The 121,721-nt window shown below is 38.9% G+C and overlaps 8 protein-coding genes across 8 annotated transcripts; 1 reads left to right on the forward strand and 7 right to left on the reverse strand.

The window, feature by feature from the left end:
• Positions 1–65,188: 65,188 nt before the first annotated feature.
• Positions 65,189–66,418, reverse strand: LOC139284847 (protein FAM181B). Its single transcript, XM_070905188.1, is given in 3 exon segments — positions 65,189–66,315; positions 66,318–66,385; positions 66,387–66,418. Coding segments are annotated over 3 exon segments (1,227 nt in total).
• A 3,316-nt stretch (positions 66,419–69,734) lies between these two features.
• Positions 69,735–81,322, reverse strand: prcp (prolylcarboxypeptidase (angiotensinase C)). The gene is made up of 9 exons (XM_070906268.1): positions 81,143–81,322; positions 77,237–77,374; positions 77,052–77,153; positions 76,617–76,798; positions 75,929–76,086; positions 73,990–74,162; positions 71,963–72,130; positions 71,657–71,844; positions 69,735–70,864 (listed from the first exon to the last, which is right to left on the reverse strand). Exons 1-9 carry the CDS (start codon positions 81,320–81,322, stop codon positions 70,642–70,644), a joined length of 1,512 nt encoding a protein of 503 aa, XP_070762369.1. The 3' UTR covers positions 69,735–70,641.
• A 3,068-nt stretch (positions 81,323–84,390) lies between these two features.
• Positions 84,391–87,028, reverse strand: rab30 (RAB30, member RAS oncogene family). The gene is made up of 5 exons (XM_070906588.1): positions 86,996–87,028; positions 85,595–85,693; positions 85,422–85,505; positions 85,112–85,295; positions 84,391–84,641 (listed from the first exon to the last, which is right to left on the reverse strand). Exons 2-5 carry the CDS (start codon positions 85,685–85,687, stop codon positions 84,391–84,393), a joined length of 612 nt encoding a protein of 203 aa, XP_070762689.1. The 5' UTR covers positions 85,688–85,693; positions 86,996–87,028.
• A 980-nt stretch (positions 87,029–88,008) lies between these two features.
• Positions 88,009–89,652, forward strand: ndufc2 (NADH:ubiquinone oxidoreductase subunit C2). The gene is made up of 3 exons (XM_070906137.1): positions 88,009–88,242; positions 88,960–89,103; positions 89,464–89,652. Exons 1-3 carry the CDS (start codon positions 88,104–88,106, stop codon positions 89,511–89,513), a joined length of 333 nt encoding a protein of 110 aa, XP_070762238.1. The 5' UTR covers positions 88,009–88,103; the 3' UTR covers positions 89,514–89,652.
• A 352-nt stretch (positions 89,653–90,004) lies between these two features.
• Positions 90,005–90,424, reverse strand: thrsp (thyroid hormone responsive). The gene has a single exon (XM_070906549.1). The coding sequence runs from the start codon at positions 90,422–90,424 to the stop codon at positions 90,005–90,007; it is 420 nt and encodes a 139-aa protein (XP_070762650.1).
• Positions 90,425–92,655: 2,231 nt separating this feature from the next.
• On the reverse strand, positions 92,656–94,589 carry guca1c (guanylate cyclase activator 1C). Its single transcript, XM_070906152.1, has 4 exons — positions 94,373–94,589; positions 93,661–93,810; positions 93,043–93,130; positions 92,656–92,792 (listed from the first exon to the last, which is right to left on the reverse strand). The coding sequence occupies exons 1-4, from the start codon at positions 94,565–94,567 to the stop codon at positions 92,656–92,658; spliced, it is 570 nt and encodes a 189-aa protein (XP_070762253.1). The 5' UTR covers positions 94,568–94,589.
• A 2,094-nt stretch (positions 94,590–96,683) lies between these two features.
• On the reverse strand, positions 96,684–100,988 carry LOC139285607 (TPA-induced transmembrane protein homolog). The gene is made up of 7 exons (XM_070906199.1): positions 100,772–100,988; positions 100,145–100,225; positions 99,813–99,899; positions 99,394–99,526; positions 98,984–99,144; positions 98,107–98,177; positions 96,684–97,988 (listed from the first exon to the last, which is right to left on the reverse strand). Exons 1-7 carry the CDS (start codon positions 100,838–100,840, stop codon positions 97,793–97,795), a joined length of 798 nt encoding a protein of 265 aa, XP_070762300.1. The 5' UTR covers positions 100,841–100,988; the 3' UTR covers positions 96,684–97,792.
• A 1,683-nt stretch (positions 100,989–102,671) lies between these two features.
• LOC139285739 (capZ-interacting protein) lies at positions 102,672–106,493 on the reverse strand. The gene is made up of 5 exons (XM_070906380.1): positions 106,412–106,493; positions 106,221–106,292; positions 105,661–105,729; positions 104,381–104,584; positions 102,672–103,705 (listed from the first exon to the last, which is right to left on the reverse strand). Exons 1-5 carry the CDS (start codon positions 106,430–106,432, stop codon positions 103,262–103,264), a joined length of 810 nt encoding a protein of 269 aa, XP_070762481.1. The 5' UTR covers positions 106,433–106,493; the 3' UTR covers positions 102,672–103,261.
• Between the last annotated feature and the right edge of the window lie 15,228 nt (positions 106,494–121,721).

The raw sequence follows: 121,721 nt of genomic DNA on the forward strand, positions 1-121,721 counted from the left end.
TGAAGGCACTGAGTGAAATATAGTGTTATAATATTGTAAAAAGCTGCAGTTAGTTACGTTGATTTCTTGTAACTTGTCTAAGACTTATATGTGGTTGGGGTGGGACAAAGGTAAATAAGCAAACAGAACACATGTACAGAAAATAATAAGGATGGACAGTTTCTATGTGCATGAACATTCTTACATTCATTACTTCATGTGCCAAAACCGGTGGTCAGAGTAAACAGTCCATAACAGAAATTGTGAAGGAGGGAGTTTGAGGCAAAAAGAGCCGTGGGTGATGATAGATGGGGGTGTATGAATCTGGCCAGGATCACAGGCATCCATCCCCACCTGTCAGAGAGTGACTAATTTCCAAGTGGGAGCTGGGCACTGGCAAGCCGAGTGCCTCAGGTCAAAAGAGCCGCTTGGGTTACAGCGAGGTCCTCTGTACTGGCTGGGAGATAATGGCTGGGAGCTTACATGACACACCATGCGCACCACCTTGTTACACATTCTGTCCCAGCAATGGAACTACACATTTGATCAATCACACCAGGAGTCGTCACTGCTGGTGATATAGCACGGGCATTGTATGTGGAGTGTGTGGTGCAGTATCCATCTGTGAGGGAGAACATAGTATTGCGATTGATGTTCCTGACAGAAACCTCTTAATGTGATGTGAAGATGGCATGTGAGGAATGTTTTGTTCATATACAGTCTTTCAGGGAGATTATACCAATGTCCCTCAGTCACTGATAACAGTAACAATGTTGTTGTACCCAATGAATGCCAAGTCATGCTGAAAATGATCAAAGGCAGATTTTGCTGTGAGCAACTGTGTTTCTCTCTGACTATTTTCTCTTCCTGTACATTTTCTATTTGCATACGCCAACAGGATTTATAATATATCACTACTATATTACTGCCATTACTATCACTACTAGTGCTACTACTAATGCTAATGTTAATATTATTAGCTTCTTAGATAATAATTAACAACTACATCCACTGCTGTTACTACTACTGTACTTGTTACTATGACTGTTAATACTACTGAAAGTGCAGTTACAGCTACAGCTGTGACCAGTTACTACAGTTTTACTGCACATCTACTGCTATTACTACCAGTGCAACATATGCTACTCATACTAATACCATAGCCACTATTGCTACCACTTCTACATAAAATCATTCCAAAGTTATAAAGAATAAACTACTCTACAGATACAAATATGGCTATATTAATTTGCCAAGTGAGATCTCTTCCAGCAGGCCGCCCCAAAGCCACAGGGACTGCATGGAAAAAGACTTGATTACATAACACATAATAGGATAATGTAGTGCCTCCCAATACTTCTATTATCTTTAGTGACTCAGGTCTCTATAATGAAACAAAAATAATTAATGCAGGGTAATGATCCTATAGTGTATGGTCGTGTGACCACCATAGTAATAAACTTGAGCACTGGATCATAGGTTAGGTTGCTCTCTGAACTGTGCCGAAATTACATCATCCTCTCCACCTCTTCAATACTTTCCTCTTTTCCTTGCTATAATAAAAATGAAATGTCTCTGACCTCTGCTCTCTTTTTGACGGTTTGAGAGTAATGATGGTAATCTATGAACTGAAATTTGGATTTCTGTATAAACTAAACACTCAAAATATAAATGTGATATAATAAATACTCCAATCTGCAGGGTAGCTTACATCTACTGATTTTGAAACATGTTAATTACTGTGGGTGACTCTCAACTTTCTAATAGAGAGGGTTTATGTTATATTTCTTAGTTCATGCAATGCTCATATCAATGATGCCTGAATTGATCTTACAGCTCCAGATGAGGCTGCCTATAGTGAAAAGGCTGCTATAAGTCTAATAGAGAAAGGTGAATGACAAGGGTCATGCTGTATAGTCAGCAAAGCGATTTGCTAAAGGCGTCAGCAGCCACTGTGACATGATTGTTAAAGGGGAGCTATGATACTCATTTCCAGCTCTATATTTTTATTCTGGGACACCACTAGAGTAGTTTTGCATGATTCACAGTTCAATTAAGTCCTTATTAATTTCATTCTGGCCCTTCATGCAGCCCCTCAGTTCACCCTCTGTCTGACACAAGACGTTTGAGCTCCTGTCTCTTCAAGGCCCGCCTCCCTAAAAGCCCACTTTCTTCTGATTGGCCAGCTGCCTGCAGCCCACGAGGGGCAGGGAGACGCCTCTGAGCTCAGCGCACCGCTTCATACTGAGCCGCTGTGCTCGACTGCACGACAGCAACAGTAACTTAGCTTGGAAAATAGAGAGATGGGGGACTGAATTTGATGAACTTACTGTTAATCAGACCACAAATGAGACAAGAAGTAGGTTGGAAAAACGATAGATTCTGCTGAAGAGTGTTTCTGGGGACTGGGCCTCACTGATTACTGTATTCACTGATTTTGGTGAAACTCGACCATTTAATGGAGAAAATGTTTTCTGGTTTTCCCTCTGATGTCCTCCGGCTGCTCTGCCTCAACTCTCGGTGATTTACAGAGTTTCCTAATGGACATAAAGCTTTATAAAGTAACTGCTAACTGCTGCTAACTGTAGCTGCCGTTAGCTCAGTTAGCTCTGAGCACCAGGGATGTGTTGGTGTTTACACCGCCAGCACAGGAGCTTTGGACCGCCAGGCGGAGGAGGATTTCAGTCCCGGGCTCCGAGAGTCAGATGGTTAGTCAGCTAACTAGGAGAATAGATATAGATATATCTATCTATGGCTAAGAGGACTGCTAAATGCACAGCTAACTAGCGAACTGCAGCTACAGTTGGCAGTAGTTAACGACTACTTTAGCAACAAGTAAAGCCATCTGTCCATCAAGAAACTACCTAGTTCACAACAGAAAAAGCACTTTCTGTGAGACATACTGAACAACCTGGGTAGTAGTAAAGAGCAGTCCAGAGCAGAGCAGCCGTATGACTCAGACAGACTGAGCAGGTGGACGAGCGCGTCCCTCAACTTCGTGGGCGTGTTTTTTTTTTCTTTTTTCTTCTTCTTCGTGGGCGTGCTGTCACTGCTGTGCCCTGAGCAGATGACGATCTGAGGAAATCCGGGTCCTGTCTGACGTCAGACGGATACAGAAGTAGTAACGGAGACGGAAACAGAGCATTCAGAGCAGTCTGAAGCCTAAGCTTTTGGCTCACTTATGTTCACCTCATTATTTGGCATTTAATATGAATATCTAACATTGTAACACATGTATATGACAGAAAATAAGGAAAAGCATAAGAGGTCCTCTTTAACCCATAAGAACCCATGGTGACACCAGTGTAACACACACTTCAAAGGCCCCAGAATCGTCCTTATACAGCTTTGTGCTTGATCTCAACTCATTAAGTCCCTAAGCGACATATACGTAACATCCTGGTGTGGTGCTCATGTCACAGTCATGTGACTGTGACAGGTCGGGACCTTTTCAACATGGTGGTGTGACATGTAAACACAAGTGAAGGAAGCAACTCATTTCAAAAAGCCTGTATTTTGATACTAAAGGTAAGTTAAAACCCATTTAACGATTCTAATACTTTAATAGTGTGTCCAGTATACAGTCAACCTGTTTTGACCATATTTCTTGAACAAATTAATACAAAACAATAAAACAAGTAAATTTACCATAAACGCCCAATGTAACGTATATGTACCATCGCAGATCTTTGACATTAAGGTGCAGTATAAAAAAAACCCCATCAGAAATGTCTTCAATGTGGTCCACTTGGTCTGTGGTGTATTCCCCATAATTTTCCTTTAAGGGGAAATGGGTCTGGGCTATTATGGGTTAATATTCAGAGTTAGTTAAGTACATGTGATTGTATGCATGTGTAAGGGAGACACTGTTCCATTATTTGACGGCAGAAAATCTCGATTTCAAAGGCTCAACTCGTCTACTGTACTTTTCAAGTCATTAACATCCCCACCTAATGCCCACATCATATCCAGCTTTATAAATCTGCCTCAGTATGGAAGAAGAGAAGCGTATTTTGACTTCAGATTGGTCACATTTACATTATAAGCTACCTTGTTACAGATAGCAACTGAAACTAAAGGTATGCATTCACTGGGTTGTAGGAGGTTGTTTCTGATCCATCAACAGGCTTGTCTTTTGTTTCATTTCTTAAATTTCCATGCCAGTAAACGTGGGAACATACACTGTCTAAACACATAAAAATCTTTTACTTTGACATCCAACTTTGAGTCCTTTATCACACGTCTTGCTTGGCATTAAAAGTGGCAACTCCTGCTGTGTGAGCATACTCATTCATCTTTCATTTACTGAACAAGTCAAATTTCAGCTCCCCTGAATAGCTTTCTTAAATATTAACATAATGCATGCCTTGTATCATAAATGTCTTCTGTGTATCATTTCAGTAACACAGAAAGTTTGCCAGAGGAAGCTTTTTCTGAAGTATTTTCGCAGTCATGTATGAACAGAGGGAAAGTGAGCTGTTGAACTTTGACTTGCAGTTGACAGGGGAATAATGTATGTTGCTAACAAATACAAATTTAGACTAATTTTGTATTTTTGCAGGATAATGACTGAACAAGTGTGGAAGCCAGTAGATCGGTATGCCTGTGAAACTAAAACTGCATATTGTTGTCGGATGAGAACCATTACCTCTGAACTTTCAGCTCCACGGGGGGTTTTCTTTAGCTTGATGATCATGCTTTTTGGAGTTTCTCAGTGCTTGGAAATACTTTACAAAGCTGAGCACTATTCAAGGTTCAGAGTTAATTTATTGTCATTTTACAAAACAGGGCTGCACAATGAAATGTAAGTTGTAGCCACTTCCTGCTACACAGACATGGAACATATATACAAATATTTAAATTTGAATAGAATGAAATAAAATAAAATGTACAGTTCCATGTCATTTATTCATGGTGGAGTGTGGAGTATGAGTAAGGGAGTCTCACAGCCTGAGGAAAGAAGCCGCCCTGTAGTCTGGTGGTACGGCAGCGGATATTTCTGTATCGCTTGCCAGACGGCAGCAGGGTGAACAGGCTGTGGCTGGGGTGGGTATTGTATTCTTTGGGCTCTGCGCAGGCACCTTTATCACTGATGCTCGGTAGATGGGTACCAGTGTTGTGGGCGGTTTTAATCACCTGCTGCAGAGCCCTCTGGTCCTGGGCCGTGCACATCCCATGCCAGTATGTAATGTTTCCAGTCAGGATGTTTTCTAGTGCTCCTCTGTAAAAGTTTACAAGAACTTGGCACAGGAATTTTGCTTTCTGAAGTTTACAGTCGTTTCTGAGCTTTCTTTACCAAGGTGGAGATTTGTGATGTCCATGACAGGTTCTCTGTGATGCCGATTCCTAAGAACCTAAAACTGTTCACCTGCTCCACCTCAACTCCACTGATGTAGACAGGAGTGTGTGTCTTTGCCTCTCTTTTCCTGAAATCAACGATCAGCTCCTTGGTTTTGCTGATGTTGAACAGTAGGTTATTCGCTGAGCACCGCTCTGCAAGATTCTTGATTTCCTCCTGATATGAATTCTCATCATTGTTTGTAATCCGGCTGATGATGGTAGTGTCATCCACAAACTTCACAACAGAGTTTTCGCAGTCGTGGGTGTACAGCGTGAACAGGAGGGGGGTGAGAAGACAGCCCTGGGGGGCTCTGGTGTTGAGCACTAGAGTGAAAGAGGTGTGACCGCCAATCCGAACTGTTTGGGTTCGGTTTTTGAGGAGCATCCAACATCCAGTTACAGAGTGTAGTACTCAAGCCCAGAGTGCTAAGTTTGCCAATCAGTTTCATGGGGGCGATTGTGTTGAATGCTGAGCTAAAATCAACAAACAGCATTCTGATGTAGGTGTTGCTATTTTCAAGGTGTGTGAAGACTGAGTGGAGGGCAGTGGGGATGGCATCCTCTGTGGATCTGTCAGTTCTGGATACAAACTGGTGAGGGTCCAGGCTAGCTGGGATGTTTTTTGTTTTTTTTTGGATTATAGATTTGTTTTCACTGATGCAGGAGCATGTAGACCCTCAATGAAGTTAAAACACTGATATCACCAAAACACACGTTTGGATGTCAAAACTGTGCACCTATAATGTCTGCCTATGCTGATATTGTGAATATGTTTCATGGCAAGTTATTAAAAAACATAAATTGTGTGCATAAATACTATATTTTATGTTTAATACTATCACTCATGTGTGAATGTGTTAAACACTACTACAATCCTTCTCCTCTGACAACAGCCTACAAGGTTTTGGATGGTCATGTGAAACAGAGTCTATCCCCGTGTAGTGGAGTGATTACAGCCATTCCCAAGGTGTCTTTTTGTCAACAGCGATTATTGGTCTCCAGACAATTGTTTTCGAGCCTTTTCTGTCTGTTGCTGCACACATAAATGCTTTGTGATACTGATGAAAGCATTACAGCATCATTTGGAAAGAGGGTCACGTATTTCTTTAAGGTGTAAATTACTTCCCCATAAAATGAGTTGCAAATATTACTTTCAAAAATGTGTGCAAGCTTTAACCAATTAAAGTGTTCAAATAGTCTTGATATGATAAGAGCCTGTGCCCATTTTAAAAGCTGATAAGTTGAGTGAAGAATTGTGACTGCCACTGAATGACTATAAAACTAAAGATGAAAACAGGAATATTACCAGACATGGAGGATATTTTCTTTCACAATATATTTTCCATTGAAGAGCTAATAAAAGTGTAATTCTGGCACTAGGACAATAAGAACACACGGGGCACCACTACTGATAACAGAGTATTGCCATACATTTAATGTACAGTTCAAAGAATATGGAGGAACCACAAACAGAGGGAAACCAAATCCCATAGTGCTGCAAATACATTCCTCCCTCAAAAAGAAGAACGGGAAAAAAAGGCATGGTAAGGTCAAACTCTCATGAGGAGGGTGGCTCTGCCCAACAAACTGTCAGTCGTGAGGTTACCAAACTCATAAGGAGAGTGCAGGACTACTTTAGCCTCAGACAGAAAATACAACATCCTTTAAACCAGTTTAATAAGCCTCCTGAATCCAAGTGGTTCCCGCGGGTGGAAGCCGGGGACTCGTCCTGAAAGAGGGGGTAGGGTTCTGCTTCTTGTCCACTGCCTGGGGAGGAGTGTGTAATGCAGAGAGAGCAGCTGAGAAAACATTTCAGTGGAGACAGACAGTCCGAACCTGCCCTTTCCCAACAGCTGGAATAATAAATGCTCTGATTTAAGATGGTTTAAATCTACCTCTGAGGAACACAAATAATATTAAAGTATAAGGAAAACATCAGTGGAGTAAAGCCTGAGTTATGTATAAGCTTTTTAAATCATTAAACATTTAGAGGCAGTTTTATGTAAGATATTGAAACAGAGAAAAACACGTTATAACCTAGTGGAAATATATAAAAAGCTGCTTTTGTAATTTGACAACATCTTTGGTGAAAACGTATCACTGCTGTTGACATCTGGTCTTTCAGAAATTTTAGCTTTCGTGGGTGGCGCCACTTCTGTTTTCTTTTCAGCCGTTTGCTATAACATCTCAAGCTTACTACCTTTTCTTTATTCGTCCTTGTATCTATTTCGAGTCATCTTTTTGCAAGTAAAAATGTCATAAACTGTATCAAAGTATGTGCATGCTCTTCACTTCACTGCTTTACTGAAACTACATTGATTAGGTGGTATTTTAATCATTTTAAGGTGCTCAACTATTATTAATATTGTGACTGGCTGCCTATCATCAATATATGTCCAAGTTCAAATTCACCACCTCATCAGATCAGCAGCCAAAATGCTACCAAGCATTAGAGCAATTAAAACAGTGAGATGTCAAATTGTTGAAGTTTAATTAAGAGTAAACATCAGAAAATTTTATCAGACAAAATATAAGTGATGGTTAAATTAGTAGCCACTGAGAGCAGCATGATGCTTTTAAGCATTATTCATGACAAGATCTAAAATGTCCATATTTGCAGACTATGCATAGAGGGTTTGTCACCAAATAATACTCTGGTGTTAGTAATTGGCCTATTAACCTACTTTGCTCCTGGTGTAGCTTCATGCAAAAGTGCCTTTTTGCCTTTTTCTATCATCCACTAGTTATATTCCTTTAAATACAGCAAGCTCTTTAATCTGATCAGTTGTCAGTCAACTATTTCTGCATCCACAAATTGAAAGACTATTTTAGCCAGCTGGAAAATGGACACGGAAAGCAGACTGATGGGCCAGAGGCAAAATGAATGGAAAACTGTCACTGGGTCCCTTGATACAGAAAATTACTCGCACATCGAGTTCATCCTCATCAAGATGTTCATAGTAAGTGCTGGAAACCTTTTAACTCTCCTCTGATCAACAGAGATGACAAAATACTACAGTATGCACTTGTCTATGAAAAATCATGGAATTAAGTGCTCTTTTTTGGTAAGTGCATTACAGAACTCTTCAGAGAGTTAAAAGGCAAATTAAATGTGAAAAAAGAGAGCACTACTTTTTAATTATTTTTTATGCAAAATAGATAATTGGGAATATATTCAGTGCTTCGTGTTCTTGTAGGTCAGGGAGAGTCCATGGTTTATTAAACTGACCAAACAGACATGCACAGAGCAAAGAAGGAGAAATAAATATATGAGAGCAGGGGCAAAATGTAATTAAGGGACAGAAAATGGATTTTTCAACCTTTGTCTTGATGATCTACTGTTTGCTCATATTTAAGGATTTCTATTTATACAGCATGTTAAAGGGCCAGGAGCAAAAAGGACATCCATGAAAAGACGTGACTGAATGTCAAATTAGGATCATTTTGTCAAATGTGGTTGTAAGACAGAAGTTTCTTGAAATGCTGGTTTGTGAAGGTAGGGTTTAGACGAATGAGGATGTTGGCACAAAATTGGTTGTTACAGGTTCAGATGTGTCAAATCTATACTTTTACTTGAGTAAAACTATTTACTGTGGTGTGTGCCCTCTGTCCCCTCCCTGCATTATGCCCCATCCTCTCTTCCTGCACATTCTGCTGTGTCTTCATTTCAACAGCACAACAGAGGGCATTTGCATAATATTATTATGTGCTTATAATTGTGTGCGTCTGAGGGTCATTTTGCTGTGGTGTTCACTACTGGCTACTGAGTAGGATTTTCTTAGGACCCATCTAATCTTATGTGAAACAAAAATCCCTCTGAACATTTTCCGTTTCCAGTGGTTTAAGATAATCACCGTATTTGGTTGGTTGTAGACATGTCAGTGATTTCCAAAGCACTAATACAAGGAAGGAAAGGGGGGGGGGGGGGGGGGGGGGGTTGTGGAGGTATTGACAGTTAGAGGCTTAGAAATGGATGGTGGGTAAAACCTTCCAGCCTTCAGGAAAACAGGAGAGGTATCTTCAATTGGATGGTGAAATTGCTTGAGTAAAGGTAGAGACAGGCCTTGCTCACAATTGATGTCCCTCACTTCTGAAACTTCATTCAACTGTGATGGAGTTGCTGTCATTGTGTGAGACTCAAAGGCCAGTGGAAAACCTCAATATTATACATATCAGAAATACCTTATACTTTGGATACGTTTAAAATTCTGTGGACACCAATGTAAATTGACATTACTGTTGGTTTCCAGCGGCAGTCAAGTCCCTGTCACTTGAATTGAGATGTGTGTGTGCTCTATGCCTTAATTTTTTCAGACAGTTTTTCATGTAACTACATGAATTTAAAGTGCTCTGTATGGTGAGATTTATCAGATCATTTCCAGTGGTTGTGCTAATACTGAGCTCAAAACCACTAGATAAACAAATCAATCAAATGAATGGCATATATGCTCAATTATAATGTAGTCGAGGCTGTCCTACTTCTTAATTCAGACAGCGTTGCCTTGAGCATATCTTGTTTTGCATGAATAGCCAGAGTTATTTAGTGTCTGTGCATGTGGCATATTTCAAGTCCACAGGCAGGTGATCTTGCGTTGTGTTGAAACTACATTCACTGAGAAAATCAACAGAGTTCATATTACATTTGCAGTCTTTGCTGCCACTCTCATGAGATTAATCTGCAAGTAATTGCGTAGTTTAAATGTATGCACACATTACCGTATGTTCGGCCAGGCTGGCTGTCTGTCACATGAAAAGTGTTCTTCCTCCTGCCACAGAAGGTTAAAACCTGTCAAGATTTGGGCCAGGCCAACTGTCCCCCATTCTGTACACTGATCTGGCAAATGAGCTGTCCTTGTTATGTTTGTTCTGTTAACATTACTGCAACTTTCAGGAGAGTAAAATCCTTCCTGAAAAACTATGCAACACATCTATATATTAGGAAAATGGAAAACACTGTTGGTCTACCTCTGACTCCATAATGCAATGATCTGGATAATTCTGTTTACAAACTATCTTGAAATACATTTGACTTGGCCTTTTTTTATTGGTTTCAAACAACTGGCTAAACTTACTGGCTTACAACTACTAAACAAAGTAATCAAATACATATAAATAATAAAAATATTTTTTTATTCAGGCCAAAAAAAACATTTTAGTAATTAAATGTGACATTCATCTTGTATGAATTTTTCTTGGAAACATAAAAAACGTTACTCATTGTTAGTGGATGCTGCTGCACAAATGTAATGTCATGGTTACTCTGTTGACAGTCTCAGCCTCACACTGTGCAGTCACTGCAATGAAGTGGTGCACGGCTGCCGTGAGTGTGAAAGACAGATCAGTGTAGCCGTATTAATGGGAGTTCCTCTGCCAGCTGACCTTGGTCTTATCTCTGCGACCTCATGCATGATTGATAAATAAAAATGAAACTCAAGATGCCTTCCAAAGCCGAGGAATCTAATCTCATTATGAGCTGGTTCTTTTGGCGAGTGAGAATAGACATGGTTGCTCTTGGCTGGCGAGACATTTAATTTTGCGGCACTTCTACTGTTTATGCACTGTCAGACAGGGACTGGAGATACAAAACAATATCTCTGCGACTTCTCTACACCTCAAAGACAATTGAATTCACTGATGGGTCAATAAATATTCCATCTCCCTAGTAATAAAACACTTGTATTAGCTAGCAGTTCTCTCTGTCCTCCATGTACAATGCAAAGTAAATAAAAAAGACTTCATGTGGGAATTTAAACATGCATCACCACTTTGCTTTGAGCAATTTGTTTACAGTTTGCCTCATGTCTTATTAAAATAGAAAATATTGTGTTTACACTTGATATCACAAGGCCCTCTGAAGCTACAACACTAAATTTGATGTTGTCAACATAAGTGTCATAGATGTGTCACCATAGAAATGTGTTTTTCAGCTGAATGTGCTCCAGTATTTGGATGCCGCTTATCCAGTGCTACAGAATAGAAACACGTGAGGAGTTTATTATCGCTGACTGGTTACTTTTTTTAAAAGCTTGAAAAACAGCCATTGCTGCAAATTCTGTCTCAGTCATTATATGTAGCCACAACATGTGAGATTATAATTGCTGTGTAACAATGTTCTTTCTTTCCTAACAGGGAATATTGTTTTGAACTGTTAATCAATAATTCTCCCAGCCAATGAGACCGTCTGAAAATGTTTATTCATAGACTCTCATATTCCTTTCAAAGCTAACTCAGATCGCTGATAACTTCAACATGAATTACTCTGCTACAGTGTATATAGCTATTATTAGTAGTCCATTCAGATGACCTACCAGAGTCCTTTACCGGGCAGAGTGTAACATAAAACCAGAGGAATTGTTTTCATGTCTCTGCCTATGGTCAGCCTGTGAGTGATGATTTCCCATGTAATTACTTCCATGAACATATCCACTAACAGAAAACCATGTGCAGTATATTATTTCACAATAGTACACTGAGGCAAACATTTTTGGTATGACTAGGGCAAGTCTGTTCAAAATCATTTTCACTGTTATTGTGTTACTGGCACCTTCAAATGCAGATGTAATTCAACATTAGATGAACCAGACTGTCTAATGTTCAGCTTCAAACTAAACACAAAAGGTTCGTTTTCTCTCTCTCGTGTGTTCACACCAGTTTATTAAACCTCTACATCATTTGCTTTGGTTTGAGAATGTATGAAATGGCATTTGAACTTTGGTTGCACTAAATAATCACACCTAGACACACACGAGTCCTCCAAGTAAACTGGTTTGTCAGGAATAAGACCATAATCTGACCTCACTAAAAGGAAAACACAGTTTTCATGCCAATTTAGGAAGAGATGTTCTTCATTTTACAAACATTTACAACTGGTGTTTAAAGTATGCAAGGCACAGAACAGTAAAGAGTGCAGACAAATCCATCATGCTTGGCTAAAGTTACAGGAATTGGAATCTGGCACAAGCAAAGTATCTCATTTCACAGGTCTACAGGTTGGCAAAACTTCTATGTGATCATAGCCAATAATACACAATAGGATCAAATATCACAGCAGAGGTTTGGTGTATTTTGTTATCCAAACACAAATCCAGATGAAAAAGAAGAATAAATTTGATCTGCATCTGAGCTTTACTGTGCCTGGCTAAGTAAACTGGATGCTGCTTTCCCCACCGGAGGACCAAAGGGAAATATAACATTTATTTGGGTGTGTCCTGTCTTGCCCACTATATTAATAAGCACACACACACATAATTTAATTTCCTCCGTTAGGGATATGCTTATTTTTGGGTTGCTTTTATGATTTTGTATTCTGTTCTGTGATAACGATTCTGTCCAATACATACTGCAACAAGTTTTTTTTTTTGTTTGTCTGCTTTCTCTTTCTGAGCCTCTTATCTCACTTGCACAAATTAGCTATTAGCTGTATGCCTTCCTCCTGTGATCTTTTAACATTCTACTTATTATTCTCTTAATGTTACTGCTGTATAAATACACTAATAAATCTATTATAAAACTTCTAGTACACTAGGGAGATGATGAGCAACCAAGAACTTGTTGCTTTGGAACCCGTGTTGCTGATATGCTGACACTTTTTGCTACTTCTTCTTAATGATATATAACACTGTCTATAACACTGCCACTGATCAATTCAGCCTAACATTAACTATTATACTTTTCAACTAACAAATACTGTTGCATTCTCTTGGCTGGAAACCTGCAGTAATTATAAGTGTGAGAACCAGCCTCTCTACCGATGACGATTGCAATACTTTTATCTGAATTAGTCAAACGCAATTATTGAACTTAGGTAAATATTATCATAGAGTTTAATGCACAATCATTTCATTTATCTTTGCAGTATTAAGTCAAATGAATTGAAACAGGTCTGTGGTGAAGCAGAAGTGGGCACATACACCTGGGCATGAGAAAACAAAAGTGATACTGTAAATACAAATGTAGGTATTTAAGGAAGACCAGAGCAAGATCTTCATGTATTTTTCTCTTCTCCCTGTGTCTCCTTCTAACAGCTGTTAGGAGTGAGTGTGACAGCATGGCGGGAAACAGTTCAGCAGCACTGGTGTGTATATATGATGGATGAAGAGAAAGTTCCCCTTTATACATGTGGCTATGACCTTGTTGGTGCTAATGTTACATGTAGGCTTATCCTGACCTGTTACAGATAAAGAGGCCGAACTCATCAACGTATCCCCCCATCAGTCAGCCTTTTCCACCAGAACATCAGCTGCAAAGGATCCAGCAAGTTGAAGGACATTCAAGGCTCCAACAATACAAAAGGATATGTGTCCAAAAATATATTATCCCTGGGGTGCCAACATGAACAGAGCCTGGATTTAGAATATTCACAAGCACAATATTCTACATATGGAGGGATAGGTGTGCATTGAGAACACTATTTTGAGATAACAGATTTAGTCATGTTTTCAAGACTTAACAATTGGACCATCGGGTCTGGACCCAGGCGCCGTCCTATCCAGACCCGGACCTGTGACCAATAAATGATTGAGAATTAATTAAAAGCAATTTGAGGGAATGTTTCTATTTTAACCCGCACAGCTTTTCTAGACAGTACTGATTTAGTGGCCCAGGAAACTCACAGACCGATTGCATGCGTTGTAAATCATCTCACGTGATGCCACCCAGCCAATCAAAGCAGTGCATTCCGATAAGCATTGGGACTCGAGTCAGTGAGTGAGATACACACACACACACACACACACACACAAGGGGCGAGACGTGAGACAACAATGGCAGAAATAAGTCAGTTAGAGAAAAGTCATTTCACATAGATGACTGAGATTGTTTATTATAAAACTGGTTGAGACTGTTAAGATGTGACTCAAGCTAAACTTTTTATAAAAAATTTCTAATATTAAGCATTTTATTTTAAGATGCACATTTTTCAAAAGCTCTCTGTTATGTATATTATTTTCAAATGCAGCCCGTATTTTACTTGAAATGAGAAAATAACATTTATTCATTGTTAGAGTTCTTATTTATAAGTTCAGTTCAATGTGAAAACTGACAATAAATATTGTTGAAATATTATTGAATTGTACTTTATTTGTTTGATTTGACAGTCAGTTGTTGACTACATACAGATGTTGATACAACGTTAAACATTATGATGTTCTGGGCCTCTTTGAATTGAAGACCCTGATCTAGTTCATCAATGGATACATTAACTTCATAATCCCCCAAAAAATCCAAAACTGTTAAATTGCAGGTGCCAGGGGAGCGCAGCCATTTGACCCTAACATCATTTTTTGATATCCTGTAATGTCATAACTCCAATTATGTGCACCATGATGGTGACTGTCATAGACTTTAAAGTGTTACTAAAAGTCATCATAGAAAAAAAGATAAAAAGATGTACAACTTTTAATCTGCTGGATCCAGGCAAGGTAGCATCAAGAATGAAACACTAATTAATACATATTTTATAGTTGAAATACTAACTTATCATATCATTAATCTTTTTGCAGATCTAATATAGTGGACCCCCTGCATATGTTGCATTCATAGTGTGCAGGCAGTACAAAGTTCCTTTGAATAACTAATAAATTATGTTAGTGCTGCACAGAATGTTATAAAGTAGCCAAAACTTTCAAAAGAGTTTACATCAACGCAAGTTTGGTACTTTCACATAGACTTTTATACAGCATTCTGTAAATAAGTATTAACAGTAGTAGTAGTAGTAACAGGTTTGCCACATGACAATGGTAGAATTAAACTGAGTGAATCAAACTAACAAAACTATGGTGTCAGGTCATATTCAGACTGAAGTTTTAATGAAAACAGTTAATATCCAAGAATGTGTCTCACAGTACAGTTCTGCCTTTAACTAAATACATCCATGGTACAAGGACTGCAAGCGGCACGGAAGTGTCAAATGCAAGATATATGCTACGGATGTACATTCAAATCATTCTACAATTATACATTCAACATTCAATCACCAAGTGCATTCAGGCAGCATGACATACACCATAATTGCAGCTGTAGACGAGATGTAGTGACTGTCCAGAGGTGCACTATATCAGTGTATCATGAGGTAGTTATACTGAATAGAAACTGACACATGAAATGAATTATTAGCATTGTAGAGCACGGACATAATTCTTGGGGCTGAAAAGTGGCATTGTGTGGGAGGGCTGAAGTCCCACAGGGTTGCAGATGATGTGAATAGTGACAGATTGTGCGCATGATGCTTTGTTAATAATACCCAAGTGGCTATTGAAGTCTGAGAAAGAAAGGACGCTAACCACCTCACATTTGATCCAATACAACAAATGGCAGAATATTGTTTTGCATTCATATCATATATCATTCACATATCAACCTGGTTTAAAAAAGAGACAAGATTGAATGAATGATTGTTTTTCAAAACCAAGGGAATTATTACTGGACTTTGCACTGAAAGGTAAAGCCATTTTAACTTTTAGGGTAGACACATTTTGTCAGAGGACAGCTTGAATTACCCAACCCTAATCCAAGACAAATTGTCTTTTTCACAATACAACAACTGCCAACAAAAATTCAAAACATTTCTAATGATAATCAGGATGTCCCAAACAAGGTCAGGAGCTCAGAACAGCAGTTAAATAGGGGCGCACCAACCCTCTTACTGTAGGGAGCAATGAGGCTCCATAATGAGACTGCCAATGTGCCAATCCTGAAAACTCACCAAATTGGCTGCCCCATCATCAAGTAAGTGTTTGGCCTCACAGTTTTGTGGGTTGTCCATTTGTCAGTCCAAACTGATTACTTTTAATTAGCCCAGTTTTTTTTGTCTTTTATTGTCAGCTCTACAGACTCAGCTTCTGTATGTCAAACAGCAAAATATTCTTAAAACTCTAAACCACGTGTATGTTCGATATTGTGACCTGCAGTTCACATCAACTGAACACAACTGAAGGTCTTTTTTCAGACCTATTCTTTTACCAACACATACCGTACATGATCCTGTAGTTTTTCACTGTTTTAAAACTATTCAAATGTTTCTATACTCATACATACTTTCAATAAAAATGATAGAATTTGATTTTGCTGGAATGTTTATATTTAAATCTATTGCATTTTAATAATTAACATTTTTACTAAAAAAAAAAAAGGAATGGAGTGAATGGATAGCTGATGTGGCAGTCTTATTTTTCTTTTCATTAGTGCAGCCACTTTCACTTGAGGTTATTTTGTTAACATTTGTACAGGTGAATGATGCGTCATGGTCTCTTCAGCTCCATCAAAGCTCTGAATTAGGTACAGCGGGGTAAATAAAACGTGCTGATAAGTGTCAATTGAGTTCTACCTTTTTCAGAAAAGGTCAATTTGTGTTCAAACTCTAATTTGCTACCATGGTATCAACATGTTAATGTCAATTATCTGGCCACCGTGGGAGGAAATCACCTCACTGTCAAGCCCAATTTAAGATTTACTTGTTGGAAAGTTTGTGATCTCACCAGTATTTGAACCGGTCTACAAAAAATGTATGTTTATGTTTTTGGCTCAATAAACTCTCTAGCTCAGTGAAGATCATGAATGTATTTGGAATTCTACTTTTGGAAAAGAGTAGTAACAAGCAATGTTGCATTGTTAAGTATTTCTGTTGGTACTAGCACAGCCAAAACTATGACCAATCACACTGTTGGTCATCATGATGAAGGGTTTCATAATTGAAAGTACGTTTTTTAACACTGAGGGTCATCATACTGTGTCTTCAATTGCATTCTTCTTGTAGGGGGGAAATAATGTGGGACCACATAGAATTTAAGCCATAGTATCAGTGTCAGCCCTCATGCCAAAGTGTAACTAAGTGGGTGCTTATTGCAGGACGCACTTTACATTAACACCTAATTTGCCATTTAATGCAAGATTGTATTCCAAAATGTATGCATAATAACAGAGGGAGGGGGGATCTTGGAATCAAATGTTATTGACCTACTGTTACAATAATAATTCATTTGCATGACTACTTTAACAGCAGCAACACAACAAATAGTAGAGGGAAATACTGGTGTTTTTGACATGGTGGGGCAATAATTGCTAAAAATAAGTTCAAACATTAATAATGCAAATCAACGTTACAAATATTCTCTCTCCCAAATTAATGTGGCATATTTAAAACTTTAAAAAGGTGACATAAATATAGATTGCTACTTGGACATTCAGAATGGCTACTAACAGTTTTAAAAGGCAATTTTGAATGTACATGTCTTAAAGTTGAAGAATACAATTTGCATGTGGATTTGTAATAAAGGGGCAATTTGCCTGTTCAGTCTGCAACTTGACTCATATGAATTCCTTCTTTATTAGGATGAAAATCTGTACTTAAGCAAGAGAAATTGAAAGAAAATAAAAATGATAGCCCTTTCAAGGTTTTAGGCCAAGACAAGTTGGCCACAGCTGAACATTTTTCTGTCAAGAAGCAATTTAGGTTTCAGCAGTTCATTGTTTCCCTAAAGTTATGATTTTCTTCAAGAAAGATAGTATTCATAGGCAAGTGCAAAATGAAGGACAAGTTGATCCCATTCAAAGATCCAAAGTTCTCTTATTTGATTTGAAAGATCATTGTTGTAATGCAGAGTTATTTTAAATTCAAAATATTAAGTTCAATATTTTAGTGAATTGGTTGTGATAGAGTAGTGTAATGGCTTTAGAAAACCGACACAATCAGTGAATTTTTTAAAAAAGAAAGCAGAAAGCAACACAGAATATACACAACACAACTGAAACATTTCAAATTCTGCACTTATTTTTACCCAGTGACTGTGTGACAGTCAGGCTATGACACAATTTAGCTGTTTTTGTATGATTTAAAGTAACAACTTTCATTCTCGCGCGACTGTTTGGTAAGTGCAACCAGGGTTAAATTACATCAGGGTCAACTGAAAATTCTACAAATGTTGACAGAGTGGTAAAGTACATGCACTGTATGAATACTGACTGAATTTATTGATAAGCAATACAGCAAATGAGGTAGGAATTTGAACTTTGAAATTACTTTTTGGCACAAATTTTTTTTGGTAAATCATCGTTGTTACAGACAAGTTGCTTTATTCTAATGTAACCTACAAATAACACAGGCGGTCTCCAATTAATGCAGACTGTTGGTGACCAAACCTTTTATTCAAAAGGTTCTGCTTTGTCTGCAGGAAACCACCTTTGTGAATGTGGGTGGACATAATTGATCCTGGTATCAGCAAATTATTATTATTATCAGGGTCTCTTCTCTTCCTCCTATGAATATTTAATATATAATATAAATATGTTACAATTTACTGTTGGTTACTTTCCCTTGTGATGCTCATCCTTGTTTAGTGCTTTGAGATCTATGTATCTAATTAGACTGGACAAAAACGATACAATACATTGTTCCATTATTAAAAGAAACCTTTTGGGAAATGTATTTGTCTGACATCTTACATAGGTCCAGGGTGTGTTTGGCCTATCTTAGCACAAAGTCTGGACGAAAGTGAAACAGCTTAGATTATATAAACCATTTCCTCATGCTTCCAGTCCTTAGCTAAGCTAGGCTATACCAAAAGCATTTCCCAAGTGTTTGACAGTGTTTAACAATGTTTGATCTCTAATGGTGTAAACTATGATGGTACAGACCTGTGTCATAGGGTTTAGTGGAACATCTATGACTAACTTATGTGTCATTTTTGGAAGAGCAATCAAGATCAGAAGACAGCTGTGTGGCTGTGGCAGAAGCAAACCAGTGAGGCAGGTCGGAACCATATGGGTAAATGAGGAGACTGCATTTAAAATCAAATGGACCATCTTGTTTGAAAGGCTGACTGCGATTGGTGTTTGTTTTGATTTGCTGATAGTCAGGTGGCATGGCACACATGATTTCCGTGTGTGACTTGAACTGATGTGATGTTTTGTTTGTCGAAGTGGTGCTGATGTTGCAAAATACAAAATGGCAGGAATTTGACCCTGCGTCTGCTATGATCCCAGCAGTGAGGATCAGTAACGTGTTGTTGGTTAGTCATCTCTAGCGTAGTACAGTACTAAATGGCACAGTTTTGTCCTCTCAGTGTTCATCTACAGAGCACAGATGACTGCTTATACAGAGTGATCTATTATAACATCCTCCATTCAAGGTCTTTTTCAGATATCCATCTGCATGGCCTATAATGGATGCCATTTGATGTTTTGTATTGCATTATCCTCATCTAGTCTCATCCTAAGGCCATAGCTTCCAAGGTTCTCCTCTGACAACTGCTGATTTCCATTTGTTGTTGGAGCCCAAGCAGTTAAGGGAGATTTGTAACCTCTTGAGCTGTCACTCTAACGAGTGTTGCTAATTAAGTTACGAATATCTACCAGCGCTGTTTCTTTCTGAAGAACATTAGGCTCTTTTACCTTGAAATGAATATGTGACTTAACAAGTAAAATGGAAACAAATTAGCTATTTATGTCGCCACAGAGTAAAAAATAAAAGCTTGTTTTAACCATTTGAATAACCTACATTTTTTTTTAAAGCTGTAGCCTGTTAAGTGTTGACTTGACAAGCATATAACTAACATCTGCATGGCTATACTTCACATCTGCAGGACAGTTGACGTGCAAAATGCTTTTGACCTCTCTTGGCATGAGTTAGAATATTGATCTTTTCTTCTTGATAACAACCAGGAGTCAGCTGTAACTGATCCAAATCAATTAGAGCAGCAAGTTTCCTGATAGCCATCAGGAAACTTCACAGTGTGAAAGCCAATAGTATCTGCGAATGCACTCGTTTACTTGTGTGCACACAGAGACTACTCTTAGACGATGCCAAAGCACTTGAATTGATAAATTATCTATAGGGAGGGCTCAGGTCTAAGCACACAGGATGAAATGATTGTTGCACATTACTTGATGCACCAAAGTTGATGCAGGAGATCAGAGATTACAGCAGCACCTGCACATGTGTTTCACCATCAGGATGAGTGAGATAATTGTATCATATTTGTATTCATTTTAAAGTTAATGCTTCATGAACACAAACTTGTCTGACAATATGAGAGGAGAAACAAAAGGAGGGACCTAAGGGACAAACATAATTGAACATTGCCTGCTGTAAAGTTGCCCTCTATAAAGATCAATACACAAAACACTATTTGACATATGATCCGACCGACTGTACTTAACATGAATGACTCCTCCATCTCCTGAATTGAAAATCAGTTTTTCAGCTGATGCTAAAAAAAAATGAACCAACCACACTGACCTTTCCAGTATTCTGACTAAGAATATCATATTCAACGATAGATTATTTCAATAAATTACATCTAGCTTTGTGTCTTTCCTTTACAGATAAAATTCTTTTGGGGATATAGAGTGTTTGATTCCCTGTACAATTCCACTGAAATATCCCATGATCGAATTAGGCCACCATTATTTGATATCAAATCATCCTTTTTAATTAGAATCTAATTGAATTCATTGAAGAAGGCCTTTTTAGATGATTAGATCTGCAGTAATGCACTCTGTAGGCTACAACATTATGAGAAAAACACCATTTTCTGATTTCTAAAAGCCCAAAAACAAAACCTAGTGATTCACTGCCAGAACAAACATACTCTGCTTATCATTGCCAAAGACATAAACTGTTTTTGGTACCCTGATTCATCCTTCCCATATGTTAATAAGATCTGCTGAACATTGTCACACTTACTAATATTATTACTCTTAGTGCTCATTTTACTGTGAGTTCACAAAGGATTCCCTGCATTTCAGACATAGGATTGGCTACAATTTCCCACAATGAAACATTTAAAAAATATCACCCATTCTAGAAGGATCAGTTGAAAACAAGCAACTATGTGCCACAAACGCACGGATCATTCCCATGCAGCAGAAGCATCGGAGACAGACCACTACAGAGATTATCATTGTTTTTGGCTGGTTTCACACATCTTCAGCCACAAAATATGTTTACAGGGTCAATCACCTGCCACCTACTCAGTCTGAGTAATTGGAAATGACAACTGTTACATATTGCATTTCCAGCAGAGAGCAAATTTCGTTAGTGTTCTGTGCTTCAGTAAATACTTATTGCATCAGCAGGGTCCTTTGCGCTTTACATAAGCAGCTGCTCAAACGACCTCAAGATCTGTTGCAATGAATTTACATTGCATACTGCGTCTGATGGTAGCCAATGAAAAAGGAGGAAATCTTGCCTACATGACATGTGGCAAGCAGTGGCTAACAGGATGCTTTCTTTCAAAAATACAAACCAAACAGATAGTTTCTGAAAAATGCAGACACTGTGAAGTTGAATTTTACTGTTTTTGACATTCCATGTCCAAGTATGCTAAGCTAGCTCCAGCTCACTAATGAAATTTAAAAATAAAAGTGACCAAACAAATGAAACAGAGATATGGTCTTTCATTACATTAAAAGTCCTGATTGCTTAAATAAATAGATATGTAAAGAAGAGCAGTCATTAAAATGTACTGTTGCTGTCATTGTGATGAACTTGCTGGAGTCAGAGTGTTTCATAAATAAAGAATGAATAATTGACGAAATGCAAAATTACAGAATCATTTGCCTAACATTAAAAAAATTACTTTGAGTGAGTGGTTCAACACAGCATTTGCGTAAGGTTTGGTACACGCTAGTTCAGCTTTTAGAATAATGAAAGCTAATCACAAAGATTGTATGTGTCCTTCATTCTGCTCCCCTCAAATAACATTAACAGCCCTGCCCAAAGGGAACAGTACTTGTTTCAATTAGTGCTAAAATGCCATTAACGAAAGTAATGAGAAGCACTCTCCTTAATTTTGGTCCATATGTATGGTAGGGTAAGAATGAAAACATGACTTTATAAATTACATAATGAAATTGAAGTTATTCGCAGTTATCTCAGTGTGAATTTATACATAAACAAAAAGCACAGAGACTAACAAGATGTTCACTCTGATTGTTTACAGAAATGATGTCCAGAACTATTTTGATTACATATGCATTTTCAATTCTCGTGTAAGAGCTTTGCTAAGAAGCTCCTGCCAGCAGAAGTGGGCGTGTTTGAGATGGTTAAGCATGCATGGATTAAACCATGTCAATCATTTGATGCACTTTAAGTAAACAAGCTGTTACACTATAATAGCATCAGTCATGTATAAGGCTATCTTTATGCTGCAGGTTATTTTATATAATAGAACTGAAAATTAAGAAAATTGAGTGTAAAGTGACTGGTGTTCCATTAATATAGTTAACAGACATGATTGAATGTGGGAGCAAACAAGGGATTCAGCATTACAGAACTTAATGTATCATAAGATGTCACAAGCTATTTTTACACTAGCTTCTCTCCACTGGACTGCAGTATGTGCCAGTAATCTGTCAGTGTTGTGAAGTAGAGGACATCATTTCACTGCTCCCTAGCAAACTCCTGTCACATAATATAATTTGGTGCTAAAAGAAAAAAAAAAAAACAGGGACATCCTGGTGGCCTGGCTGTCTAAGGCACATGTCATGTAACTGCCTCACCATGTCTTGGCATGTCTTGCATGTGAATTAAGCCAGAGACCTATTGCATTGCATGTAATCTTCTTCTTTCTCTACACTTGTTCATTGTCATCTATCCAATTCAACAAAACATATCTTCACAATATCACCAACATTTCTAAAGACAAGACGAGCCATAACAGAAAGACAACATGATGGTGATAGGTCACTAAACTTCACTAAACTTGCCTGCAGTTTAGAGGAATGAGGCCTGAATACTACTTATTTTTAGGTAGGGCGTTTAAATTAATAAATTAAACTTCAAATCTTGAAGTCAATTTGTCAGAGGGAGCATTTTTCACACTGCAATGATGAAAAATGCAAGATCAAATGAGGACTTTCTGTAGTGGAAGAATGATCATCAGTGCCTGTGGTAAGCAGAAATGAACATAAAGTATATACTGGTATATTCCTCTATTAAAAGTGTATGATTTCTGCATTTAGTAATTCCACAAAAGTGTGACAGTGCTGCCTGTTTCACTGTCCCTTCACTTATGCCTGATGAAAATGAAAATGAACTTCATGACAACAAAAGGACCTTCAGGGGATAAAAAAAATGGACCACTCAGGATATTACAATGATCAAAAGAACAAGAGTTAGACAACTCTGTTTCATTTCAGTTTTATATATGAAGACAGGGTTAAGGATGGTAGGTATTCAAGTATGATTTGTAAGCAATATCAGATGATCCCTGAGATATTGTCAAAAAATGAATTTGTAAAGCATCAAAAGAGTTTTTCAAAAGAGTCAAAAAGAAGCACAGCTACTGGAAAATCTACCACTCATAAGAGTGTATGCTATAATGCAGCTATTAGATTGGAATCAGGCTGTTAAATATAACATATCGTTATTAGATAATTAATATCTTATCTAACCCTAATATTAGCACAAGATTAATATTAACATCAGTACAATAGGATGAACCAGATCTGAGAGTGGACAAGGTCACAGCAACCTTTCAGCTGAATCGATGTATATCGAGTTTTTACATCCAGGGGTGCAGGGCTGAGTCAAAGACTGGTGTGAAATTTTAACCAGCTGTGTCAAGAGCCAAGCTCCCCTCATGGAATTCACTGTTTTGTACTAACAGGAAATGATACAAGGCGTGTGCCATCAACACGGCTGCTGATTTCAAATTTAAAAATATAAATAGTATACAAAACAGTTTTTACAAGGATATATTACTTACTATGTTTTTTTTTCCAAACTGTTGCACAACTCATCATCCACTATTTTGCCACTACTCTTGTACTCAGAGTAGCTCATTCATTTCTGTTGTGCACCCAGTTGTGGAACAGCAGTGTCCATCAACACCAAACCCACACTCTAAATGTATGCAGGTGGGGCAGAGCTTTTCTTTATGGTTGATTTACTGAGATTAAGACAGTTTTCTGCTTTCAGTTTCATTGACTTGCCTGTCTGCTTTACATAACTGTTAGCAAGATTGCAATAGACAATGGAAGCTATTTTATAATTTTCAAATACTGACAATGACACGTCACCGCCACCCCACACATCAATACACAAATGCACACGCATACTCACTTACATACTTACCTTTAATGTACCTATATATTATGCCTTGCCCTTTTGTTCGACTTTTCAGGCTTTATACCTAAGTTTGTACCTACCGTTAGCCTAGAGCACATTATGCTATGCATTCTAAAATGCAAATGCAAATGTTTTCGGCTAGGCTTTTGCATTCCAGCAGGCACTGCTGGTCAAACATAAATAAAAAGAAAACAACTAATTTATGCAAATTTTTACGTTGTTAGCAGTCTAATGAATTTTAATGCAGGTTATCAATTCTAGAGCAAGCAATTCACAAGAAAATAAGAGGCTTTGCCTTTCTAAGCTGCTGTCTGCTGTGCAAGTTATCAGTCAAAGAGGATATTAACAGAGCATGGGGAACCTCTTTAATCAAATTTTGTCCAAAGAAAGACTACTAAGACCATCTTCTGTCTTTATTTCAAACTTTCATGCTATCCTTGAACAAGTTCATGATTTTTTGTATTATGCATGGGAATTTGACAACTGCATATATAAAACAATTAATGAAAGGTGAATATTTTTGTCAACCACACAAGATCATATTGCCACAATAGATTTAATGGACAAAACAAGGGGAAAAAAACAAGTACTAAATACAAGAGCTTATTCCCTCTCCTTGTATTTTAGCTCCGATGTCTCTGTAGATATAGAACTCTATCCTTTTGAAGAAAGGAGTCCCTGAAGCGTGTAAACAAGCAAACATAAGTCATTTTCCAAACAGAAAGTACTGATTACTTACTTTAATTAACTTCATTTTTTCATCTGCTTGTAAAGGCCACAAGGGAAGTCAAAGTCTTTCTTGTTTACCCAGTAAAGACCAAAAGCATGTAAAGACGGAAAATGTTTGTTATGGAGGTTATGGTGCAGTGGTCCAGAATATTTAATGTAAATAAAGCTGCCAACCACTTAATCCCAAAGGAAAATGAGAAGTGACTTAACTGCAGTGGGGGAGGGAAAATGGGCCCTAAAGTTGTGACTATGCATGTTTATCAAGTGGGGATGAGGAAATGTATTATTGGCCTGGGGATAGGCTCTATTATTTATGTGGATTAATTATCAGGTTTGTTATGGAAAGGATCACTTAATGTTATTGTAATAAATAGGAAAATCACTTATTTAAATATTCGGCTCAGGAATCTAAATACTAACTTATCAGGGTGCGAGGATACACTTTATGAACGTACCGATTCTTAAAGCTGAGGCTTTGTAGACAAAATAAACTCAGGATAACTTCCTCACACCATTGCTGTTGAGAAAACAGGTAGCGTTTACATAAGGGTATAGCACAAACACAAATACATTTTATAGCTCAAAATCTTATTAAAATGTCATTTGAGGTAAAGGAATTTGGTCCATTTGCTATTAGTCTCCTACTCTGGGTGACCTCTAGCCTTTAATCTGACCACTCTTCCAAATAAAAGACTAAAGGGATATGATGGCTAAGGACAACAGGCTTAAAAAATTGGGAGGCATTAAAGCATCAAGACAGAAAGAATCCTCATTTAGTGAAAAAGTGTCTTCAACTTTACTTTACAGTAGCTTTTCTCTATGATCTTACAAGCTCAGCGGGTAAATTACATTTATTTGACTATATGTTAATTGTTTCATATCGTTCACTCTGAAATTATTTCCATGAAGCACAGTCATTTTTTCAGACAGTGACAGAGTGTCAAATGCTATTCTTCTGACACAGTATTCACTGTGACTATCTAGTCTCTCCTCTTTTCATCATTTCACTTTTATGTTTCCTGAATTGAGCAGTGACATGGGGGCAACATCTTTGTTTTGCACTCTAACTAATGAGGCCAGGACAGCTGAGTGTGCTGATGTAATTCAAAAAACATAACACTACTCTTCACTCGATTAATACTATGCATTCCCCATCTCGACAACTTAGGGTCGACAAAGATTTCTTCCTATATTTGTTAGGTGTGACTATGCAAATAATTGTATTTGTCCTTTTTTGAAAGTGCAGTTTTGCCTAGTGCTGTCCTATCCTTTCTCAGAAGAGATGACCTTTTGGTGTATGTAAAGCCATTCATCTGTAGCGCACTGCTCTGACACGAGAGCCGAATGATAATGCATTGATGCTGTCAAGCAGAACCTTTTCTAATAAAGTTAACCCGCAGTGCAGTGATGATTCAAGGGTCCAAGTTATTTTAAGTTACGTTCAACGTGTATGCAACTATGATACTGCTTATTACACTGTTCCTAAATATGTCAGCAGCAAGTGGCAACCACCACAGTCTCGGGCTGAAGCCATACGGTGTAATGTCACTGGCGGCCGCTAGACACTGGATCCAAAAAATCCCTAGTTCCAATTGACTCCCATTCAAAAATCAACTTCTCTCTAGAAATACTAACTGTAATATTTCTTTTTAATTACATAGATTAACATATATACATACCATAATAATAGAGCTTTTCAGAACTTCTTTCATAATACATGTAAACTGTTGTACAGTCTCTGGCAGTAGAACTAGTTTTAAATGGATTCATCACTACAGAGAGAGCTGATGCAAACTGAGGAAAAAATAGTGGCTTCTAAGAGACACTTAACTGCACTTTTGGAAATTATAGTGTAGATATTGCACTTATAGTGTATACTTGTTAACACATTATCAGCTATCCATATCGAGAGAAACTACTTGGTTATAGATCCTGGACTACATTTTTAAATTAGGAGTGCACGTGGAATTTCAATTACTTAATTAAGCATGAAAGTAAATCATATAACATTTTAGAATATAAAAAGCTATTAAAAACATTTTTCATTTTGTTCACCAAGATAAATTTGCAATCGCTACCACCCAGCTGAACCAGTGGATGCTGATGGATGCTCTTTCTTTGAGATTGGTCCACATGGTCTCTGCAGTGGCCCAAATCTGGATGTAGCAGTATCCTACACCACAGACCTGTGGATGCAAAGTACATTGTTTCATTGATGTGTCCAGAGGTTAATGAAAATGACAAAATAAAACCTGATAACATTATTACATTGACAACACTGTTCATCACAAATCATTCAGACTGCTGTAGTTTAATATCACCCTTGATAATCAGGTTATAAGATACAGTATAGTATCTATATCGGCTGGGCTTATATAATGGTCCCTTAGAAAAATGTTTTTCTAAAGGAGATCTTTTTACTCCCATACAAAGTTTTCACTCCTTACTCATGTTATTCATAGTCTGTAACCAGGATTGGTACTGACCACTGTAGAACTGGGCAGCAGGTGCTTTCAAGGCCAAGACTACAGTGAAGAGACATGTAATAAAATAGAAAATCATTATATTAAGCAATATTAAGTCTGACTGAAACTGACAGAGTTAGTCACAATAAATGTACTCACTTTAAGTATTTTGTCAAGTACAGACAGTAATGCAAAAGATAATTATCAGATAATTAACTTTAGTGTGTCGGCTAAAGGCTAAAAGTTCCCACTTCCGCCACTGCAGTCTGAAAATGAATTATTAACATTACCTGCAGTCTGTGGTGTGATGTTATGAAGAGAAGTAATTAGCTGTAGTTGCGGAGCTAGCAGGTAGGCAGTTGACTGGTGTTTTCAGTAAGCTAGGCTCTGCATTAGACTGAGGTAGCGAGGCGCGTGTATTAAGAGCATGAAAGGAAACACTGCACGCTGCTTATTTGGTAGGTCCTGGCTCCACATGGAAGAGATGGTATGGCTACAAACCAGCTCCAGTGCAAACCAATTGGTGACATCACAACTTGCTACATCCATCTTTATATACAGTCTATGGTCAGCAGTAGCCACAGATCAAAATAAAAAAAACAATTTTAGATTGTCCTTTATTTGACATTGACTTTACAGACACACATGGATGATGCCAAGCAGCACAGACCCTTTTGATGCACTATTGTTCACACAAAGTCAAGTCCTCTGTGTCTTATGAAAACTGTTCTTAATAAGGACACAGAAGGTGCCATTATTGCTCAATCTGATGGATGAGCTGTTGGCTGGAATGTGAAACTGCCCTGGCCTCCACTTTGGTTCAAGAAAGTGCTATTCCTCGAGGGGAGACATGCTGTGATTGAAGTATTTACGACAAGACAGAAATGTGATGGCACAGAGAATGTGGGTGACAGTGACACATGACTGAACAGATTACTGTGTACAGACCGTAGAGCGGCCCTTTGAATTGTGATGCCTCACTTTATTGTGCTGAGGTTAAAAGGCTCACCTATCAGGGAGCTGCATTACTCTACCCCCTGCTCTTCTTGATATAGCGGTCCACAGAACAAAGACCATGTCAGCAAAGCCCAACGATTCCCAACAGACAGTTTGGTAAAACTAAAAATGGACTGTGACAGGACACTGACCAAGACTGATAGAACTGATAGTTTCTCTAACATCTAGATGCCTTCTAGTACATGATAAAACATGCCTGCCTCAAAACACTCATTATTTTGCACAACCACCAAAAGTCTGTTCATTTAATATTGCCAGTGGAGAGAAGTGCTCTCCCCTGTACGATAACCTGTTTTAAAAGCAGGAGATACTGCTTAATGAAATAAGCTTTTGGCAAATGCAGAGGACTACTTGAATAAGAGCAGTTTCTCCATCTCTATGGTTAATATTAATCATGACGAGTAGCTTCACTGCTCTTGGTAAAAGCAAACAGAAAAAACAAATGGAAAATCTCACTGCCTTAGTTTGTCCAACTCAAAATTCTGCGTATTCCCCTTGTGCTTCTTAGAATGATTTAATAAAGAATAATTTTTCACTCGACTTAAATAACCTAATACATTAGCATTAACCAAGTGAAGGAGCTGATAGAGAGACACTTACATATCTTACATATATTTGTTGACATGACTGAAGCGATACGTGACCCGTATGTGCACTTCTGCTCTAAAATACCCTGTCAAGACTACCAAGACATGTACACTATTGTGAACTTTATTGTGTATACCTTGCTATAATTGCCAAGGAGAAAACAACTGATAATCCTTATCTTTGTCAGCTGTATTGTGTTGCAAGTTTCTTGGTGCTAATCAGTTTTATTTTCTTTTTTGGAAAATTAAGACCATATTTCCCATAAACCCTGTTGCTTCGTGTTGTGTCATTTTCGCTGAATCTTTGGTTGTTGGCTCTACATAGAGTCCAATGCAGTTTTTGCCTTAGGTTTTCAAAAAATAAAGTAAATAAGCTATATAGTAAACAAAGACTTGTGTATTTGGTACATCTTCCTAATTCAGAATAGCTTTTTCTGCTTTTCCTCTGCACTTAACTAATGAGTAATTAGCTATGTTAAGAGGAAAAGGCACAAAAGGCTCCCAGTCTCACTGCAACATCTGACGCTATATATCAAGACAACTTGTCGCGCCTCCTTGCTTTGAGTTCCCTCGATTGCTAAACATTAACAAGTGTAATTCCACCCAGCAGATTTTCTGTGAAATCTGATCTGGTGGCACACAATGTAAAAATCGCAAGGAGAGGAAGCTGATCCTCTCAATGTTGGTCTGTTTTAATTGTTTTCTGTAGTTTGAGATTTTTCACTGGTGCTAAATTACATGTGACAACTTCAATGAGCATGAAACAATTACTTATATTATTGCATACAGACAGTGACACAGTCAAGACAGACAGGTATCTACGTTAAACACAGCGGGCCAGGTGTTTTCTAACATTTTACCTGATGAGATTTATACACAGCCCATTCTCATTAACAGTAACAATACAAGACAAGAGACTAAATACTTTGTGACGTTACATTAGTTTCATCATTACATTGACACTATTATTTAGACAAGGGAGAGGGTCATTACTAACTGATTGGCTGCCAGTTCCATTAGTGGCAAGACAAATGGACCCAGCATTTTCATTTCTACATCTTAACGTCTCATCTGTCCCTGAGACCCCGATCTTTTTGCTTCATCTCATGTGTCATGAAGATGTGAACCATAAAATATACTGCCTTTGAAAAAGAGTACCATCTTCTCTTCAAGAATACAAGTGCACCTCTTGTGGATTTTCAACAGCTGCAGACACATATCCGTCTGTTCCATTTCAAGGGAGGCTGATACAGAATGATGTACATATCAGTGTCAGGATATAAATCCTGCTGTCAGTCTCAGCTGTCGCTATCAGTTTATGTCCTGTGAAAATGAAATGGTTACCTGAGCAGATCATCACTCCTTACACTGATTGTACACACTGTTACGCAGCTGTGAAGTCATCTCTTCCCCTTACTGCAAGGCATATTTTAAATACACTGACAGTAATAAAAGGGGGCCTGCAGGAGTAGCAAGCATTTTTGGTATTCACCAAGGCCACACAGACTCTTGACTTTATAGCTTTTACTTGCTGTACAGCATAACCCTGTTACTGACATTGCTTTTTGGTTTCGATAGCTGTGGCTGCTATAATGACATGTTTTTCAGATATTTAAGTTAATTTTATAAAATAGAACTAAATAGATAATAGACTCCATAGCAACTAATTTATCAAATGGACAACTATGTCTTGCTGACCTATTTTTCTTTGCAATCGCCGTGTAAAACATATTCCATGTTCAGATAGTCTTACACAGTTATATATCTGTGATGATCATTTCAGGAGTTGTTTTGTGATGAGCTCTTGTAATTTATTTTTTTTCTTGGTATACCCACATTTCCTCAACCTGCTGCATCTACTTCAGTTTGTGGTATTGTACATTTTCCAGACTATTGACGACCTCCTGTGAACTTGTTGCTTTCAGCTGTGGGTGTTAGCCTATGTGTAGGTGGGGAGAGTGATAGCGATAGCGACAGTGATAGTGAGAGCAAGAGATCAAATTTTTCTATTGGAGCAAAAGTAATCTCATATCCCTTACTCAAACTGTATGACGACTTGTGTCTGTATTGCATTATGGTCTATTGAAGCTACTGTCATCTGAAAAATGGTGTCTCTGTCCCTTCTGATGAGTAGAAGGCAACATGCACACCACTTGCTTTGTCTCTTTTGTGGTGCAGAGAATCAAATCCCCCAAAGATCCAATTCCATGATTTCCTTCCTGAATGATAGCTGAACATCAGTGCTAAATAGTGAAACTAGAGAGAAGCCGTTGCGATTTGATTCAATCTAACATTTATTATTGGTGCTTTTAATAATTCTATAAATGTTCTGCTTACAAGCTGTATTGTAACTTGGAAATTCTATTTCACATTGTTTGTTTTGATCAGTTATCCGTGGTGTCAAGTGTTTCCTAGCCTCTAACCTTTAAAGCAGCTTTAATCAATATTTTTATATTAGCAATGGATCACAAGACCACTCGTATGTCAAAGGAGTAGCTCACAGTGAGCTGTACAGTGCGTTTTAGCTTCTTTCAGCTCATTTTGGTTTTCTGGCCCGCAAGTTTATTCGCTATACTGTTGGTTTATTGTCACTGCTCTCATAGAGTTGCAAAAGGCAGCTGTTTTCAGCCAATAAGCCCTCAAAACTCTGTCTTCTAACTATCACCTGATGAATATAGTGGAACATTTGGCAGCTAAGGATATTCCTCTCAGGAGTTAGTCAAGACAAAAACTAAAAGCTAAAAGAAGTGTTAATATTTGACTTACATTCGCCAGATGGGCAGAAATATTCCAAATCAATACTAGTGTTGCTCTGTATTTGCTGGGTGTATAAATAAGCAACTGTATGCAAACAGGTTCAACGGATCAACTTAAAAGGGGATTATATGTCAGTGTGTTTACAACTTGTTTCCGCTGCCCCCAAGTGGCCAAAACAAATCTGTGAATGCAGGTTTAACCATAGAAATGTGAATTACTGTAATTACCATTATGTGGTGGGATGAACCATGATAATGTGGTGTAGAGAGAGTGAAGTACCTTTGTTCAATTTCACCGTGTTTCCAAGCATCCACCCTGCTTTAGTTCTCTTGAACAAGAAGCTGCGTCCCATCTAACTGATGGTTACTTTCCAGGGAAGTGACTGTCCTGAAGGGAAGTAACAAACATTTAATGATCAACAGGTTCTCACAGAAGTCTTAAGTGATGTTATAGAGGAGCGCCCTATATACTGTGTGGGTCCTACTGCCGGTTATATCAGATCTGGCGAGGAAACTAAAGGATAACACAATCTGTCATGTTGCCTTGCGATTTGTCACCATTCTCTTTTTTTTCTCCGTTTCTCACATTGTGACAAGCTGACAATGATATTTTTGGCCCCGAGACACATCTCCAGGTAATTGGTTCCTCACCTCTCACCTAATAGGAGGTGTGAGCTGTTCTGATACCACATGCTCACAGGTTTTGAGGTGAGTTGATGTGGGTCAGGAGTACCTAATGTTCTCAGATTGAAAACAGGGCTGCTCATTATCTGTTAACAAGACAACAATGTGTGTGGCAGCCAGTGATGGGATTTGAATGTATTTTGATATACAATGAAAATTCCTATGATCTTGTGCTGTGTGTGTGTTTCTTTCACTTTTACCCTTACCAACAATAACGTTGATACTGATACAAATATTAAGACCCCTGGAAAATAGAACCAAAATCTGTCATTAGTCTCACCTGAAATTATCTACATAAGAGCAGTTTGTCATCATTTCAGCGCTCAATAATTTGAACAATCACCAAGTCAATAACATGCTGCATATAAAGAAGGATTCCCATGCTTATTCGGGTGATAATCTGAAAACTTTACCTACGTTGATAGGTAATTGATAGTGTGTAACAGGAAATACACGCTGTTCTGCAGTTTATATTTTACATATGTTCAAACTGCAGTTTTAATTCAATAAATTCAGTCTTATCTGTAGCAATAGCTGGGATTGGTTTTGACCAAGAGGCAGCTGAAATTCAACATGTTTTCTCCTTTCCCATTTCATTAGATTGCTTTCTTGCAAGAGCAGAGACAGACAGCGAGACAGGGGAAATGCATTACAACTGCAAGATGAGCCTTTAAAACATATCCAGTGAGTGTGTCCTGGAGTGATACCTGCATTTTTAATATGTCCCTTTTTATACATAAGGTGGTGCAGATTTGGATTGTCCATCTTTGGTTTTTTTTTCTTAAAATTTTGAGTTTAATTACCAATTTAGTTTCCATTTTAGTATGTTTAGTAGAAGTAATATTATTAAAAGGTATTTTGCAAATGTTTGCTACAGGTATTGTTAGACAATTACAACAAACCAAGACCCTTAAATAAGATTTAATCTATTGTACATTAGACTTTTTAATCCTAAGAATGCAGACAACTGTTATACTGTATATTTATTTATCTATCTATTATTTATGTATAATTTTCTGAATGTTTTTTACAACATATTTCTTAAAGTCTAGTTTTTACCTTCATTTAAAGTTTGTGTTTATGAATGAATTTAACATTAATAAAGATAAAATGAACAGAGGAATGTAGTGAAGTGGCCAACAGTAAATTAATTATCTCCCAAGTTTGTTTTGAAGCACTGCAGAAACAACAGCAATCTGCATCTCAACCCTTTACAACTGTTGTCTTGTAAAGACATCCACTGACCCACTCAGGTCTGCTCTCCTTTCCACAGACAATTTACCATGCCAGCTATTTGGCATTTTGCTGGTTAACACTAGATTATTTAGACCTCTTATGTATTATTTGAGTTGAAGTCATGATAAAGTTTTAGTCATGGTTTCACTGAGTTTAACATCTTTAACCCTGATTTTCACCTTAAAATTTCCTGAAAGTCTCCACAATCCACTCTTTCTACATATATATTCTCTATCTGCTAATTGCAAAACACATTTTGAAACTGCTGTAGCTGCCAACTGAATTAAATATTCAAACCCAAGGTGCCATGTTTTATTTATGATTGCTTCATTACATACCCTAAAACATTACACAACAATAAAATAAATGTAGGTTTGTAAAGGCGAACCCACCAGTGGATCCTGTAGAATACATTTTTTTTCCAATCCACATTTTCTAAACACATCATACAAATAATTGACAATGACTGTAGACTGAATATACAATAATAACACAGTAGATAAATATTTGCTAGAGGTGTGCTTGACACAGAAACGGTTGCCAGCAAAACAATTATACTATCAGTAAATTCAGGAATTTTAACTAACTGTCGTCCAGCTGTGATAACAGATAGAAAAAAAAACTCTGGCTGAAGGCATTTTGTCTTCCCTAGCATCCTGCCAGTTTTGTTCCACTGCCCATTTGTCAACAGTGATGTCCAATCGCTCAGTGCCAGGCGGGCAAATCAGCACCTTGTCACTTTCGAAATGACAATTTGAGTCTCAGTCAAGTCTGCAACCAGTTTGTGCCTTACAGCCGCTCACTACCTCAAAACAAGTACTAAAAATAAAGCCAGCCAAACTAAAAGCACAGGCTTGCATGCAATCTACAAAACTGACCATATTACAGCTCGGAGGTGACTTTGAGATTGAGGACATTTCTTTTCATTTATCAGAAGCAGTAATGCAAAGTTGAATCGGAAGACTGAAAACCTCTGTGGAAGCTTATTGGACTGCATGACAAAATGTCAGTTTCATCTCGTAGCAAAATAATCTGAAAGATAAAGGATCTGTCATGGTCAATCAGCCATGTAATATAAGCAATCTAAGATGAATATGAAGCCCAAGTGTTAATGCACAAATTACATACAGTACTTTACATCATGCAAACCCACAAAGCAGATCTCATTGTGGCAATGAAGCCATCCTATGATTACCATATCAGTCACCCCAGAAAGTCATTTTGTCGCCTTTAGTTTTCCATGCCCTGTGATTGTTATCATAACTTGTAAATATTCCACACCCTGATGTAAGCATGTTCAGTGAAGTCAGAATTAATAGACAGTTTTACAGAGAGGAGGATAGATTCAAGCATAGATGCTAAAGTCTGCTATCTTGAAGACAGCAAATGTGCAATTGCCTGGTGGCACAGTTTTTGATCATCTGACAGCTAACTCATTAAAAAGTCTGTGGATGTACTGTATGTTGCAAAGAAGCACTTCAACACTTCTTTTGTATCAAATAGGTGTTAATAATGAGCTGCTGTTTCAACAATAGCTAGAATCCTATACAACCATTTGTAATGAAATTGCTGAGCTCACTGTCTTTTATTTTCCATCAGTTGTGTATAAACAAAACGAGGATCTATCTGATTGCTTTTCTGTAGTCTATCTCTGATTGCCTCAGTCTGAATTGCAGATCTATAGCTTTACTCCTGCCCCCCACCTACTTGTACTTTGCTTAATATTTCTGAAGCAGCTGGTGTCCGTATTGCACACAGTCATGCAGTGAAAATACAGTGGGTGTCATTTTTACCACCTACTACAGCCCTGCGCTTGCTTTCATGAGTGGTCTCATTTTTGTTAACAGAACACACTTTATCTCCCACTCCACATCAGGTCTGACTCTCTCTTGACCGCTTTCTATTGTTTTACATTTTCTCCTCTTAACTGGAAGTTAGAAATATGTTACTCACAGCTAAAAGCTGTCTATAAATCACTGCTAAAGTCTACCAATATCAGTGTCATAAGTTTAACTGTAGCAAACCACAACAGCTTCATTTGGTACGATAATTTAGTGTCAATCAAACCCGCACCTGCCGAGTTATGCAGTTATTTAAAGAAACAAACGTTCCTTATTCATTTTATACATATGTAGACAGATGGCAGCCATTTTTTCAAACCAAAGCGATTCTAAGCTCAAAATAATATAACCTTAATTTAATCAAAACTCACCCAAACCTTAACTAAAATGATTTCACCAAACCTAGTCATCAAAAACAACATATGTATCACAGTAATCTTGTAGCCAGTTGACAAATATACATAATCACTGCACTGTTGACATTCAAATTAGCACTTGTCTTAGGAAATTATGCAAACCCCTGTGAGTATGATGAGAAATGTGTCTCAGATTTTGCCATTATAGTTTTTAACAATCCTTGGTAAGATAAGAAATGAACATTACAATCGTAAATATGTATGTGAGTCGTCAAATAAAGCTTGTCCTTTTAGTAAACCCCTTTTAGTCAGTGGAGGTGGTTGTTCCAGTCACAACAAGGTGAGTTTTGAATATTTCACCTTAAATTTGATTTATCTGAATTCAAAATGGGTGCCAAACACTCTGCCAGGCTGTTTATTCATCAAGTGAATTAGCTGAAAATGAATGATGACGTGCTCTGGCAGTCAACATGGACCCTCAAAGAGATCAGATGATTGATATGCTCAATCCTACTTTATTTGATTAACCTCTGTCCCCAGTTTAAAAGCTAGACATTTGAGATCTCCCCAAATGTACGAAAAGGAAAAGAAGACATTTGATTAATTCTGTGATGTATTGAAATGACCACTGACATGTTGTAAAGTTATATAATCCATTGTTTGACATTTATGCGATAGGTAAGACCTTTCCAGAGCATCCAAATTAGAGCAGCAGAAGTGTCAAGATGTATCCATTTCATCAGCCTGTCAAGCTTGCTAGATTTTGAAAGGATTTAGAAATAAAAGTCGCTTTTTTTCTGCGTTTTCAATTATGTGGATCTACAGTACAGTAAGGACGTAAGAATTTCATAAAAACTGTTAAAAAAGATATTGGAAACAGCTGACAATGACTGGCTTTTTGTGGCAGCTTCACTGAGATCAGTTATATCACAAGATACTCTTTGAATTAATTAATTAATATGTGAGTGTGATCTCTAACTGCTCCCTGAAATATACTATAGTATATTTAAAAAGGAAGCAAATTACTTTTGGGGAGAAGATTGACAGGTGTGAACAAGCTCTAATAAAAAGATTAAGCTGTATGATTAAGAGGATGAACATAACTGAGAAACGTCTATTCTAAAACTGACATTGTATTTTAATTAAATTCCATCTGAGACAATTACAGACAAATAAAACAACTTTTTATACAATTTAACAAGAAACCAGACATTGATTATTCTTTTGCACACAGCTACACTGTCCAACTCATTCACAGTTATGTAACATCATGTCGAAAGTAAGAGATAAGCATAAGATGTCTGGGAAAGGAATCTGATTATACAGGCCATGTAGAGTATTGGATATGTATTTGCCTGCCAGAAACTCACCCAAGAGAACATGATATTATTCACCAAACTTAAAGTCTCACATCCTCTGGCAACTTGACCTGGTGTCCAAAGCCTGAAGTCAGCCCTGACCTACATACAGTAAAGGAACAAAAAACACACACATTAGGCATCAGGCCAATGGCTTAGTTAGTAAGGCAGTATGTAAACTAAAATGTATATTATTTTTCCTCATCATCATTTCTTTAGCTGAAAGAAAAACTTAAAACATTAAAGCAACAGTTGAAAATGTTGACATACATGATGACATTTAATTTTCAAATATGACCACGGACACAGTGAAACCATCTTATCTGTTGTCTCAGGATGTTAACAAACATAAAACACCTAAGTTAGCATTGAAGTTCAATGAGTTTGTGTCTCACATGTATTATCAGCGAGTTGCAGACAGCTAGCTAAGTTAATTAACGTTATGGTTAACATTAACTCTGTACTGTTTTCCTCAAAGATAAATCCACAACGATCTTTCAAAAACACCCAGGACGTTGTTTAACAACACTTACTGCGATTTTGAAGGTATTTCCAGAATCCTAAAAGACTCTTCCAGGCATCTGGATCAAAAAATATTCAGTCTGACCCAAAAGAAAGATTTTTCACCCGTTTCTCAAATTGCGACTCTCTCTCTCTTTAATCAGAACAAAGACGGTAGCCGGAAGTGACATAGCTCCCTGTATGATTTTTATGACGTCCCAATAAAATCAAAACATTTCATTTACATTTACATTTACATTTACTTATACTAATCTCTAATATTATTTTGGAACATAATGGCATTTATATTTCACTTGTGAGTGAAAATGAACAGGAGACATGTCCAGACATTTTCATTTGGATTAAGAAGTAAAAATAAAAATGATTTATTTTCAGAAGAACCAACATGGCGTGGGAATCTATACAAATCTGTACAAAAATCACAATTGTGTCAAACTGATTAATGTTTTCACATGTAAAATATTAGCTTTGACAAGGTGTTAGCTGTAAGCAGCCTACTCAGTTCAGATTTTCTGTTGCTTAACAAGCTCTTAAGTAATGTCATTAAGAAATACAGACTAAACAGCCACAGAAATGTGCATATTATTATACGTTGAAAGCATTTAGACAATATAAACAATGTGAAGTCTGGCTGAAAGGCTTCGGCTCTCTGGCACTTGGAAGCAATTCAGTTCAGAGATGTGTTTTTAATGATATTTCAGGAATGGGCTATTAAGGTTACAATCTCCACTCTCTTTGCCATGTACTTCATGTTGTTTTCTACATGACAGTGCAGAGTAGTGTGCTGATGAATTTCCATTTTATTGACTAAGCTGTATGGACTGGTACAAATATAGGAGCCCTATAAGTAATAAGTTCCATTTAAGGCAAATAATAAACACACCTTCAGTTAACCAAAAATTAAATTTAACAATTTTGGCCAAAACATTTTGTCTCCTCACAGTAAACAAGTTGATCCTGTAGTTCAAGATGGTACCTTGGGTCAGTGTCTTAATCATAGCAGAGAACATCCTTCCAAAGTAACTTTGATGTTTACAGTGTGGTGCTTTGACCCAGCAAATGTTATTCAGAGAAGGATTCCTTGAACCTTTGTGGCATGGATAAAGTCTCCAAACTAGAACTTTCTGGCCTTAATGAGGCCAGTCTCACAGTGTATGAGTATGAGTGTCCTTGATCTCCTAACACATCACACTTTTGTGTGATCGTGCACATCAGAGTGGAGAGACACTCTAAGAGGAGTCAAAGCACTGGAGCCAAGTCGCCTGCGTGATATGCTTATTATGGCTGGGGCAAAGAGGTAATCCTTATCACCCAGACTGCGAGGGACGGTAACTCGATGTTTTCATCGCATAATTCAGAACGTTATTACGTCAACATTCAATACACAATTCTTATATTGTTTCCAAACTGAAATGCCAATGTTTAGTGTCAATTATGCTTGATTTAGTTGTGACAAACTGATGGGGATAACAAGAGGATTTTGTCTGTTAGCGGGCTGTAGTATAGTATGATGTTATGCCATTACCATGCATTTATGCAGTACCAGGTGTTCTGGATTTTTTTTTTCAGCAAGAACTCAAATGACAATAGCATTTCTGTCCCTTGGAGCCAGGCTCATTAAAACATCACTTTGTTAAATTGGAGAGCCACCAGACAGGCCCACAGCCCTGGTAAACTCCTGTGTGGTCTGCCATGTGTAGGCTGTTCGCTTCAATAGTTAACTTGTTGAAGTGCCTTATATCCTTTTGAAATTCAGCTCTAACTCTCATCTCTACAGCATAGTGATGCAGCCTAACACCCACAGAAGGACACTGAGTATTTACCAATGAAGGCTCCAAACCCATTTTGAATAAATCAGTTATTGTACAAATCAGGGTCACAACTGATGGTGTTCATTTAATGGAAATTACTGGCTTAATACAGTTTACAACAAGTACCCACAAGCTTCATCTTATTAGGTTTTATTAAATACCATGGAAAAATGTGGATCTCAATTTAACACATTATTGATATGCTTTATCTGGAAATAATACCAACTCTGACAACAGGCTAATGTTTTTCAATTGCATTTCTTGATTTAGCTTTTTTATTTAAAAATCTCGATTTACCTAATTGGTACATTCAACAATTGAAATCTCAGAAAAAGAGCTTGAATTGACAATCAACACATGCTGCATACTATAATAAAGACATGCATATAACTATGTTGCTTGCCAGATGGAATGACAGGGCAGAAAATAGGCTTGTCAAGGTGAATGACATCTCATATTTCTATGTATAATTCACAGCAAATGAGCACCTGAAGCTTTACTGGAAATGAAGACAAAGTGCCACAGTCCCTCTCATTTGAAATTTACATTTCTTTTCTTTTGTCCACATTGACCAAACATCCAAGCATTCAAGTGTGTGCCTTATAATTACATCACATTAAAACTTCACACATTCTTTCTCTCCACGATGCTGCAACAAAAAGATGAACACAAAAACAAAACGAGCAGATAAATGAGCAAAAAGTTGTATTTGTTTGATAGCTTTTTCAATATTGATTGTTTAACTGCTAATCTGGCACCACAGCTTTTCAGCAAATACACAGATCTGGAGTGACACCACAATCTGTGCTCCATGACTGACACATCAGCGTGCTGTCAGTCAGTCTGTCAGCAGTGCAACAGTGCCATCTATAGTGGTATGGAAAATGAGTCTGGTCATCCATGACATAGTGATGACTTGATTGGACTGCACTCAGCTCCCTAATCATTACCATGCCAATGAAGAATGGTTTGTCCATATTAGTAAAATGAGTGTTTTTATGCCTGACAAAACCTAATGACATAGAGAGGTGTATGTAATGTGCTGGAACCCCATTATGTCTTGGCAACACATCTTAATAATCTCTGGACATTGACCCTCTCTTTGCAAAAAGGACGTTCACCCTCACCACCCTTTATAAAAGGCTGCTATTAACCCCCATATTACAGTGGCCATGAGCTCTTTTTATGCCTTGACATAGTATAGGAAATGTGAAATGCTGTGAGGAGATTGGAAGCAACTACAAGCAGTAATGGAGCATACAATTTTGCAATTTGCATGCTGTGATAGGTAGAGAGACAAGACCATCATTGTCATTCAGTTATTTTCAAGGTCGTGGAGTATTTCCTGAAATCTGGGTTGGTGAACTTTAGAACAATCGTGCTTGTTCAGGCTAAGAAATTGCTTTTACACCCTTGCACACAAAAGCCAGTCAAACTATGCTCCCATTGGGAAGGGTGTTTAATTAAAACAAAGTTGCATAGTTATGTAATTAAAGTCAGAATAATAATACGTTCTTTAATTATGAAGTTCACTCAGTAAGGTCTCACTGATTAGATGCCCAAATATGGATGAGATTAACAAGATGTGACATAGAAAAAATAGGCACTGGAGGTGCTGCAACTCTATCAGGAAATATTCCTTCTCTGGGGTTTATAGGCTTACAAGGATTTGAGGGGATATTACTCATTCAATTTTGGAAGAGTGTGAAATCCCTCTCCATGTAAATGAAACAATCAATATCAAATTAATAAACCTTTTAAAAGCATACTTCTTAATGATTTCCTGAAATTCAGGAGAAAGAACAGAATTTAAAATCCATATAAAACGCATTGTATAAAGCCCCTCCTCTCACCTCAAATCCTAGTTTTCAAATCCAATTTGAGGTTTTAATCAGACATTGCTCTGCCTCCATAACCTAGTAATCATCAGTGAAAAACAAAAAGCAATTATCAGCCATTCATAGACGCTGCCTTTTTAAAAAATCATTCGACATTGGTTACATAAGAAAAATGGAAAATGCTTAGTTGATTCAACACCCTTCATTATCACATTCATGGAAATACAAATACCAAAAGGTCTTGCATGCAGTTAAATTAACAAGCACGAGACAAGAGCAGGATTCATATGCCGCCAGTCAATGCTCATTTACCTTTACTTGTGGGGTCACAGGCACACTCAATTCATGATGGCAATGAATCCAAAAAATAATTGCAGTATTGCACTTATAATGGAATTTCAGGGCCGTTGGGAGCCGAGTGTTGCCCACCTCATGACAACATAAAACAAATCCTTGACCAAAGAATGGGTTTGCTTTAATTCAGTCTCATAACATACTGAAAACCAACCCAGATATTGCTTCCAGTGGGTGAAAGAAGTCCATTAGGCTGCAGCAGATGTATTTCAGCAGTTTGGAAAGACATCTTTATAAGCATACATTTTTGCAGAGCATGCTTTCTACCAAATGACCTTCCCTTCACAATGAGTCCATACTGAGCAGCAGCTTTTACAATCATATTCATGAGGCCTGCTTTATGGGACTCATAAGGCCACCTTCATCCAGGAGCATAATATGTTTGTGTGAGGGGTATAAAGCACATAATATGCAATAAAATATGTCCTTTAATGAACTTTATAGAAAAAAGCGTCCACACTGCCGCAAGTATGGGGCACATAAAAAATGGCTAATGGCAACTTCCTGTACAACTGCTATTAGGGAAAGTGATCTGTCTGGTCTTCACCTCTGCACTGCTTTACATTTGAAAGATGAGGAATCCAAACACAATGCTTGTCTGAGACCATGCAACCCAAGCTCCCATTGATTCTTTTCCCAGAACAAGCTACTATAAAGGGTACCAGAGGTTTATTGTTGGAATTATTTTTTGCTTCTACCACAGGTGAGATAATAAAATATCTAATAAGTTGATGAACACGACTGGTCTAAAAAAATAACATCACAACATGTTTAATTTTGAACTCCATGTACAGTTCGTCTTGAGTTTGATCTGAAGTTATCTTCTCAACTCACACCTACTGAAATCTGTTGCATGCCATGAATCCGGCCGGCATAAGATGGATGATGGCAGTGAAGGAGCTGAGAGGACTGGTGGACAGGGCAGACCCTTACACCTGAGCAGCCAGGGATGGCTTGGCCACATGCTGTTCGCATCATTACACAGCCTCAGCCTAGACCTCTGGTGCCGCCCTGATTGATGGGCTCCACCAGGCCAAACAGCCCAATGGAGGCGTTCCATCCAGACTATAGCCTAGCCCATCCATCTTGAGTCCCTAGTAGAGAGTCACGTTACTGTACGTCTCGTCTGGGGCTGGGCTGTTCAGCCTTAATCCCACTCCCTGATTAAATGGGCTGCTGGGTGCAGTGAGGGCAGGATTCAATATTGTACTCTTAATTGCCAGTGACAAACCAGGAAGTGGGAATGAATGCTACACAAAATGAATAAAACGTGAAATGTCAGTTTATTGTGATCATCACATGCACCGTGCAATTCCTTGTATTCGAGTGGATGGTGTCTGTATGTTTATTGAGGATGACAGTGAGCCACAATGCTCTCAAATATAATTCAACTAAATAATTAAAATTATCATTTAAGATCATTTCCAGACTTAAAATCTGCATCAAGGAAAGGGGCATAATGTGGACATGGACCATGCAAAAGAGCCTGATGATGTCAGCAGATGAGAATGCAATGTCTTTTCAACAGGAGGCATAGAGGGAGGATTGTTAAAAACAACAACAAAGAAATTTGCTTTTTTGTCCCTTTAATTATATCTATGTAATGGCATGGCATTATCTTATTAATTAGGTGAAAAAGTAATTTTAATTCAATTATCATTTGTTTCCTCCAGCAGATTTTCAGGGAACCATGAATTGTTTGTGATTAGGCCCAGTATAAACATAAAAACATAATAAATAGTAGTTTTTAACATGATATGCTCTTTTCTTTTTGTTATTTGTTTTTCATAAGCAGCATGCACTACATCTGTGGATGAATGTATAGAAGGCATTAAAATGCTGACGGCAATAGCCATAATAAGCCAGTTTATTAAATCAAGGGTTATGGTATTAAGCATCAACTGTACAATATCCACTTTGTTGTGTATTAGATAACATAATTTCAATCAAAATGGCTTTGAAGCAGCATACGTTATTTTCCAAATAAAGTTAGATAGCATTACTTTAGATAATAACATTTCTGGTTATTATGGGTTTAATGCAGAGCCAATCAGCAATTGATGATATCTATCTTGTGCTCATCTCTTAGCACAAAGGGAGGGACATAAATTGCCCACTGAAAGCCATTCCCTCAATTTACCCTAAAAGACATCTTCAAAATTTCTGACAGAGCGCTTAGTATCCATAGCGGTGCATGCATCAACATGCAACCTGTGAGATCATTTTCAGAACATTACAATTACTGACATGCCATTTCTCCATCCACAGGGAAGGAATGGCTATAATAAATGAATGTCTTCCCGCCTGGCCCTTTGGATGCTCTGCCACTGCAGCCAGATGCAGCAACCAGATGCACACAGCTTGTCTGCTACCTTGCCGCTTCAATAACTCTCATTACGGTAATTGTTGCTTAATGTTTTTGTAATCTGCTGCTTACAGGAAACTGTTTTCCTTTCTCTAATACCATAGCTGCCTCCCCATGGTCCTATTCGCAATGCTATTTTTAAAAATTCTTTCTTCATTTATTTTTTTCATGCCAATTGTCCCAGCTGGCTGCTTTCCCTGATCGAAGCAAGTCTCAGGCAGAAGTGCTGCTGGTTTGAATGAGCGACAGAGCCATCAGAGAAAGGCCAATGGATTCCACTCTTCTGATTTAATGAGTCACTCACATGCCATGTTGGCACCAGCTCCCAGCATCTGGCACTTGGGTGGCCGTGCACATTCACAGAGTTTACTTACATTTCACCTCTGCCGTTACTCAGAATGAGTGATTGCCTACTTAGCCCTGCTCTACAGGGCGTTTCCATCCTAAAAACACTCACATACACACACACTCAAGTATTTGGTTGGAGTGATAATCTCAACATCACAATGTAGAGATTAACTCTATTACAGATAGGACCAAACATTTTTCATTTTCATGTGAAGATTTGTTTTCACCCTGGAGGGTTAATTAGTGGGCAATTACAGTTAAAACCTCTTCGCAGACAATTACCCACTTATCACCTTCATAATCTGTAATTCTGAACAGAAAGTTTGAACATATTGAAGCTTGAGTGGCTGATGCTTTGCTTTTGCAAAGTAACACTAGCAGAGGCTATTGTGTAGCACTGCGGGGAAAGGCCATAATATTTAGATTACTTACTTACCATAAATTTACCCTATATTTAGATTAAAATATAGGCACCTAAAATACTTATACCTAAATACTTACTTATTTATCATCAGCCACATGGATAGCACTCTGTCATATATACCTTGCTTACTGCTGTTTAATTTTAATGATACATTTTTACAATTCCTCCTCACACATATAAAGATAATTATAGTCAATTAGACGTAATTAAATCAAAAGTATGGTGTCCTCAATCTCTCTGTCAAAGGCATTTCAGGGTTCAAGGTACGTTTATTAGTCATTCTACAACACAGGGCTGCACAGTGAAATTTAAGTCATAGCCCCCTTTACGCTACACACACACAGAACATACTGTATATACAAATATCCAAAACAGAATAGAAAAGAAATAAAAACAATATATTCAGTTACTTATATGCATATGTTATACAAAGGTAGTGGTATGGTAATGTACAAAAACCAGCATAACAGAAAGATCCATGTCATTTATTTATGCTGGAGTGCAGAGGATGAGTTGAGGAGTCTCAGCCTGAGGAAAGAAGCTGCTCTGTGTTTGGTGGTACGGCAGCAGATACTTCTGTATCGCTTTCCAGACAGCAGCAGGGTGAACAGGCTGTGGCTGGGGTGGGTATGCATGCAACATTTCAACTTCAACTTTTATTCTATTAAAATTTCCACGTAACATGTTGAGATTGAGTTATACTCTGCGTGCCTCTTGATGTACTTTTTAACAAGGATGAAAACGTGCATAGTGAGAAATTTTGTGTTTTTAATTAATATCACCTGGTAGCCCTTCAGCATGTGTACAGTTAGTGTCTACTTCACCTGCTCAGTGTTTTGATGAAACACAGCAACATTTTACTGTTTAAATCAAAAGATTTAGGTCAAACATTACACAAATAGTATTTTTACTGCAATTACCTCACACAGCAGGGTACCAGAGCTGCAGTGTAAGGTTTGTAGACTTTTTTCATGAGTTAAAAGTTGTAGTTTTAGAGCCGCAAGTACAAAACATATGCAAGATAAATTAATGTTAAAGTGTCCCCTCTGTTGAAGTCAGTGCCGATAGTTTTTCTTTTCTAATCATTACATTTGAGCAGCAACCAAAATGTTTTCTGTGCTCAAAAATGTGTCTGGTATTTAAAGTCTGTGATAGTGTTTCCAAGAGACCCCTGAGTTTGCCATCAGCGATAATGATGACTGACCAATCCATCTGTGGATCATTCATTTCTCTCTAATTATCTCACATGTGCATTCTGCCTGTCCGTGACATTTAGCAAGGGCTTTTTCAGTAAGTCACAGGGTGGGCCGAGATGCCATTAGGTGATAAGGTTCATTTATTGTGGGGCTCTCATCAGCACATTTTCCTGCCTTAAGGCATAAAATACAATCCACACTGATTAGCATCAGCCCCATATCAGGAGAAGCATAATAGCCCCACTCTGAAGGTGAACCTTTTGAGGGCACAATCTTTACTCAACGCAGACAATTGCCACAGATTTTTTGCAGTTAGTGGATTATCTCTCCGGCTTTGTGTCCTGAGTGTTGCTCACAAGGGGGATGGAGTTGTTTTGTATTCACATAATGTCAATGTAGAATTCTGCAATTTAACCATTAAGTAACGGCATGTCCTTCATACTTATAGTTTGTACCTTGATGTAATGTTGCTGTCAAGGTTTATTAATTGATATAAAGACAAATTAGAATCGAGCCAGCCAAGTGTTCAGCAGACTCAGTAATTGAAATGAACCAGTCCCCTGTTTGCCCTTGGGAACGAGCTTAAGTTTGTTGTCACCTAAAGCAGCACTGATAGGCTTCCTGTATCTGTATCCCATTCAAATATGGCATCACAATGGATTTATTGATACAATTTCTTTTCTTCCACTATGCATTGCTGCCTTACTATCAGACGTGATCCATTACAAGCTGCAGTGACACAATCTAATAATGATGTTGATTATGTAAGAGAAATCACCTCCAGCGGTTGTTAGTGGATGTAATGGTTAGGATAGCTGTAGCTAATTAGTTGGGTTGGTTGTCTTTGATTTATATAGTCTTTCCTATCATTCCTTAATCAGCTGAGAGCAATGATCCATGAGCAGACAAAACCCATTTAATTACAAAGCCTGTGATCGTGACAGAAATGCCAAGCTCCGAGTCGGGTGTTTAAAACTCACATGAGATTGTCACATTTTCTACATTGATAATTCAGATAATTGAGTTGTAATTAGACACATCACATTGTTTAGGGGATATCAAGACAACATGCGAGTGAATCATTTACTTAGAGCAGGGGACTAAATCAGTTATGTAAGCAAGTCTGCTCCAGGTGTATGTAACTTTACTAGGCTGTGAATAACATGAGCCACCCAACATATTGATAAACAAACACAAACTTAATCATGTGATCATAGACTAATTTCACTGAACTAATAGACCTGCAGTAGATACATTTGAAAATATACTATTTTCTTGTTTAATGTGGCACAACATGGGTTTATAAATTGTGGGATGAAATGTGCTCCAATGTAAAATGCAGCTGATTTACGGTAAACACTGACATATGGACAAGTGGCATTTCTAATGTTACAGATCTGAAACCATTACACTACAAACACAAAAACAAACAGACGACCGGCTGCCTGGGAGGGTCTAAAAAGAGCAGCTGAGGAGAAGTCAGCAGGGACATCGGTTCAATCAGTGGCAAGGGAGTAGAAAAGAGACAGAACATGAAACTGAAGAGATATATTGAGAAAATCAATAAGCAAAGGAACTGCGATGAACAAGTTATGGCAGATGGACACACACACATCCACACTCTCTCACACAGACTGCACAAACATCGTTTTGAGTGTTGTGTTGATGAGCCAAGTTTTGTTAGCTGTTGTCTGGGAAATCACAACCATATGACTACAATGTGTTGAATTAAATAAAAGGTTTGATTTTAGAATGTTATGGAGGGAGAAATAGATGATTTTTGGGAAAAGCTAAATCATTAGAAAAGGACAAACCTAAATTTCTCAGCCAGCAATAAAGCTTGCTGATGTTACATCGCACCAGGCTGCTCCCTACAATTTGGCTGATTGGGACACACAGCATGAACATGATTTGTGTGGGATCGTAATTAAACACATACTAATTTAAAATACTGAGCTGAAGCAAAATATGTGTACTGTGTGTGCGAGGTGTAATGACAAATACACATGATGAAAATTTCATACACTAGAGTTCAGTTTGCAGCTGGACATTGTGTCTGACTTCTGACAAATATTGTACAGTAATATATAATTTAGTCCTTTTTTTTGGCTCATGCACCCATTCTATGATCACAGTATTTTAGATATCACTGATTTGACTAAAATATAACAACATAAAATATTGTACTCTACTGATTTGCCCAAAGGCTTTTACACTCACAGCCCAAAGCAAAACTAGGCAAATCTAGTTGTGCTAGACCAGCCTATTGGAAGGATACACCAGAAATATAAAAACACCTATATGATGTAATGCAATGCAATACACCCTCATCTACAAGTGATTGATCATGTGATTGGTTGCTTTTTCAAGTTCTGTGTGCTTCTTGTTTCTAGTTTACTTTCTCATTTGGGGAGTTTCAGAATCACGTCGGCTTCATTACTGGCAAAAGGAGCAGGATTGGTTGTTGCGGTTTGTAAACACAACATTGAAAGTTGACCCCTTCTCTCCGGCTCAGCGACACCAGAAGCTTCCTCCTCCCCACAGCCCAAAAGTTGATGCCCAGATACATCCTGAACACAGCAAAATATGAAAATACAGGCAGCGGGCAGCGTCTCTGCAGATATTGACACCGCCACACAGTCATAAATGGGTCATAAGTGATGATTGAGAGGGATTTTTAAAGAAAATCCTACTCATTCTGCATTTAAGTTATCAGCGAAGTGTAAATCAATGATCCCATCGTTACTCATACCGAAAGCTCCTCCAGATGTTGAAGTCAAAATCAGTTTGGTCACTGTGAAATATTCAACAGCTATTTGACAGCCTTTAAGAACACATCAAATTAGATTTTGTTTAAGATTTTGTTTGATGAAGGAATATCACCGAGTTAATCCACTGAAAAAAGTTAGGTCGATAAAATTGATTAAAAGATATTGTTTTACGTCAGGCATCTCAACCTTTTGAAATACATAATCTTGCAATTTCCTGATGGCCACAGAAAAAAACCTTTTCCTCAGCAAGAAGGGATGGCTTAGTGTTGGTCTTGTGGGAATAAACAGATTTGTTTTCCAAACAGTCAGTAACCATGGCGAAGCAGACATTATCATCATCATCATGCCAAAGCATCTCTCATTCCCTGCAGCAGGAAGCAGCAGGGCATGGGAAGACCAGCAGACCACGAGTCCTCCCGCTGTCTCTCTGCTGTTCAGAATACAAGGGCACCTCTGACCAACAGAGCACACTTTAACACTGCTAAAAAGACAGCTATTGGTGAGTGTACCTTCACACTCCTTCTTGATGGTGGTGAAAATATGGTGTGATGTTACACTGAGATATTTGTAGTTTGACTATGATATATAAAGTAAGTGTGTTGTTAAGTTGTTAAGAAATTCATCCTAGATGAGGAAGAGATACCAATTTCACCACCGGCAGTATCATCAGCAGACCAGAATGCAACGCAGCCTGTGTTTTGAGTTGGGGTGTGGCTGCAATCACACACTGGCTAGCAAGCTATATCTATACTCATATACCCCATACACACACCTTTGATTGAATGTAACAAGTTCACTCCAGAGGTTGTTTGAAGTTCTGCAAGAACCACATGAAATTACTAGCTGAGGTAATAGTTGACGAAACATTTTGATGTAAAGTGTTGTTCACTAAAGATAGCGAACTCTTCATCACTTCATCAACGCTTTACAAAATAATGCATTGAACTACACAAGCTAATGTTATCTAACAATGTATCTGAGGGGGGATTTTTGTCTCCCATTTAAACCAGCACTCAGAACCCGTTCCCTTGGTCATTCATTTTCATCCACTGAGTTGATGAAGCATTATTTGTTCATGCTATTATTAGTTCACGCTTCCAGTTTCATCAGTTGCTCCAAAGCTATTTCACGATAATCTCTGGGATGACATTGAGATGATATTACACAGTGTGTTTCCTCGCTTGCACATTGCCAAAGCCTCTACAGCGAAGCAGTACCAATGCATTACAGTACATCTAATATAGCCTGCACAGCATGGTTATCGCAGAGATTACATTCAGAGACATGTGGCTCATTAAAGTGTAATGTCATATGTATGACAATTCTTTGAAGTGAAACTGTCCACTTTTGATATTGTCTTCACCTCCTGGAGCAGAGGTTTGTGTGAGAACACTAATGGTCCGTTACTTTGATTTAAATCTGTGTGACAAAAGCACCTTTCCTGTTATTACCTTTTCTAGAAATATGCAGTGAAATTGTCCTCTGTCTACTATAACTGTATAATTTCTATCAATCATGACAGAGGGAGTGTCAAGTGAGGCAAAAGAATATGAGAGAAAGGGATCAGGCAAAATCCTTGGAGGACAAAGTCATGTTTATTGGTTTTTATCTTATTTCTTTAGCTCATTACATGTCAACCATCACCTGCAGTGAAATACATCACATAAATACAGCGTGTCTGAATGAGTTTGTTTTTAGCGTTCAGCTAAATGTCTTTAGCACTTCAGACATTATTAATGCACAATCTCTTGATTTTCATTAAAGGATAGGCATGTTCATTTGCCCTGCCCCCTGCATTTATCAGACAGAGTGATAGTGGCGTGTCCCATTACAGTTTTAAAATAGCCCTTAATTAAAATCAACGCAATTCAATTAAGATGAGCTTAAGATTCATGTATGTTAATTACTAAATTAAACGGTAGGTAAGCATTGTGTGCCAAAAAAAAAAAAGACAAAAGCCTCAAGTGCTATTCTGTTATCACTGTCTGTACTTTGATTGTTACTTGGGACATTAAATGTCATGATAACACCTACACAATATGAGAATAGTCAATATGCAAATATCACATTATCACATTTTCAAGCACAGGACAAGCCACAACGAAAGATTCCTCAGTGTTATCATTAGGAAAATATTCTTTTTTATGAGGTTGACATTTTACCAATATAATTACAATGTATCTCCAAATAATCCAATACACTGATGGAACACTTGGTTTACTTTAAAAAGCAATCTCAGGCTCAGTCAAAACTGCTCAAAATAAAACTAATTGCAGTGTAATATGCTCCAACACCTTTGACTGTCTGTCAGGATGCAGCCATCACAGTACAGTTAATTCTCTTCTCATGAATGTCAGCTGCTTAGTGTACTGCAAGTTCACTAATTAGCTGCTACATAAAAAAAGAACCTTTTGCATCTAAGCGTTATGTGTGAATATTCACAAACCTCACAAATAAAGTCCCCTGCTTATGAATACTTGGTTATCACACACTAGAGTTTCATTTTGGATAAAATGTTGTGTGACGGTTATGTGAAGGTCTTGGGTATGAGCCCAAACTATTTGGTTTTTGCCTTTTTGTCGATTTTTCCCATACGTCTGAATGGCGTTCTTCCCACTGTCACTGTTGAATTGGAAACTCAGTGGTCCACAGGTGATGAGTGTGAATGTGTTGTGATGGACTCGGGCCTCCTTAGATAAGCATGTATATCTAATGTCTAAGTCTTTTACCTATGTGTATCATTTTATAGACCAGCTGTTACACCACTGTGTTTCTTTCTGAGTATATCACTGATTCATTTCACCAGCCCAAGGCTCTTCTCTTCATATTTGTATTATATTTGCCCAAACATACACCAGCAGCCTATTCAGCCATTGTTTTGTAATCAATAGAAAGTCCCAGAGAAATTAATTAATAAGTTCATGGCTGGGGTTGTTTCGAGTTCAGCCTTACCTGACCAGAATTAAGTGGCTGAGGTGAGTCAGAGCTCTCGGTTTGCTCCATAGATGGAGGTGCTGCAGGCAAACATAAAGGTATTTGTGAGGCAGGAGAAGCTGACAGTCTGACGTTGGAGCTTAGGTGGTGAGTCACAGCACAAATCTCCATCTTGATAAGTTTGTAGCCCATTAATGAGTCGTGAAATCTTACCTTTTCAAAACAAGCAGCAAAACAAACTGTCAGTAAGATTATTTCACTTGCGCTGGCTTGACATTCTAGAAAAATCCTGAAACATGGGAATTAAAATATAAGATTTCAATGGGTTTTTTGCAATCTGTCAAGAAATCAAACAAAACTATACAAGGTACAGTCTGTCTTGACATTTATAATTCATGCCCATTTGTAGCTGTATGACTTTAATTGGCATAATAGTCAAAAGTGCAGTCTTAAATAACAAACGTATGTTTCTGTAGAGTCAGCTGGATGTTCTTTGTTTATGGGCCTTACTTCATCAGCATGCTCCTCAATCCTTCCTGTAATATCTAAATCAGAGCAGCTCACATTGTGCCATGCCTCCTCCTTGGTGCAGAGAGGACACTCGCTGACCTTCTCACTGTGTTCACTATCATAATGCGATCTGAAAAGGTCACAGAGGACTACACTCATACTAATGATATTTGTCCTGATTGATAGGATTGGAGCTGTAGTTACACATGAAGCAAAAGTGCTATCCAGTAAAAATTTCATGAGAAAAGATGATCTTTTGCTACTATTATGTACATAAAATTCGTAGGTAGGCTGTCAATTAAACTGTTCTCCATAATGAGGTCAGCTTTTATAGCAGTAATCGTTTTTAAAATGTATTTATTGTTTTTAATGTAGTTCTTTGCAGGTGAATATTTAACCTGGATCCTGCAGGTAGGCCTTGATTGAACCAGCTTTAATTTGGCATAATTTGTATGGCAACGTGCATGTCTGCGTTAATGTCAATAGAACACATTAATGCGCCCTCATGTTGAGGATCAGATGCTGTTGGGCTGAGATTTTATTTGATTAAGCGCTGGACAGATTTACTGGTGTGGGATGAAGGTTTATTGATGAGTCAATAATCTTGTTGCTGTGCATGTAAATAAATGCCTTGTCTTACTCCTCATAGCCAATTTTCCCATATTCATCACACTTTGAACCCTGTGCACAGGCATGAATGAGGTCTTTGGCTGGGCTGGGCTGCAAAGCTGTGCATCTTTTTATGTGACTGCAACCTTCATCCACAGAGTTTTGTTAGATGTGTTTTATCATAACAGTGTGAGCATTACAGGAATAGGTAAAACGGGGGAATTGAGATGAGACACTAGTTTCATTTTCAGTTTAACTACTGCAACATCTGTTAGATTTACTATATTAAACAGAGCTGGAATATGAGACCCGAAAACATGTCATGTTTTACGACAATAACCTGGGATCAAATCTGACTTTTTTTTATCTTATTACATTTTGGTTTCCCCTCATAACAGCTGTCTGTCTGTAAAGTGGGCATCTGGTGTCTTGTTGCTATGAAGATAAGAAACATTTTCAAACTGAGACTTATATCTATATACAGTATGTAAGTATATTATATTGTTGATTAATGTAAATAATAATAAAGAAATATAAAACATTTCCAATAAAAGAAAAAGAAAGAAAACATGTTTGATTGATTTTTTCTTCTTCTGGTGAGTGTGTAGTCTTATTCTTTTGGACAGAGTTCATCATATTTTTAAAACTGTCTTTTTCTTTTCAAATATTTAAAACAAGTCTGCCTACTTGTCTTTTCCAAGTTGATTTCCTGCTCTAGTTCTGATTGGAAGTCTATAGCTACGATGAATCAGCACAAAATGGCCCTATCGACAACAGAGACAGAGGGATATATAAAACTGTGTGAGGTACCACCCTATATCAGGGAACTGTCCTGACAGATAAACACCATTTTTAAATGCCTTGCTACTACTGCAGACCCCTGAAAAAAATCTGTTAACGATTTTGGATTTTTAGGTTTCAAAATATTAAAGTAATTACATTTTGTGAAGCCCAGTACGCAATGGAGGCTCAATACTTTCAATCAGACATTTAAGACATATAAGTTAATAATGATGCCTGTCATTTTCAGTCTATGATAATGATGTACAATGCAGTTTGTTGGTTTGCGTGTTGTAAGTGAGCTGTTTGTAGGAGTGTTAGATGGCAGAATGCATACTGTAGAATACAAAGGAGAGATACAGTAAAAGAAGGAGATGCACCTTCTCAGAATGTGACCGCTGCTAGTAACACAGCTGTTAGTCATTTGTCTTTGTACGGTCAATGAACCAGTATTGAATGCAGCTGCTCGAGAAAATTTCACCTATCACACACATCTGCTTTGGAGTTGGTGTTGCACTTTGTAAGCCAGCAAAATTTCTGTGATACTTTGAGATATTTTAAAACTTTTGATAGGATGCCATCATGCGCAGAGATTTCTACTTGAGGAAGTTCTACTTGTTAAATGGCTGCTGGAAAGATAAATAAAATAAATAAAGTTGATTTCCTTTTTTTACACACCCCTCATAGAGAATAGATTCTCTTGCGAACTGTATTCCACAGCACTGAGCACTTATGAAGCATGTCTTTCCAACATGTAATTGTGTTGTCGGAAACTAGTAATAATTATTGATATCGCTGGAGAATAGGCTGTCTAGTTATTTGGAAAGCCTAGAATTATTTTTTCGGAGGAAGGCTAATGGAACAATTTACCAGACGAGGCAAATTTTTTTGGCTGGTCTATATGAATTTTTTGGCCCCAGAAATACAATCAGTACATGCAGACATCTCCTGGGACGAAGATGCTAATGGACCCTTAATCTGCATATATTAGCATATCACAAAAACGAACAAGGACATAAAGAGGCACCGTGTCTTTATAACTTCATTGCTTTAATTCTGGATGGAAATAGTGACTGAACATTTATGGAATACTCATTGTCCCCTTTAACGGTCATGTATAGTAGAAAAATATTATAACAAATATGTATTATTGTCTAACATTGGTTAAGTATATGGCAAAAACCCATTATGATGGTTATTGTGTCCCTTAATTTTACTGACATCTCTAAGAACTAAATCTGTGCACAAAACAGTTGCAAGTGTTACATTTTGTCAGTTGTTTGACATTTCATGTATATAAAGAAGCTGTGATGGAAAATTGGCTGCCAGGAGAGAATTTGGTCGACTTGTTAATTATGACGTAGATGTGGCTTTTGTTTGATTAATAAACCTGAATAGCACATAAGAACTAATACTGTGTGAGTGTTGATTTGGTGATCTGGTCAAAATTGGCCTAAATTAGGTTGAAAAGTCAGATGTAGGCTACATATAACCTCTGTTTTATTAACTATTTCATTTCAAAGCAGGTTCTAACCAGATGAATTATAGCCATGAAAGGCTTTTGAAATAACAATTATATAAAACCTGCTGCATGTATCTAAAAAAACTTTTAAACCAGTTTTAACCCAGTGCTAACCTAAACGTCTAGATGACGTCTAACATAACAAAACTCAGAGTTTATTAAGTTTATTTCTAAATTGTTGGACTAAATTGCCTGAATTTCTAAAAGGTATTCAACAGTACAAATAATGATCAGTAAACTTTATTTTATCTTATTATCTTAATCTGTACATTATCACATTGAGAGATGACCTAACTTACAGGCCAGGTCACAAAAGAAACTAAAACACAACTCGATACCCTCAGAGTCAATGTCTTCAGTGGTCAGAATCCTATAAATAATTTTGTTTCTTGTATTGCTCTTTTAAAGTGTACAGAAATCGTGCACATTTCAAATGAGACAAAAAGGAATGTCACAAGTAGGGGTTGTATCTCTCTCTCTCTCTCTCTCTCACTCTCTGTCTTTTCATGAGCAAACATCAAACGTTGCCAGCAACCCGACACAAGATAAACAGTTCATTAAAAATGGGGGCATGCCATCATTCACAGAATCGCACCGCTGAACCTGCACCACGATGCAGAAGAAATAACAAGGCAAACAAACAAAGCAGTCTCATCCAGGGATACACCTGGACAGAAGACTTTCTTGGACATCAGTCAAATCATCTAAACAGGCAAGAGGATTAAGTGATGAAAGCCAGAAACACAACAGAAATTTGCTCCAGCAGAGGACAAAAAAAAATTCAAACCTAAAAAAAAAAGACAGTGTTGTTGCATGAAATGTGCATAAGATGCTTCAATATGATTTATGCTACCACCATATTTAGATTGTCAGCAGCTTGATAAACTGTGTATTTATTACATTTGTATTCTTTTGAAGAGACTAAGGGTTATATACTGTCTGCAAGCATTTGTGGCTTATGATTCTTACATAACTTGCAGATGATTATGTTTTCACAGGCTTAGTATTTTTTTTTCTGTCGAATTACAACCAGATCTTATTCATTGTCTTGTCAGGGGGAAGAAAGAAAAACTACATTTAGTGGACAAGACAACCTCAGGTATTTCGATACTCTGTAATTGGGTCAACCGAGATGTAAAGCTGAACAAGCGGAGCTGAGGGAACAGAACAAACAACTCTGGGCCGTGTGATCTTTGGTGACAAAGAGTACGACATTATGTCTCTAATGTCGGTCAAGTCATAGACACAGGGTTTGTGCTGCTCCTGAGGAGAAAGCGTTTGTGAAACAAGGTAATTAACTTCAGCTTCTTTGGCTTGGTGTGGTTAACTGTACATTCTGTGTTGTGTGGGGTTTGCTCCTTTAGATGTTTTATTATGTATTTTGTGTTTGGGTGTGAGATATGGGCCAGTACCAAATACAGTAGATGTAGTTGAGTTTGCCACTCCATGCAGCACTGGGAGTTGGCCCACACAGTCTACATGTACTTTGAGGACTTGGAGTAGGCTTATGGCTGTGTGTCTTGGGTGCTTGCATTATTTTGCTGTAAGAATATTGGGTGAAGGTGCTACAACCTCCAACCCTCACCAAAACGTCTTGTATAGGTGACCGACAAAGAATGAGATTGTTGACAAAAGCAGCCAATGTGCCTCATAAGATGTCTGGAGATAGGGTTAGGGGCTCAGGCATCCAGAAGGAGATTGGAGTAGGACCTCTGCTCCTTCACACTGAGCCAGTTTGGGTGGTTCAGGCATTTAATCAGAAAGCTTTCTCAAGGCCTCCCCATGCAGGTTCCTCAAATGTCTTGGGCAATACCTGGAATACCATGAGCAATTACAGTTAGGAGGAGACATATCCCACCTGAGTCCCCTAGAAGAAGTTTACTTTGTTGAGCCTGCTCCCAACATGACCTGGACCCAGATAAGAAGGAATGGATAGACGGATGGATGAATCAATGGATAGAGGGACAATGCCAATAGACTAATATTTGTTACATTAAATCAGATTTCCATCTTAAAAATTACAAATATTAAATTTTTGTCAAGAAAATGATAAAAAAAAATTTTAAAAAAGCATTTATAAAATCATATTAAACTTAAACAAACAAAAATCTCATACTGATGAAACTCATTTTGGGTTAGTGGTTATTAATTTTTGTACTTACAGATGAGCTAACCTTCAGATTTCAGTCTAACACTAGTTTACACATGCAACGTGGTAGTTGTTGAAACACTACCTCAAGGTTTGTAGGTCTTCAGTGTCAAATGATGACGCAGACGTGTCATTGCAGTAATGTTTTACATCAAAACTCTTCTTCAAGGGTTGAGAAAGGCCAAACCTTGCTATAGGAATGACAAGATGAAAATAGATGTCCCCTAGATTTTTCCTGAAGATAGTCTGGTATCAGTGTGTCTGGCGTCCTTCACCCCCCATCCCTCCCAAAGGGGAGGCTCCGGCAATTATGAGGGAAGAAATCTGTGACAGGTAATGGGATTTTCTCTGCTTTTAAAGATTATTATGTTTCTCAAGGGATGTGCAGGTGGTATAATACAACTTTGTCTCCTTCAGATGATAGGCACATCATTTATATCTTTTAATCAGATCCTGCCCCCGGTGCGATGCAACCAAGAGGCTTCACAACGCACTTCCGTCCGAACATCCTTGAACATTTGCTCCTGACAGTAGCCATGGAGGAATTTTCTTTTAGAGGATGTTGTGAGTCAGAAGTCGAGACATTCAATAGAGAGATAATTGCCAGAAAAACCACATAACTTTCACAAAGTAACATCTATTTTGAGGTGAGAATGTTACTCACTTTGCATGAAGACAAGCAGTATTCACAAAGAGAAGTGTTATCATGCCGCGTGCAGTGGCAGACTTGGCTGCATTAAATTACCACAGACAGACTATACATATCCAGCCCTCAGCAGACGTGTTATGCAACAATCTGGTTTCTCAAGTCTGTCTCTACCTAAAGCCAGTAAATGATAATAATGGAAATGAAATGCAGTTCTGTTGTTTGGTATTGGACACAACCACAATAAATGGGCTGCATTTCAGAAATAAAACTGAAAATGGCTGCTGGTTAAGTGTCAGAGCTTGCTGAGCGTTACTGCTATTTTCTTTTTTTTTGCCATTGTCAATTAAAATAAGTGCTCTTTTCATTGCTCAGAAGCTTAGATTTATAACAAGGGCACTAAAGAGTACTATGTGAATTACCTGCGACTACTAAAGAATAATAGTAGTCAGGATTTGATCATCAGATATTTGTCACCCTGCTTGCTATGTACATATTTCTTTGTCAATATGTATAAGAACACTGTTATGTGTTATGTTATGTGAAGCTCATGTTGTTTTGGAAGTATCATTCATTTCAATGAAGCTGACACCAACCACTGCCATGCACAGTGCTGGAACACAGCAGAGACACAAAACAAACAGACAGACAAGTAAATAAACAAGCAGTCATGATTTGTTTTATCTGTAAGCACTCGGGCGAGGCATCAGGCAGTGCACAGTTGCTTGGACTGGATCGTGCTAAAACAGACATTACTAATTGTTAATATTTTCAAAACAATCTTTGTGCTAGCAGCTGATACCTGCTGTCCTGTTTTCTGAATGTCAAGAAATTCTGGGCTATTGTAAAAATGAACATTTCTAATGCATCAAATTATAGAGTTTATGTCTTCTTTAGTCTATAAGGATCCTGCACTGTTGGTTTATCCACAGAAAGCCAATGCCAAAGTGGTGGGAAAAGACTAATTCAAGCAATTATTAAACTTCACATTTCTTGCCTTGCTTATGAAACATGGACATGCTTTTTACCCTCATGAAGATAATCACAGGCTTATGGGAATATGCAAATCCTGTCTACGTGTATTTGGAGGATTTGGAAACGGCTAATGACCATGTCCCCCTGAGGTGCTGCGTGGTGAGATCACCAACAGTTGTGCCCTGTCCCCTCTCCTGTTTGTAATATTCAAAGACAGGAAATTAAGGAAGTTTGGGGAATCAATGCACAGCAGCAGCACATGCTCAGTTCTGTGATAAAACAATGCTGTGCTGTTGTTTTGATGTCGTCCTTCTAATGTTAACCATTAGGATTACTGTGAACTCAAACGTTTTGCAGCAGAAAGTAGTCAAAATGATGATCATTATTACCTCCAAATGTTAGGCAGCAGTTCTCTCCCACATAAAGGTCACCTGCCCCATCCAGGTGAGAGACCATGGAGCCACGACAAGGCTAAGAAGGTTTTGTAGTTTGACTAACAGTTAGGAACATTAGCTAGAGCAATATGAGTCACCTCTCTTGGGAGGTGTACTGAGCACACAGACCCTATTTGGTGGGTGGAAACTTGAATAATTCAGGGGGCCCAGAGCTGGACAAGGGCCCTGGATGATTTTAGGAATGTTAGATATTGAGTTTGTCTTTTTAGTTGTTGTCAGGAAGGAAGTTGCTTGGGTAAAACACGCCTTGGAGAGCTCAACCAAGCATGACCCTGGCTTAGATAAGCAGCATAAAGGTGGATGGATGGACGGATGGATGGGTTTCTCATAGTGAACCTCAACAGATAATGTTCAGGTAAAAAATGTATTTTAACTTTCCTGACCTCTCCAACCTCAATAAAGTGGTCAATATTACTTAATTATATATATTCAGCATCTTGAAATGAAAATGACAACGGCATTGGAGTCTATCATCAGGCCCTTCCTACAAATATAAAACATCAGATTAAATTTACTATAGTGACATTTTCATTTGGCTCTCCTAGACCCTTTTAATAGTTCAGTTTTGTCCAGTCAACCATGCTAAAGTAAAAGCAGTTGTCTTTCTTTAAGTCATAACAGGAGCGACTACGCCTATTAAAACCTGAGTCATTTGAGCAGGGAAATGCTTTTAGACTGATATTTATTAATGTGATTTGGGAGTTGAGAGAGTTGTGTCTGTCAATAATAGCATCTGCTGTAAATGAAAAATCTCCAACAGTATTGTCTTTAATCTAACCAAGACTTTTGTCAGCTGCACAGCTTGCAATTGTTATCACACTGACAAAAACACACAGATGTAAGCAAGCATACCCACAACACCCTGAGGAGGAAAACAGTGCATCATAGCTGCTGGAAATGAATGCAGACTTAAATGGAAAGCGTTGAGACATGAAATGCATATGGAAAGAAATATACTGTGCTGTAAGCAAATTGTCTTTTGGGGTTATCTCACTACCATAGACAAGAAAAGGAGCAGGCAGGGATACATTATTAATTTAGAATTGATGTTCACTGATGCTAACTGCTAGCACTGGCCAAGGCCTTGCAATCCACATATGAGAAATGCAGGGTGTACTGTGAAGTCAAATCTCTGTGCCCTGGCTTTGTTTACAGTCCTTACAGAGCTTGCAGTAGGAGGTCATTGAAAGGTGGGAATCAGCCTACAACACCCATGAACATGAAATAACATTTCTGAATTTAAGTTTAGTTTGGTGTCGACAAAGGACCTATCTGAAAACGTCTATAGGAAATCTTTGGAAGGATGTAGGAAGAACCAAAGGAACACATCAATTGCTGTGTAGGCTGATAATAGAAAGGCACTATTTGGGCAATGAAACACAATAATATTGGGCAAGGCAAGGCCAAGGCAAGTTTATTTATACAGCACCTTTCAGACACATGGCAATTCAAAATGCTTTGCAGAGGTATTGGGTTATGACTGATATGATGCATGATGATATGATTACATGTATGTTGTTTAGTCTTATCAAACACATAAATTATAATCAGCAGATTGACCATGAGACACAGCTGATTTTATTAAGCCAAGCATGAACCTGTAATGTGTTGTTTTTATTGCAAAGCAGTTAATTAAAGATAACGGTAATGCCATGCTTTGATTGCCTACTTGTGATTCATTGCTATCACAGTGTTTATTTGCCCTCCATAAAACAAACATGTAAAAATGATTCTTTGACTTGAGCTCAGAGCTGCATGTCACTGAGAGAGGCTACAGAGGCTTGTGAATATCATCTGGCGCAGTGCTTCGACCCAGTGGTGTTAACAAGACGTGAGTACTAGCTGTGGAAGGTGTGGATGGATACTCAGTTTTCAGTGTAGCACGATGAAACAAAACGCTCTAAAATGTATAACTTCTCTGCAGTGGAGCTCATTTCAGTACTGATTGTATTTCTACCACGCTCCTGTGTTTGCATTCGGTATATAAGTGTGTGCGTGTGTGCATGTACAGCACATTATATCATCTGTGTGTACACATTTTTTTTTGCATTATAGAACATCACATACCATGCCAGAGAAAAGCTGCTGTATATGATCTAGTTTACCTAGATATCTGGCTCTTGTTATTCAGGTCTGCGCCAGCACAGATCTTGTTAATCGCTTTGACAAACACTGCATCTCCAGTGCGCCATAAATCAAAGCAGGATACAGTTGTGGCTCCATCAGTAGGACCTAATCTGAATGTATCAGCTGGTGTCAACTCAGGGACAGAAAATCCATATGTCTTCTGTGTGTATGGTTTGCTGTATTGCAAATTGCCAGATATTGTTTTGTCCTGTGTATGACATCGGGAAGTGTTGACCAATCTACAAACAATGGCAGCTGGTAGGGGGTAAAAAAAAAACTCTGGCTTCAAAGTAGAACATATATTACAATGAATATATACACCATCATATAATGCGCTTACAGGAGTAAGCATCTGAACACTAGTGAGTGGAAATCCATTTAAACCAACTCTGAAAACGACTAAGAGATTAAAAATCATGGTTTCCACGTATTCATTCCCCTCCAATTTACTAAATTCAGGACAGATTCATTTTATGGAAAGACATCTGAAGAACCATTCAGTTCTTACCATACAAAGCTACAATTTCATACACAATCTCATACATCAGATACAAGTGCCTTTCTGTCTCAAAGGGAGTGGTACACATTGAGTCATCAATGGAACATTACTGCCATCTAGTGTGTTTGTTGAACAACTGCTTGCAGGCCTGAAGATAATATCACTGACGGACATATTTGTGGTCTTCTGCCATTTTATATTGTTTCTTGATTGAACACTGAGGAAGGGAGAAAGAAATGGGCCAATATATCGTGGAAACAAACTGAAAATTGCTCTTGTCTTACTCAACAACAAGCCAAGGCACTTAACCCCCTGTAAACCCCATCTGAGCTCCCAAGAGGTGTACAACTGAAGACTGCTGGTCAGATCCCAGTATGAATGTATGTACATGTGTTACTGTAATGTGAAGGAGTATGGTGCTGGGACAGATCATGAATGTTCAGTCAACTAAAAAGCTAAAATAGTTGTATTTATTAAAGATTTGGAAAAAAAATAGATTTGTTGAAATGTTAATAAAGTTCAAGTTTAAAGACTTCCCTTTCCTTGATATTAAATTGAAACAGTTGGATATCACAGGAAAAGTCTCTTTGTGTCATTGAAAAATATTTAAATAATATTTTTGTCATAATGTCTCTAATATGTGTAACAACAACCAGGGTGTTCTCAATGCCTTTACACAAAATGTACTCGGGTTTAAAGGCCCTAACATGCAGATTGTGTTTGACTGACCTTCCACACAGTTTCATACAATGTGACTATCATCTTTTCACCTATGTACTTTTGAGAGTTCACCATGCAGACTTTAGATTAATACTTTTTTCAGCACCATGACGAGATTTCCTCCAATGTTAGAAGGTAAATGAATGAACCTACAACAGCCAGCAGAGGGAGATGATAATAATGTATACTGTCAGTAAGGTCATGGTACTCCAATCTCCTGTGAGAAGGTCACACTGCGGGAGGCTCTGGTTTAAATCCCCAGCCAACTGAGCTTAAAAACTTCAGGAAATGAATGAATCCTCAACAATTATTAGCACATATTTAGACATTTAGCCACCAAATGGACCAGTGGTGTGGTGTTGTAGCCAAAAGTGTGAGTTAGTGGAAATAAGAACGGTTTAGAGGTTTAACATTTCCATGAACTTTCACTTTTTTTTTTATCTCACAACACTTTGAGGTGTTTATGTAACACAGGGAGTTTAGCAGCCAGCTCTCTGTCCCAGGAGAAATGTACAATTAATCATGCAGCACTGATTTCAGAATAAGAACATTATTATTTAATTACTCCATAGCTTATTCAAAAATGTCTCCCTCCTGGGATTCTTTTTGTCTAACATCTCAAAAAAAATGAGACTGGAATTGCAATTAAATGGAACAGAAACAGAAAATGTTAGTATAGTATGCAATTAGTGTTGTATTGACATTATATAGCCTTTTCAACCAACGTGAGTATGAGTAGGCATATTAGAGTGAATTTTATACATTACATAATTGAAATACAACAATTAGAAACACCTGTATGATGTAAGACAATGCAATCCGTCAGCCCTGCAGTAAATACTATTTAAACTGTTCAGCTTTTGTTGAGTGCACTGTTGTTTGTGTGTTGACTCGACTCAGTCATAGCTTATTACAAAACAGTTGCATCGGATTGCGTTCTAACACTAAGTAAGTAAGTAAAACTTTATTTATACAGCACTTGTCAAACGCAGGGTTACAAAGTGCTTGACAGTTAAAGATGATAAAAGCATTTGAATAAACAATAAACAACAACAAACACAAGCAAAAAGTGTTTAACAACATGCCTTTTAGAATAAATCGGTTTGGAGATGAGATTTGAAACAGCATTGTTTGCTGATCTGACCCCAGAGTTTCTATATTTATTTATTTGCATATTGCCATATTTTATGGCATTACATGCAAATTGCACAGCTCAACTCTGCACAAGACTGCATAAATGTGTTTTAGAGACATACACTTTCTTCCCTGCAGTGTTTTTGCTTTGTAGCCTCTCGTATTCTGACAATCACACCTTAACATCCATGATTGGCGATGAACACAAAAACAGACGCTGTTGTCACAGTAATAAAGACCAGCTTTATTTTGTCTTCTCACAATAGCTAGATACATTAAAGGCTTTTCCAACAAAATGGATACAAGTGGGAAATCTGCCAGCTGAAGATCCTTTCTGAGCTGTAAAATGTTGTAAAACAAACATGGCATCACACACTGTTGTAAGCATCATTTCAACAAACTGAGTTTCCCCCTCTACGTCTCTACACAGAACTGTTACTAACTGGAAGGAAAAAGTGCCTCACTGAGAGATTGTTGCAGCATGTTTTGTCAAATGTGACAAACAGTTCTATAATATCCTTTTCTAGCAATAAGTGATGTTTCGTGGACTATTCCAACAGCTATTTCTGCAGCTTGCATGTTTTCTTTTTGTAAAATGTGAAAATGATGGAATGAAATGTCTTCGTCAACAAATTCCCAAATGAACAACATACATCCTAATGAACAGACTGACATGGTGGCCAAACTGAATCATATCCAAAATCAGATGAACTTGCATTCAGAATGTCCTTAGAAATTGCCTGAGATAAAGAAAATCATATCCGCATGTGAAACATTTTAACATTAAACAGAACAGTGTAGTAAATGAAACTGGAAAGTTGTACATGGTATCCAGCTACTTGAAAAGCTTTGGACATTTTTTTATGAAAACATTTGAAGTTCCGTGTTTCTTTAGTGACGCACATTGTTGTTGAGGGGGGGATGATACAAAATGTTTAAATCCAGTTGCAATATTACTTCCACAACAGATGAACAAATAAGATACAGTAACATCAAACTCTCTTGAACTAGTGTTAAACTTGTCACAGCAATTGTATCTGCTTTTTTTTTTTACCAGCACTTCTAACAACCGAATTGTCAGTTTCTCATAGAGATGAATAATTAGCTCTGTTATAACCACCACTTAAATCATAAGTGACCTGAGGTATGGAGCAGTCTGTGAAGAAGTTCGGGAAGGCCAAAGTGCACAGTGCGTTGTCCTCTATGGACCCAGCAGTCTCAGAGGGACAGTAGACAGGAGGCTGAGCTGGGCTCGTACGCAGGCTCCCCCCTAGTTTCTTAGAGGGTACTGAGCAGCTAGTCCAGGGCTCAGAGTAGAGGAGACCACCAACTAAATGGTGAGCGTCGTACGATGCAGGATCCAGGCCTCCTATCTCTGGCTGCACCCGGAGAGGCATGCTTTGATAAAGGTCCTGGTCGCTGACCATGTTGCTGTAATCGGGCCCCAAGAGCTCGAAGAACTCTGCAGCCTCAGGATTGCCCCGTTCCAAGTCCTTCAGCGTCATCCCAGATGTGGAGCTGACTTTGGAGCAGTTGGCAGGCTCAGTGAAGAAAGAGGGGGGCAGATTGCGATGCCTCAGGGGTGGTTTCTTGGCTTTTTCACCCCTTATATCCTTCACAGGGCTGAAGAGGGCTGCCAAGCTCTTGCTCTGTAAGTTGGCCTGGACCCCATCACGCTTAGGTAGAGTTTTGCTCTGCAAAGGGCTGGGCTGAGCCAGGGGGGAGCCCTGTCTTTTAACAGGAGCCTCTGCTACGTTTCCTGGTGTTATAATGCCAGTGCACCTTTTGATCTGCTTCTGTAGATACTTCCGGTGGTTGACTTTCCTCTTGGATTTCACTGGCTTGTCCAGAGCCAGCTTGATATTGCTGGAGGCTGAGTCTATGAAGCTCAGCAAGTCCCTAGTGGTCTCTTTGTAGTCCTCTTCATTTTCTGCCTCACCGAGGAGACTCCCGTCCAGACTTTTCTCCACGTCATACTCCATCACAGAACCAGGGAAGCAGAAATTCATGAACTGAGGGTTCATGATTGCAGTCTGAACAGCCATTACTCTGTTGAGCCCAGCAGCTACACCTGTGGCGTCTGCTGTGATCCCTGAACCAAAAGTTTCTTCAGAGCATGTCTTTTTCCCTCTGACAAACACTTGGTCCTGATGCTGCTCATGAAGTTCCTGTAAACATTCCAGAGTAGAAGTGAAGGGCTCTGAGGAAATCAAGGAGATCTTTCAGGGGGCTGGACTAATGATGTCAGAACATCAAAGAGGAGGGGCAAAGAGACCGCAGGACTTAACTCTTTGCTTGTGCCTGACCACCTGCATCTAAGAGGGATTTGTCTGAAATTCCCTGCTGAGTTGAAGACAATAACCCCCGTCAGAACTCTCCCCCTCTAGTTTAACTGTTTGTGTGTGCTCTGAACCAAAAACGCTTTCATGAAACTGGAGGTTATTACTGTAACAGTGAGCACAAAAGTCTTTAAAATCCTGAAGGATACAGTATTTCTACACAAAAATCTCTCTATTAAACTCACAACAAACTATTGTTTTTTACACACAATTATTAAACACAATATTTAAACCAAAAACGTTCAAGTTAAGTATCCCACAAAAATCCTGATTCCTGCTTGCTTTTCAAAACATTTTAACCTCTATTCAATCATCACGCCCATTTATGTGTTTCCTGTCTGGATTACCAAATAGAAGTTAACTTGCAATCTAATTACTGTTCATTTAGGCACTGAAACAAACCCAACCATCAAGTCAAGGCCATACAGTAGTGAGAAAGGCTTCTTTTCTGTGGGAAAATCTTTGTGCCCAAACAGATGCCACTATTTGGGAGAATCTTCCCAACTGCTTGCTTGTGTCTTAATCTGCTCATGGCAAAAGTTGATTTCTAGTGCATTCCCAGGCCAGTGGGAATTTCTGCCCTGGCCTGACAACTATTATGGGCTGCCTTTGACATAAAGCCCTACAGGGTCTAAATAGCCTCTATTCTTCGCCCGGCAGTGAAAGGGAGCTTTGTGCCAGAGATTCATTAAATTGCACCTCACAGCCCCTTCGTAAAATGGGTCTCAATAATGAACAGTCGATTTAACTAGAAAAGCTGCCGGAGCTGTTAAATTAAAGGGGAATAAAGTGCAGTTCAGGCTCAGTGTGCCAGAAGAAATGTTGACCTTAAGAAATCCTGGGTATGAAACTTCTGTTGTAAACAATAACACATTTACAGGAAGTTTCTTGGCCAGCAGTGAATACAATGAAGGATGTGTCCAAGAGCCAGATTGTTATGTTGCCAGCACTTATCCCAATTTAAGTGGAATTTCAAGTGAATTTTGAGTGAATGGGCTATTAGACATAGTTAAACTATACAATAAAAATGTGCAACTTACTGTTACACTCTGCACATATTTTCTATTTGTTTACCAGAGTTTGCAGAAGTCTCCATCTGATCACATTAAACCTTCATTTATTATTCTTGTTTCAAAGTTAAGAGACGCTGCAGCTGAATAATTGAAAGAAGTTTCCTGCTCTTACAAAAGTGCATGTTGAGGTGAGGCAGTGACTCATTTAAGAGTTGGAGGGATGGAAAAAAAAAAACCGTCTGAGGCAGTGAGGCTGTTAAAAAATTCTTTCTTATGTTAATTCCTTGGGAGAAAAGGGACAGTGAAACTGATAGCACTGATCTAATTATCTGTGGCCCAACACAAGTCTGTGACTGAAAAGAAAAGAGGAAAAACTCAAATCTATGAGTAACAAATGGTTACAAAACAAAGAATATCTTTCTGTTTATACAGCTGGCCATGAAAGACCTTCTGATACTCCCGAGAAAAAACAAGACATGAGGGGAAACTGCAGAGACTACAGAGAATATTCAGCTGTACTCATTTCATCTGGCTTACAGTCATTTATTCGTAAATTCAGAACTTTTAGATCATTAAGCGATAGGTTTAGGAAGAAATGGAGGTCAGCTACCGCCATATCACGACATCTCATGAATACAGTGGAGGAGGACTGAGCTTTTAACGCCTGCCCAAAGTGATTTTGCCTCCCTCTCTTTGCTAGCGGCACAATTTTGGCAAAGTGACATCATCACAGTCATGGCAGCCATATCCCCCTTTTTTTCCCAGTCAAGGGGCTTTGGCTTTTGTGCTGGTGGGTCATTCACATCACAGAGCCTGACGCACAGATCCCGGAAACAAGTTTCTATTGTTGCATAAAGGCTGGGAGGGCGAGAGGGGATGGGCTGCGGCGGACCAGCTTGGAAAAAATATATGAACTGAGAGCTCAACTAAGGAGCAACTGACTTGTCTCCAATCTCATGAAATTAAGTGAGGTTAATAGTTTTTTATTCCTATAAATGATCAGTGTTTATGTTGGCGTAAATCGCAGAGGTCAAACTATAGATTGAATTTTCAAAAACTCATTATGGTTGAACCATTGGGGAATTTAAATTTGGAGAAAGTCATTAGTAATCTGCGGTGCCTTTTTCCACAATCAGCAAGTTGGTAAGCATACAGATCCATATTGTTGAGATATTGTTAAACATTACCAGCACGCCCTCTGTCCCTGAGAATTCACTTATTCAGCAGCACCCAACCCCAAGGGAGCAGGGTGCTCAGTGCAACGTGATGTGACACACACAGGCTTAATCTCTTCCTACTAGTGTGTGGTCCCCGTCTGAGCAGGGACATACTCAGAGTTTGGGGTCGAGCGAATACTAATAACACCTTTGATTGATGGCCAGTGTCAGAGACTAAGAAAAGGCTAGCAAAATTAATGACCTCTCAAAGTCCTGAGAAAAGTTTAAGGATGGCATTTAGTGGCGGAGACCCCGTCCTCCCCCATGTTTAGCTATGTTTCTTTCTACTGGGGTGTCTGAAATCCAGTCAAGCCTGTGACAAAATGCTGAGAAGTCAGGCTTTGTGTCTCCGGGTAGAAAATCAACCCACATACCAGTGCAGGACATGTTCCCCATCTGCTTTACAAAGTCATGTCATGTCAGTACATTTGCTTTAAAAGAAGTGGGGCAGAAAAATAATTGTCCAGAATGGTTCAAAGCAAATTACAAAGCAAGATATGTTTTTGTTGCCAGTCAAAGTGGTTTAGTCATTTTCATGACATTTGAATCTTTTAGCCTGACATTTAAAAAAAAAGAAAGAAAAAAAGTGAATTCATGGTGAACTACAAAAGGCTTCTTGGTCCCTGCCGATTCCTGCATCCACTCACCGTCTCACTTTTAACCTTCCATCAACCCTTCTCAACCCCTCTGGCACCCCAGGAGCTGTATTAATAATATTACTAGCAGGGGGTACAAACCAGGGTCTATGGGCTGCCTTGGTGCAGCAATTTAGAGCTTTAATGGCAGCCAGTGAATGAATGCGTGCCAGGGGGAATCCCACAGGTTGGTCCACAGGGGTGAGGTCAGCAGGCGTAGCTGCAATAACCTCCCACCACTTACTTTATTGGCCTCCTCCGATTGGGTTTTTATTAAATCTCAAGCACATGCAATTGTTCCTGCTAGGTGGAAGCAACTTAAAAGCCCCAGTCTCTCCAAAACATGACAAGGAGTCCACTCAACAGAACAACAGTACATCCATATATAAGACCATTAGAAAAATGACAATATAATATCAGAGCTTTTTAATCAGTTTCACCGGAAGATGACTTTCTTGGGAATGGCAGCATGTTAAATAAAGATGGCGTAAGACATAAATAGAAAACTCAAAAAGCGAGGCAACTGTTCTTCTGTGAACAATAACAAATCAAGTTTAATATTACACTCAGTGGACATTTTATAAAACAACTGATTTTCTTTATATTTGGTGCTGAGCGTTTCTCCTGAGACTTATTTAACTGTTCAGATGCATATTACAAAATACAGTCATTTTAAAAGAACAAATACACCTGAATGACAACAATGGCTAATCAACAAGACTGACAACAAAAAAACTTAAGGGGTGTCAATATGTAATGCTGAAACTAAACGTGAGTGTGAATAACTCTGAATGTATCCCTGATTGTAACACTGACTGAAAAAAGAAAACACAAGCTTGGAGGCAGAGAGGCCTCAATGGGTTTTGGCAAGGCCAGTCTTTCGATGATAATTATGTGATTACATGCATAAACAAAGATATTTACACTGTTATCAACAGCTTTTACATGACAAACAGATCTCATTCTGCTCATAATACAGTACCTTTCTGTCTCCAAGCCCTTGGAAATGTATAGTTGGCATAAAAGAAGTTTAGTGTGTCTAATTAGGTCAAAGAAAAATTGTAGTCTGATACGCCAGCACTGAACATGGCTATGTGATAAAGATTAAAAAAACACTCTCAAGTGATTAATGACATTGTCATTAAAATCAAGAGGCAAGCTGAAATCATTAAATAAAAAATTCCATCATTTAAAGTTATAAAAAATAATCTCCAACATTGATTAAAAAAGTGACAAACTTTGGCATAATGACGGAGACAGCACCCTGTGAAATACCATATCACACAATTAACGCTAAAGGCAATCCGGGTAATATTTTGCTTTGCTTTTAGGGACTAGGGAGTTGATGTAGTTTGAGGTGTCTTTTTAGCCTGCCTGATCCACTCTCGAAAATACTTCACCTCTAACGCCCGGGCAGCGCGGACTGAGGGCGGGTCCTGATCGTTGCTGTAGCGGAGGTCCAGGTGATGGGCTCCGTCAGGAATCATAATGGAAACCAGAGAATCTGTCATGTTGTGAGTCACTCCACCAGCCAACCACGGGTCGAGTCCTCCGTTACTGAAATACAGCAGCAGAGAATATATGATCAGACACTCATGTACAACATATTAGGTTGTTCATTTAGGGCATGGAGTGTCAGCAAAGCAACACAATAACATCATGAGTGGCTTTTACATTCTAGTCAATACGTCAGAATTCACAAATGAAAAACTAATTTCCAGCACAATAAGGAAAGTTCATAAATAACATAAAATCAGTTATTCATTCATTCTCTTGGATTTTCATCTGTATTGAATGTACTGGGCAATGCCAACTGTACAAGGAGGTAAATGTAGTCAAGACTACACTTTTGTAAGTCAGAACTTAGGTTGAAATAAAATATGGACTTAAGAGTAAAAACACCATGAACTGTTCTACACAAAATAATAAAACACTTTAAAGTGACTAAACTACCGCTGCAAACACAGCTACAAATGGTGGGTCTGTCGACTCCCCACATGGGCTGTTGGATACAAATTACCAATTTACGAAGTTACGAATTTATTTGAGTTGCTTTGAAAACTCACAAATGAAATTACTGATTGCCAGACCTTTTTATAGCTTGACAAAAGCTGCTAATTGGTATTTAACCTAATATGACCCTCCTTCCTGTTTGTGATTAAGCCACATCAGAGTCAGCCTTTTCATTTAAGTTTTACACACTTCTGTCTACCTCCTGTGGCTACCCAGGTGGGTACTCTTAATTTGTCTGCAATAAAAGCCGGTCAAACTCTGCACTTTAATTGCTCTCGCTGCACTAAACACAGGGAAGCTTCTGCCTAAGCCTGACATTTTACAAGCGATGTTTACCTGAAGATGATGTTGCTGTGAGAGGCGATGTCCTTCCCCCCGTAGACTGTGCCTGCCCACTCAGCTCGTGGCCTGACACCAAATATGGTGTAGCACTCATCAGAGAAGGCCTGGAAGTTCCACTCCTCCGGTTCAAACATGTCCTGGACGCCATCTGTGCACATGGGCATCACCATCTCTGTGCAGGCCTGGGGATGAGGGATTGAACACATATTCATTGTGACAGGTGAAGCTGCCCACTGACAAATCTGTGCAGTGATTTATTCGGCATGACACGGCTGATCCCTGCGCTCTGTGTTACCGCACCTGGTAATACCAGCCGAGCCAACCGAGGCTGCCGGTTGCTGTCTGAGATGTGTTGAGACAGGACGAGCCTCCCGTGTAGTTGTAGTAGACCTTGGCTGCTTGGGAGACACCGTGCAGCAGCTGGTAGTCAGACACAGTGGAATCGAAAGCAAGATACTTGCACACCACCTTGAAAATATAACACATTAAATAAGCAACACACAAAAGAATTAACTACAAGTATGTAATTACATTGCAGTTCAGAAAAGCTGTTAAAGCTATTAACAGCTTCATGTGTTTTCTTTTTAAATAACATTAAAGAGAAACATTTAAATATCTAATTCCCTTCCCTATCCGTGTTGTTTACAAGACTGAAGATTGCTTTCTTGTGGCCCATAAAGTGTTTTTCCACATAAAAAGTGGTGGCGCCTGATTTGCATATCAAATTCCCTGGAATGAACTTGAATTTATTGCTCTAATCTTGGCACGAGAGGAAAAAAAACCCCATCCATTTGCTTAAAGCCAATGATTTAAATGATTGAAATTTAAAGGTTTTTGCTCTCCTTACTACTTTTGTTTGACCACGGTTGATTTCTCAGAATTAATAGCGTGGATGATAAATATTTGAGTTTCGGCTTTTGTTTTATTTCGCTGCGTGTTGTTATGGTTGCAGCAGCAGAGTTGGCCGCGGCTGTTGTTCTGCACTCTTTGTGAGGCAGAGAAACTGGGCTTTCTTGTTTAGAGGTTGGAGGGGAGCTGCGCTAGTGTGGAGTCTGTTACTAAGGCTTTTGTCTGCGCGCTGGGGAGGAGTTGGTGGTCGATGGATGAGGAGGGCCACAGACATGTCCAACCAAAGATTTATACCGTGAAAAAAAAACACTGCAATTGCTCCAAAGCATCTTCTCCTTACTTTTCAGATAGGATTAGGCTTATACATTCATCTCTGCCAACAGATTTCCCTCCTCTAAGCCCTCAATACCCCGTTCTCACACTCACTCAGATAATCACATTAGCTTTGTCATTAAAAAAGCTCCTCTTTGCACCCACTGCCTAAACCGCTTAAACCACCCATAGGGGTCGCATACATTAAAGGCAAGGAGCCAAAAAACTCAAAATGACCATTTAGTGTTTATTTCACCTTACAAAGTTCTCCTGGATCTATTCAGCTGCTAAATGCTGATCAAATAAGCAAACAAAAAATGTATCGCAGTTACATTACATAAGTACTTACATAAGTTTTAGTTTGAGACTGCTGTGTGGGGCACTCAGAGGGGTGTTGAAGCGCCGAGCAGAGAGTCGGGGTCAATAGCAGAGCTTGGTTTATGCACGTGACGTGCCAAGGTGACTGGTAGAATAAACTGCACCCAAGTCAATCAGCCTCCGCACCATCAAAGCTCTTGTACATGAAAACAAAGACGTTCTGTAACGTTGACGACAGATTTTTTTTGCATGATTGCAGTATGTTTTTGGCAACTTATGCGATTACGTTTTCACATCAAGTGTCAAGTGAAGTATTTGTTACAGTCTCATTCAAATGAGAGTGGGTGAACCTTTGTTTTAACGGCCTCATGAGCTGCTCTGGGCAAATGTCCTCTTTCTGTGGTGCCATGTGAGCGTCCTAAGAGGAACACCTCAGAGATCTGACGGAGTGTGCAAATGAAAGGACCATTGGTACGAGAGAAGAAAAGAACGGTGGCTTACTTGTAGCTGCTCATCTAAAGAATACTTAAAATCTAAAAGAAACTAGATCCTTATGAATATTAATGAAGCTAATTGACAGCTGCCGTAAACAAAAGCTTGGAAGACCACAACAAACACTTGTAACACAATCGGCTGAATTGCACATTCATTTCAATTAAGGACAGGATGTCAGGCGCTTAACCAAAGACAAACAAAATTTAAAGATGCCAGACAGTAGATCAGTTTTGAAGTTTAACTAGAGCTTAAATTTTTAAGTTCTGGATAATTTTTGTGGTCCATGCTACAAAGCAACCACTGTCACACCGAATGAATTTTCGATACAGTATTTTAGGAGTGGCTGTTTGTACCTGGATCGGCCAGCGAGGAAGTGGCTGGAGAAAATTAGCTTCGTAGGGGTAGTCCACCATAGCCAGATTCACCCAAGTCTCCTGAAGCCAGTTCTTGAATCCGAAAGCATCATTCTTGTTTTTAAGAGGGGTGCACAAACTGAATTCTTCTGACAGCCACTGAAGACCAGACGCTTGTCAAAAGAGAGAAAAAAAATGATTCCATTTGATTATCATTCCGTCATTGAACTGCACTGTCCATATCATCATGCACTACTGTATCTACTACACTACTGGGTACTGACATTTGACATTATTGTTTTAACCAAGATGGGTCTTCACAGGGGTGACATCATAACCTTATGATAGCTTTAGCTGCTTAATGTCAATAATATAACCATTATTTTAGCGTGGTTTAAGTGACAGGGTGCTCAAACTTGACTGTCCAGAACAGGAGCAAAGACTCATTTAGTTCAGAATATGCACAGAGAACCTCAGTATCATGTTTCATCTTTTCAGAAGAGCATGGTGACAGAAAGCCTCATGAAAAAACACAGAAACGAAAGCGAGTGGAACAGAAGATAACTTGAGCAAATTAATTCCTGTGAAAACACTTTATACTTTAACCACCAAAGTTAAATCAAACAGGGAAGTTCTACTTTTATTCAAAGTCTGTAGTTAGTCCTCCAAATGAAAAAAATATTCTTCTTTTTCAACTTTTTCATTCCTCAGAATCACAAGTTTTTGGGACAGATGAAACCAAAAAACAGCCAAAATACACACAAGGTGACAACCATCATCCATCTATTTGAAGCTTTTCGCTGTGATTGGCTGAAAATACCATCAGTCAGGATGATCTCCCTCTTTAATTGCATTTGGGCGGATACTGACAAATCACCAGACTCTGTCAGTACTTGCTTACTTGTACTGTGATGTCATCAAGATTGTTGTGAAGCCTCAATGCAGCTTGTGTGGGCCCTGGCTGTGAGAGGAGTGACATTTTCTGCACACTAATAATCAAAGACTTACAGCATGTGAAATATTTCTTTTACTTTCTATTAGGGATGTTATCAAAGTGCATTTTGAAAGTATTTGATGTGGACTGATGTGGTACCACTTTCTAATAAAGCACCCTTTATAAATGATTTACAAGCTGTGAGTAATGGATTTATTAATTGTTGTTAATCATTCACCACTGCTTTATAGATCAGTTATAGGCTGATGTTTTTTAGCTATCTGTTAAATTCATCGGAAAATCATGTCAAATGGACAGTTTGACCATCAAAAATAATTTATTAACAACTTATTAACATTAACTTATTAAATTAATGTATTAAGGCAATTTAAGGGGCACTTACTAATAGCTTATACCTGTTCTATAAAGCATTAGTAAATGATTCAATAACAATTAATCAAACCATTATTTATAAATGTTAAAAACCCTTTCTAAGGGGTGCATTGTTAGAAAGTGGTATTGAGTTTTTTATTGGTGTAATATTACCACTGATGGTGTGATATGAATAGAAGTACCACTCGGTTCAATAAAGCTTATTCTTACAGTTTCAGATTGTGATAATGGAAAAGGTACCAGGGGATCGTGTAAAGACACACTTTCTTATTCCGATCTGAGCGGAATACTAAGGGACTCAGATAGTCTGAGTTATGCAGGTTGTAAATTTTATGGATCCACATATTCTGTCTTACAATCTGTCATCTGTGGAGAGGCTATAGACTTTATACCCAAAGTTTTAGGAACAGCTGTCTGGTTTCAGGCTTAAGTAGACAGTTAATCAAATTCACAAATGTGGACCATATGGACAAACAAGCAGAAATCCTTAGAATCCAGGAGCCTTCCTCATACATCAGCTTAACTATGGTGAATTTATTACTCTATACTACGTCATATTTCCTATAATATGACAGATGAGATAAATCAGCCCATCATAACTGTTTGACTTACCAGTGGAAGAGACATTATTAACAGCCTTCCAAGACTTTCTGATGTTTGCATCACAGTTATGTCCACTTCTGGCAAAGTCCTGTGTTACTATTTTGTAGAAGTCTCCACATGGCACCATACCAGGGAATTGCCATATTGGTGCGGAGGCTGCCAGAGCTCTGAAATACAATAAGAAGCAAAACCATTTACACCTTTTTTTCTTAAAATTGCTGCACATTCATTATCCTGGGTAATTTTAACCTACTTTGTGTAACGTGTTTGCTGGGGCCACGGAGTGATTACAAAGGCGGTATAGAAGTCAATGGATCACTGATTCAAACTCTGATACTTAATGTACGTCTGCCGTGCGTCTGAGCGAGGATCCACAGCAAGAATGTAAAAGAGACCCCACAGATTCATCCTGTTTGGTGTTTATTATATTTATTTGCCGACAGGAGATGATGAAGCCAAATGTTAAGACAGAAATACTGAACAAGCACTCTGTCAAAAGAAAGCTGAACCCCAGAAATTCAGTCCATTTTGGTGTGAAGCGATCACAGATGAGTCACTTAGGTCAGTGAGTCAGTTGAGCCCTGTTGTTTGATTGGTGATGACTCTGAAACCTTTCCTTTAACTGTTGCTACAGTTTGGAGCTGCAAACATGCAAAGTTATACCTTTGGGGAAATCACAACTGCACTCATATCTTACCCTACAACTACGTTGGGGTATTTCATCCTGAACCAGGCGGCGAGCATGCCTCCATAGGAACCCCCAACAGCGATGACAGGGCTGTGCTGAGCTCCAGGTGAAGTGCTCTTCAGGTTCTGAATCAGCACTGCAAAATCTGCCAGGGCCTGCTCTGACGTCAGGTAGTTCAGGTGTTTGCTGTCCTGCAAGCAAATGACAAGTATTGTTGTAAAATTGTTGAATTGTCTGGAAAAAATAATACACACACGTTATTAAATTAATCACTGGCACTGAGAGTGAAATCTATTTTGGCAAGTAATACTTTAACACCTTTAGCTACCAAATACTAGAGTTCCTTGCTGGCTGGGAACCCAAAAAACATGTAATGAAACGTATTTAGTCAGATTTTAATCAGACTTCGATGTACTCCAAGTGTAACACTGTATCTTCACTTACACTGTAAGAGTCTTGTCCAAATAGCAGGGACTCTCCATAGTAACGATGTTCTGCAAAAACCAGCATGGCGCCCAACTCCTCCGCAATTTCCCACATGAAGCCCTACAGAGAAAACAATGGCAGGTCTTGAGTCAGATGTAGGATTATGTGCAGCGTAAATACAAGGCAACGGACGGGACACTTACAGTATTGTTGCAGAACCAGGTGATGTCGCCTTCATTGCCAGTGTAGAACAAAATAGGTCCTCCAGGCTGCCAGTGTTTGTCAGCCACAAGGTATCTCTGTTTGAAGGTGCCATCTTCTAGGAATCCAAAATGATCAATCTGTAACAAACAAAAACATGAAACTACATAAACCTAGTGTGTAATCTTAAATGTGTTCAGATGCGCAAACTGATCACAAACATCATAATTGCTCTCAGTGTGGCTGAACTGTCCGGAAACGTCCTTAAAAATTGCAACATTGCACCAGTATTGCTTAACATCAAAACATCTCACTTAAATGTAAAACCTCGCCGTTACAGTTAAAGCAACACATGAGACCATGGTTGAGATCACTGGTGGCTTCTGTCATCTGTCTCATGAAATATTTTGAAAACCTATTAAATTAAAAAGACATCATTTTCATAAATTCAGTTACAGAAGTTTTTAAGATTCGGTTTTTGTTGACAATGTGTCACAGGGGTGTGGATTTAATGCCTTAAGGCTTTATTTTACACATGTATACGGAGGAGTAATGCTAATCACTATTACTACTAATGATTAGCATTCAAAGTGCAAACTAGACTGGTCTTGATATGAGCCACAGAGCAATCTCCCGTTGTAACAAAGCAGTTGAGGTCTTGCATCGGTCACACTTGTTGACAGTAAACCTAATGTGGCAATAATTTATTGATGTTAAAATCTTCAGATAGGATGCCGTCCAGTCCACATGAACTGCTCTGACCTGGATACGTGGCCCTGTGCCAACTATGGCGTGGTGAAATGAGAGTCCCGAGGTTGGATTCGAGGGTAATTAGCCCCAATTTGTATTAAAAAATGTTGGAGCCAGTTTAAGGGATGCCACATTAGTTCCACTTTAGAAGAGCTCTGAGATATCCTTTCATCAAACCTCAGGGATTCTGGGGTATCTTCCACTTTCAACTATATTTCCTGTATTCTCTATTAAACAAAAGCAGAAAGAAACCATCAGCTTCACAGAGAAGACAACCCCATGACGCTGTGGAGTCGTCCAGCCCTTGAAACAGTCCCAACACTTAATACAAAATGTTTTTGTTTTGTTTTTTCCCCCCTCCTCGCTCCCTTCCCTCCTCAGTGGACACAAAGCAGGCAGCACTTTTATGAGCCAATGACAGCAAAAAGATTCTGGAGCCTCAATGTGTTCATTCAAGCCTCGACTCCTTAGCGCTTGGCAGTGCTTTTAAGTGTGAGGGGACCATGAGACCGTTTAAAGGAAAAGTTCGGCAGTCTGACAGCAGAATAAGTTTCAGTGGCGTTGGTCATCCAAAGTGTAAAGTTTTCACAATTTTTGTAAAAGAATTTAAGTTGTTTTATGTTCCAATTTGTTTATATTTTGTGTTCGTTATTTATACCAGGGTTTTCAAATAGTAGATGTCTGATTTTGGGAGTGAACCTCTTCAATTATTGAAATCCAAATTCTATAATATATTCCTATAAACTATGATATAAAAGGCCCAAAACTAAAGCGGTCAGATATATAAAGTGCTTCACCAAAAGGACCCCTGGTGAGGACTGCATCACTTGCACCCACTCAGCATTCACATCACAAAACCTATGAGATTGGTTTCATAACAAATCCACACCCTGATAAGTAGTGCCACCATGTGGTTACTGCAGGCAGCACTTGGGCAGTTGGTTTCAATTAAGATTCAGTTCACATCGTGTCCATCTACTGGACCAGTACTTTAACTATTCTACAAGAGGCTGCGTCTGGTGTTACAATCCAGCAAATGGAGACATGAGGGAAAAAACGAGAGCACATCAAGGATCCTAAAGGACACTTCCATTCATTGTCCGGAGGCAAAGTGCAGTCGAGAGGATTTCCTCTGCTTGATCGCTTGGTGCTCTCCTCCTCACAGCAGCTCGGCCCACTGAGAGTGTAGAAAAAGGCAGCATGATTGATGATTCTTTTGTAAAAACAGCAGACTCGCTACTGGTAGTGAAATGTGGATAACAGGGATTTTATTTGTTGTACTTGTCGAAGACAAAGCACATAATATCTTGTTGATTGGCCAAAAAACAAAAAAAATCCCACATCAGACAAGACAATGGGCATCAGAAGGGAGGAAATGGTCTTTATCTTCTTGTCAGTGTGGCTGATTAGGCAGGATGCCGTGGGTTGGACCAGGTGTGGAGCATTGTCCCCTGTTCACACTATTAACACCCTATTAACACAATAGTAATATATAATAAAACACTTCTATTTTCATTTTTCCATTTATCTGATGATTATTTTCTGGATTTATTGGAAAATAATGAGAAGTGCTCATCACAGTTTCCCCAGAGCCCAGGGTTATAGGTTAGCTTATCAAATGTCTTTTTTTTTCTGACCAACAGTCCAAAACAAAAAAAATATTTAATTCATTATGATGTAAGACAAGGAAAAGCGGCAAATCCATATTTTGCAATGATAGATCAACAAATTGGTGCGGCTCTAAATACTAATATTCTGTGCTTTGCTAATATACTTTATAATAATCTATGTATTATTTTAAATGTGTTTTGCTTATGAATCCTCTCACTTTAACTTGACTTAAGGTTGAGAAACAGCATCAGGGATTGTTTCTTTTTTACTTTCTTATATACTGGATTGTCTTATCCTAATGTCTACAAACATGGGTCTTGGGAAATGCTTGCGAAACTGTCCAATGTCCAAAGTCTTAAATGTTCAACAGAATTTAAAGTTTAATACAGATACTGTGATGCCCAGATTTACTGTCAGGTTTGATTAAACATGTTCAGTTAAGAGACTGCCTTTATTGCCTTTATCTTAAATTATTTAATTTCAGAGTTAAGTTCTCAGTGATCCTGGCATTTAAGACCATAGCACTATCAACTTGTGAATAGATATACCAGTTTTTGGAGCACCTGAATGCACCATCATGACCTGTCTTAAGTTTCCATAATTAGCACACTGTTTGCTGTCATGGAAGATGGTGTGTGTGTGTGTGTGTGTGTGTGTATAATACTATAGATTAACTCAAACAGGTAATTAATCAGTATGTGATGAAGGTGACGAGTAACCTCCTCTCGTTGTCTAAAATTAGTAAATTACTAATAATAACCATTATTCTGATTTACACCAAAATGACAAAAGTCATCTTTAAACATGAGTACACTGGCTAAGTTTACCTTTCACACAAGCTCAGTCTTGTGACTGTATGAGTCAGATTACAAGTCACTAAACGTGATGCTGTGTTGCGTACCACCACACACACTCACAATGTGACTGTCCATGAAGTAGCAGTAAATGGAAAATGTAAAGGCTGAATGAAGATCTCTCAAACCCCCCTGAGGTAAAATGTTTCACATTCACTGGGCCCTGGAGACCATTTTAGGCAAGGATCCAGTTACAGTTCTGCTGGCAGCAACAGAGCCAATTGTGATGGTTTCCCTTCACTACAGGAAACCAGAGGGAAACACCTATTGTCTGCAGACACAACACATGTACAACTTCTACAGAATTAAGTGCATTGAACATTTTAGAAAGAGCAAGTGGTGCAGATATTAGAAAATAGCAAACAATGAAGCCAAGTAATGCAGTGGTAAATAAAAAGATGCAAACTATAATGAGCAGGTAATCATTTTCAGAGATTACACCACCAGTCTGATCACAATTACTATATTATTTTACATCGCAAGATGTTTCAGGCCAAATATGGGGATCATTTCTATATTTTTATTTAGATTATTACTCTTCTACGCAACTAAAGCCCGTGTATGGTACAAATCAAACATTGTGTGAAAGTGAAGTGAAAGAGAAATAAGTAAAAGAGGAAGAAACCAACATACCTGTAAAATACAGCTTTCACAGACAAACAGTGAACTTAAACAAGTGTAAGAGAAACTCACCTTCTGGTCAAAATAAAATGTTTCATAGCTGATGGGGGTCTCAGTGGAGTAAGGTGACCCACCAAGCCTGGTGAAAAGTTGGGATTTGAGGGCGGTCACGTGAAAACAGCCGAGACACAACGTTAGGATGCAGGCAGCTGCAGCTCTGCACAAAACCTCCGTCCTGCCTCCAGCCTTCATTGCTGCTACTGTCAAACACAGCTCACAACAAACTGGTCTTCACATAATGAGGTCGCTCGGGGAAGAGGAGACCTGTCCCGTAAAAAAGAAAGGAAGTGAGACTCGCCTGTCAGCAAATCCAGAGAGGTGTTGTCAGACAGCGTGTGGCCTAAATTTAGCAGCAGAGCAGAGGCGGCCCGCTGCTGCACAGGAAGCGTCGGGTCAACGTCTTTCCAACATGTTTGCAACTTTAATTTCACTGTAGCAGTCAGCAGAGAACAGATGGCTCCTAGTGTAACTACGCTCGCAAGGGTTGACGGGAGTCTCAGTTGCACACGTGCAAGTTGATGCTCGAAATAGACTCTCTCTCAAAGCAGAAGTATACCGGAAACACGCACTGGTGCCCCGCTTCAACACGCCAAAATCACGCGCTCATGACTTACGAGAAGAGTCTGCTTCGAGCGTAAAACCGCCATTGTGTTGCCACTGTGTAAACCTGCACTTCTTCCTAATTTTAAGGTTTTATTTTGAAAGTCTATACCGGGCATGTCACTATGCTATTATATCAGCCGTCATAGTGGGCGCAAGTGGAGTGATGGTTGTAATGGGTGTTTTTACTGGCGATAAAAGTTGTACTTCTAACGCTACTTTTTCCTGGAGACAGTTGACAATGTGTGTAATAATCACTGGAAAGTACTCAACTGTATATCTTTTAAGTTTTACTTTTGAAAGTGTGTACCGGAAGTTTTGGTATGCTGTCTTTTCTGTGTTGACGCTACTTTGATGAATTTAAATTCCTCACTGTGACCACTGGAGGACAGAAAGCAGTCGTGATTCTGAACATAATCAGGACAAGTAAGCAACTAGTCAGTTTATTTACTTGTCACCAGGTTAAACAACTGGTTGGAAACATATTTATATTTTTCATTAATATATGACTTCATATATGACTACACTTCGGACGCCGTTGTTTGTTTGTGCCCTTGTTCCAGATGTCAGTCTCCAGCACCTCCTTTCCGATCACATCGAGTAAAAAAAAAGCACAAGCTATGATTGGTCGGGGACCAACGTGTAGTCTACCTTGTCTCTCGGCTAAATCGTGGCAAGAATATATGACAATAATTTCCTAATCTGACACAGTGACTATTTTAAGAGACAAAAATGGCGTGTAGTCTGAACACAGCATAATGGATCAGTATCATTGACTATTATTCCTACCAAAGTCTGCAATGGTGCCAGTATGATACATTTTATGATGCGGTTCCCAACTGTGACCAATGGAGGGCAGTAAAACTCCTGTTCCTAAATACACAGGGCAAGTTAGCAACAGGCCATTTTTATTTACCAGTTGTTTAGTCTGAATAATATTTGTATGGGATCAATCATCATCAATTACAAATAAATATCAATGAAGTTTTTTTTGTTTTTTTTTAAGCATTAGCAGTTTCTCTGGAGTCTATGTTGATGTTAGAGGGAGATGTTGACCTGAGTGTATTTAAAATAGTAGAAGAATAATGGCCTTGTAGGCTTTCCATATTCTTATCTGTACCTGGGAATAACGTGTCCAATTTAGTAGTCAGACTTTTGAACTAATTTAACCATTTACAGTGCAATGGTCGGCCATAAGCAATAATAATATGACAAATACAAGATATTTAGTGTAATTATTTAATGTTATACAGAGTCATTTTTAGGGATTATTTTGTACACATAAAGGAAAAGAAGCACAACATCCCAATAGTGTTTTCCGTTGTATTTGCCATATCGAGTTGACAAGAAGATGCAAGGGATTAACAATAATTAACTGCTGTTAAATCTAAGGTAAAAGGCAAAACAAAACGTTCGCCAGTTGTACAAAGGGATTACTGAACATAAAAAGTATAAAAGCAAAGTGCCAAGATGTACTACAAGTCTGTACAACAAAAGACGAAATGTTACAATAAAAATAAGTGTGCAGTATATGGCATTGTGCAATACAGTACATTACAGTTATGGCAAATATATGAAAGATAAAGTTAGACACTACAAATTATGGCAAAACATGCTGGACGATTTAGAAATTTCACAATAAAAGCATATGAAGTACAAGTCATACGAAACTACATGGACATACCCCTTCAAACAAATAAGAAGTGATACAATTTCATGGCTAGGCAGCAACAACAAAGGCAGAAATATTCACGTTTATGGATAAAAGAAACAGCTGACGGTCAAAAACAAAAACAAAAGTCCTTATCTGAGGCCTTTCCAACTGCTTCACACTATATCAACTTACTAATTGCAAGCACTGCAAGTATGCTAAAAAAAAATAATGGTGTCACAGGATACTGTTTCAATGTAGTATTTATACATGTTTCCGTTTATGTTATCTGACATAAAAACATATTTTAGCAGCAAGTAAAAATCTTCTATTGGGAACAAATATTTCACAGTTTGTAATGACAGGTGCAAACAACTACTCAGAAATGAGATCATGAAAGTTAATAAAATTGTATGCAATTCTCAGAGAAGACAAAACTAGTGGGAAAGAAATGATTGTGCAACAGATTTTAGGGTAAGTTTGCAAACATTTTTTTGCAACTTGATCAGATCTCAAAGGGTTAGGTTTGTATGTAAACATATTGTTACCATTTACTGACAACCTCCAATGATTGTGACACTTGCTGTCAGCTATGTGGAATCTGTAACAAAATACCTGGTAGAACTTTTTTACTCACTTAATACTGCTGGTGAATATTGATGTTTAATGAAAATGGATCCTAAAAAACAGGAAACTTTCACCATGAAGAGGACAAAATGGAGCCCTACTCAGATTCCTGGATGCATCAGGCTGACATACTTATAATATCCTGTTGCATTGTGGACAATGTTCTCCATAATGGCAGCATCTTAAAATGCTTGTTCCTGGAAAGCCAAACTACGGTTGACTAACTCCCTTGTACAGCTTAAAAAAGGCATGGGACTAGAAATGACGGGACTAAGAAGTGGCTTTATGCCATCTTAAGAGGGACGGAGCCATTGGGGCTCGGCCATCTGCCCTCTACAGTCAATGGCTACTGAGTTACCAGGGCCAGAAGGCTGAGCTCTCTCTAATTGAGGCTGCAGCAGCTCAAGTAACTGATGGTTTTACCCTCGCCGGGCATTGGGGCAGTGTCATTGTTATCCAGCTTGTTCTGCTTGGCCTCTCGAATGAGTTCGCAGGCCAGGTCGAGGAAAAGTTTCTCAACGTTGTCGGACTCTTTGGCCGAGGTCTCCAGATACAGCATGCTCTGAGCCTCAGCGAAGTCTTCAGCCCTCTGTCTGAGAACCTCTCTCTTCTCTGCCAGATCTATTTTATTACCTGTAAGATATATGACATTCATCTGTCAACACATGTAACTAGTAAGAATGTGGCTTCATGCATCACATCACAGATTGTCTTCCTGAACAGTGGTGGGAGCGTGGACATAGATGAGACAGATGGAAGTGGAGGTGTACGTGTGTGCATGCATGTGTGGGATGGATGTAAGCAAACACAGTGTGTGAGCTTTCTCATGAGATATTTTTCCTGATAAGTGACAAAGATTTCTGAGAAATCACAAAATAGAATGCATGTTAACAAATCTGGCTTTGTCTTTTGCAAATCTATGCAGAAACTGCCTCTGATATCAGCTCAGTAATTCATGCTCACCTTTAAGCTGGCTCTGAAAACCAGGCCACTTCCAGTAAAATATAGTGCACACTATTATTCACAGTTTTCTCACAAAGGACAATGAGCCTGATGATAAAAGAGGTCCACCAGTTATTAAAGCACAGAGTAAAGCTTCTTACCGACTAATATAGTCACCACTTGGTTGTTGGCATACTGCTCGATCTCCCTCAGCCACTCTGGAAGGCACCTGAAGGAGTCCTCACAGGTAATGTCATACGTAAGAATGAGGGCGTTGGCACTACGGTAATAACTCTGAGTAATGGAGCGAAATCTCTCCTGTCCAGCTGTGTCCCATATCTGCAGCTGGAAAACATAATATTTGAAATGAGCAACTCTCCATCCAAACAATTACAAAACATAAAGGCATCTGATATTATTTATATATATATATATATATATATATATATATAAAACTAAATCTTTGCGTACCTTGACCTTCTCCCCTTTGATTTCCACAGTTTTAATCATGAAATCTACTCCAATAGTAGCCCCTTGTCCAGGTGGGAAAAGGCCCTAAAATAAAAACAGAAATATATAGTGTGATAGTCTTAATACTCTGTAAATCAATAACTCCAAACTCATAAGCTCAGACTTTTACCAACCTGAGTAAAGCGCCGGACAAGACATGTCTTCCCAACTCCGGCATTTCCTATCAGAACTATTTTGAACAGGTAGTCATAATCTTCCATGCTCATGCTAAACTGTGGGAAATAAAGGGACAAAAGATGTGTAAGTAAATGCATTAACTCGAAATCATTGCATTTGACTAAAGTGACCACATTTGTTTCCAGCGCATGTTGACGCTACGGGCAAACAGACAGTGAAGACTACCTAACTGTTGTGAAAGTGGCGTACAGGCCAGCACCCTCAGGAGAGATCACAGTTGACATCTGACCTGAATAATCTTCACTAACACAAATCAGAGGAATTGTGAGCTAAGTATGCCCTAGTTCGGATCATCGGTATGTACATTTGAGTTCAGATTTAGCTCATTTGCAGAAATACACTGATAGCAATGGAAACTGTATGATAAAAATGAAATGTCCATTTTGGTAACTACTACCCAAAGCAAGCAGTTTAATAACATGGTTACTAATGTCGTAGTTACACCTCCCTATCTCCGCTACTGATATAATATACTGAATACATATTTTATTACATTTTGTCGTCAATGCTCCACCATTAAGACCTCAAACACTGGGCGCAGTTTGAACTTTGAGAACAACATACAGTTACACAGTTTCACTTCTCCACCGGATTTTCCCATTTTTACATCACATGATGTGAACACAACGTGAGATATCTTTGCTTAGCGCAGTTTTAGGGTGCCCTGCTTCACTTTTGGTGGATAATGGAGCCACGGAGGCTCGAAACACGGTTGGAGTGAATAATATGCAAAATTAAGCACAAAGTGCAGCTAATGGATCTCTTGTTTCTTTTGTCAGTGACCACACACAACACAGCGACATGTGAGTTGCATGTAAACAGGGATGGTAACATACAATTTTAGTATTTTCTGCAGTACCGTTACATCTGCTCCGACACCAGCATTGTGAATCGGGCCTGTAACGTGCTTGAAAACGACATCTCATTGTAAAATGCAACATTTTAAGAAATCAAACTGTTGCTTGTAAGACTACGTGAATCACTGAATGCCAACCTTGATACAATGAACCATGTTTTGGGGTTTAATTCAACTGGAATCGCTTGAATATAAATGTAATTTTCCCTGTGTCGCATTTCCTTCTTAACCCCCTTTTCTTGTTTTATAATGCAAAGTAATATTGTAGCATTCTGCACAGACTTAATCTGAGTTAACGTTACATTTCTTCCTAATAAGGTTTCATTTTCAGTCTGCCTTGATAGCCATTAGGGCGAAGCTAGCAACAGTAGCAACTAGCAGCTACCGTGTGATTCTAGCCATTTTGGCACTATCTGCAGTTGCAGGAGGGAAAAATCAAAGTCAGCCCTGCGCATCGAGCCTGGAAATAGTTTGTACTTACCAAAAACACGGGGATATCCCCGGACTTAAAACCACTTGGTATGCATAGGTCACCTCATCAAATAGGCAAAGCCACTGCTGGGCAGGGCTCTGTGTATCCTCAGCAGCTCAGCAGCAGCCTGTCTGATGAAGAGGAGGAGGAGGACCGCATTCAATGATGTCATCAGCTCACATGCAAAGTAACTCTGTACATCAAGAACTGCACTTCACCGAGGAGCTATTTCTACTTTGTTAAATGTTATTATTTTATTCCACTGCATTTCACTCTATAACTTTGTTATGTATCTGTCGGCTGTGTTGCCAGGAGCAACTTTACTGGGTGATGACAAATAAGCTCGTAACTTGTTAATCAGAATCAGAAATACTTTATTGATCCCCGGGGGGGAATTGTTAATGTGTATTAGCAAGACCACCTAACGTTACAGTACAGAAACTTACAACAAAAACTGTTATAACAGACACGAGTCAATGATTTAATAATAGGGGACATTATTCAAATTGAGCACTTTTTACTAAAGGACTATACCGTTGTTTTGCAGCTCTCGTAACGTTATCATGAATGTTACAAGGACACAAGGATCTAGAACTTAATACATATAACAGCTACCTATGATAAGCTAACAGTACTGCTAAGGTACGGCTTCAACAATAGCCTACAATAGCTATTGCGACGAAAGCCATAGCTACTATCTGTTACTTGCTAGCTAGCTAGCAGCCAATAGCTACGAAAATTAGCTAGTTATAACTGTTTGTGGTAACATAAGTAGTGCTCCAGTTGCTTACAGCGAGCCTCGTTTGGCGTAAATATTCCCTTCCCCGTGTAACGTTATGGATAAGAGTGTTAGTGTATTATATTGTAGAACACTATAACAATGTAATGTCATCGAAAAGTAATCGCCTTTATCGCTAAATGTAAAGTTTTATCCTCTGGCATTGGTTGCTAGGAAACAGAATAGGCGGAACTGAAGCTGTTCTCATTTGTTGTGCCCGGACGATTCATTCGGTTGCAGACCATGCCCTTGACTTCCTACGAGAGGTGATAGCGGATAAGTAAACGCAGGCAGCTGGGAGGTCACTAAAATTTCTGAATTGAAGGGACATTTCTCGCCATGGGCTTCGTACCAGACGAGGCAAAGTCTCTCCCTCCTCCGGGAGTCGCCAACAGGAACTCGGTGTGGCTAGCCGGTGTAGGCTGGTGCTCCGCGATGCTTCATAATGCCATTAACCACAGGCCGCCGCTAAAGTCAGGTTAGCATGTTTGTTAGCTGGCTTTCACACTGTCTTGTCTGTCTTGCACCTTCCTGTCAAGTATATGCAGCATTTATTCGTTTGCTTTTAGCAAATAGTCAATATTTTGTGTCATAGCGGAGAAGTAACGTTAACTTGTTATGGCACCTTCGTTGTGATAGCTAAACGTGTATGGTTACCCATTTTTACTCCCTGTAGATTCAAAGTAAGTAACAAATGAACTGTTAAATAAATAATTACAAGTTAACTATTTAGTCATTGCCTGGTTCCTATACTGTAGACCGACATAGAACAGCTTAAGTAATGATGTTGGTATTTTTTATGATGTTGGTATATTCCTCTTATCAGCTTTAATAACACAAAATTGACTCACCCAATAGCAACATTTCCAGGGTCTGTCTTGGGGTGCCCCTTTTTTTTCAGAACCTTTCTCGATCCAAATTGTATGCTCAATATCATATAGTGTACTTGTGCTTTTTTAAATGTATTTATTATAGTTTTGTATTGGATTTCAGTACCAGGTAGCATTAGAAAAAAGACCTAAATAGAACTTAATGAAACCTCTTTCTCCTTATTTTGAAAAGTATAAGGTGCCAGCCTGGAGATCCACATAAGCACAATGAAAGATTATACTTGTGCTTTTCACTTCATATTAAAGTGTTGTCATGTTGTGTGCTTAAAACACAATAATATCATCTGTCCTATTTCCTTTTTTAGGTGTTCATCGACAATTCCTGCTGGCAACAATTGGTTGGTTCATCGGCTACCATCTTACAAAATATGAAAATTACACTTTCGCCAAACTTGATCGAGATATGAACGAGTATATCAGACTGCATCCAGAGGAATTTGCAGCAAAGGGTAAGTGAATTACAGAAGACACAAGAACCCAACAATACTGCTGTCCTTATATATAATGTTTGATGCACTGCCACTTTACTCCACAATGGCATTTATTTATCAGTATTGTTCAGTGCTCTGTATGAATATATTTTGATATATTTTCTTATTAATTTACCAGCAGTCGTATGCTGATAACAGACCAGAGTCTTAAAAACATGGTCAACATAAGGGTATGAAGCCCCAAGCTGTATATATTTGTGCCATAATTTCTGTAGTGTGTGAACCACAATAGGGTATTTGTAGGTCTTTGCAGAGAAATTTAAAACATGGTGGCCCATACCTATGTGTAATCAAATTGTTTCTCTTTTATCTCACCAGAAAAAAAGACCTTTGCAGAGATTGTCGAGCCTTTCCATCCTGTACGCTAAGTGCCGGTGGCTGGTGAGATGGAAGAGGAAGGAAGGGAGAAAACACTTGCAGACTACCATCTGTCTTGATTGGTCTTGAAATCTAAAGTCATTTATTGTGTGAAATATAGCTATGTAAATAAAATACACCCAAATTCAACATTTTCTCACTGCATTTTTCCTGATTAGTCGAAGCAACAAGCACGATTCTGTGTAAGGTTGTGTGTTGTGACATGAATGAAGCCTAGAACTCTGCACTGTAGTTTCATGATCATTAAATCAATCACTATTTTGTCATATCTTCAAACCATAGTTTCCAAGGGACTATTACAGATAGCAAATTAAGAGATACAATTAATCTGATGGCAATACACTTTTATTCCATATTCAAGTTAGAAGGGCTACTGAATGTAAACAGTTCAGACATGTGAGATGTTCAGGTGATTTTGTTACAGAACAGCACTTTTACAAACACCAGATGTCCACATATCTTACATGTTTTGTTTTTGTTTTTAATTTGCCACTCCAATGATGTCCATATATTTGTCAGTAAGGCTCTGAGTCTTCTTGGTGAGGTCACTCATCACAGAAAACAGTCCTCTCAGGTGGAAGCGGAAGAGAGCTTCAGGATCTGTGTCCAAGAGAGGATCCAGGGTCTTGTTGAGCGCCATGTTTTTCTTGGCTTTGTGGTCATCCAGGGGAACCAGGCCACTCTCCACTGTGTTTCTTATGGCCTTGAGCATCAGGTAGTTGCCATAGAGGTCGCTGCAGGACTCCTCAGCTGCATCGCAGTCCCACACCTCATCAGAGGGCACATCTCGCAGCAGGCTCGGCAGGAGAACTGTCTGCTCCATGTCACGGACAGTTGAACTGTATCGTCTCAGAGCCAAGAGCAGGCTGTTTTTGTTGAATTTGGCCTCGGCAGACTGCATAGTTCCTGTTGGATATGGTCGGCTGTTCCTGTGCTGTGGTGGCTGACAGTAGGAAGCAGTGTGCAGTGCAAAGCCATGAGAGCAGGCACTAGTGAATTTATATGATGAGCTCGGGTGGGTTGATCAGTGCAGTTACGCAACTGCATCATCCGATACATTCAGGTACGCTTTGAGTACTATGTGGAGTCAAACCCTTATCTTTATTTGATTTACACAACCTGTAATTTCTCCGAGGTCATGACAATGTCTGATCAGCGTGCACCAAAATGAACCTCTGTCAAATCATTAACCAGGCAGACCATTATGTTTGAAGGCCCTCTGTTGAAATAAATAAAAAACATGGTTTGATATTGATTAATTTTATGTTAGAAAATGAGCTGAGGGATGTCAAAATGTTTACCCAAAGGAAAGAACCTTAGTGTTAAGCCAAACTCAGCAGTGTTTAGATTTGCATAATTTGTGCTGTTTGCACATATTGCAAAGGCAAAGAGAACTTGGACGATTAGTCTTAAAGGAAAATGAAGCCTTAGTATGGACCTGATGTAAAAAAATGAAGGAAGCCAACATTGGATTGACAGGGTCCAGATGGGCCTGGGTCCAAACATTTGTTTCGAGGTCTGGTTCCCCCCTCAAAACTAAATGACAGCTGATCATAAGGTTCTTTCATGTGTGTGATGAGCTCTGGTATTTTCTGCAGAAATGCAAATGAAAGCTCTGCAGACAGTCTGTCCCTTGGCAGACTAGCTCAGAGGAGGAGCCAAGCACCGCCCTGAACACGAAATACCAGTTTGTGTCAGTTAAAAAGACAGAAACAGCTGCTCTTGGGATCGGGTAGGATTTTAAATATATTTTCATGCAGTTGAGAGAGTTGAAATTGCATTCCTCCATCTGTGTCTTGCACATACTGTATGTATACTTGACCACGTGGTTGGATCAGTTGAGCTGTTATGCAGAAGATGGCATCCTTGAGCTCTTTCAGTGGTCATGTGTCTAAACTGTTACTGATTAACCCACAAATAGTAATGCTTCTACATGGTACATGTGCTGTTAGGGTTTTATGTACTCTGTTACATAGCATTTTTATAACTTTTCTCACTCCTGATTGATAACATAGCCTCCACTATTTGCTACTGTCCGCTGCATAACCACGTAGAAAACATAGTAACATAGAAAATGTTCATCCATTCAAGGAAAAATAGTCCAGTTTGTCCAGATGTGGATGCATCACATCACATTATACTCCTGCATCCTAATCTGGAGAAAAATGGAAGAATTATACAGTAAACTGCCAGTGTGATGATGATTTTCTTTGAAAGAAAATTAGTTTTTTACAAAAACATTGTATTGATTTTTAAGGCAACATTGTAACCTTAATTATTGTAATATTGTAAAGCATTACATTTCATGTCAAATATCTTTACATTCAATCACTACATGGAAATGTAGTTACCATCCAGTCTCAATACAAGCAACAGTGTAATTTTTATACAGATATATATATTATACAAGAGCAACAACATGAAACAAAGAATAAACGATCCCAGTGAGTAAACAGTGATAACATGTAAACACCCAAATACTGTAATTATGGCATAGATGGCATAGGAAGTGACCAAAGTTCTTTCTGTAAGGAGGTTTTGTAAGAAATTCACACAGTTTGGCTGTTGTCTTTAACAGGACTAATCAGTATTAAAATGTGTATTCAATATGTTCAATTATAAAGACAAAGATTATCCCAAAGACATTTTGGGATGAAGTAACCAACTCTGCTTTTCATGTTGTGCCTGACAGCTCTGCAAACCAAGAGTCCCATACAATATGTCTGGCTCAATAAGCTCTCAAAAAGGTAAATCAAAGGGAATTGTCCACCTTGCTTTGCGCCATCTACTTGAACCATGATGGGAACTTGAAAGCAGATGGGCCTCCCTTCACTGTGACTCTCCAAACACATCACCTGTAAAACAAGCGTTTAACAAAACTGAAGGGCCACGGACATGTGAGAGCACAAGCAGAGGGAAGAGGACAAATTCTCTGCCTCCCTCAGGTGACACACAGAGAGATCATATCTGCATGGGACTGCTCAGTCAGTTCATTCGGTTCAGTCTGTGCACATTGAGCTGGGACTCGGTTCTTCATCAGTCAAGCACACACAGTTTCATCAACACTGCATTCTGAAAATCCACCCAAATCGATCTTGACTCTCATCACAATCCATGTTGTTGATCCCAGATTTAGTTTATAGCTTTCTTCTGTTGACCTCTGATAATGATTTCCAGGACGTTGGTAAGATCCATCATCTTGGTGAGCATGTCCATGATGTCGGGATGCTCCCTGGCTCCACTGATGAACTCCTCCAACGTCAGCTCACCTGAGGAGACAAGTAGCAAAGATGAAAGATTGATTTTAAATATTAGGATTAGTCATAATGGGGATTATTATTTTAAAATGGCAAATACTAGGACATTTCACTAGAATATTTATTGAGGCTTCATACTCATGCAATATTAGAGTCTGGACTGGTCATGGTGATGTTATTTCTAACCAAGAACATGTGATGTTCAGGGCTGATAAATCCTTACATTACATTAGTCCTGGATTGACAATAAGATGTTCCTTACCTTCTCCATTGACATCGATCTTCTCATATATAAGAGTCACAATCTCTTCTGGAGGGATGTCGTAACTTCTGGTGATATCCTGAATAGCCTGATGGACGAGTTTACACAGTTAATTGTTAGTTAAATGGACACTTTCAAAAGCCTATCATTTTAATAAAAGACTGGGCCTTTCCTTATTCAGCTGCTGAATGCAAGAACTAACTAGAAACTAATTGTTTTTTAAATATATAACTTTTTACTGGTTCTACTACACTACACTACACTACTACCAACTGAAAATAAAACTACTACTACCACTACAACCTATAGGAACCTGGCAAATTGTCATGATTTGACTTGACTGGTGAAAAGTAATTAAAATAATGGTGTCAAGGTGAAAATGTGTCATGTAATCTTTAAACTGAATGTAGTGTATTACTTCTTTAGTGAGTGAATTAGGTTAGAAGCAAGGCCATATTTAGACTTGGGTTGGTTAAGAAGCCCCCTGGATTAGGTGGCATGTCTAGTTCATGGCCGGCTAAATCTATTTCTACTCTTTCAGAGTAGAGCAGCTAAGCTTTTAGATTCAGGGAACTGTGAAACTCCAATTATGAAACATTCAAAGAAAATATACAGTACCTTAAATATAGTCTCCAGTTCCTCCTTGTCAATTTTCCCATTTCCATCTTGATCAAAGAGCTTGAAGTACCACTTTAGTTTCTGGTTGATTTCTCCTTTCAGTAATAAACTTATTGCTGCAATGTATTCGACAAAGTCTATGTAGCCGTCCTGCAAAACGACACATAAAAGAGTGTCAGTTAGGGGAAGGACGATGAATATGTGCTTGCACCGCAAACCTTATTGTTTCTATTATTCTATAATAGAATAATAATTATTCTATTGTATTATTTTCAAAATAAGAATGGTATCATTTAGAATTTTATCATTCTATGCAAGGGCATTTCTGAGGAAAGTATAGCAGATATTTACAGATACTGTAAATCAAGTACATCTAATGTACAATTTATGACCTTTCATCCTAAGCTTTGTGAAAGAGTTCAGGACTCAGAGTAGAGAAGAGTTTAGCCAGTTGATCCTTCTTAAAATGTCAGAGATCGCTGTAATCTATGATCAGTCCTTTTAAAATTTTACACACTTCACGTAAAACCATTTGACATAATGTAGCAAGCCTCTTATTTTCCCTCTGCAAAGTTTGGTACTATGATCATAGAGAACTGATTCGATTTATTCAACATCAGGAATTCACCAGACTGACCAGCCTCTTAAGGGAATCATACAATCCTTTTTTTTCCTGAGCAGTGAAGCAGAAATCTGCTGCATGTATTCTTACCCCATCCATGTCAAAGGTGAGGAAGACCTGGTCCACATAGCTGCTGGCCTCCTCTGTCATACCATTCATTTCAAGCATTGTCTTGAGCTCAAAGAGTGTTATGAGCCCCGAGGGAGACTCCCTCATGAATTTGGTGTACCAGTGGTGCATGTCCTCCTCCAGGATATCATCCAGGCTGGAGCAGTGGGTGCCCATTATTCCTCCTTTGATTTTGTCCAGAATCCTGCAGAGAGCCAGTGGTGAGGTTGAGGCGAGAGAGGAAAGTGTCCGTGCTGAGCACTGGCAGCAATGAGGTCTGTCTGAAACCTCATGCAACGACCGCCTTAATCTATAAGTCTTGGGACAGCCAAAAGCAGAGATAACCCTTTAATGGGATAACTGCAGAAGTCTTCCAAGAACCTCAGGGCATTGCACGCTTTATGATGAAGTGGGGTTGGTTGCCAACATCCAGGGAGTTGGGACTAACGCTCCCTCAGGTTTGAACTCTTGGCTCTAAGAGAAATACAGGGTTTAATTGACGAACTGTGTGCCATGGAGCCCAGGGACAAAGTTGCATTTCTGTCTTTGTTTTTCTATGTTTTCCATATTTCTATTCTAGTATTTGTTTCCTTTTTTTCCGTTTTCTTTTCTGTTTTTACAGTTTTTACATCCAGCCCTATTAGTGAGGTATTTTCATAACTACCAGTATTTTCACCTGCATAGTCACATTTCTTAATGCAGACAAATAAATAATTTAAATTTGTCCAAATGGCTGTGCACCCACTCACAAAGGTTATCACACACCTCTGGGATTCCTCCTCAGGGAATTAACCAAGGGAATTCCTCCTGGAAACGGCTTATCCGCTTTTCAAATGTACACAGAGGATATTTCTGAGCTACAAAACACACATTAAGCCCCTTATGAAATATTACATAAATGTTATTATTATCGATGGATAAGATGTAAATGCTAATATTTTTTTGTGTACTTATGAGTATTGAAGGCCTATCACTTCTAGGGTCTTCGGGGGTTCATTTGTTTGTTTTTCCTCTCAATGATAAACAAAGAAGACATTATGCTTAGAAAACATCTTGCCACTTTTCTATTAATGTTGAAAAACTAACGATTCTCATGTTGACCCTAAAATAATAACAGGCGTAAAGACTTTTTGAAGATACAAAACATAATCATCAATCTAATGTCCTTTATTATGAGTAGATTTTATCTGTGACAGAGTTTGAGTCAGTAAAGATATATAAAAACCTTGCAGACACATCTCAGAATGGATAAATACATGTTTAACCAGTACTGTCAAGCCATGGCTGACCTCAGAGGATTATGGGTATGATAAAGCCTTGAGAGTAGTGTAGCGGTGTTTAAACCAACCAGGCTATCAAAGCTCAGAGTGCTTATTATAGTAAATCTGGCTTTAGATGATTAACAATTCTCAAAATAGGATGGAAAAATGGACCACCAATGACTACAGATAGCACAGGCAGCTAGTATCTATTAGCCTATAAGATGTACACAACCAGGATCCATGCTGCTGCGTGGCACATGATCTCTCAATGCTGCCAACAGATTAAGAAAAGTGTTTACTTTAACAGAACAGAGATAAACATCAGCAGAAAATAGCCTCCCTAACCTTAAATACATTAAAGAGCAGCTTAAGTCAACTAAAGCTGTCCAGTCTGAATCAATAAATCCAGTCTAAACAGGGTTTATTCTTGTTTATCCTAACATTTGCAATATTTGAGGGTTTCAAAGAGCAGGTGGAGTGATTTGGTTTTTATATACAGTAAAAAACCTTTCGAAATCTCTTGGATCCCACTGATGCACTGCTGTTTAAACTTGACCTTTTGACCAGCATGTGACTGTCATGCAGCAAGGACATTTGAGGAACGCATGTGAAAATATATTTCAGCTCCTGGAAAAAAAGGAAAAGGTGGCCCAGGAGAAAGACATTCTCAGTATTTCCTTCCATATACGGTACTATTAAGAATTCATGTAATTTCCTTTTCAAGGGATTCTGATCGCGTCTTTTCAGAACATCCAATGTTAAGTCCTCAATAAAACTATCAAATCTACTCTAATCTTGAAATAAAACTGAAATTGCTACACACTGTTTTTATGTGGACTGTCATCTGAATGATGACAGATAAAAAACCTCTCACATACACTCAATTATCATTTCTATGCCAACCTAATACTTGCTTACAAGTGCATATCTTGGTATTTTGATTATTGAGTAAAAAGGAGGATTAACTGACTCTGATGACGACTGTAATAACTTACATTTGAGCTTCACATTAAGTGCACAGATACTGTATCTGTAAAAATATTCTTTATTTGAGAAATGACAGGTCTCACACATTTTACACACTTACATGTTTTTTTAATCAAACCACTACCATCAATGTGTTCTTACCACAAAATTGAACTGAGAAAAAAAACCCTGTAAATTAGTGTCGTAGCTCAAGCTTCAACTCTTTCCATGAAGTCTTGTATCAAGTGCAACCAGCTGAAGTGGGGACTAATTAACAACCATCCGGTGGAAAAATGAGTGTGACCAGATAATTTGGCATGTAGTAGGATGTAATCTTATTACAGGACAGACATGTTGACATGATCACTGCCAAGAAACAGACTGCTATCTGACATACTGACACAGTTCTAGTTGGTAAACATGTGAGATACCACCAGTGCTATTAAATACAACATCCTCCATGCTCCAGCAGGCTCATTTTCCTTTTCATTTATTTGTTTGCCGCTCTCTAGGCAAATGGTTTAAGAGCGTTCCACAGTTTTGGTTTGCAAATCATGTCTGGTGACGGAAAATACTGGCACACAGAAACACTTCATTAAACATCTATTAAAAAAACACATCCAGGTTCTGTACAAATGGTCACACATGAATCACAGTGATAGTCAGGAATGCAAATAAATAATTACAGCACTCACATTTATACCAATACTCTTACAGTTAAACAAGGCACCATAAAACTCAATAAAATCTCAAATAAAATATGAAAAGTCATGTTTCATATACTCAGCAAAGCTGTTTTTTGTTAGCATTCTCTTGTGAGTTAAACCACTCCTCTGTCCACTGTCCATTTTATCTGACAAGTCCCGCACTGCTGATTGATTTTAATCAAGAACAGCCTTTAAAAAGAGAACACACAATGAGATCATCCATATGACCTACAGCCATATTTTTGGTTTGTGTGACTGTGGCCACGTAGTGTCCTGTGGTAAAGATGCATCATATGCAACATTTCTACAGACTTGTGGGAGAATAACACAGAAGTCTGACAAATCATATGCTACAAACAAACACCCACCTTACTGTAGGAGGTTTAGTGTTCGCAGAATGTCTCACTTAAATGACAAAGAAAGCAAGATACACACAGAGTTTCTGTTCTGTTTGTGAACATTTGTCACTAGTGTGTTAAAAACATGTTTAGGGAAACTGGGTCAATGTACATCTGCCCCGACTCATCTGGCTCCTGGTCGTGTAGGAACTGTCTGAACACGTTGTACACCATCTCCCTGCTCAGAGTAAAGTTTCTCAGCTGATCCTGCTGTTCTTCAGGCATGAGAAATGTCAGCTGGTAGTCGGCGATGACTGAACCGTTCCTGTGGGGAGAGTAAAACAGAAGTTCTGATGCTCAGCACATGTTTCTCTGTAAAATGTACACATGACAAAAGGCTAAATCCATGTAGTTCATGACCACTGAGTGTGATGTATGTTTACCTGAAAGCACTTATCTCAGCTTTGGAGAAGTATCGTCCCAGAGCAGGGGAGGATGTGTAGAGGTCAGCCATCTGGGTGGGGCAAGTTAAGACATGCAGAAGTAAACAACGGGAGCGAAATGTTTTTGGCTGACACTGCTTTCACTTCACTGTGAGCTCAATTCTGCTGCTTTCAATTTAAGGTCTCTGTTAGAGATACAACCAGCGACAGAGGGCTTTCAGCTCTTGGCAACAGCAGCTTTGAACAGGTTTTTGTTTTGTGAAGCTTGCGGCATTACTGGCTCAGCTGGGGCTTTTCACTTGGAAGTGATGGATTTTACATCTACATAATATACAGCTATTCGTCACTGTCAGTTGTGGATGAAGTCGTCTATGCAGCTCTCTCACAAAATAAAACCAAATAAGACTATAGTGTGAAATTTTATAACACAGGGTTAAAGTTAGACCTACAGTAACTTAGACAAGGTAAAAGTTTTGCCTTAAGACACCATTAACGTTTTTGTTGTATTTCATTTTCTTCTGTATATGTTACTTGTTAATGTATGTTTTTAATGTAAAGTACATTGACGTTACTTGTAATGAAGTATTCACTTCTGCTATTACCATTAAGCGATTGCCTTAGTGTACATAATGCCCCTGAATCTTTCCCTAAGTCATTATACTGTATGCATCAAGTCAGTTCTCTATGCACGATGTTGATATGGGTGTGGTTGCTAGGAGACAACTGATGCAACAGCAAAAGAAAGAAAGAAACACCGTATGCAAAATCCAATCATGTGACGTTTGTCGGCATATTCCACAATTCGCATATTTGTTCCTACACACTGAGTTATAAATACAACCAATTAATATGAATTCATCAGGTACGTTATTTTTACCTTTTGCTGAAGGTCAGCAGTGAGTGCTTGGCTTTCATTGGAGGAAAGGGTGAGAAGTTCCTCTGTGAAGGTCAGATTGGGCAGTTCAAAGCTCCCATTGAAATACCGAGGAACTGTAAACAACGACCGGTCAAAGTTCTCATCCACGTCTTCATGGATCGCTGCTCAAAGAGAAAATGGGTCAAAGCCTCAAAACTGTTAAAAAAATTATATTATCAACAGCTTTGCATTGTTTTATACTTCTGAAAGAGTCTAAAAGTTCATTGCATAAAGTGTTGATCTTGTTCTAACATGAACATTGCATAATAAGTAATAAGTAATCTAAAGAAATGTTTTATCTTTACTTCTCGCTCTGCTTATGCACATATTCTTTAATAAATGTAGCATCATTTAACACCATGAAACCTTACCTGAGCACACAAACAGCGAAATTATAATCACAGCAAAGATGAGGAGAAAGATGAAGATGATGACCATCCACAGTCTGACTTTCAAGAAGACGAAGTCATTCAGCTCTTTCTTTATCCTGCACAAGGAGCTATTCTAAAAGCATAATGAAATTTCTTTGTCAAGATATGGCTACAATCTATGGAGATTCAAGTTTGATACTAATATAGATTTTAGGTGGACTAAAACACAAAAAACAGTTATACAACTATAATAGTTATTTATAGCTGCATTGTCCTCTCTGGTGTCCTGGGGGTGGATGGGAAAATAACTTTCCCATAATCACATGGTAACAGAAAAGTTACACTTCCTTTATTCCAAGTGTAGAAGGAAATGCCAGAGAAAAAACAATAACATTTTTTGCTTCAAAAAGTCTTCATACCTCCTGAGGAGCGTATGCATTTCCCAGATTCCCGTGAAGCTCTGCTGCATGGCCAGAAGGCATCGTCTCCCCATTACAACCAGTAGTCTGATGAAAAGCAGATACCAAACATACCGGTATGTTTTCTCCCTTTACTGTAAATAGAATAAGTCATCTAGGGAGCAGTGTGTTGATTCATTCACGTCCCGGAGTGATGAAAGTAAGAAACAGAAGTTGTTGCCACAAAACTCCCTTTTTTGTCTTTTACACAGAAATGGAAAATTCATACTGAACAGAATATGGGTTACACCAAATACAAGATACACAAGAGCACAACCTTAATGGACGCTCACCTGTTCAGAAAGCAACCCATCTCTCTCTGTTGCATTAGGGAGCCTGCAGGCCACACCATCATCACCATTAGCAGCAGTCTCCTAGGAGCCAGCAAATATTGGGGAATATTACTATGAAATGCTGAACACCACAAAGGAAATGTTTGTGCAAACTAATGATGATGTTAAAAAGAGCTGCAACTAAAGATTATTTTCATTCTTGATTCATCTCTTGATTATTGTCTCGATTAATCCATTTTGTCTAAAAATCATTGTGAAATATGTCCATCACCGCTCACAAAGCCTGAGGAGATCTCTTCACGTTGCATGTCTCATCCTACACAAAGATGTATAGTTTTCTATCTTATAAGACAAAGAAAATCCTCACATTTGAAAAGCTGGAAAGAGCAAATGTGTTGCATTTTTGCTTGAAAAATTCGATCGATGGATTAATTGATTAATCACCGATGGTTGCAGCTCTGATGTTCCATGGTAAAAAGGAAACATATATATATAGATGTAGATCTGCTTTTCATTATTACTTAAACTGTTTTTTATTTTGTGTTATAAAATATTATTATTATCATTACTCTTATTGGAAATGGACAGGTCACTAAACATAAAGTCTTATTTACCCCATTAACTCACCCGTTCATAAGAGAAACATTCAGCTCCATTGTTCCCATTCGTCGTGATGGTCTGTAGCTCAATGTCCATACTGGTTTGCTTCCAACTCCCAGTGCGTTATTACTGTTAGCCTGGCTGAAGTCCCAACCCGGAAGTGTCTATAGTGTTTAAAAGACAAACCGCAGTGTCCGCGGGGTTCAAAAAGGCAGCAGTTCCTCAAAAACAACACGTCACATTGTTAGACCTGACAGCTCGTGGGAACGTACTTTTATTTCAGTTTCTTCCTTCCTGCTCGTCCTTTTCCAGCCAGCCAGGTGAGTTTCCGTCAGGTTTCGGTGCAGCTCACGTCGGAAGGCGTTGTCAGAAGTAAAGAAACAGGGGAAGGAAACGTTGCGTGACAACGAAACGTGACACAACCTGGAAGTAACGTTATTGACTGCACTGCGAGTCACAAACACACTTACTGTTCAGATACGTTTTAAAGTTACATATAACGGAAACTGCGTGTAAACACTTACTTTTATTCGTACTGTAGGTATGTAAAGGTGTTTGAAGTATGCACGCCACGTGACCCCGCTGTTCTCCCCAGGTAAATGCCTCCAGGATTTTAGATCTTTAAATATTTGCTTAACCAAGTGGCTGTTGTCATGGTTGTCAGTTGAATTTAACAAGAACCTTTGATTCAGGTACTTTTTACAGTAAGGAACATATTTACAGTGCACAACTCCTATTCTGTATAAAACAGTTCAAAGGAGCACTTACAGCAAAGAAATATGAAAAAAGAAATTAAAGGTCATTTTTGTGTGAGATACACATTCAAGTTAAGTTGCAAATTTGGGGTAAAGTACCAATTACAGAGGACATTTCCATCATTATTGAACATTACTGCAAATCTAAATGGTCACTAGTAGAGGTCAACAAAGGTCACAGGTGAAAACTAGGTTTTCAAACATGCTAATAATTCCACTCAAGAACAGGCATATTGTGTCCAGAAAAGATCCGTTCATATGTAGAGATCTCAAAGTAATTGATCTTTATAAACACTCTGATGCCTTTACAATCTTTTACTATGTTTAATAGAATATCCTCTGGCTCTGCTCAGGTTGAAAACATGCAGAGCTACAGTAGAAAATGATGTGACTCCATGAAGTAATAAGAATTATCAAGGTGTAATTTGTCCTACCCTAACACATGCAATGAAGCCGTTAATCCAGCGCAGTCTGCAGCTCTTGCAGCTTTCAATAAATGTCGCAATACTGTAATGTTGTTCAGCTTTCTGAGACATTTTAATGTCCCGGACTTGCTTTCTTACACGGTTTACGTTTTATAATCAGTCTGCACGTTTATGTAGACACATAATGCACACAGTGTAGTTCTATGGTGAAGTTACCAATTTCAATGAACACTCTTCAAAGCTTTTACAACTTTGTTCTAGTGAATGTGGCTGTCCTGCATTGTGTTTACTTTTATTGCTCCATTTAAGTGGCCTGACTGTCAGAACATGAAAGCTGATCAATGGAAACTCTCCCTGCTTGTGCTCCAGTGACATGATGAGCAAAAAGACTACATGGGGGAGGAAACGGCTCAGATTTCTGTTTCGTCTCCACTCAGACCATTCTGTTTCATGATAAACAGTAAAATACCCGGGGTTTTGCTTATCATCATTGACAACCTCAAACTATAAAATCAAACGTTTTGGGCCTCATCTGACTGAAGACTGTCCTTGGCAAACAGGAAGTGTTTACTGACAGGCCTGCCAAAATTAATATATTCATCAATACTGACTCACATTGATTCTTTGACCAAACACATGTAACATCAACTATTTTTCTTACATAAGAAGGAAGCTGTTTATTTTCTTCCACAGTAGCTCTGTGATTTAGATATGTTGTTGTATACAAAATAAACGACAAAGCAGAGAAGTAGACCAACATACATCAAAAGAAAACTAAATAAGCAAATTACATCATTTCAACCTAATGTGATAGTGATCTGGTATGATGTCAGAACATTATATATATCTGCTAACATATATGTGAAGTCTAATAATATTTTTGCCTTTTGTCAAGCCAGCATTCAGTATTTCCAAAGTCCTGCGTACATGACCGAGACTCCGGACATGGAAGTGCACTCTTAACAATGTCTTTGGCTTGTGTCAAATCTCAGCAAAGGAAAAAAAAGAATTTCTCATAAAAACAAGAGTCTGGTCTTGCAGACTTGGTACAACATGACACAAATGTCCTCTGCCTGATAATGGATATGGTATCAACTGTGATGCTTATTTCCATGTGCAGAGAACAGCTGCTTCTCATTCTAACTCTCCAGTGTTTATAGACCTGTTCTATACACGGCCAGGAGAGGGCGACAGAGGGACTTAAAACAGAGTAGGTACCAAGACATTTAAAACAGAATGAACCTTTTCTGAGGAGTATTTTTCAAAGAGTTCTCTTAATCAAAGCACTGAATAACTTATTCATATATTTGTTTTGTTCTTTAACAAACATTCACAGCTCACACCCTGTCATCTCCTCCTCGGTGTTCCTCCTGAGGCATCTCCTCCTGTCCTCTATCTGTCGTAACATCGCCCTCTAACTGCCTGGCAGAGCAAGGCTCTGAAGGCTGCTGTTCCTCCACGAAAGTCTTCAATCTCTGGGCTTGTTCTGCTCTCCGCTCCTCCTCTAGATCTCCCCTGTCGACTGTGTCACTCTTTGCTACCTCATCCTCTATTTTATCACAGTCCCCGTCCTTCTCTTCAGCTTCTTTCAGACTGGCTGGCTGTCCGTTTTCGTCTTCCTCTGCTGGGTTGTTGAAAACCTGGTCTTTGTCCCCATTTTCTATTGGGCTGTACAGTTCACATGGGGACAGAGCACTCCCAAAGGCTCCCGCCTCCTCTCCAGCCGACCTCCTGTGCTGTCTCGTGGGTGGGCGCCTCTTGAATGATAGCCGTGCACGAGTCTGAATGGAAAAGATGAGTAAGAGCCAGCAGGAAATTTACATCATGTTTTTAAACACAATTTTAAGAATTCAAGGCAACTTAAATCTATAAGACAGCTAATACTCTATATTCAATATCAATTTATTTGTGTCATTGAATGACTTTCTGGTAACTGTCCAATCTTCTAATCAGCATATGCGTGAGAGCACAAAATGGTACCTAGGAACACTAACTAGGCTAAGGGGATTACATCTTCAATCCCCCTTGCAGCAGCACTTATCCACTACAGGGGCATCTTGCTTCAGCTTATCCAAGGCCTGCTTAAACAGAAGATGCAGGACACCCACTGAGAAACACGTCAACAGGGACGGGGACCATGTGTCCGGCTGTGACGTCACCTCATGTTTGCCATTTAGTGACTCAGAACTCGTGCAAAACACTCACGCACACATATGAAACATAAAAGTACTAACTACTCAGAAATGCTCACAACTGATGTTTTATCAGAATGAAAAATTTAAAGAATATCAGCTGCTGCATTTTGTTGTCCTGAAAGTCACGCTCTTCATCATGATACTTAGGGTAAATCCATAAAACTAGTCCAACTGCATTATATGGAGATGCCGTGACAAATAGCTCATGTGTATTTGTCCTTAAGATCGTCAAGCTAATGTGCAGCAAGGCCATATGTTTACCTTGTTGATGCTCGGCAGCGGGGTGCCTTCAGGAGGGCTTGCGAAGCTGACGGTATCCTCCTCTTCACTGGACAGATGTGAGGGCCGCAGGGTGGGGCTCAGCGGGCTGCAGGGTGTGGTGGGCGACAACGGTGCTGGCTGGAGCTTCACCTCCGGACTCTTGGGTGAAGGCAGCAGAGCAGTGGGTGACAGAGCAAGATTGGCCTGCAGGGTGAAGGAATATCCTGAAGCCTGGACACTATAATCCCTTTAGTACATTGTGTTCTAATAAAACTTAATTGTAAAGAAAATGAAAATAAGTGTATGTAAACCGCACTTTTCAAAACCAACATACAAACATAAAATGAGTAAAACCTGAGATTGTCTTCGAGAGTGAGCCAGGTTAAGTTCAACATAAGAGTCCCTCTCTCAGGAGGTCTTGTGGCTCAGGTCTGTTCGGCGACACCTGAAGTTGCTCAACATCCTCCCGGATCCTCATTCTTCATATATGCTGATAATATATGCTAAGTCTAAGGATAGAGGGTGCCGTATGCTGCACATATTGAAACGCCACTTGAGGCAAATTTGTGATTTGTGATATTGGGCTATATTGATAAAATTGACTTGACACAATTAGGTAATATTATATATAAGTGAAGGAAAGAAGTTCATTTAAACATGGGTATATCATTAAAAAAATGAAAATCTAAGAACTGATAGTATGTCTAGATTACTCCTACTTAAAATGTGTAACTTTGTTTGAAAAATGTCATAAAAAAGGACATAAGTGTTAAACAGGTATACACATAGGACATGCTCTGCTTGCACCTGACACCTTCCTACTAACATCCTGAAATTCCCTTTTAAGTACCACAAACAATACCTGTTGTATTCAGCCTGACAACTACAGTCATAAAACCTTGTGTTAGTCCCCCAGCCACTGTTCCAAGTTCAGAGGAGAGTATCCTACCTGCACTGGGGAGAAGAGGAAGAGGGAGAAGCGGCAGCCCTTTTGTCCCATGGCTGCCCACCGTGTGAACTGCTAACTAAAAGGAACGATGGTGGCAGGCTGGGTGGCCCATGATCCCATTAGCTCATTAATCTGAGCCGATTGTGGCATCAGAGACAAGCCCTTCCTCTTTTGCTCAGCATGCAAGCAGCTCAGGCACCAGTGTGAACTGAACAGTGGGTGGCAGTAATGCTTTAAATATCTCGAGTCTCTACTCCTGCCTGTATCGCACATCCTACAATAACACATCATTAATGAGGCTAGCATTTGTTTGGTTGCAAGGTGCATCTACCTGGAGTTTCTCAATGATGGAGGAGTTCTTCGTCTTGATTTTAAAGGGATTTGGGGAAACAACAGTTTTCTGCAAGAGAACACAGTCAGACCAATGAAAAGACAAATTCACAAAAACATCACAACCCATTTGAAACATGGAAAGCTGACATGTTTAGTGATACTTCCATTTTGTTTATACAATGTGTATTGTGATTATATAGTATACTGGGACATGTTCCAGGAAGCATTAAGACTACACAATATAGAGTACATTAAATAGCTTTAAAGTATTAAAATAAAAATAACTTTAGTTGTGCTTTTGATTGGCCATAATGGTTTGTGTGGTAGTCATTTCACCCCATGAAAAACAAACACAACTTCCCCAGTGCTTTAAGCAGAAGGGGAAAAAAAGATAAATAGTCAATTTGGCAACAGTACACTGGCTACTGTGTTAGAATTGTGAGGCTGCAATGAAAGTGTACAGTAAACGTATCCAAGTCTGTATTCTGGAGCTCTCCTTTGTATATCAAGAGGCCAGATTTGTAGCACATGGGTTAGTAAAGGAACACAATTACTTACATCTGATTCTTCATTTTCATCTTTTTGATTTTGCAACTTTAGGGAACATGGAGGTCTTCTTCGAAATGGCAACTACAAACAAAAGGGAGGAATATTAACTATAATCTGTAATCACAAGCAGTCAACATGTTAAACACTGTTCTGTGTATTTATGTATGGATACGGTAACATATAAGGTATAAATAAAGTACCTCGTCATTCGAGGTGGGCATTGGTAGAATATGACCTTTGAACCTTCCAGCCAGCTGAGCCACAGATGGCTTGGATGGAGAATCCTTCTGGAAAAGAAAGAGATTCAGTCAAACAACTGACAAACACTTCGTGTTACAGTCTTGATATATTTTGTCACATTTTAAAATGACTTGAGGGCTTTGCTGGTAAATACAGTACATGGGAAATGTAAGAGCAGACCAGATATAAACACTTAATTTAAAAGGATTCCTTGAGTGACCTTGCTTTTTTCACTTCCTTGATACAAACTGCCCAAGTGCATCTATTCATAGTGGCATTTTTGGGAAATACAGCTTGAGGCCTGAGCACTATCAGAACCTCTGCTCATTCAGATTAGAAATCATTAACGCACCAAACGAAGCTCACAATCACAATTAAAATAGTCATCAAATATTAGTGATCATTCCACAATTATCACACAAAACAAACAGCTCATAATAAGTAAGTGTTCTGTGCACATGTATCTGCACATGCAACAAAATTAGCATGTTCTTTGACATCCTTGCTTTCGTCCTTAGACATTGAACGTGCACTTTGACCTGAGCACCGTGAACTCTGTTGATGAGATGAGATATTAAACAGCATCCTCAGAAATGTGGTAATTTGTTTTTGCTCCTGGAAGTGTAAAACTTTGAAACAGAATGTCAGTTTTAATGAATGTTAGGATGTTAGGATCTCTTTGCCCTGTTAGATGAGGCACACAAACTGAATGATGTTATTTAAGGGCAGTAACATCTTGCTGAACAAAAAGGCAGCTAAAAGAACAATACATTCCCATCAAGCATGGCATCTGCAGAGAGCCACTTCGCAGCTGAGCGAGGAGATGTTCGGAGAACACGTTTCACTTCCCTGTTCTCAATAGGAAAATGCAGACGGGTTGAGAAACACAGCAGGGAAGGCGAATATGCAAACTAAAGACCGACTCCAACTGTGTGTTGGGCTCAAGGTCGTCCTTAGAGGAACTCATCCCTCCTCCTGCCGCAGAGCGTATATTTTGTGGGTTTGGACACAGGAAGTGAGCCCCTCTGTCCACAGCTGTTCAGCATCACACCGCGGCCTGTGACAGGAGGGACCGGTCCTTGCAGCCTCACACTGTTATCACTTCTTGGCTCCTTTGCTTTCAGTCTCTCCCACTATTCCCAAGCTGATTGCTAAACTTTCCTCCTCTGCGCTGCCCTTTCATGACCATCTACTCACGCCACATATCTGTGGCCTAAGTGATAAGTTGGCTGATGGCTGCAGGCTGGAATGTGCGCGGACGTAAGCCTAGAAAACAACACTACAGTATTGCTCGGTTTTCCAGGTTCTAGTCATTTGGACTGTGAATGGGTCGAGGCATTTGTTTACAACATGACGGCAGCCTGAGCTGTGCCAGGACTGTGCAGATTCTCATGCATCACGTCGCCATTTTATTGATTTGCATTGTACAGTCACTGCCTTTGGTGCTCCTCCCTTTCTCTCTCCGGCTTTCATACTACATGTCATTTCCATCCACTTTTATTGAGCACTAAAGAGCTCATGCCTCTCCTCACAGCTGCCAGTTCGGTCACATTTCCTGGGTGTGCCCTCTCAGTTCTCTCCCTCTCTGCACTGTTTGAGCCGTAGCCCATGGAAACATGGGTCTCCTAAGCCTCACAGATACACACATTCCACATTTTAATCACACACTTTATTTTCCTTTTTCCCCCCTTGTTCTCAACATGACCTCACCACCTTGCTCCCTCCACCCAAACGTATTACAGCATCAGCTAGCCCGGCAGTGCCTCTGTTAATGCTTCTCTGCGTCCTAATCCACATCCCAGCCCTTTTCCTGAGTTCTCCTTTCTCATCCGTGATAAATAGTAATCACCAGGGACCACCCACCCTCCACACCATTATTTTGTAACCTCTAATTGTTTAACCCTTTCCTGTCCTTCAAAAACAAACGCCTTCTTCAGAGCACACACTCTAGTCACAACAGTGCAGGCGAAGGAAGTGGGGCTTTGTTTGCTTAAATTGCTGCTCAGATGTTTTTGGTGAAGAAAATCAAGGTTCCAGATTTTCTATTGTCCGACGTTATTTAAATGACACACAGGAGGAATGTCTACCAGCCCCCTAAAACATGCAATCAATCATTTCATTGTTCTTTGTCTTTAAAAAGTAAATTTGGAGTAATAACATCTCATCTCTACATATACAATATGTTGAGGGTCACCTCAGCACTCCTGCTGTTAATGGAACTTGGTCACGTACAGCAAAGATGATATTTTCTATATTTTTATTATTATAGAAATTTTTCGTTACTTGCAAAAGTGACTTCAATAAAATGTGAGACCTGTATGAAGATTTAAAATGCTTTAGCAGCATTAACTATTCAGCAACTTCTAGTTTTAGAAGAAGTCATTTCAGACCCATTAATATCCTTCCAATGCGTCTTTCCACAGCAAGCCCTTATCTTTAATGAGCTTCATGCAGAATGAAAATAAAGTCAGCCTCAATGCAAATACCTCCCTGACTTAAAATACATTGAGCATGCATACAGTATATGAAAAGGTAATAGATGCAGTTTCATTTATGTTTAAAGTAAAAATGTTGTACAAATGAATATCCAAACTTCCACTGTTACTTTAAAACTACAGTCTAGCATCCTTTGCTTTTTATCTGAGATGATTTAAACAAGAACATTTCACAGAGGCACTGTCAGCTGCCTTATGCAAAATAGATAATATGTATAAAGTATACTAATCTAACTAACTCTTCATTTAATCATTTGCCTGTTTGTCTTATCAGTTAAAATTATTTCACTGTTTCATTGAGATGACAAAAGAAACACATTACTTCCTTGAGCCATACAAGGCATCTGGTTGGTTATCAGCATTGCACATGGTTAACTCAGCTGGGACCCCAAGCTCTGTGGAAGAGTGGGAAACTTTGCTTCACTGCAGGAGAGAGCAGGACAAACTCTATTTCTGGGGCTCTAGGCCTGGGAAAAAGCCCCTGAGCTGTGTAGGCAGCCTGGATCGCAGCTCTGCTCTGTAACCCCTCAGCTCCTAAGAGAGAGTGTCCCTGGATATGCTAGACCACATCTGAAACATACTGTAATCTAGCATACAGAGCAATTGAGCATGTCTAAACAAGGCAACGATGAAAAAAAAAAGCTTCTTAAAGCAGTGCCTTACCCATGTGATTCAAGTTTTTCCAAAAACGGGCCTGGGTCGATGCTAAAAAGAAACAAGCTATTTCTGAAGTCTGACTTCCCTGAAAACAGCTCCTTTACATGTTGCTAGCTTTACAGTTACACACACAGTACGAACTTAACACACTGTTATCAAAAACACTTTTATTTTGAAAAATAAGGAGCTTTTCTGTTATTTAATAGCAAAAAGTCATATTATGTCAATTTATGCTCATAGAAAAACTGGCATACAAGGGAACAGTGGAAGCCTAGAGGATAGTTGAGTGTCATAAATGGTGTTTGCTAGTTTGAATCCTCAGGCCAGTTGGGAAAATGTGCGGTTAAAGTCACAGATAATACTTCATTTGCAGTGCAGGACATGAACACTACTGTGTCAATGCTTATATAACAAATCTTTTTTGAGATTGTTTTTCCTCCCAAGGAACTGGAGTATAACAAACGATTTAGGAAAAACAGCATAAACAAATAACGAGACATTTTCCTAAATACATTTTACTGTGTTGTCGTAATCTGCCTTGTTATGTGAATGTTTAGAGTCTGATCCAAAACTCAAAATCGTAGCTCGAGAAAAGTCAGTTAAGTTACTGTACCTTAAATAAACACTTGATTGTTTACTGTGTTAAATACAAAGAATGCTAAATTAGCAGCGGAATGTATTGTAAAAAGGTAAAACTACCTGCTACTTGTCACGTGACCAGGTAACCAGGTCTGAACAAGAAAATGACAGCTGGTCAAATGCTCAGGCAGTGAAATAAATAAACCAGCACTTAAATTAACACTGTATTCCATATTGTTTACACAGCTGAATAGTAAGAGTGGGTAATATTGATAAAATCTTCTATCACATACATTTATATTGTGATGGCAATGTATATCCCAAGAGAGTAGGCTTTCTCGAAATTCAGTTGAAAAATACTTAAAAGTAAAAAAAAAAAAAAAACCTAATTGGCTAATCCAGTGAAATAAAGCAACTAGCTGTGTGTAGAACTTGAAAACTTTGACTTTGGCATCCCTGTAGTGGTGGTATCAATCACATTAGAAGTGTCTCTAAATACCTGACAATACCTGGTACTTTATCACACTGACGCACCAATTTTGTAAACCAAAATACTACCATGAAGCAGTCCTGCTCATTAATTAGCAACACTGCCCACAGCGACATTATACAATGAGAGATATTCAATGGATAGATACCTTGGAATGGCGTCTTATGGTATACATCACCATATCGGCCAGCCCTACTGAATAGTACCATGTTTTAAGCCATTGTTGTTAAAAAAAAAAAAAAAAAACCGATGACCCCCCAATATGGCTGACACAGTGCACATGACCACACCTATAGAAGACTGTGGTTTTCTGTGTGAATGTGAAGCGGAGGGTTGCAGGAGTTTGGATCAGTAAAAGGTTAACCCCAACCAGCGTCTTAATTTCCAGGCTGTGGATGGAGACACGAGGTTTACTGTATGACCGGCAGATGTGGAAAGAGAACACGGAGACAAACAGATCACACAAAGCCTGCTATTGTCTGTTCCTGTGATTCCGATTTCCAGAGGCAGGGGAGAAGAAGCACATGATATTAGGATCAGTAAATCCTAACATATCTGCTTGATATAACAGCTGTGGTCAGAGAGCAACAGACCATGTAATCTACAATGGAGCTGATAAAGATGATGTCTGGCTCAGGATCTTTAACCCTTCTCTAGGAATGACTGCTTTTTAATTCTCAAGCTCTCGCTGGTGAGTCCCACACACAGTGAAGATAAACAAAGCACACCAAAGCACAGCTGTTCGGCGAGATCTTGCTCAATAAGCTCACCAAGCGTAATGGCTTCAGTTTGAGTCTGCAGACTTTGTTTTCACAAGTCAGCGTGTTCTGCCAGGGGGAAAACCACCACACTGAGCAGCTCCCTTCTGCCTACACTTGTTCAGAGGTGAGGGAGCAGACAGGCACCTTCTCGCTCGCTGCCTTTCCAGGAAAACATGATGCGTTTTTGGATCAGACCTCATCTGAATATCTCACTTTTCCACTGCCCTCACTGGCACTGGTATTTTAGTGTTTTCACAAGTGTTGTGTGTGTGTAGAAGTACACAAGAGAGGCCCTCAACCAGAGGGATGAGGTAAATGGACACACTCGTCTACGAGCCATTGCTGCCGCTACCTCAAGGGAAATGGGAGGTGCTGCAGACACAGACTAGTACTGTGGAGTGGGGGAACAAATACGAAATAAAATAATAAGCATCCAGTGAGAAGGAAAATAAATCCAGATGACCTGAGAACAGAAAGCTGCTGATAAAGTTATATTCCCCAAGAAAGACCACAAGACCGAAATATGTCTTTTTCTTATGTCTTTGGGGAGTTTTTCCTCATTCAAATCGAGGGTCTAAGGACAGAGGGAGTTATCTGCTGTACAGATTGGAAATTGTTTTAACTGTCTCTTATATTTGTATATAACACATCTTGTTAATTGTATGTAGTGTATGTTTTTGCATTTAAAAAAGCCAATAAAAAAATATTTGAATAATAAATGCAACAACAAACGAGTCATGACCCCAAGACGCTTTTGAGATATGCTACTTAACTGCAATTTGACAGGCAAATTATGAAGATGTGTTCGTGGAATGCACCATGATATTTCGATATGATAACTACAGTGGCCTGCGTGAGATAATCTGAACTGTTGTGCAATGAGAAGGCGGGGCAAAGAAGAGTGAATGATAAGTAAAGAACAGATATCAAAAAATGTAAACAGCTCACAGCAGAGAGTGCTTCCTCCAAATGAAAACTCTGATACAAGCATCTGTTGGGGATTCTACATGCTGCCCTGGTATTCTCATCCACTCTGATCCAGCAATCACGATGACAAAAAAAACCATCTGGACAGTGGATCAGATAGTTGACGTGGAGGCTGAGTAGCACAGACATGAGATGACTTCATTCAGTGAAGCCTTGCACCTTCCCCGCTACAACGCAGTGTAGCTCCTGCAGAGAGTATTTGGCATCCATTCATCCATGGCACACACACGGGACACTGCATACTTCAGGATCAAATAGTCTGCTGCATCATGGGAATGACACATGGAGAATGGTCCTCATACAGGGGGGTGACGGAGTGCCATTGAGAATAGATTCAGTGGTGGAAAGTACATTTACTCACTTTATTTAATATCTTCACTTGTCACTGAGTATTTTTCACATTAAGAGCTTACTTTTAATTAATACTTAAGCAAAAGATTCTGGTTAGATTGGCTGGACAGGTCACAGGTCACAGTCCAGTTTCAGAGCCACTCTACTGACATCTCTCTCTATTGTCTCTATTCTGACTATCTTGGTTTCAGTCAGCAGTTAATGTTAATTAGATTTTATACCTGGTCTTTCCAAAAAATGAATGGGTTTATAACATGTTCAAACTTCTCGTACTGCCAAAGTAATAGTGCACACATTAAATGGTGACGCACAGATGAGGAAATCAGAAGTATTCATAATCTAGATTAGTTTGTGACAAATATTGACAACAGCTGTCGTAAGTAAAAATGCAAAACTTGCAGAGTACATGCAGCTTGCAGCACTTATCGTGTTTGCACTCTTTTCTGCCAAAAAAGGAAATAAAGAGCATGGCTAGATGCCAAATTTAGAAGAGGGTGGTTGAGGAGGTGCAGGCAGTATGGGTTAACTGTTTTTAGATTTGAAAGTAACGTATCAAGTCATGCTGATGTTGTTTTTTTGGAGTTTCCACTTCCTCTGCTTGGCTCACTGTTCTCAAAACCCGTCTGCACGTATCTCACGTCCGTAGACTTTATACTGACTAAATTCAACATGTCTGACAATCTGCAGATGTCTGAGACAGCTTAAAGCCCGACTCAGGCTGCCTCTCTGGCTAGTTCAAACATAGCCAGCTTTCATGGCAATAACATGTACTGCCTCAGGTCGGTTCTGACAGGATCATTTTGTCTCAGATCTCGAAAACGTCTAGCTTGGAACAACTAAACTGGGACAGAGGCTGTGCAGTGTCCTCCTCGCTATCTGCTCTGTAGCTCCCACCCCGGCTATCTCTCTGCCCCACGCACTGCTTCAGACTGAAAGTCAGAGGGGCAGGGTCTGACACGACCTCATCCCTGATAGCAGGACTCGGAGAAAAACACACTGCACAAATAGCTTGAGGGCTTGTAATGGCAGGAAATCATAACAATGTTTAAGAAAGGAACAACAACCACTCTGCAATAAAAGGATCATGAGGCTTTATGAACCATTTGATTGGTCGTAAAGGTGCAAATATCCTCCCACGAGCCAAGCTCCAACACAGCTGCTTTAAAAGAGAAGTCGGCATGGAGACGTAAATAAAGGCAACACACCAGAGAGCAACACTCTCACATGACAACCAATATGATGTGATATTTTAGATTAACTTCAGGCAACGACAAATCTACTGCAAACTGTTTAAATGCTTCAGTCAGCAGGTCTGGGCAAATGACAACCTCCAAAGACAGTGAGCTGCTTATTCTTTTATTCTGTTTGTAAGAGCCTGCTGAAAATGTTCCAGCCGATACTGTATGTCATCGCCGCAGAGCCACATTAAAGTTACCAGTGTGAGTTCTCATTGCAACCTATAAACAGTTTTCTTTACATTCAACATTTGTCAACCAAAACACATTGTGCGTTTCCTTCACGGCTGACAAACGTGCAACATTTGCAAAGCCATATTCTGAATGTCTTAAAACCTGCATTGTTTACTTCGACCGAAGGTCTTCTCCTCGTCTTTAGTTAGTGCATTGCACATTTTGCTACACATTACGGCCTCTGTCGATATGTATTAATGCCTGCTGCGGCCAACAGAAATGAGAGTCCTCATCTGGGTGCTCATAGAACTTGGAGGTACAAATCAAAGCATTTCTAAACAGTGACATAAGTGGTCAAAAACTCCACAAGGACTTTAAGTCATTTTTGTGATGAGTGTGGCCTAACTCACGTGGCAGTTCAGAAAACGAGTTCTATTATCGGGGAAACTAAATATGTTGTGAAACAGTGAAGATAACCTGCAGCAACTAGTGAAAATGTGAAGATTCTGCAAAAACGATGTACTTCCCGCTGATTGCTTCTGTTTTTCAACAGATTTTGCAATTACAAGTGCTGGTTTCAAAAGTGTTCAAATATGTGGACAGAAAGTGGAAAGCATGCTAAAGAGACAATATTAGAGAAAGTGGATGTGGTTTGCAGGGTGTTATAAAACAGGAGGCATCAGTGAAATCTGAGTTTTTATAGTCACATGAGCCGCTGGTGGTGTGTCCCATCATCGCTATGTGCTCTTCATCCAGCTCATCTTATCATGGCTCAGAAGCCCTTTAATCACATAAGCTGTAAAATCAGGAAACGTTTAAACATTTTATGCAAACTGTGCAGTGTGATCTGAGCAGGGATCCAACCATAACAACACCGTAACGACGGGAGAACGGGCTAAAGTTTCGCAGGCTTTCCTTGATGCTGATACTTTACATTCCACCGAGCGTCACGGTCAGTTAGGTGTCTGTTTTATGTTCAGGACAGAGTGAGCCATTCATCCTCCACTAAAACACATACAGCTTAATATACAGCCTCAGCAGACACCTCAAATTGCATCGGTCACTAATAATGTCCAGTTCTGACGAGCTCTGAACATAATACCAGTGGATGCTCTTATCGTGTGTCATGATCACACAAAGCTTCAAAAGGATGTGACGGTACTCTCTTTTTTTAACGTGACACAAGACTATATACTGGTTTTAGTGGTAGTGACTGTAATGCAAGTAGTAGTAGTAGTAGTAGAAATAGTAGGGGTAGAAGTATTGGTTCACAATAATAACTAGTAATAGTGTGACACTATTTAAATGACATACTGCTGTAAAGCATAAGGGGATAACGTAACTCATTAGCAAATGTCTGGCTGGTACAGACTGAGTTCCCGTGTTATTGGTCTCTTAACTTTACTATGTATTACATAATAAATGTGCACACCATATGGTTGGCAAGGCAATCCCAAAATACTCACTCCTCCAGCTGTGGTGTTGTTTTTCCATCAAAGGAAAACCACCCCTCCCAACTCCACAACCCAACACACACATACAGTACAAATCCTCAGGTGCACACGCACACGAGTGCACAAAATTTCCAGTTTGTCCACTTTATAGCTTGTCGTTCCAACACGGAAACACCAAACTTAAGAATTTCCATGCGTTAATCTCCTCTCAAGGCTTGCTCGAGGCAGCTGATTTAAATCAATGTGTGCGAACATGAACAGCTCTGTCCTGAAGCTAGAAAACGACACAGCAGAATTTAACGTAAAATATGATGTCATCAAAGCGCGATGACAGTGAGTGCGAGACTGACTTTACAGGCCAGTTTAACGGTTGTTTACAGGCGCTTTAGGCAAAATGCAGCATGCAAAAATACCATCCTATCAAACCCACACCGAGGCTGCAGCAGACGAAAGCGTTCCCTTCCCAACAGCTAACATCTGGACGAGCTGATCCATTATGCCCAAATTCATTTCAGGTGTCAGATTGTTTACTGGTAGGAATTCTCAGAAAACAGGAAGTGTCAAATCAAAACTTGAGAGCAAAACTCAAATTTTATCGTCAACAGCAGCAATGCTCTTGCACAACCAGCTGACAAATTTCTCTTTATTCATTGTGGTGATGTGGAAAGACTCAATAAGCAAAATGACTAAAATGACTTTGCAGGAAACAGATAACAGATAACAGAAACATCTGAAACATCAAACACCTGAACGTGACAGGTTTTACTTCAAGTTTTAAGACTGGAAAATCACGGTGGCTGCCATGGAGGTGTCACATTTTACATAAACCATCAGTGAGAAGTCGACTTTGAAATAGCTGAGCAGAGCTTAAATTTGAAACAGTGCCTTGGTCAGGAAGTTGTTCACCAATATCAAATAGTTAAGAAGAGGCATGTAAGCATTCAGTTTAAATTCACATCGCAGCGCTGCTCATTGTCATCAACCTCTAAATCCCTTGCTAGGCTAAAAGCTTGCGGTGAACACTGAGCTTGTGAGATTTGTCAGGTTTCATCCAGAAAAAGCTGGACTCACCAATAATAGCTGAACCTGCTTTCACCACCTCAGTGTTCAGCTTCTACGTGCAGGTTCAGGGTTTCTCTCAAAAACAGCTTTATCTCACAGAAACTGTAATAATTCTGTATAAGAAAAATAATATTTATCTTAGAAAGCCCTCCTCTATTTAACTCTTCTTTCATCTTTTCAAAATTTGGGGGCAGTCCAAATTCTTTTCTCTCAACTTTGGCGACAGGGAAGGTTGAAAGTTGAGTGGTGTAAGTATGTGAGAGTAGGTCTGTGGTGGATTACTAATGCGCTCCCTCACGTGCTGCAGGGGAAGAAAATGGGTGTTTCTCTTCCTATTTGCCACATGACATTACATACTTGAGAATGATGTTAAAAGTCTGAGGGAACAGCTTGTTTCGCAGGGAGGAGGCCACAAACCTGCGAGCAAACTCTGCAGGAAAGCCCACGTGTGGAAGGACTTGGACAGGCCCTCTATGCCATAAAGAAGCCTTTATCTTTTTAAGCTTCAGTGGTTAAAAGGACAGTTTGGCCTTTGAGAAGAGACAGCATGGCTTGTCAGCTGAGGGCACAATAAGGTGGGAAATTGCTGATGATCAAAAAAAAAATCTTACAAAGCAAAAGCAGACAGTGAAGACAAAATTAGTGAAGACTAATGGCTCCACGCATTTGTCACAGCGCACAAACACTGGCATAACAGATGTTCTGTCAGCTCCTCTTCCTCTCACACTGTGGTTACTTGTTATGAAGTCATCATCATCACAAACCTACTTTTAAACCAAAGCAGCCTGACGCTCAAACATACGGAGCCAGAGAGGCACCGGAGGCAAAATCCTGTTGCTTTTGGTGAAATGTGTTGAGATACACACACAGAACAACTACACCCTCAGGAAAGAGAAGTAATCATCCTTTCATAGAGTTTAAAGATATATCAATCAAAATGTCCTAATATAATAACATATATTGTGTCATTAAGTAAAAATTTGTATTAAGTAATTGATAATATCAAAAGGTAAGAGGTAAATACTGTAAAGATCATTAGGAACTTTTATAGTGAAGAGTAACCAACACACCTATGCGAGGATATAATATTTCACAGGTACTATAAAGTACTTCATACTGACACAAATGCAACATATCTTCTGTTAAATGGTAGCACAGACAGGCCCTAGTCCTTCCAGAAATATCATAGTAATAACACAGACCATTAAAAATACTGAGTTCCTATGATGTAACGTTTTAATTTCAACCACACATGGCTGCACAAAACCACATCAAATGCTAAAAACATCTGCTCAAGTGGCCTAAAAGCACAGGCTGCAACAGAAAACTACGCTCAGAGTCATATAGTTGTTACCTCCATCCTGGGGAGTGTGCCAGAGATCGACTCTTTTTTTCTTCTTCTTCTTCTCTGCTTTTCGGCCTCTTGGAGCAAACTGCCTGCTGGTTGTGAAGAGACTGAGGAGCTCTGTGTTTATATCTGGAGCCAAATCAGCCTCATGGACGGGAAGGAGGAGTGGACAACTTTTACGCACATTTCCCTCAGCTCTGTCAAGTCCGCCAGCTGAAGATAAATACTACTTCTGCCAAAGACTTTCAAAATAAAACACACCTTTTGGGGTGTGTTTTTAACAAACGGATGCTTGGAGGACGAGCAGAGAAAACGGACTGGTCGCACCGACTTATTGAACTTATACGTTGGAAGGCTTGGCAGATGCAAACTGCATTTAGAAATTAGATGGCAAGCAAAGTGCAGAGAGCATCTACAACCAATGTAAATGTATATATGATATATATATATATATATACACACATATTGTCCCCCCATTTTGCATGCGATTATGTTTATGCAATGAGCATGAAAGCTCTCTCTCTCTCTCTCTCTCTCTCTCTCTCTCTCTCTCTCTCTCTCTCTCTCTCTATATATATATATATATATATATATATATATATATATATATATATATATATATATATATATACATATATATATATTGTCCCCCCATTTTGCATGCGATTATGTTTATGCAATGAGCATGAAAGCTCTCTCTCTATATATACATATATATATATATTGGTATCACTGGTTGCGCAGAAATGCAAGATTGGCCTAAGGATGAAAAAAAGAAGCATGTTGTTATCAAAGTCAAATGATTTACAAAACTTACCAATCAATCAGCATAGTAGGCCTGTTTTCTATGTTTTGCTCCTGGTAACCACACAAGTTAAGTCACCTCTTTGGCCTTTGCCAGCTGATGGAAAACACCTGCTGTGTCATCAGTGATTGAAATGTGGCCTGATGGGCAGCATTTTGTGTAGCAGCAGTGTTCTGCCCAATGCAAGTTGTGGATAATACATTTCTCTATCAACCCTTTTAAACTTGAAATGTACTCTTACCTGGAAAGCATATGATACATATTCTATAGCTACAATTTCCCTCCATGCTTGTAAATATGTGTGCTTTTATTTTGAAGGCAGAATGTTCTCACATCTGACTGTCTTGACTTGCTAGCTGTGTGAGGTGGGGCATCATCACCACCTACTGCAGTGTGGATTATTGTGCTGTGCATGGGAAATCTATTGGGTTTAGTTCAGCTATTTAGCTGGTCTACCCAGAAGTATGTCCATCCTGCTAAAAAATATATTTAATATTCAGATAGTAGTTGGTTTATAGCACTCACCTACAATTCCTGCAGGGCCTCTAAAACCTAGTTTGACTTAATTAGAAAAAATTAACTTAAAACGTATCAACATCTTCAGTATCTACAAGCAAAAAACAGGAGTTCAAAGGTTAGATGTTTAAGAAAATTCAAATATGGAAAATAGCTGAGGATGAAGGAGATGAGATGAGGAGAAAAGATCTTTAGAGAAAGTATCCATAGGCTGGATGATGAATTGCACTTCAGGCATGGACCATAGGCTGCAGGGTTTTCATTAGGTCCAGGCCTAAATGTGCATGTCTGAGATGCCTGCAGTTGAAGCCTCACCTCCTTGCACTGCAAATGTTTGCTTTCACCAGTGTTCATTTCTAATGCTGCTTGTTCTCCTCCAAATGTACTGCATGTTGCATGTTCTCTCTGGTTTTCCTGTGATGCAAGTCCCAGACACTCACAGCTGGAAAGCATGTAATTATTATACCATCAGCTGCTTTTTATTCAATTATTCTCAATTTGAGTTTTCATGTAAGGATGAAAGATCTGGGAGTAACTCTGCCGTCCTGCTTGAGGCCAGGAGGAAGGACAGTCAGTCAGTCACTCAAGTGGTTTGTGGTGCGGAAATGTAGAGAAGCCATCTAATGGACTGGTTTCTAACTCGAACAACAACACAACACACAACTGCAGGAGAGGCTGTTTCTCCTGCTGGTATATTGACCACACATTATTTCTTACATTATCTTGGCCCACAGTCACGGCGGAGTCATGGAGTCTGGTCATCATCAGAACCTAAAATGTTTATTTTACATAACTTGCGTCTTTTTGTTTACTTGTCAAATAGCCAAAAGCAAGTTGTGATCTGGTTTCACAGGTTTGAGATTGACAGAAAAACAGGTTCTGTTGTCCAGATAGTTTACATTTTTCTCTCAGTAGGCCTGAACACTGCTCATGAACAAACACTTCACGGATACCAAGAAGATATAAATTAGCCTCCAAATTGCAGGGAACTCCACTAATTTGGAGAAAGAAACAGGGCATTGACACTTCTGTGTGTAACACGGTTCATTAAACAATGGAAAGTGTTTTCTAAAAGCTTTAGAGGACAAGGTGATTAGGGCTTTATAAATGAAGCTTATTATCATTATCACTGCCATTAAAGGCATTTGAAAGCGCTGTGGGAGAGTCTGGTGGTTTGTAAAAGACAAAGACACATTTCTGTTTGTTGTCTTACTGTCGCCCCGCCGTGACAACACGATTGTGAAGCGAATGAAAATGAGCTGGCACTGGCACACGTCTAGCTCTTTGTGGCAGAGAGACATGATTGGCAATGGGTGAACTGGATTAATCATTTCAGGCTTTTATGTTTGCACAAGATAAATGGCCTCGCCCTTCTGAATAGGTGGTCACCAAGTTCCCTGGGCTCTCCATTACAGCAGCTTGCAGTGTTACAGATGATTGACCTCACAGTCAGCTTGGGGTGGGAAAAGCTTTGGGTTTGGGTGGAGGAGAGAGAAAGATATGGCACCAGAGGCCACGAGGAGAGCAGCCTGGCTACAGAAACCAGCAGGTTTTTCTAGAAAGAGTTGTCCTTTAGACCCCTCTCCCAGACAACCTCCATTTAACACAGCTTCCTGTGGCCACATGCATGGACCAGCAGGCACAAGGAGCCAAACAGGAAGTGAACATGTGTTGCTGATAATTTGTGGAAATGGGCTGAAAGGGGAAGCTGATAAAGACTTCTTACAGGGAGAAGTGAAAACCAGAAGCTTTTAACTAAAAGAGCACTATTTATATAGTTTTAAAGCAACGTTTGACCAATCTAAATCCCAGAAAATGTTTGATATTGCTGTAATTTGTCTTTACACATGCATGCATACACAGTATGTCTCTCCTGACAGCATTATTCTTTGGCTCCCCCCTCTGGTGCAAAAGACCATTACACTGAAATGATGTTGGCCTGTGGAGCTGTGACAGAAAACATTAATTTCTCAGAGGAGGTCAACTTAAATTGCTGCAAGTTTGATTAGGAGATGAATGTAAATGAAAAAACATACTGCAGCGCAGAAAGCGTAATACCGAAACAATCACAACACGCTTTATAAATGTTAAGTTTAAATATGTTTTGTGCATTAATTAACTAGTATGTACGTATTTTCATCAGTTGCTTAATAACAGGCCTCAGGACAGATACATTTTTGTAAAGACCCTTGCGATAAGGGAAGCAGCAGCAGCAGCAGTAATATAGTATCATTATAGCTAACTGTTTGAAATAACAATATTTTTGCTCAGAAATTCATTCCTCATGGATATATGTCGTCACATTTTCTCTACATTTAGAATCATTTTTATAACTCAAATAAATGACCTCCTATAT

This window comes from Enoplosus armatus, chromosome 5 (assembly GCF_043641665.1).
Source record: "Enoplosus armatus isolate fEnoArm2 chromosome 5, fEnoArm2.hap1, whole genome shotgun sequence".
Taxonomy (NCBI): Eukaryota; Metazoa; Chordata; class Actinopteri; order Centrarchiformes; family Enoplosidae; genus Enoplosus; species Enoplosus armatus.

What these genes read in the sequence shown, in the direction of transcription:
- prcp (XM_070906268.1), bottom strand. Translation starts at nt 81,322, where the DNA reads ATGAAGGCTGGAGGCAGGACGGAGGTTTTGTGCAGAGCTGCAGCTGCC. An exon ending in TTGGACAAGACTCTTACAGT is followed by an intron (nt 76,799 to 77,051) that starts GTAAGTGAAGAT and finishes ATTTGCTTGCAG; the next exon opens with GACAGCAAACACCTGAACTA. An exon ending in TACCCCAACGTAGTTGTAGG is followed by an intron (nt 76,087 to 76,616) that starts GTAAGATATGAG and finishes ATTGTATTTCAG; the next exon opens with AGCTCTGGCAGCCTCCGCAC.
- rab30 (XM_070906588.1), bottom strand. Translation starts at nt 85,687, where the DNA reads ATGAGCATGGAAGATTATGACTACCTGTTCAAAATAGTTCTGATAGGA. An exon ending in TCAAAGGGGAGAAGGTCAAG is followed by an intron (nt 85,296 to 85,421) that starts GTACGCAAAGAT and finishes TATGTTTTCCAG; the next exon opens with CTGCAGATATGGGACACAGC. An exon ending in AGTGGTGACTATATTAGTCG is followed by an intron (nt 84,642 to 85,111) that starts GTAAGAAGCTTT and finishes TATATCTTACAG; the next exon opens with GTAATAAAATAGATCTGGCA.
- ndufc2 (XM_070906137.1), top strand. Translation starts at nt 88,104, where the DNA reads ATGGGCTTCGTACCAGACGAGGCAAAGTCTCTCCCTCCTCCGGGAGTC. An exon ending in CAGGCCGCCGCTAAAGTCAG is followed by an intron (nt 88,243 to 88,959) that starts GTTAGCATGTTT and finishes TTCCTTTTTTAG; the next exon opens with GTGTTCATCGACAATTCCTG. An exon ending in AGAGGAATTTGCAGCAAAGG is followed by an intron (nt 89,104 to 89,463) that starts GTAAGTGAATTA and finishes TTATCTCACCAG; the next exon opens with AAAAAAAGACCTTTGCAGAG.
- thrsp (XM_070906549.1), bottom strand. Translation starts at nt 90,424, where the DNA reads ATGCAGTCTGCCGAGGCCAAATTCAACAAAAACAGCCTGCTCTTGGCT.
- guca1c (XM_070906152.1), bottom strand. Translation starts at nt 94,567, where the DNA reads ATGGGCACCCACTGCTCCAGCCTGGATGATATCCTGGAGGAGGACATG. An exon ending in AACTGGAGACTATATTTAAG is followed by an intron (nt 93,131 to 93,660) that starts GTACTGTATATT and finishes CTCGTCCATCAG; the next exon opens with GCTATTCAGGATATCACCAG. An exon ending in GATCGATGTCAATGGAGAAG is followed by an intron (nt 92,793 to 93,042) that starts GTAAGGAACATC and finishes TTGTCTCCTCAG; the next exon opens with GTGAGCTGACGTTGGAGGAG.
- LOC139285607 (XM_070906199.1), bottom strand. Translation starts at nt 100,840, where the DNA reads ATGGACATTGAGCTACAGACCATCACGACGAATGGGAACAATGGAGCT. An exon ending in AATGTTTCTCTTATGAACGG is followed by an intron (nt 100,226 to 100,771) that starts GTGAGTTAATGG and finishes GCTGGCTCCTAG; the next exon opens with GAGACTGCTGCTAATGGTGA. An exon ending in CTGCTGACCTTCAGCAAAAG is followed by an intron (nt 98,178 to 98,983) that starts GTAAAAATAACG and finishes TGCCCCACCCAG; the next exon opens with ATGGCTGACCTCTACACATC.
- LOC139285739 (XM_070906380.1), bottom strand. Translation starts at nt 106,432, where the DNA reads ATGCCCACCTCGAATGACGAG. An exon ending in ATGAAAATGAAGAATCAGAT is followed by an intron (nt 105,730 to 106,220) that starts GTAAGTAATTGT and finishes GTTCTCTTGCAG; the next exon opens with AAAACTGTTGTTTCCCCAAA. An exon ending in CCATCATTGAGAAACTCCAG is followed by an intron (nt 104,585 to 105,660) that starts GTAGATGCACCT and finishes TTCACCCTGCAG; the next exon opens with GCCAATCTTGCTCTGTCACC.